Source organism: Pseudorasbora parva, chromosome 24 (assembly GCF_024679245.1).
Source record: "Pseudorasbora parva isolate DD20220531a chromosome 24, ASM2467924v1, whole genome shotgun sequence".
Taxonomy (NCBI): domain Eukaryota; kingdom Metazoa; phylum Chordata; class Actinopteri; order Cypriniformes; family Gobionidae; genus Pseudorasbora; species Pseudorasbora parva.
In genome coordinates, this window is record NC_090195.1 from 4,094,419 (window position 1) to 4,197,077 (window position 102,659).

Sequence of the window (102,659 nt, forward strand, 5' to 3'; positions counted from 1 at the left end):
ATGCAAGTTGCAATTGTCAAATGTCAATGTTTTCTTCGCAGTGAAGAGGTCCTCGGTGAACGATCGGTGAAACAGCGACACTTTGTGTTCACAGGGAGTTATTACAACTGCAATGAATAACTGTAATATTATTATTTGAAAACTATTGACAGATGGCTGTACAGTAACTTATCATTTTATTTAAAAATATACTAGTAATAAAAAGTAGTAAAGCTTCACTAAAACGGGTGTACTGATGATAATAGTGAAACTGTAGTGGGCCTGTCACCATGTACAGCGCGTGAGCAAACACTTATATTGACAACCAGTGACAGCTCTCGGTTCATTAGCAAGCGGCTCGTGTGCGTTTAACGGCTGTGAGGCGCTTTGAGCTGGTCAAATAAACAGTCTGTGTATTTCTATGGATGCGACTATATGAGGAATGACTGAAGGTAAGACCATTATAATAGTTCAAAAGACGTTTGTGTGGAGAAAAACATTATTGATGAACGCCAAAGAAACCTGGACGTCTCCCGTTAAAGTAACGGAGTAAACTTTACTATTTAAATATTCAGACTTACAGGTAAGTAAAAAGTGTGGGTTTAAAGTAACGTTACTTGTATTGTACAATTGCGGTTGAGACATTTAAACGGTCGGTGTCTCAAACGCTAGTAGACATCATGTCATTGTGTTAAACACCTGACCAACTGTGCTAGGATCATTGTATTTTCCTGCTCTTTTCTGCAATAACGAGTAATATATAATCTCTTTACTTTAAACAAATACATTTACATAAATAAATAAAGGTTTTTTTTTAATATTTTAATTTTAATTTAGCATTAATATTTTATCATTAACCTGATGTACCTTTTAATGCAAGTAGAGTAAGTAAACTTAACTAAAATTAAATTGAATTCCAAATAGTAACACAAACTATATTGTATCTCAGTGATATTAAAATAACACTAGTATGGCAAAAGCTGTTAAAGTGCGTTTTCTACACCAAATCAGGCATAACGCTATGACATAATGTTGTTGGTCCCACTTTTGCTGCCAAAACAGCCCTGACCCATCGAGGCATGGACTCCACTAGACCCCTGAAGGTGTGCTGTGGTATCTGACACCAAGATGTTAGCAGCAGAAACTTTAAATCCTGGAAATTGTGAGGTGGGGTCTCCATGGATCAGACTTGTTTGTTCAGCACATCCCACAGATTTGGATTCGATTGGATTGAGATCTGGGGAATTTGGAGGCCAAGTCAACGCCTCAAACTCGTTGTGCTCCTCAAACCATTCCTGAACCATTTTTGCTTTGTGTCAGGAGCATTATCCTGCTGGAAGAGCCACAGCCACTAGAATACCGTTTCCATGAAAGGCTGAACATGGTCTCAGCAATGCTTAGGTAGGTGGTACGTGTCAAAGTAACATCCACATGGATGGAGGACCCAAGGTGTCCCAGCAGAACATTGCCCAAAGCATCACACTGCCTTTGCCGGCTCGCCTACTTCCCAAAGTGCATCCTGGGGCCATGTGTTCCCCAGGTAAGCCACCCACACACACCTGGCCATCCATGCGATGTAAAAGAAAACGTGATTCATCAGACCAGGCCACCTTCTTCCATTGCTCCATGGTCCAGTTCTGATGCTCACGTCACGTGCCACTGTTGGTGCTCTCGGCGGGGTCAGCATGGGCACCCTGACTGGTTTGCGGCTATGCCGCCTCATACACAACAAACTGGGATGCACTGTGTATTCTGACACCTTTCTATCAGAACCAGCATTAACTTCTTGAGCAATATATAGCTCCAGTAGCTCGTCTGTTTGATCGGACCACACAGGCCAGCCTTCGCTCCCCACGTGTATCAATGAGCCTTGGCCGCCCATGATCCTGTTGCCTGTTCACCACTGTGCAGAAATAGTTATTTGTGCCCCTAAAGTTTATAAATGTGCTCCAAAAAATCCTTGGGAAAAGCCCTGTTGAACTGTGTTTTATGCTGCATACTGTGAAACATTGACCACATTGACCTCTTGCCTCTGAATGAAGCCAGTATTTTATCACAGTGTGTGCTTTAAAATATTTTACTGTACTTGCTTTCCTCGTAGATGAATGCCAACTCAAGTCGTGATGTTGGATGCACTGGGAGGCTCACTAGACTGCAGCCCCTTCCCGCATCCCAGAATTCCTTTGACCTGTATCAGGTGTGTGTGTAAAGTGTCTTGATGTCTACATGACAATCTCATCTCTGATTAGATTTTTTTCTGGATGTTTTCTGATTTGCTCTCTGTTCTCTTACAGATTTATCTCCTCAACAATCAATACCCACCCATTCTGCAGAATCACTCACGGACGCTTGCAGTTCCCTATAAGGAGCTGCAGCACCACAGAACCCCCTGCGAGTCCATTGGGAACAACTACAGCCTGAGACGCCAAAACCTGAAAATCCAACATCTGCATCACAGACATCGCTCACTTCAGTGTCCTACAACTGCACGTATCCTTAACAAGCATTTTTCATAGACTTGGACACACTTAATTATGTTTAAATATGGATATAGACTACCAGTCAAAAGCTTGGAGTAATTGTTATTATTTAATGTTTTTGAAATAAGTCTCTTCTACTCACCAAAGCTGCATTTATTTAATTAAAATACCGTTTTTAAAATGTAATTTATTCCTGCGATCAAAGCTGAATTTTCAGCATCGTTACTCCAGCCTTCAGTATCACATGATCCTTCAGAAATCATTCTAATATGATGATTTGTAAAAAAACTTTATTATCAATACTGAAAACTGTTGTGCTGCTTCATATTTTTTTAGAAACATGATGCACTGTATTTAAGGCAAGTAAGCAAATACTGCAAGTATTTAAAATAATACTACTTTTATTAAGCCAGGACTGATTAAATTGATCAAAAGATTGATCAAAAATAAATTGACAGTAAAGACATTATAATGTTTCAAAAGATTTTTAGATAACACTATTGTACAGTGTCCTTGTTACATATGTTACATGTACTTAGCATAGTAATAACAGTAAATAATGTATGCATAATTACATGCAACTAGCCCTCAACCAAACCCTACTCCTAACCCAATAGTAAGTACTATGTACAGAGTTGATTAATATTACTCAGTACTTAAATATATAATTTCACTGTAACAATAACAACCTCAAGATTTTTATTACAAATAGATGCTCATTGAACTTTCTATTCATCAGAGAATCCTGGGAAAATAAGTTTCCACAAAAATATTAAGCAGCAATAATTGCTTTCAACATTGATAATAGAAAGAGCCATTATTAATATTTGAGGAACACTAGTAAATGTGCTTCAAATCCTCATATTAGAATGATTTCTGAAGGATCATGTGACACTGAAGACTGGCGTAATGATGCTGAAAATTCAGCTTTGACATCACAGGAATAAATTGCATTTTAAAATATACAGTATTAAAATAGAATAGTTATTTTCAATTGTAATAATATTTTTCATAATATTACTGTAGTTTTGATCGAATACATGAATCCTTGGTAAACATAAACTTTTTTCAAAAAAATTAAATAATTATTCCAAACTCTTGACCTGTATTACACACACACACACACACACACATTAAGTGAGTCCCACTTAACTTCATGTTTAAGTCCGCGGTGATGCTCCGGTTGTGAGGAGGAGGCGACAACCTACAACCCAAACACAGAGGTACAAGTTCTCTCACATACTTTAAAGCAGAGTTTTAGTGCAAGTATGTGTGTGTTTATTGTAATATTTACAGCAGGAACCATCTTTTTTAAACATTAACAAAACAAAATGCCCGTCATTCTTAGAAGTTGCCCTTTCACACCGAACCAGCAACTTGAAATAATTCGGCGTGAGGAGACACAAAGTCAAAGGGACCAGAAGGAACCTACAGAAAGAGATTTAGAGGTCAGTATTAACCACATACATCCAAGCAATATCAATGGTTTTATTCCTCTGAACGATTCCTGTTCTTTAAAGAATTAGTTCACTTTAAAATTTAAATGATCAGATTGATTTATTCACCCTTAAGCCAAGTGTATATATGACTTTCTTCTTTCTGATGAGCACAATTGGAGTTATATTAATAAATATCCTGATGTGTCTAATCATTGTAAGGGCAGTGAACAGGGCTCACAAATTTGAAGCTCAAAAAAGTGCATCCATCCATCCATCCATCCATCCATCAGAAACGTGCTCCACATGGCTCCACGGTTTAAAAAAAAACCTTCTTAAGTGAAACGGTGCATTTGTGTAAGAAAAAATATCCATATTTAAAACTTTATAGAGTAAAATATCTAGCTCCTGCCAGACGGCCTTCCGTATTAAATAGACGCAAGTTATCGTTTGGCAACACTGACATTGATGAAATCTTTTCTGACAGCTCTAAAATATAAATAATTATAATAATCTTACCATAAGCTTCTAAATACGGTTTAGAAGATGACATTTTGTTAATTTTGAACAAAAACTTTACATAGTGTAGCTTTAATAATTCCATTACCAATCCTTTTAGCACATTTTGAAGAAATGTAATATATTTGAGGAAATGTTTGGTAGTGTCAATCGATTATAATTACATTATAATGTAATTAAGAATTGGTTCTCTTGCATCCATCTATAAGTTTATATTCTTTCTCGTTTTCTCTCTCAGAGGTATGTGTACTATATCACTGAGGGTATTTACGGCCACATGTTGGCCCCCCTCCCACCAGAGCAGATCACCGGTATCCTGAAGCTGGTACCCAGCTGTTTCCAAGGTGATGAGTGGAAGATGCAGAGGATGCGGGAGGATCTCTTGGAGGAGGTCCAGAGAGACTATGAATTCAGCCTACGCAAGAGCATCGGTATGAAACACGACACCATATAGAGTAAATGATGTACAGTTCTACAGGTACATTAATTACAGTAAGCAAGCTCTACAAAAAAAAAAAAAAAAAAAAAAAAATATATATATATATATATATACAAGCATTTTATTTCATGAAAAAAATCACACACCTTAGAACATTCGTGCACAATTTATATATATATATATATATATATGAATTGCTCCATATCACTTTACCACTTACCTCTTCCTTATAGCCGACAACAGCAAAATAACAAAAATCCACAGCAACTCTCTCCAAGCAAATACATATAGTAAACAATAGGATAAAAACTACAAATTATTTCCATGTTTTTTGCGTCAAAATTACGTTTTATTATGTACGGACACCACATACTCTCTTTCTCCCGCTCTCTCTCAGCCACTCAAACCCACGCTAGGTTTTAGCGGCACTGTTCTTAGAGCAGATAAACTTAAAATGGTGACGAACATTGAGAGACAGACTCAGGTTATTCACATACGCTTAATCTCTCTCTAATAACTGCATTAATAACTGCAATAGTCTTCTACCTGTGGCTGTGTTAGTCAATTAGTCCTACACATGTGCGTTTAAAGTTCAAAAACCTGACAAATGTCTTGAAATACATCATCTGGATACTGGACAGTGTTTTGAGGTTTGGTAACAGTAGTATAAGCTGTGTTATACTGGGAATTATTGAAATGATTGAAAAATAATTCACGGTGTAATTACCATCTCGGGTGTGAATTATCTTTTTAACATTTAAACGGCCTGTCATCAATTATTTCTTACTTATTTGTTACACCGGGCAATAAGACTAGATATGCATTTCCTCATACTATAAATATAAACTACTGACATTGATTTAATTTTTTTTCTAGCATCTAATTGTCTTTTTAGCATGAGTCATTTCCTCATTTGTATGGGGCTTGTAATAAGTTGTCTGATTTGAATAAGTCATTAATTCATAATCTCTTTTTTTGCAGTCGATTATATCCTGCTAGATCCAGCAGAGCGGGAGCGTCTATCAATTTCTGCTGTTCCCCAGCCGTTCCCGTCCCGTATAATTCGTGCACCAGTTCCTTGGTCTGAAAGCTACCTGAAAGCTTACATCTGGCAGGCGGAGAACCTCTACACTGTGAACCCTATAATGCTCCACTTACAGGATCTCTGGATGAGCAGGTCAGCATCTCTGATCACTAAATCATGGTCCTAATCATTATGATCATATTTATGACTACTTCTATGTTTAATTTGTAGTTTCTCGTCTCTGCGGTTTGTGCGTTTGGATGAACTGCTCTCAGCCGATCTTCCACTCTTGCCATCGGAGTTTGAGAAACTGGTGCAGCGACAGTGTCAGAACACACACAATGTGCTGCTTTCCACGTAAGATCCTCTCTGTGTATGTAAATATCTGTTCTAAACAAGTGAAGAAACATCACCAGGCTGTGTCTGTGTTTTTTTGTGAGGTCTGGTTTAAGTAGCTTCATGCCATGGGCAGTGACGGAAGCAGTACAGATTGAGAAGTCGTACCAAGACACATGATATATTTGCTGTCTGTAGGTTTCATTCTCATGTTCTCTGTAAACCTGTCCCTGTAGTCACCTGAATCCAGCTCTATAATTACATCTCTAAGCTCTCAAAGGAAGAGCTGAACTTCCAGGAAACTGTAATTATAGAACTTTATACAATAGTTAGTTCCGCTCCTTGAATCTGATTGGTCTAGCAGTGTTAGCACTGCACTCAATTGGCAACTCTCAAACAGGGCGTCTTACTAAGCACAGTTTCAGTTCAATCTGCCTGCTTGCTGCTTCCATTGCACGCTGCTTCGCAACCCACCTCCTCCCCAGCTCCTCGTTAAACTGTGTTTAACTTAATCAATGTCATTCTTAGGGATGGGTACCGAAACCCGGTATTAAACCGGCCCCGGGGGAGAATTTTGAAAGACCGTCATATCGATAAGCTCGGACGTTATCTGTTCTGCTGTCGGTACTTTTAAAAATACACGTGACGTGTGTGTGTGAGTGAGAGAGAGCGTGCAAAATGACAGCCCTTGATGACGGAGGACAGAACTAAACATTCAAACATAGCCTGATTACACTTTACACTAGATCTATGATAGTGTGATTTTATTTTAGATTTTGGCTTCCAAAGATTATAGTTAATAATATTTATGTCTAGCGCAACTTAATTCCCTACGCTGTCATTTCTCCCTATAACTCAAACGCAATGACAGAATCAGCACGATCAGTGATTGTTGTAAAATACAGTCTAGCTACTGTTGGTAAATTGTGGGATGCGTTTAATAATAAAAAGAGCGATTAAAAGCACAAAAATGTACGCAAGAGATTGTTCCCAAGTCGGCGTGCGCTCCGAAACAGCCCGCAACGAGACGAGCAAATTACACTTTCAGTTTCACACTAGCGTCTAAACGATCAAATGTACACAAACATCTATGTCAAAATGACCGGCTTGGAGAGTCTCCTAAACACAATTTGTGTCTAAAATGGACGTACGGTAGTTGTTATTGATATAGTTGGGAGAAAATGTAGTGCATCTGCCTATTATCAGTCGCCTAGATCTGCACATCTGTCTTAAAGAGGCAGCAGTGTAAATAAACATGCTGACGAATTACTGCGAATTAAACAACAAAATGCAAAGCGCAAATCACTCACAGCTCTTGAATGAATACTTCGGCTTTGGAACTATGCAGTGTTATTTTACATTTTATTACTAGAATTCTTCCTGAAATGAAAGCACTGTGTAGGCCTATATAATGTGTATCTTTGTTAATTGTATATATATATATATATATATATATATATATATATATATATATATAAAACCTCAAAAAGTACCAATAAGAATACCATTAAAGTACCGGACCGATAAGCAGTATCGGTAAGAGTAGTAATACGGTTAAAACCTTAACGATACCCATCCCTAGTCATTCTGTTGTCATTGATGCATGCTCGGTTCTAAATGGGGAATTTTCAGATGCCCTCACAGTAAAAAAAAAAGCGAGGTTGTCCCCAGAAGCTGCTGCTGTTCCCTGTCTTGGCTTTTCATGGAGCTCATGATAAGGATGAGGAATTAAGAACAGAGCCATATCGCCAAATTTTCCAAAATATGCCAATAAAAAGTTTTGTCTATTGTGTTTTTGACTTAAGTGGACCTGACTGAACTCGAGCAAGTCTTTTGAGACAGTCATTCAAACACGCTATTTCATTCAGAAACACAGCACTGCGCTTTGTTACTTAGAGTTTACAGATAAGAGATTTGAACTATAGACTGAACAGTTGATGTTTGTCTGTTTTCAGTCAATTAGCCATAGCAATGTCCTGATGATCTCATGGGATATACTGAACATTTACTGGACTGTGGTAAATGTACATTTGAATAAGGTCAGCGTAGTGCGTAGACGAGTGTGTTGTTGTTTAAATAGTTCTCTTCGTCTTGGCTACCTTTGTTCTCAACTCTGTATCCATGGTCTCCTCAAACCACCCAGAGACTCACACACAATACAAGCTTTTAAACTTTTGAATGAGGGTTTGAACAATGGGAAAATAAAGAGCAATCTGGAGCTGCTTTAACACGCAGGGCGTCAGTGATGCTACAGCAACAGTCAGGGTTAAGGGTTTAGAAGATATAGTGCAGGAAGTGGGAATTTCAGTCTGACGAATCCACTGAATGGACTGACCGTCAATAGAAAGTAAACTATTACAAGCTTTCTGAGCCTTAAAGGACAATTCCGGTGAAAAATCAACCTAGGGGTAATTTACACATGGTTACCGAGTAGATCGTTCTCTGGGATGCGTTTTCATGAAAATCGAATGTAAAGAGTTTTATCTCTAAAAACAGATTAGCTTATAACGCTTGTCTATGGGGCACAGAGTAAGTCAAATTAAATCGCTAGTTAATACCACTAACAAGACTCAAAATAGCCTCACACTAACACGGTCGCATAATGAGGGTCCATACGAACACTGTGCTAAGTGAGCTGGTCGATAGGAATTAAGTTTGTGAAATCTAATTACGTGGATATTTTTATTTATTTATTTTAAATATAATAAACTGTTTGTACATGTTACAAAGTTCTCAATGCTTCGGTTTTTCATGTAGGGACCCTCATTATGCTACTGTGTTAGTGTGAGGCTATTTTGAGTCTTGTTAGTGGTATTAACTAGCAATTTAACTTTTCTTACTCTGTGCCCCATAGACAAGCGTTATAAGCTAATCTGTTTTTAGAGATAAAACTCTTTACATTCGATTTTCATGAAAACGTATCCCAGAGAACGATCTACTCGGTAACCATCTGTTAATTACCCCTAGGTTCATTTTTCACCGGAGATGTCCTGTAATAATAGCTTTTCTATCCGTCTTATTTTACCTCCGAACAACAGTTTTTAGAGGCCATTTTATTACAGAATTCTATAAGTAAGTGTAGTACAATAAGATGACTAATGAAGATTAAGTCATTTGAGAATATCTTGCACTTTTAAGCACAGATATATATATGATATGTAAATGATAGGAATATATATATTTATTCAACATATCACGTTTTATCATCTTTTGTATGTGTGTGTGTTTTGTAGTTGGCTGCCCAGCTGTGCTTCTCTTTTTGCCACCTATAAAGACTTGTGGTTGCCACTGGTGCCGAAGAAAGCAAGCATCGCCCCGGTAAAGGCACACAAACTCTTCAACTGTGTGGCTGCACTGATGTCACTGCAGCTGCGCAGTCTGGTGGTCGCATCACTGCAGGATCTGCTGCAGTTTTTCCAGCTACATCAGGTACTAAAAACACTGACACTAGCTACCATCACATGGACACCTTTTGTTTCAATCGTAACAAAATCATTCCGATTGATCAATTCGAACATAGTGTTTACATGGCCGTTAAATAATGGCATGCTTCTTATATTTATTAAGTAGTAAATACAGTCCTTACTACACCCAAAGCATGGTGTCTGCACATGAGAGTCTGAAGCGAGGACTGGTGGGACAAAAGATGAGTGTAATGAGAATTTTAGGTTGCCACAACAGTCAGTTATGACAGTATGCAACAACAACTACTGCTTGGGTTACTACTGCATGTGTCGTTTCATCACACCCACCATTTCTAAGTCATTGCACATGCGCAAAACTTTTCAGTTTCGGTTTTCAATTTGATCTAGTGTTTACATGATGAATTTGCTAATTAAATTCATTCCGATGGATGGGATGTGAATTTTTTATTCCAATTGTGTAATTAGTCTGATTATAGTCGGATTATTATGGCCCATGTAAATGCAGCCACTGATGTTTTAACCTTCTTCCATTGCTCCGTGTTTCAGTTCTGATGCCCATGTGCCCCACTGTTGGCATTTTCAGCAGTGGACAGGGGTCAGCGGCTATACTGCCCCATACGGCAAAACTGTGATGCTCTGTGTATTCTGACACCTTTCTATCAGAACCAGCAATAACTTCTTGAGCAATTTGAGCTCCAGTAGCTCGTCTGTTTGATCGGACCACACGGGCCAGCCTTCGCTCCCCACGTGCATCAATGAGCCTTGGCCGCCCATGACCCTGTGGCCGGTTCTCCACTGTTCCTTCCTTGGAGCACTTTTGATAGATACTGACCACTGCAGTTCGGGAACAGCCCACAAGAGCTGCAGTTTTGGAGATGCTCTGACCCAGTCGTCTAGCCATCACAATTTGGCCCTTGTCAAACTCGCTCAAATCCTTACGCTTGCCCATTTTAAACAGCATTTATTTGTAATATTAATCTTGAAATTACATTATACAGGTTCTGCTTTTACTGTCGTTTTTGATCAATTTAATGCATCCTTGCTGAATAAAAGTACCAATAAATAATAGTATCAAAACTTTTGAACCCAAAACCAAAACTTTAGAACGGTAGTATAGAATTCAACTGATGTGAGAAATAGTGTAAATTAGACGTTTTATAACTGATTTGAACATGGTTCTTCCAAACTGATTTTGCAGTCAATACTGTGCGTGTGTGTGTGTGTGTGTGTAATGTATGTATGTGTTTTTCTGGCAGGATGGTAATGATTTTGGGGAGTGTTTCAATGAGCTGCAGTACACACAGCGCCCAGTGTTACTGGTGAAGTTAAGACTAGAGGAGCCCAGAATTGAATTCAGCCCTTCACTGCAGACCTGCTGGGACTACATACGACAAGCATTCACACAGATCATTGACAGCGGCCACAACATACCACGGGTAAACACACGTATGCTTTTATTTACCAAACAGAGGACTCCCAGATGATTTCTATTGTCATAGTTGTTATACTATAGTGAATAACATCTATATTTAAAGATTAGAAAGTTTTCTTTAGTAGATTAGTATGACTTTTATTTGCGTTATTCATAATATTATATCTGCAAAATTCAGATTGAGTGGCTCCCATTATTTATTTTTGGTCCGAGAATATGCACACAAACACACAATCACTTTGTTATAGGGGTGTAACGATTTGTTTAACGATTCGATTTGTATCATGATTTGAGGTTGTCGATACGATTTAAGGACGATTGTAACAAAGTTCTTAATGTGAGGAAGGAAGAGGACACGGGGGTCGGCTGGACGGTTGATGCTCTTTTATTTATCAACTCAATATATCAAAAGCACACTTATGGTGTGGAGATTCTTTCCAACTCCAAACACTCGCGATCACTTCCGGGTCGGCACTTCCGGCTTCCGGTTTCTCAGTCTGTGTTTCAGCATCAACCGTCCGTCTCTCTCTCTCTCTCTGGTCTCTGGTTCCGCCGAGGTTTTATACCCTCTCCGAGCTCATTACTGGAACAAGAGACAGGTGTTATTGATCTGCGTCCAACCCACTCACTTACCGCTCGTCCCGCGGCTCTCTCTCCCGCTGCAGACCTCGCTGAACCACGCCCCCCTTGCCACAACGATATTGGTTCATTTAGAACGATATGATCCGAAACGATTCAGTGACTTGAAATCGATTCAGCAACTTTTTAGCCAAAAATTTAAATCAGTGTGACTATTTTATTTCAGCCGAATCAAATCGTTGTTAAAACGAATCGTTACACCCCTACTTTGTTATAGTTTTACATAAACAATGAAAATGGCACACCTGAGATTCAAGTGTTAAGAACATCTAGCAGAAGAATGACACCAACTAGAGTCATTTATCATTTACTCACCCTGGTATTGTTGGGATAATTCAATGCTGTAGGCCTTTCTTTCTTTTTTAGACCACAAGTTTCTGAGTGTAGGCACAGTATAAGAATGAAAAAATATTACATAATTAAATTTTTTAAACCAGAAATCCAAATGACTGCTCTTTTCTTACAGGTAGAGTGTAATCTTTTCCCAGAGGTTGGAGAAACTTTAATGCTGCACCCAGTGAAAGCCAATGAAATGCTGGTGACAGACATCATAAACAGAGCAAGAGAGATCTTTCAGAGGAACACTGTTGGACCCCAGAGGTCTGCTATCTCTCAGAGAGCATGTTTTCCAGTAGAAAAGCTTCAAATTAAGATAGTATCACACTGTAGTTTGTCTGTGGGTGAATCTGTGGTGTGTTTTGTAGGTACCTGGATGTGTATAAGAAGTACACTGATTCACTGGACCGTCAAGACATACTGGACTTTCTTAAAACCAAACACTCATTGCAGGGCTTTACTAAGGTAGCGGTTTTAGTGTGTGCATTTGCAGCCTTATAGACAACACAAGGGTAAGTTTCTACTTTGTGACCTTTAGAAAATCACAGGTGTGCAGAACGTGAGGAAGGAGATCACATCACTGCATGTGACAGTCCCGCTGTCCCTGTTCTGTCTGGATGTGGTGAACCTGAACCAGGATCTGTGTAACAAGGCGGAGCATCTCATAGATCTTCTTACCACGTTTGTGATAGATGAGAACCGAGAACTCAACAAGAGGTGGGTGAAAACGGTCTGAAATGTTCTTCACAATAAAGCCAGCTTCAAAATTCTTCTTTCCGCTTGTTGACATATTAAAGATCAAGGTTTTTACAGAGGACATTTTGGATTTGTTTGGTGTACAAAAAAAATTCTGACGGAGAAAAAACAAATTTTAATGGCTTTTAAAGATATGCTTTGTAATTTAAACCTGCAGAATCAAATAGATGAAGTGTAGTAAAATGAAAATGTAAATGTGTATTTTGGATGTTTTCTTTCCACTAGTCTGAATAAAGACAAGTTATGGAAAAATATCTCAAAATTTACCAGTGTCTGAAAAAACAATGATTTTAACTGTAGTGACTTGGCCTTCATTTAAAAAAAAAAAAAAAAAAAATGCATTGTTTTTCTTATTAAACTTCCTGTTGCCTTGAATTTTTTTTTCCGCAGCTGATATGAGGTATTATATTATAGCATATACCGTGTATAGTATATAGCATTTATTATTCTATAATAGTATCTGCCGGCGATACGATGAGATTACGGACAGAATCACAAGCAAGCTGAGTAACACAGAGGAGCTGGTGGAGTTAAACCAGTACCTGAAACACACAAGTGAAGTCACCGTACACAAACTCCGCCATGAGATTGAGGAAGCTGTCAAGAGACTTGACTTCCTGCTCGACAACGCCACCCTACCTGGTAAACTCTCTTTTTGCAATGTGTGCATGCAAATACTTTATCTATGGCAACACCACTATTACAGGTTTACTAATATTTCAGCCAGCTTTTTACTCGCAATCTTTGTGTGTTTGCCTTCTGCATTTGGGGCAGTCTGGGTCTTGTGGGAACACTTTATCTTTAAAACTCCTTAAGACGTTCTCTCTTCACAGCGGAGGATATGAAGTTGTTCTGCACTTTGATCCACTGGCCTGAGCAGATTCTGTCATCGATTGAATTCAGTAAGGATAAACTGAACAATCAGAAAGATCAGGCTGAGATTAATCTGATGAAAAGGTGCTTAAACACAGACATGCCCACACATCAAACACATCCTACACAGCTTAAACACACCTGACGGCTATCATACGTTTCATCATCAGAATAGGGAAGTTAGAGGAGACGCTGAAAGGTCTGGACAAAGAGTTGGACGTCTTTAAGATGAAAGAGAAGATGACTTTGGAGGAGATTAAGTACAATGTGGAGAAACTCAATACAATTAGCATCAGCCTGGAAAACACTGCTAAAGAGATAGAGGTTTATATTTTATGTCTTTTCCAAAACATAATGAACTAATGAGCTGCCTAACTGGGTCAAATGCAAGGAAGATAAAACATATATGTGACCCTGGACAACAAAACCAGTCATTAGTTGCATGGGTATATTTGTGGCAATATATTGTATTGATCAAAATTATTGATTTTCCTTTTGTGCCAAAAACCATTTGAATATTAAGTAAAGATCATGTTTCATGAAGATATTTTGTAAATTTCCTCCCATGAATATATCAAAAATGTATTAGTAGTAGTAAAATGCATTGCTAAGGATTTCATTCGGACAACTTTAAAGGCCATTTTCACAATATTTAGATTTTTTTTCAACTCTCAGATTGCAGATTTTCAAATAGTTGTATCTCGACCAAATATGTGGTATCCTATCAAACCATACATCAATGGAAAGCTTATTTATTCAGCTTTCAGACAATTGACCCGTATGACTGGTTTTGTGGTTCAGGGTTCACAAATAAAAAATGTAAATGGAAGATAAGTCAAGAGAAAGGCTGATTATGTTTTATGCAAAAAGTATTTTTTTTTAATAAATTTAAAAATGTGTGTTTATTTCAGAGCATTAATAAAGAAGAGAGTTTGCTGGACAAAGAGCAGAGTCAGTTTCCCGTCTTACAAACAATAATAGCCAAGAAACAGCCGTACAACCAGCTGTGGATCACAGGGCTTGATTTTCAGACCAAATCTGATGTGTGGATGAATGGTAAAACACATGCTGTCATATCTCCTGTTGGAATTATTGCATCTGATTGGACAAACATTTGTATAATAAGGAAAGATGTGTGTTTCATGTGTCTTGTGTATTTGCTTTCGAGGTCCATTCCGAGACATGAACGCAGAAACGGTTTCAGAGGAGTTAGGAAACATGTGGCGCACCATGTATAAACTTGCAAAGACGTTCTCAGAGCGGACGGCTCCCGGACGTGTCACGGAGAACTTCAAGAAAAAGATTGACAAATTCAAACAACACCTCCCTATTCTGACAACTATCTGCAATCCCGGTCTGAAGGACAGACACTGGGAGATGGTATGACAGCAATATACATAACGCTTTATTTATTAGTGAAACTCACTCGCAGATGTTCAAAGAGAGTCATATTTGACAAGGAATCTTTTGATTCCTTTGAACAGTTCCTGCATTTGAACTGGTTCAAAGTGATTCACTGACTTGATAGTTCACTCAAAAATAAAATTTCTGTCATCATTTACACATCATTTAGTTGTTCCAAACCTGTATGAATTTCTTTCTTCTGCTGAACACAAAGGAAGATATTTGGATAAATGTTTGTGTCCAAGCAGATCTTGGCCCCCATTGACCACCATAGTATTTTTTCCCCCTACTATGTTAGTCAATGGGGCCCAAAACCTGCTTATATACAAACATTCATCCATCTTCCTTTGTGTTCAGCAGAACAAATAGATTTTTAAAGGTTTGGAGCAACTTGATGGAGAGTAAATAATGACAGAACTTCAATTTTTGGGTGAACTATCCCTTTAATTTATATCTTGTTTTTTAAAAGTGCAGTATTTAGAAAAATTCAGCTTTATGGCAATAAATAGCCTTAGTAGATTCATTGCCAAACTACTGTTTAAAATATGTTTCAACATATTAACATTTCCTCACTGTTTATTTGTCTTTTTTGGGGGGTTGATATCAGATTAGTAGTATAGTGGGATTTAATGTTAAACCAGACGAGGACACCCCACTCATCAAGATGGTGGAGCTCGGATTGTCCAAATATTCGGACCAGTAAGGCTGACCTTTGACATTTGAATATTATCTTTAGTGTGAAGCCATGTTGCTTAATACAATCTGAATTTGTCAGAATCACTCCTTTATCATCGTGCCTCTCTCTGTCTGTCTGCAGGCTGGAGGAAATCGGCGCTTCTGCCAGTAAGGAATACTCTCTGGAAAAGTCCCTGGAGAAAATGAAACGGGAGTGGGCCGAGCTCCGCTTTGGGTTTTCACCGTATAAGGACACGGTAAAACACACTTCATATTATACACTTTAATGTGCAAAAATGAAAGTGGCATTTTGTTAAATAAATGCTCTATATTTATTAACTATTAAAATGAACTATTACTTAATAATTAAATTATTATTTAATGTATGTCTGAATAAATCTGCCATAAAACAATTGTTTTATTACAACCTCCATTTAAATGATGAATTGGAGTAAAACTTGGTTATATCATTAAAAGATTGCATTCAACTGTTTTTATTTCAGTGTTGATTACTGAATACATTTGATTAAAAAAATGTTTATTTAAAATGCACTTTATTTTGTGGTGTCGTCTAAATTAAAACTTTAATTTCAATTTTGGTGAAAAAATATTTAGCTTTTATATTAAACTACTGTTTATTTTAATATCTTTATTCTCTGTCTTTCTGTGTATTTGTCTGTGAAGGGTACAAGTGTTTTATCGGCGGTAGATGATATTCAGATGCTGTTGGATGATCACATCATCAAGACGCAGACTATGAGAGGGTCTCCATTCATCAAACCCATCGAGGCTGAAGCAAAGGTTCACAACTTGGTCACCTGCATAGAATTTGCATAAGCATTTCTTGCCACAAAACCAGTTCCTGTTACCATTTACTGTACCTGCATGTAAATAACCTGTCTCATGATTAAAGCTTTTTGTGGAATGAGAAACGACAGTGCCGACAGTTTTGAGATGTGCATGCTACAGTATGCCTCTGTTAATAATATGATTTACATTTTGTAAATAATATGACCCTGTAAAATAATAACAATATGATCCTTTAAATCCTTTAAATAAAATAGTTCTGTCTCTCTCATTAGACCTGGGAGGAGAAGTTGCAGTGCATGCAGGATATATTGGATGCGATGTTGCAGTGTCAAAGCATGTGGATGTATCTTGAGCCCATCTTCAGCTCAGAGGACATCATCGCCCAGATGCCAGAGAACGGACGCAAGTTTGCCATCGTAGACGGTTACTGGAAAAACATTGTCGCTGAAGCGGTGTGTGAGATTTTTAAAAATAACTTTACAGTACATATATACAGCTAAGGACCAGCACCTACAGTATATCTGATTATCAGGTTTAATAATAGCAATTAAAGAGTACACAAACATGTGCATATTCAAATCCATAGTTTTAATACACTGTAAATGATGTCCTTTCAAAACCTCTCAAGGGTTGATAAAATAATAATCAAGCAGCAAATCATCATTTTACAATGATTTCTGAAGGATCATGTGACACTGAAAATGGAGCTTTGATCACAGGTGTACTTTACATTTTTAAATATATTGAAATCATAATTATTCCAAACTTTTAACCGGTGGTCTGCATAATTGAGCATGCCATCTGTGTGTATGTTTTTTTTTTTTAACAGTTAAAGGACACGCGTGCACTGGTGGCCACAGAGCAGCCCAACATGCTGGGTCGCCTTCAGGAGTCCAACACCTTCCTGGAGGAAATCCAGCAGGGTCTGAACTCATACCTGGAAACAAAGAGACTCTTCTTCCCTCGGTAAGCTTAAACTTGCGGATCTACCTCTTAAAGATGTTAAAGGGATAGTGCACCCTGAAATGAAAATAAAACCAGCTTTTACTCACCCTGCTGTTGTTCTAATGTCCATCTATTTTTTCAAGAATATCAGTTTAATGTTCAGTGTGTCACTATAAGTCACCTTTCTCTTACTCTTTTATTTCTCACTGTATAGGTTTTTCTTTCTATCTAATGATGAGATGTTGGAGATCTTGTCTGAGACAAAGGATCCGCTGCGAGTTCAGCCTCATCTTAAGAAGTGTTTTGAGGGCATCGCTAAACTAGAATTCACGTCTGACCTGGAGATCACGGGAATGATCAGCTCAGAGAAAGAGATCGTCCCCTTTATAGAGACCATCTACCCAGCTAAAGCCAAGGTACATGCAGAGAGAGAAATAAAAGTGGTGAATCTCAAGAGACCAAAAAAATTTTTTCTTTATGCAAAATAAAATGGATTTCTTTCTTTGGAGTAAATTTTCATGGAAAGTTTCATGATATTCCCTTGCTTGTACAAGTGTGTAATATATGTCTATTTTTAGGGAATGGTCGAGAAGTGGCTTCTGCAGGTTGAAAACACAATGCTGATGAGCATCAGAGATGTCATAAAGCAAGGAATGGAGCAGTACTCTGAGGTATAAACACACAAAGACATATAAACATGTAGAATATGATCAGTGCATCATGTGTGTTTCATTTTGCCTGTTTCAGATGCCCAGGAAGAAGTGGGTGCTGCAATGGCCTGGTCAGGTTGTGATATGTGCATCCTGTATTTTCTGGACCAGCGAAGTATCTGATGCTATACTGAACAACACACTTCCTGTGAGCACACACACACACACACACACACACACACACACACACACACACACACACACACACACACACACACACACACACACACACATTCAAAACAGACTTGATTAAGCTGTTTAGAATTTCTGTTATGCATGTAATTTCTTAATGGATTTTACACTATACAAACTGTACATTCTCTCCCCCTACACTGCCCCTGCCCCTAAACCTACCCATCACAGGAAACATTCTACATTTTTACTTTATCCAAAAAACATAATTTAGTATGTTTATGCTTCCATTTACATTGTGGGGACCGCTGGCTGGTCCCCTTAATGTAATATAAGCACACACACACACACACACACACACACACACACACACACACACACACACACAAACATACATTCAAAGCAGACTTGATTAAGTGGAGCTTAATCAGTGGAGCTTTCTGTTATGCATGTGTTTCAGGCTTATGTTGAGAAGAGTAATGCTCAGATCGCTGATATAGTCGAGCTGGTAAGAGGGAAGTTGCCAGGTGGGGCCAGGATGACTCTTGGAGCTCTTATTGTCATTGATGTTCATGGTAAGTGTCATTTTCATCATGTCCAGTTCAAGTAACAGCACTTATTTGAAATATAATTATTTTGAAACATAAATGTCTTTCCTGTCACTTTTGGTCAATTTAATGCGTTTGTAACGATGTATGTTGTTATGGGAAGAAGACGCTCCTTCACTGTGTCGCTCCTCCTTTTATGCTTCCGAAGCTCCTTCGTGAGAGATATGAGACCGGTGTGGTTCATTATCTATCACACCACCAGCCTCACCCCATTCTCACGACCCCTCAGCCTCATCCTGCTTGCCACAGCATCCTTGCTGAATAAAATAATACTATTATTATTTTAATCATATTTGCTCCAACTTTTGAATGGTAGTATATCACTGTTTCCACAAAAATATAAAGCAGCAAAACAGTTTTCAACATAAATAATAAGTAATGTTTCTTTAGCAGCAAATCATCATATTAAAATGATTTCTGAAGGATCATGTGACACTGAAGACTGGAGTAATAATGCTGAAAATTCAGCTTTAATCACAGGAATAAATTACAATTTAAAATATATTTAAACAGTAAACAGTTGTGATCATACTATTTTACAATATTACTGTTTTTTACTGCAAATTGGTGAGCATAAAAAAAACATTTATTTTAATTATTCCAATTTTTTGAGCGGTAATGCATTTGTTTGCGGTATGCGTCAGGTGGTCCTATCTATATTCCATAGGCATGTATTCTCTAATATCTATATAGTTAATTCTTTGCCCCTTTATCCCATGCAGCACGTGATGTTGTGTGCAAGCTGGCTCAGGATTGCGTTTCATCACTGAATGATTTCCAGTGGATTTCCCAGCTGCGGTATTTCTGGGAGGACGGAGAGGTCATGTTGAGGATGATCACCACTGAGATCAGATATGGATACGAATATCTCGGCAACTCACCGCGCCTGGTCATAACACCACTAACCGATCGCTGCTACAGGTGCACTCGCATGAACACACATTAACACTGAGGTGTAACAGTGCAGAAATAACCAATGCAGTCACAGTTCAGTTGTGGTACAGCTGGGAAAAATAGTGCTTTTCTGAACAAACTATGGTCTTTAAATAAAAAAATCTAGTCAGTATTGCTGCAACCAAATGCAAAACACACTTCGTACTGCAGTTAAAGGTGCTTTTGTAATCGGGGAAAAGATATTTGAAGCACTTCCACTTTTGGAGGCAAAAGTTTTAGCAAAATATGTATTTTAGTTATTTATTTAGTTAGTTATTGTGCTCCCACTCTAATGTGGGCCATCTGTTTGATGTGCGGGTGCTCCTTTAGGAAAATATGTGAGGTTTAATGGACTCGCTAGCTGTCGGGGTGAGCCTTTTTACTAAAATGTACATTTCAAACGTTTACAGATAACTATACTGTAAGACACAAGTTTGAAGTGCGTAATATAAAGCATGTCTCATGTTTAGGACAACTCGGATCGTTCACTTTTCTTGCAGTATTCATTACATGTTTGATGTTATGCAGTTCATAACATCAAAATATATCAAAATAGCTTTCCTGTAGCTCAACCAGTAGAGCGTGGCGCTAGCAACGCCAAGGTCATGTGTTCGATTCCCAGGGAAAGCAAGAACTGATAATAATGTAAAATGTATACCTTTAATGCAATGTAAGTCGCTTTGGATAAAAGCGTCTGCCAAATGCATAAATGTAAAATGTAAAAAATATCAACATATCAGTAATATTTTCCCATCCAAGGGAGAATATGGGTGTTAAATTACATTTTGCACATTCAGAAGTTTTGCACACCCAGTGTTTGAAACAACACTGCATTCATTTGGGGCAAAACATACTGAAAATCTGTATGAATTTTCTGTACCGTCACACCCCTAACTAATGCAAATGATGATATTATTATCATGATATATTGTGATAATATTTTATTTTATTTCTAGCGTTGAGCTCTATAGTAATCCAGGCACAGTTGTGGAGTTTTGAGTTATGCCACATCTGTAATGCTGTATGCTGATTGGTCCTCAGGACTCTGATGGGCGCTTTGAAGCTGAATCTGGGCGGAGCTCCAGAGGGTCCTGCGGGAACGGGAAAAACAGAGACGACTAAAGATCTGGCTAAAGCGCTCGCCAAACAGGTGCTCACAATGATTTTACCACTATTTTTTACTATTTCAGTTTAAACTCTGATTATTGAGTATTATTATTCATATTGTTAATGTTATTATATGTAAGTGACAAACATGTAAATGTGTGTTTAGTGTGTGGTGTTCAACTGTTCTGATGGTCTGGACTACAAAGCGATGAGTAAATTTTTCAAGGGTCTCGCACAGTCTGGAGCGTGGGCATGTTTCGACGAGTTCAACCGAATAGAGGTCAGTACTGCAAAATAAAAGGCTTCACCACAGATTATCATAAAGAGTGATGATGTGACTGCTGAATTTACAGGTTGAACAAATATGTTATCTTGTATCTGTTTGCCTATCACCATGTCTCTCTGTGTTTGTCGCTCTCTTTCAGGTGGAGGTGTTGTCTGTGGTCGCTCAGCAGATTTTGAGTATTCAGCAGGCCGTAATGCGAAACATGAAGACATTTATGTTTGAAGGAACCGAGCTCTCTCTCAACCCAACCTGCTGTGTGTTTATCACCATGAACCCAGGATACGCAGGCAGAGCAGAGCTACCCGATAACCTGAAAGTAACTAAGAACAAAAATGCTGAATACACACTCATAATTTTTACAGAGAAATACTTAATTAACACACCAAATACTTAATTATCACAATTGTCTTGTAGTTTGGCTCTATTTGTAACTTTCATTTTAAGATAAACTAAAGTATTTGTGATTTTTTTTTTACACCATGGTGCATAAAATTAAATGTCATTTATTAAATAAAATTATATATATATATATATATATATATATATATATATATATATATATATATATATATATATATATATATATATATATATATATATATATATATATATTAACCCTGTAAAGGCTACTGTATGATATTTGTTATGCAAATTTCTCTAAAGGCCTCTAAATTATTAACATGATGAAATATTTTCTGAAAAACCTGTTGTACACGATTTAATGTACATGATCTACTTCATGACTTCTGTCGTCTGATTGAAATGTCATACTTTTTTACTTAATTATCCACCTCATTTTTATATGAATTATCCACATTTTGTAAGGAACATTCATTTGTTAATGTCTCAATCATCATTGTATTGCACTGCATTATACTTGAAGCATTAAAATCTAATCTTATATAATCTTAAAACAGTGCTTGCAATATAAATTAATTCATTTTTATAATAGTATAGCAGGCGACTTACAAGCCGTCACTCTTTCATCGTATTTTCGGCAATATAAATATCAGCAACTGCACAAAAGTGCATATTTCTGCTCATTTTTCCCCCATATTCTCACTATATCATACTATAAAAGCTGATTTATAAAATATGATTCTCAATGAAAAACACACGGTTCAGTAAATGGTTCCATTTATTCCACAATTTTTTTCTGGCTATTAGTTCATATGTTAGGCTTTACAGGGTTAATTTAAATTAAAAAATGGGCCAAGTCATTACATTTCCTCCATGTTTTGTGTCTATATTTGTATGTTTGTAGGCTTTGTTCCGCACAGTTGCAATGATGGTTCCGGATTATGGACTGATTGGAGAGATATCACTTTATTCAATGGGATTCACAGCTTCCCGGAGGTAAAATCAGGTCCAGCTAAACAATAAAACTTATTTTTTAATTCGTTTTTTTAGTTTGGTGGGTACTATTATTTAATACTGGATTTGTGTTTTCCAGCCTGGCTCAGAAGATCGTGGCGACATATCGCTTGTGCTCGGAGCAGCTCTCATCTCAAGCGCACTACGATTACGGGATGCGTGCGGTGAAATCAGTCCTTACTGCAGCGGGAAACCTGAAACTCAAATACCCAGAGGAGGATGAGAGCGTTTTGCTCCTCAGAGCTCTCATGGATGTCAACATGGCCAAGTTCCTCGCGCAGGATTTACCACTGTTTCAGGTGTGTGAATGTAAATTACATATTCATTTTTTTGTATAGAGTTTGCATGTGGTTAATGATTGTGTGTTTGTGTGTGTTTTAGGGAATCATCTCTGATCTGTTCCCTGGAGTGGTGCTGCCCAAACCAGATTATGAGTTACTGTTAAAAGCTTTGGACGACAACATCGCCAAGATGAAACTGCAGCCTGTACCGTGGTTCATCAGCAAAATTATACAAGTACAAAATCTGATCAGTCAATGAACATTTTTCTGTCAAATCTTTTTTTCCCCCACACAAATTCTGCCTTAGGATTCAAACATTTAGAAAGTCATTCATATATGAGCACTAATCCAGCTAAAAATGCATTTTAAATGCAAAACCATTATAAAATTCTGTCTTAACTTAAATCTGATTGGATGATCCTGTTTAAAATAATAAGCTAATTCTATATGAATGGGACAGACTCCCATTAGTTAAAACGGTCTGTTCAATAACAAAAGCAAGCAATTGACCAGTTTAATTGTGTGTGCAGGTGTATGAGATGATGCTGGTCAGGCACGGCTTCATGATTGTTGGCGAGCCAATGGGGGGAAAAACTTCAGCTTATAAAGTTCTGGCTGGAGCTTTGGGAGACCTTTATAAGGGTAATCAGTCCATAATCTGTTTTTATTTGATTTACTTTTTAATCAATCTTGTGCATGCGTGTGTGTGTGTGTGTGTGTGTTATTAGTGCAAATGTATTAATAATGGACATTTTTTTAAAGTTTTTTTGTTGCTTTTTAGTTTAGTGAAAACCGTGATTTTTTTCCAGGATTCTTTGATGAAAGAAAGTTCAAAAGAACAGCATTTATTTGTTACAGAAATCTTTTGTGACATTTTAAATGTTTTTAAATATGTGCTTTTGAGACATTTTATGCATCAATACTATTAATTAATTTGTTGCGCCTTTTGTTTTTTACTGTATTTTTGATCAAATAAATGCAGCCTTGGTGAGCATAAGAGACTTTTTTCCAAAAACAGCAATTCTTAAATATTCCAAACTTTTGACTGGTAGTGTAAGTGAATATACATTTACTTCTGTGTATAAAAATGTATCTAGAACTATTTGTTGAAATGACATGGAATCATAACCAAGTGTGTTATCATGTTGTGTGTTATATAGAAGGGCTGATGGAAGAGTTTGCGGTAGATTTCCGCATCATTAATCCGAAGGCGATCACTATGGGGCAGCTGTATGGCTGTTTCGATCCAGTGAGTCACGAGTGGTCAGATGGGGTTTTAGCCACCTCATTCAGACAACAGGCCCAGTGCACCACAGACGACCGTCAGTGGATTTTATTCGATGGGCCCATTGATGCGGTCTGGATTGAGAACATGAACACCGTTTTGGATGATAACAAGAAGGTACATTTTACATTTTAATTTTGCAGGAAACATGTCTGAAGGGCTTCACGTTCAGTACTCATGTCTGATTTGTTTTGCTGTTGAACAGCTGTGTCTGATGAGTGGTGAAATCATTCAGATGAGTTCTAAAATGAGTCTGATCTTTGAGCCTGCGGATCTGGAGCAGGCATCACCAGCCACTGTGAGCAGGTATACAACAAACACTGTTACACTAATTCAACATACAGTACTCACACAGAGCACAGTTTAGTGATACATCATATATTTCATTTTTATATTAAATATATGAAACAGAAAAATCATTGTAGCTTCAAAAATATCATGTTAATAGCCATATTTCCAGTGAAGAACTACAACTCCCATGGTATTTCTGTACATTAATGTATTTTGTAGTCTGTATGATTTTATTTAAAAGAAATTAATACTTTTATTCTGCAAGGATGCATGATGCATTAAATTTGTAACAACAATGACTATGAGTTTAATATCTCGGGGAATAATTAACTCAAAAGGGATTTAATATTCAATATTCATGAATTTATGAATATAATTTGCCAGTTGTTCATTACGTATTAAGATTTTCCGATAGGGAAAAATGTTTAATTAAATACAAGTAACCCTTTACGGAATTGCTTGAAATTACCCTACTAAGTTTGTCCTGCAAATTAGTTATAGACTTTCAAATCAATTCTCAATAATGGATTACTGCTTTACGAGCGCATAAGAAACATTAACTTTACTGATCAGGACAAGTTCAATATTTCAAATGGTCATACAGTTTACTTTACTAAAATAGTAGCATAAGCTGTTAGGTAACGTTAGATCGGAACTTTCATTGACTTTGTGTATGTGGGAGAACAACAGACTCAACTCATTAAATGTCTTTTGGAGGTTTAATAAACACAGACTAAAAATAACACTACAATTCACACAGAAAGTACACACTAAATATGCCAGGTTCAGCCAGGGAGAGAAGACGAGAGCATTTCGGAAGAGACTTTCAGAAGAAGAGAGAGCGTAAGAAAGAGAAAGGGGGCATCCGAGCACCCCTTTTAAAGTCTGGGAGTAGTCCGGCCCTCCAGGGTTAGACTTAACCAATGAGATTGTTGGGATTTCCAGGCGGGAAGTTCCTCAGAAGATTTTATGGCCCTTTGTTTCAAAACTTGAATCAGTGGGTCTCTGACCATTCATATTCTAATTAATGCAACAAACACACAAAGCATTTTCTGAATAAGTGATATACATGGAAGTGTAAGTCGTGAAGTGAGCATTAATTTGATAGGAGACATGACATATATGAGGTTATCTGAACTAGTAATTTGTTAAGACAAAGATAAAAAGATGCAAAATACCATACAGAAGAAACATTTTACAAGACAGTTATGTGTTTACATACAATGTCCTGGGGTGCATGTTCATTTATAGATGGTTTGTCTATAATTTGAGGTAAAAGCGTGTGTTTTACAACCTTTAGCTCTCTGTGTATGGAACTTTTCATGTGGCCAAATTCTTTTGGGCCGTAAAACTTCTTATCAGATGGTTTCCAGGGTAACGGAGAATCTTTCTCTGTTGTGTTGGGGGAAGGTATGTTACTCAGCACAGAGCTTTCAAAACATATTTGTTAAATGTAACTGGCGATTGTGTGTTTGATTCGCCTGAGTCGCTACAAATTGATCGAAAGTGAGAAAGTAAACATTTCTTTTTCAGATAAATACTGTTCTTTTGAACTTCATCAAAGAATCCTAAAAAAACAAATCGGTTTCCACAAAAATATGAAGTAGCACAACCTTTTTCAAGATTTTGAGCCGCAAATCATCATAGCATGATTTCTGAAGGATCATGTGACACTAAAGATTTGAGTAATGATGCTAATGATGCTTTTCAGCTTTGCATCACAGGCATAAATTACATTATTTTACAATATATTAAATATGTTATGTAATATATTTTATTATTTAATATATATTTATATCTAAATATTAGAGTTTTTATTATATTTCAGATCAAATAAATTCATCCTTGGTGAGCAGAAGAGACTTTTTCAAGAACATTTAAAAATCATACTAACCCCAAACATTAGAATGGTGTTGTGTGTCTAAATATTTCGCAAAAAAACTTAAATAATTACAAAATATATTTGCATATAATTGCATAATTTTATATAATAACATTGAGTATATTCTCATATAGAGTGGTTCGTTTTCTCATTAAAGAGTTTAAGTACATAGTGATTTTTGTAGATTTTTATTTCAGTATTTTTAATTATTTGTTGTAAATAATAAAACATTTCTAATTCAGATTCTCTTGATTACTACATTTTTGAATATGTAAACTTTAACCGGGCTTTATTATCATATGGGTGCAAAATGTACTTTTACACCCAGGTTGTTTTGCCCTGATATGTTTGATGGCTTATAGAGAGTGTGTGTGTTGTGTTTAGGTGTGGAATGATCTATATGGAGCCGCATCAGTTGGGCTGGACGCCTCTGAGAGACTCCTACATGAACACATTACCTGAGAGTCTGGCAGAAGAACACAAAACACTGGTGAGAAAAACACTCTTGCACGTTGTAATGTATGCTTTTAAACATTTCTGATTACCATTTGATGACCTGTGTGTTTCTGTTATAGATTAGTGATCTCTTTAACTGGCTGGTTCAGCCTTGTTTGGACTTTATTTACCACGAGTGTGGCTTCTCAGTCCAGACGTCACCCATTCACCTGGCCTATAGCCTGATGCGCCTGTATACCTGCTTACTGGGTACATGCACACACACGTATATGTGCATTATACATGTTTCAATTATAGAAAGCTCTTTTGATCTGTTTGTTCATGTCACATCTGATCTGAGAAGTATGTTCATGTTTGCAGATGAGATTGTTCAGTCGGGACAGGAAGGAGCAGAATCTATGACGAGTCAGCAGGTGACGCTGTGGCTGCAGGCTCTGTTCCTCTTCGCTGTGGTGTGGAGTCTGGGAGGAACCATCAACGGCAACAGCAGGAAAAAGTTTGACACCTTCTACCGAAACCTTGTCATGGGCACGATGACCGAACACCCGCGACCCCAGAGTGTGAAACTCAACAAAAACAATGTTTTCCCTGAGAGAGGTCCACATGATTTTTTTGTTGACTATTTATTACACTGTTCCCACATTTATGGAAACCCCAGAAATATAATACAATTGTGATTGAATGTAAATATGTTCTCATATTCCTTGCAGATTCTTAACTTCTTAACAGATACGAAGAGAAGATATTTTCATTTACAAAACTAAAAGTCAAAAAAAAAAAGTTGAGATTGATGCGAATAACATTATTAATCAGTTGTCTCCAATCAAGAGCCACATACAGTAACTTATACATGAATCGTCTGCTGTCTGTTTGTTCTGTTCTCTACACAGGCACCGTCTATGATTATTATTTCCATAAGCAGGGCCCTGGTCAGTGGAACAACTGGACAGAATCCATCGCTACAGAGGACAGAGTCATACCTGCCAACGCAAAGGTTAGTACATGCGAATCAGGGTCTGATAGTTAACTAGTAAAACTATAAGACCCCAACTAAAACCATTAACAATTTGTTACTTGAAATAAAGTAAACATTACCTGAAAAAACTTCAGCTAGCTGCCCAGGCAACATTAATCTTTAGTTTAACTTGAAATAACTAAAACTGAAATAAAAGTTAATAAAAGGTATAATAGGCATATTCAACTTTAAAAACATTAAAGTGACAAAAACACAATAAAATGACCCCCAAATTGTAATATATATATAAACATTAAAATAAAAATGAAAACTAAAATAGTACTATATAGTACACTCCAGTTGCCTTGCTCTTCTTCCCGAGTCTTATCCCAATTCTTTCCCACCGGCTGTGAGGAAATGTCCCAATATTCTGGCCTTAAACTTGGCGTCATCAAACTACGCCTGTTTTGAATAGGCGACCTCTAGCGAACGTAAAAGTTACATAGTGCACCTTTAAAATAAGGTCTCTTTTGTAATCATTAGTTGCTGCATTAACTAACACGAGCTTACAATGAGCAATGTATATTTATTGCATTTATTAACCTAATGTTAGTTAATAAAAGTGTGTTAACGGATACAACTTTTAATCTTAATGTATTAGTAAATGTTGAGATTAACATTAGCTGAAAGGGAAAAATATACATCACACATATTCACAGTGTAAAGTTACTCTCTTTGTATGTCCTTTGATGTCCCTCTCTCTCTCTCTCTCTCTCTCTGTCTCTCTCTCAGGTGTCTGATCTTATCATACCCACGGCAGAAACGTCACGGCAGCTCTTCTTCCTCAGGACGTACCTGTCACATGAAGTGCCCGTGCTGATTGTGGGACCCACAGGAACCGGCAAGTCTGTGATCAACAACAACTTCCTGATGTCGCTCCCAAAGGAGCGCTACACTCCCATCTGCATCAACTTCTCCGCCCGTACCTCTGCCAACCAAACCCAGGACATCATCATGTCCAAGCTGGACCGCCGCCGCAAGGGCGTGTTTGGGCCCCCGATGGGGAAGAAATGCATTATCTATGTTGGTAAGAACTAGATCTGCTACAAGTCAAGTCAAGTCAGCTTTATTTATATCGCGCTTTTACAATGACGATTGTTTCAAAGCAGCTTCACAGTGATAAACAGGACAATATTGCAACAAAATTTGATTTGGCTTTACAGTCGTTCTGGAGAAAACGGTGATATACAATTAATTAAGACCTAATACATTTTATTTGGATATTTAGTTAAATAACTTAGAGCGAAATTTTAGTGTCCCCGAAATTTTTGTGATATTTTTGTACAAACACTGAATGTGTAGAGCTAAGGCCTTGTTGTGACTAATGCTGTAAATATAATAGATTCACAAGTTATAAGAGAGATTCCCTGCAAAATTGTGGTTTTAGTTTGTGCTTATGTACAACTGCTTCATTAATTGATATCTAGAAGATGACATGAATGCACAGATAAATAAATACATACATACATCAAGAAAAAAGTATGGATGCAATATACATTATAAAAATTATGATAAATCTATAAGTTTAAACGTTTCAATTCTAATTAAATTATAGTGTGCCATATGTTATGTTCATAGACAATAATAATTTTGTGACCTAGCAGAGATTAAAACTGACTTTGCTATTGTAAAACTTCCTGTAGATGATCTGAACATGCCTGCAAAGGAGATTTACGGTGCTCAGCCGCCCATTGAATTGCTGCGGCAGTGGATCGATCATCATCATTGGTATGATAAAAAAGACACATCCAGATTGGACATTGAGGATGTGCTGTACATGTCTGCTATGGGGCCCCCAGGTGGAGGGAGAAATGACATTACAGGTAAATGTCTGTCATTTACAAAGGTAAATGTCGGTCAATGCTTATAACAATATTAGTCTTAGTTTCTTCTTTGTCACTGTTTTGTGTCTTTCCTCCCTCACAGGGCGATTTACACGTCACCTAAACGTTATATCGATCGACACATTTGATGATGAGACTCTAAGTAACATCTTCACATCCATCACCGACTGGCACTTCAGCAATGGTTTTGATGCCTCTTTTTATAGGTGTGTTGATGGAAAGTGGCTCCCAAAAAAGTATAGACACTTAAGTCCAACTTAAAAATGTGATTGCATTATATATGAAAATATCAAACCAATATATTTAGAATAAAAATAGCACAAGCAAACTTACAAGCCAAATATTTTTTAAGTGTGTGCTTTTGTAACCACTGTTTAGTAATAAAAAAAAAACAGAGAATAAATATTTCTGGGTGTTTGTTGTAGGTTGGGTAAAATCATGGTTCAAGCTACTATGGCAGTGTACAAGGATGCTATCAAGAGTTTCCTCCCAACACCGTCTAAATCTCATTATATTTTCAATCTGCGAGATTTTGCGAGGGTGATTAGGGGAGTAATGCTCTGTCCATCGACGCACATGCAGGTAAATGCACACACGTTCTATGTAAAGGCAAAGTAAATACACTAAAGAGTTTACAGAGTTACAGAGTTTTGTGCTTCTTTTTGCAACAGGAAGGAGATAAGCTGATCCGGTTATGGATCCATGAGGTCTATCGTGTGTTTTACGATCGACTGGTTGATAATGACGATAGAGAGAATTTCTTTAATATTGTTAAAGAGAGGACATCGGCGTATTTCAAACAAACCATTGACAAGGTAATAGATACATAGTCATATTTTGCCTCCCACAACATCTCACAAAATCTATTCACATTGTGACATTATTTTAAAGACAATTCAATTTAAACCACAGTATTTTTTTATTATTGATTTATAATAATAATATTTTAATTAAGGCAAAACATTGTTTCGTTTAATTTTGATATGTGCATTTTTCACTCAATTACAAGGAAACTGATCAGTTATTTTAAATAAAATGGATCTGGTTATTTAGTATCTTTTACAATTGTTTTTAAAAAGATGTATTCAAATGTCTCTTTTCACCTGTTCAGCTTCTCTGTCATCTCACTCCGTCTGGTAAAGTTGAAGATGACACCATTCGCAGTCTGTTTTTTGGTGACTACGCCAAACCAGACTCGGCCAGTAAACCCTATGACGAGATCACAGATCTGAGCACATTAACCGAGGTGATGGATTTCTACCTCAGGGAGTTCAATAACATCAGCAAAGCACCCATGAACCTTGTCATGTTTCAGTTCGCCATCGAACACATCTCACGCATCTGCCGTGTGCTGAAACAAGACAACGGACACCTGCTGCTGGTCGGCATCGGCGGATCCGGGCGACAGAGCACCACCAAACTTGCCACCTTCATCAATGACTACGAGCTGTTTCAGATCGAACTGACCAAGAACTACAGCATGTCGGACTGGCGGGACAATCTGAAGCACTTGATGCTTAAAGCAGGGATAGAGGGGAAGAAAACAACATTTCTCTTTAGCGACAACCAGATCAAGGATGAAGCCTTTGTTGAGGACATCAACATGCTGCTGAACACAGGAGATGTGCCAAACATCTTCCCAGCGGACGAGCGTGCAGACATCATCGAAAAAATGCAGGGAATTGCCCAAATGGAAGGGAAGAAGATTGACGTCACACCACTCTCCATGTACAACTTCTTCATCGACAGAGTGAAAGCCAATCTTCATATAGTTCTTGGTACTGTTTATATTATTATAGTATATGAATCATATTATATATTTTTTTAAAAATTTAAAAATTTAAAAAAATATATATATATTTTTTTTATTTAATCTTTATTTAACCAGGACAGAAACCTCTCTTGAGAAGTCACTTTTACTGGCCAAGATAGCAAATTAATGTATACACAAAAAAAGTCATTAATAAAACAGTATACATAATTAATCAAAAAATATAAATAAATATATATATATATATATATAATATTATAATATTATTATATAATATATGTAATTATATATTTATACTATATATAAAATAATATATTTATATTATAGTTATTAATTTTTATATTTATGTATTATTATAATATATAAATCAATTATCATTATAATTATTATATATTATAATATATATTTTTACTGTATGTATATATTATAGTTACACAAAAAAGTTATTCATAAAACAGCATATATAATTAATCAAAAAATATAAAAATAAAGTATGTTATTTTGTTATTTGTTTATTTAGTAAATATATTTATTTATCAAATAAATTATACATGTTATATATATATATATATATATATATATATATAATACTATTATTATATATGTAATTATATATTTATACTATATATAAAATAATATATTTATATTATAGTTATTCATTTTTATATTTATGTATTATTATAATATATAAATCAATTATCATTTTAATTATTATATATTATAATATATATATATTTACTGTATGTATATATTATAGTTATTTTTATTTGTAAGCTGTTATGCATGTTTGTCCCAATAGCAATGAGCCCAATCGGTGAAGGCTTCCGCAATCGTCTGAGGATGTTCCCATCTCTGATCAACTGCTGCACCATAGACTGGTTTCAGGCCTGGCCCAAAGATGCTCTGGAGATGGTCGCCAACAAGTTCCTTGAGGATCTGGACCTGGAGGACAACATCAGGATCGAGTGCGGTCATAAGCCAGAATTTATTACCTTTAACAGATGAGAGTGTTCAAATATAAAGGCTCACACTTCCTGCTTTGCATTATTCTCAGGGTGGTGGAAATGTGTAAAACGTTCCAGGAGAGTGTGCAAGAGTTGTCCGAGCGCTACTACTCCCAGCTGCGCAGACATAATTACGTCACTCCTACTTCTTACCTGGAGCTCATCCTGACCTTTAAAGCCTTGCTCAATTCCAAACGCAGTGAGGTGAACGAGCTCAAGAATCGCTACATAATTGGCTTGCAGAAACTTGACTTTGCGGCTTCTCAGGTGAGACAGAGAATGTAAATGCTTCACCTGTGATTTCATAATCTCTTACATCTCTCCTATTCTAATGCTATTTATATTTAAAGGGATCGTTCACCATTTACTCAACGTCAACTCATTCTAGGTGTCCTGGCTCGTCCACGTTTTATAATGGCAGTGAATTTTTATATCATTTTTTAAAAGTCCTTAAAAGTGCATCTATCCATCATATAACTGCTCTACACGGCTCTGGGGGTTAATAAAGGCCTTCTGAAGTGAAGTGGCGTGCCGTGTTTGTATAAGAAAAATATCCATATTTAAAGCTTTATAGACTAAAATAACTAGTTTACGGCAGTCAGTGGTGCGTAAGTAGCTAAAAGAGTAACCTCTGACACGATGTACAGGAGCATCGCAAGCTTTGATGCCTCTCGTGGATGGGGCAGAACAACAAACTCAGGCCCCTCTTCTCTTATATCAAAATACTCCACCATTTCTCTTTAAAAATTCTCATTTTAAACTTGTAATTCATGACCAGTGTTTTGTTTTTTTCTATCCTCTGCGCTTCTGTGTTCGTCAATATGCATGCGTCAAGGGTTACTCTTTCGCCGTAAGTCAAGCTGCGTACCGCTGACCACCGGAAGCTAGTTATTTTAGTCTACAAAGTTTTAAATATGGATATATTCGCTTCAGAAGGCCTTTATTAACCCCCTGGAGCCGTGTGGAGCAGTTATATGATGGATAGATGCACCTTTATAGACTTAAAAAGCGACCCATAAAGTCAATGCCATTATAATGCTTGGAAGAGCCAGGGCATTTTTAATATAACTGATTGTATTTGTCTGACAGAAGAATGGCATATACACCTACAGGGTTCCTGTCTTTAAAAAGTCTTAAATTTGCTGAAGCATTGATTTGTAGGTCTTAAATAATTTTTTCTACATCCATGTAACATTACTCTGTTGCTCATTGAAATGTTCCCGCAGTGCTTTAGTTTGTGTGTGTGTGTGATCCGGGATGTTGTAGTTCATTCTTAAATTTGACTTGGTGAAACCTGCAGAAACCCTGACCTAAGATGGCTTAAATCAAGGGCTAATTTTCATTTTTGGGTGAACTTTCCCTTTAAGTGGTAAATATTATATTTTCAATATTAATTAAAATTTTAGAAAAATGTAAAATAGAACCATTTTCACAGTTGGTCTCGGATAAATAATGTAGATTTCAGACATATTTCAATAAATCAAGATTTATTCATTCATTTATATGGATGTTGACAATGTTGTGTGTGTGTGATGTGCAGGTAGCAGTCATGCAGCAGGAGCTCACAGCTCTACAGCCGGAACTCATCGAGACGGCAAAGCAGACTGATCAGATGATGGTGAAGATAGAAAAAGAGACCGTAGAGGTGGATGCTAAGAAAAAGCTTGTCAGTGCCGATGAAAAAGTCGCCAATGATGCAGCAGCTGCTGCTAAAGCGATTAAGGTAACGGATGGGGAAAATGTAATAATCTAATGCGCACACAAATAATCTAAATGCAAGTACACAACATCAATTTCTCCCAAAATGTATTTAAATGCAATTTATAAAACACTGCAGCTTCAGTGTCCACTACAGGGGTAGTAAACAGGAAACTGCCAGCATGTTTTAGCTAGTTTTAAGAACAATAACGTTGGTTTAATGGCACAGATGTTTAATGGTAACTCCAGCACCTCACTAAATACTGGTGTTTAAGGCCCTGATAAACTATATACTAAATCAAAGAACAAACTGGTGTGGCATCATTAACAAAATAAGGTCAAAACGAAGTTTGTTTGCAGTTTGTTCCAGGATTTCAAAACAGCTTGGCAAAGTCTTTCCGGAAAAATTCACACTGGACAGAGTTAACAGAGTTTTGTGTTGAACATAGTCAATGTTGCCATCTGTTAGTTTGGATTGTAGGACAAAACTAGTTATTTTTAAACCTTTTTGTGCTATTTTCAACATCCGGGTTTAAATTTGTCTTGGTGTCAATGTTGCGATGTGTTTTCTTTTACTACAGTACATAGATGACTCATCAGTGTTTTATAATTATTCATGAGATTGCATGTCCTTATCCTATGAGAATATGTATTGCTTAATTATACATGACAGCCCGTGTTGATTTCCTATACCAGACGCTTCATACAGTGAGATTGCATACAGTAAGTGAGAGATGCATTAATGGATCAAAACATGTGTTTGTTTTTCCTTTATAAGAGTTTCTGCACCACATAAGTTCTGTTCAATAGATTGTGAGTCTTCACAAACGCGATTCATCCACACTGTGAGTGTAAACGATCATACGGCTTAAAACACTGCAAAGTAAGCCTCAAAATTGATCAAACATGCAACCGCGTGTTCATTTTTTTTCTATTTAGAGACCAAATGAGAATAGCTGTGTGTTATTTGTGCTTTAAAGTATAGCTGTCACAGGATATGTACTGTATGTATTTGTGTAATTTTTTCTGAGCTTAAAAGAGCATGTGTATATTGTGTTGTGTGTAATGGTAATTTGCAGCGTGCATTTGTGGGAAGCTTTGATGCCTTTAATGATTTTTTTTTTAAATTAGAAGCTGTTTCATTTGAGGAGACTGGGAAAGTGGTTAGCAGTTTGAGCATAAGACGGGTTGGTTTGTGAGATGTGGTTGACACTATGATTGAGCAGTTTAAATTGATGAATTTATTTATAATAGGATGAGTGTGAGGGGGATCTTGCGGAGGCGATGCCAGCGCTGGAAGCGGCTCTTTCTGCTCTGGACACACTGAAGCCGGCAGATATAACTGTCCTGAAGACGATGCAGAATCCCCCTGGTCCTGTCAAACTCGTCATGGAATCCATCTGTGTCATGAAGGGAATTAAACCAGAGAGGAAACAAGACCCTGGTGGATCTGGTATGAGAATGTAGCACAGAATGTAGTCTGAATCCTGAACACAGCATTAGTTGAAGGTTACATTAAAGGGATACTACTACTGCTTTTTAGATGGTTTTACTATGTTATTCCCTTAACTAAGACGAGTTGATTCATCTATCTCTTGTCTCAGTGCATGCACTTAATCGGTTTGACTCACGCTTTCACGCACGGTGACATTCTAATAGCATTTAGTTTAGCCTACTAAGCCCAGTTCATTCATTAGGTACCAAACAGAGATTAAGTTAGAATCGACCACACACACACACACACACACACACACACACACACACACACACACACACACACACACACACACACACACACACACACACACACACACACACACACACACACACACACACACACACACACACACACACACACACACACATTTCTGTCAATAGGGGTGAGGGGGGATTTTTCAGGCGTGACTGATTACTTCACCGAGTCGAAGTGCTCTCAAAAGTGCTATTCCGCCATACATTATAGATCTCCTTTTTAACCCACTAAGAAAAGCGCCACGTTTTATTTTGTGTCACCATACTAGGCTGTTCTAGCCTAGAAATCTATACGCACCCTAGCGGCAGCAAATTTAATCTGCCCGCAAGTGTCGTCTAGGAACTCTCAATACCCTTCTGAGCTGTATTCCCCTCACTCTGGACGGGCCAATCACATCGTGTATAGAGTCGGTGGGCGGGGCCATAATGACGACGGCCGAGTTGCGTTTGTGTGCTTCTAGTAAACACAGAAACTGGCGAACGGCGGCGGTCTTTCGAATCAGCTTTGACTGCGATTCTGTAAGACTTGGAGTTAAGCTTTTCTCTGAGAAAAGAACAAAGAGCGGCACTGAAGTCATTCTTAAAAAGAGAAGATGTGTTCGAAGTTTAGCCGACTGGATGCGGTGAATGTTTAATCTATCAACGAGCTCTGTTTCACCTTCGTTGCTCTGGTTGGTGGTAGCGCTATCCTATCGCGTGCAGAAGGAGTTTGAAAGACAACCGTTTATCCGCCCCTCGGATTGAGCCCTGTCTATGGTGAGTTTCCAGACCAAACATCTTGATGTGGGTCTGGCTTGTCAAGGCTAAGGCTGTTCAACTATTCGTGTAACTGTATTTAAATAGATGATCTCTGTTTGGTACCCAAAGAATGAACTGGGCTTAGTGGGCTAAGCTAAATGCTATCAGAATGTCACCGCGTGTCAGTGTGAGAGAGGTATGTATCAATTCGTCTTAGTTAAGAGAATAATATAGTTTAATATGAAAAAGTGGTAGAGTATCCCTTTAAACTAGACAAGATACTAAACTGACACACTAAGGTCACCATTTACCAGCATCCTTTGCTATCCTGTTATCTTTATTTTATTTACACAGGTAAGATGATTGAAGACTTCTGGGGGCCATCTAAGAAGCTTCTAAGTGATATGAAGTTCCTTGAGAGCCTCAAAACATTCAACAAGGACAGCATACCTCCTGCTAACATCAAGAAAATCAGAGAAAAGTTTATAGACCACCCAGATTTTCAGCCTTCAATAATCAAAAGCGTGTCTTCGGCCTGCGAGGGCCTTTGCAAATGGGTACGTGCCATGGAAGTGTACGAGCGTGTGGCAAAGGTTGTTGCCCCCAAGAAAGAGAAATTAAAAGAAGCAGAAGATGAGCTAGCTGTGCAGATGCAGATGTTAGCCATAAAACGTGCCGAGCTGAAGGAGGTGGAGGATCGTCTGCAGGCGTTGAATGACACATTCGAAGGGATGATACAGAAGAAAAAAGACCTAGAAGCAAACATCGAACTCTGTTCCCAGAAGCTAATACGAGCTGAAAAACTAATCGGTGGCCTGGGAGGAGAAAAAGACAGATGGACGGAGGCTGCGCGGCTCCTCGGCATCAAATACACCAACTTGACCGGTGACGTGCTTTTATCCTCGGCTACAGTGTCGTATCTTGGAGCATTCACCATCGATTTCCGTGTGGAGTGTCAGCGAGAGTGGCACGAGCTGTGCACTGAGAAGAAGGTGCCATGTTCAAAGGACTTCACACTTAGCAACACACTCGGAAATCAGGTGTTGATCCGTTCGTGGCAGATCTCAGGATTACCCGTAGACTCGTTTTCCACCGATAACGGTATCATCGTCTCAAACTCTCGCCGTTGGCCACTCATGATCGACCCTCAGGGCCAAGCCAACAAGTGGATCAAAAACATGAATAAAGCAAACAAACTCTCCTGCATCAAGCTCTCAGACGGCAACTACATCCGTACCCTCGAGAATGCCATTCAGTTTGGCACACCAGTCCTCCTGGAGAACGTCGGCGAGGAGCTAGATGCAGTTTTAGAGCCGGTTCTCCTGAAACAGACCTTTAAGCAGCAGGGAGTAGAATATATGAAACTGGGTGAGAACACTGTGGAATATTCAAGCGACTTCCGGTTCTACATCACAACAGGGTTGAGGAATCCGCATTACTTGCCGGAGGTGGCGGTCAAAGTGTGTCTTTTGAACTTCATGATCACGCCGTTGGGTCTTGAAGATCAGCTGCTAGGGATCGTCGCCGCCAAAGAGAAACCAGAGCTTGAGGAGAAGAAAAATCAGCTGATTCTTGAAAGTGCAGCCAGTAATAAACAGCTAAAGGAGATTGAGAACAAAATCCTGGAGGTTCTTTCTTCTTCTGAAGGGAACATCCTAGAGGACGAGGCTGCCATTAAGGTTCTCTCATCATCTAAAGTGCTGTCAGAAAAGATATCCGAGAAGCAGAAGATCGCAATCGTGACTGAAAATGAGATTGACCAAACTCGAATGGGTTATCGACCGGTTGCAGAACACTCGTCCATTTTGTTCTTCTGCATCTCAGAGTTGGCAAACATCGATCCCATGTACCAATACTCCCTCACATGGTTCATCAACCTGTACCTGCACTCCATTGCTCAAAGCACACCTAGCGATGACCTACAGATCCGCATAACCAACATCCTGGATCATTTCACCTTGCGAGTTTACTATAACGTGTGCCGCTCTCTGTTTGAGAAGGACAAGCTGCTGTTCTCCCTGCTTTTGACCGTTGGGATCATGCAGGGAAAAGGTCAGGTCGACGATCTTGTCTGGCGCTTTCTTCTCACAGGAGGCGTTGCTCTGGAGAACCCGTTCCCCAACCCAGCCCCGGAGTGGCTTTCCGACAAATCATGGTCCGAAATAGTCCGGGCTTCGCAGCTTCCCCGTCTCAAAGGATTGTTTGAGCATGTGCAGGAGAACATGGTGCAGTGGAAGCAGATCTACGACTCTGGTCATCCGCAGGACGAGGAGTTACCCGGGAAGTGGTGCGAGGTCTTGGGCATGGAGCGCATGGTGGTGCTGCGCTGCTTCAGACCGGATAAACTTGTCCTGGCGGTGCAGCAGTTCATTGTGCACAATATGGGCCGTGCGTACATCGAGCCACCGACCTTCGACCTGGCGGAAAGCTACAGTGACTCCAACTGCTGTTCGCCACTCATCTTTGTCCTCTCTCCAGGATCAGACCCTACAGCAGGTAAAATAGAAAGATGTTTATTTTCTGTGCTTTTTATTATATATTATTATATCCTTCTGATATACAACATTAGTCAATTGGTTGTGAAAATGTACTGTACTATTACAGTTTTCATGAATATTTTTAAGGTTTAGTATTTTTTTTAAATTAGTTTTATTTTCAAAAAATATGTCTATAAAGACTATCAGTCAAAAGTTTGGACACGTTTTCCCTTTCTCTTTGATGGGAAAGTGTGTCTAAACTTCTGACTGGTAGTGTAGATTTAATCAATTTATGAACGAAAATGAGAAATAAAAAAAGTTTTTATATATTATATTACATTTTTTGTTAATGTTTATTGAATGAATATGAAAAAAGTTACAGTTAACAATAATAACCCTGTATGATGCACATCGCAATACATATTTCTCGATGCACAATATCATAATGAGATTATGATTGTAACTGTTAAAATAAAAGCAGAAATAATATTAATTTTTAATTTAAACCTAAAGACAAATTTAATATTTAGTGTGTCCAACATGAGAAAGTGAAACACTACGAGAGAAACTAAAATGGTAGAAAATGGCAAAAATACCACTCAGACATTAGTAAGGATAAACATGATTTGTTCCAACTTGTGTTTTGTGCTGTGAATTATTGGCTGTTAATTAGAAATTAATATTTTATCATCGATATTTACAGATGTGACATTTTTATGAAGATTAAGAATGTAATTGAGGCAAGGAAAAGGTATAATAGAATTGTTCAGAAAGGCATACAACTTTCAATTTTATTGGTAGAATTATTTCATACATATACAAATGTCTGTTAAATCTGTAAAAAAAAAGGGTAAAAAAGTCTGTTAAAGTAATTAGCAAGATTTTAAAATGTATGCGATGTTTAATAGGGAGCCAGTGCAGTGTTGACAGAGCTGGGCTAATATGGTCATACTTCCTGATTCTAGTAAGAACTTGAGCTGCTGCGTTTTGGACCAGCTGCAGTTTGTTATAATCTAGCCTTGAGGTCATGAACGCATGAACAAACTGTTCAGCATTTTGCATTGAAAGCATGTGCCATAGTTTAGATATATTTTTAAGATGAAAGAATGGTGTTTTACAGATGCTAGAAACGTGGCTTTCAAATAAAAGATTGGTATCTAATAAAAAGTAAATTAAAAGAAATTAATTTTGTTTACTTTTGTATGATACTCAAATGTTTGTCTTGAAGACCAATGTACAATCTGAGCAATCTGTGTAATATTATGAGAAATGGAATCACAGTATATGATTGTTTCAGCCCAGACCTAAACATTTACAGTTAAATGATGTTCTTTCCCTCTTTGTCTTACTCAGGACTGCTGAAGTTTGCAGATGACTTGGGCATGGGTGGCAGTAAGACCCAGACAATCTCTCTCGGTCAAGGTCAAGGTCCAGTAGCTGAGCAGCTGATCAAGGCAGCGCTGACCAACGGCACCTGGGTCGTACTGCAGAACTGTCATCTCGCAACCAGCTGGATGCCAACCTTGGAGAAGATTTGCGAGGAGGTCATCACACCTGAAAAAACACTCACCAGCTTCAGGTAAAAAAATGGTGCTGTTTCAAATGAAAGCAAATCACATAATTTCAACATGAAATGCAAATAACATATTTATACTCTAAATCAAAAGAAAATATATTTTTCATAAGGAAAATTAAGCATGTTTTATGATCATGGCTTTTTTTGCATTGTGACATTTTTTTAATGACAATTAAGCCTAAAATTCTCAATACTGTAAAACAGTCATGCAAATCATCCTACAAATTATTTTAAAATCAGCTTAAAATAGATGCACTAAAATACAAACTACAATAATATATTTATACCTATTAATTAAATAATAGTTCATTATTATAGATAAGATTATTTATTTATTTTTTAAATAGGAAATCATTTCCTGTGGTAAACAACATTTATGCTAATATAATGTTATGTGTGTCCCAGTTACTTCATATCCTAACCCCAAACTCTTTGTGTTTTAGGTTGTGGTTGACCAGTCAACCATCTGATAAGTTTCCAGTGAGTGTTTTGCAGAATGGGGTAAAGATGACGAATGAGCCGCCCAAAGGACTGAGGGCAAATTTATTGCGTTCTTACCTCAGCGATCCCATCTCAGACCCCGCCTTCTTCAACAGCTCCGCTAAGCAGGAAATCTGGCAGAAGCTGCTGTTCGGCCTTTGCTTCTTCCACGCTCTGGTCCAGGAGAGGAGAACCTTCGGCCCACTCGGTCAGATATGTATCTGTAATGCAGTTTGCTTTCCTGTCTGTAATCCTTCATTTGATTCAGCCCCCATCTTTAGAAAACAAGCTTCTGTGATACTATCATTAGTCTACCTGATCTAATCTTTTCTAAACATGCATTATACAACCACAATCAAAGAGCAGTTTAATTGGCAGAGAGAGCTATATGTTCATTGATTGAGTCCCCTGAAAACTATAAACACTATTATAAAAGCAAGCTTGTCTTTAACTCCCTTCTATTTATCTATACTAATGATCTGGATATGTTTAGGAACAGAGATGATAAATATCCAACAATCAAATAAAGCATGCGCATCCCCAAAAAACTGAAGAAAATGAGAAAGCATTGGAAAACTGTTGCCAAAAACATATAATAAGCTCACTAACTCAAACGTGATGTATCAAACTACATGCTCTTCATCAGACTTGAGTGAGCTCATTAAATGTTTTTGGGAGCCACGGTGTTGACTTTTTTTTGTATTTTAAGAATCATGTCATTCATATCATCTATAGTGGGCTTCATTGTGACATTAAAGGTGTGTTCAATCGTCTCACTTTATCTTTCTCTGCAGGTTGGAATATTCCATATGAGTTTAATGAGTCTGACTTGAGGATCAGCATTCGTCAGATCCAGATGTTCCTGGACGAGTATGAGGAGGTTCCGCTAGAGGCCCTCAGATACCTGACAGGTGATTAAGGAAGCCACCGCCCGGAAAGCCCTAGTGCAGGGTTTCCCATCAGCCATGACAGTTTTGATAAGTAAAAAATCCCATGGCACACCACTAAGCACTGAAATAACAGCATTGCACAAACATGCATTGCTTCAAATGGCATATTAAAACTGGATATTATACTAAAACTAATAATCACATTTAATGTGAAACTTGAGCTTGAGGCGGGAGTGTGGGCGGGGTTTTGATATCGTGGCTGTACTTCCTGCTCTCTACTGTGCAGACTAAGGTCCCGAGGTCCCAAATCAGCGCAAGATGTCTATGCCATATTTGAACATTGGCACTTTTCTAGATGGAAGAGAGTAAAGGTGGCGTTGTCCATTTTTTTTTACAGTCTACGTGTCAGACACATGGATGTCACACCATAGTATCATAATATTAACATTTAAGAAAATCAAGCTCAGATGGAGTTGCGATGTTTTTTGCATTGCAATCAACTTGCAGGTTATAACGTTTTTTGTAGCTGTATGGGTGCTTAGTTTTTATAGTTGTTGAAAGCATTTGGACAAAATCTTATATAAAAGAAAAAATAAAGCACTATGGATGGCAACAACTAGACGGCAAATACCAGACTGTCCTCCACTCTTTTAATACAAAACATTAGCCTTTATAAACAGTGTTTCTTGTGTAGAGAAAATGCGGTACTTATTCAAACATCAGTTATTTATTTACCCTTGCATTGCAAACAAGCTGAGATCTCCAAAATGAGTGCAGCACTTCATTCATTATAGATAGAGGTGGGTGGAGTTATGAGGTTTGACTGACAGTTTTAGTCACAAGCTCTTTTAAATGCTTTTCGTTGGTTAAATATTTGTAAAAACCCACAAACAGAGGTAAAGGAAACATTACATATAAAATAAAATCAAAATGACAGATTATAGAGATACAAGGTTTCTACCTGACTTATTTATTTTTTTGTAGCATTTAATTTATTATTCGTTTTGAAATTTAATAATGTTCCAGTGGTTGGGAAACACTGCCCTAGTAAACACATAGCAGTGTGTTAACAGCCACTCAGAACCAGTAATCACATAGCAACACCCTAGCATTATGGTGGTGAGTTTTGCAAAGGCGAACGCTACTCTTTTCTTCTGTAAAAATCTTGAAACACGTCTTGGCATCTACAGCACTTGATGAAATACACTTTCATTGTTACAACACTTGAGTTCATGTTTGCTCATGTTTTCTGCAGGAGAGTGTAATTATGGAGGGAGGGTGACTGACGATAAGGACCGGAGGCTGCTGATGTCCCTCCTCTCCATCTTCTACAGCTGGGAGCTTATTGAACAGGACAAGTATCGTGTGTGTGAGGGAGATCTTTACTACGTGCCACCACACGCACCTTACCAGGTACACACACACACTGTGCACCTTTATTAAATCAAGTCAAGTCACCTTTATTTATATAAAGGTTTTAATACAACACAGATCATTTCAAAGCAGCTTTAGTGTGATAAACAGATAATGATCAGTGATGCAAACATAATTAAATTCTGCTATAAAGCATCTCTAAAAAGAAAATAATCATTCTTCAGCTGAAGTCAGTTCATGATGCAAAAGGAAACGTAAACTATACTGATTTTACTGACGCTTAATGGAAAAGTTCACCCAGAATTTAAGTCATATGATGCATTGTGCACAAGTCAAAACATTAAAACATGCTGAATTGTGATAATTTATGAGACATGGCGAGAAGAACCATGATTCATATTGAGGTGTCATGTTTGTGGCAGTTCATTATGTGGAAAATGTTGCATATTTTAGTAAACGTTAATAATTAAAAAATAATTAACAAAAAACATACAAAAAAAAAAAAAAAAAAAACTAATTAAAATGACAAAAACAACAAAATGACTATAACTGTAAATAAAAAAGTATATTAAGGATTAAGGATGCTAAAATAACACTGGCTTGTGGGTATGTGGTTTGCTCTCTTATCTGAATCTCTTTTATATGCAGAGTTATGTGGACTACATCCGCAACCTGCCCATCAGTGCTGAACCGGAGGTCTTCGGCCTCCACAGCAATGCTAACATCACCAAAGATAACCAGGAGACCAATCAGCTACTAGATGGGGTGCTGCTAACTCTACCCAGACAAACTAGCAGCGGAGCCAAATCTCCACAGGTCGGAGGATGCAGATCAGTAATGACAGATGATTGACAGTTATGTGTACTTGTTATTTTGGTCAGTGCGTTTCTCTGTGTTCACACAGGAAGTGGTAGATGAGCTGGCCGAGGGAATGCTGGCCAAGCTTCCCTGTGATTTTGACATTGAGATGGTGACCAATAAATACCCAATCCTGTATGAGGAGTCGATGAACACCGTCTTACGCCAGGAGCTCATTCGCTTCAACAGGTACCTACATTGATTTACATGCATCATAACATTCCTGCTCAAACATTTGAGCTAGCAATGCCAAGGTTGTGTGTTTGATTCCAAGGAAATGCATGAACTTGAATGCAATATAAGATGCTTTGAATGTAAGCATCTGCCAAATGCATGAATGTAAATTTACAGGCTGTCAAAGGTGGTGCGTAGCAGCCTGCTGAACACCCAGAAGGCAATTCGGGGGCAGGTTGTGATGTCAGCCGAGCTGGAGAATGTCTTCAACAGTCTTCTGGTTGGGAAAGTGCCGGCCACATGGGCCGCCAAGTCCTACCCTTCCCTTAAACCCCTCGGAAGCTACGTGTCTGACTTCCTTGCAAGGCTGCAATTTCTTCAGGTGAGTACCAACAGCCGAAGACAAATGCACACAACACACAAGCTCATGCTCCTTTAATGTTATAAATTGTTACCAACTTGTGAACCTACACTAAAAAAATGTGGTGTATACAACAATGTTCACCCAGAAATTGCTAGTAAATATTACAAACAACTATAGAACAACTGAAATGGTATTTTCTTGTAAAATATACTCTGAATAACATTTTAATGTTTTAAAATGTTGCTAAAATAAAATGTTTTTAATATCTTATTTCAGATAACGTTTATTTTATTTCAAGTAATAAATATATTTTTTAATGGTTTATGTTAAATATATTAACTTTGCCTAGTCTGCAATTAATAATGTAATTATTGACATGACAGAAAAGCATTATTTTAAAGGTGCCCTATAAGGTAAAATTGAATTAATCTTGCCATAATGAAATAATACGGGTTCAGAATATGGACATCACATACTGTAAGTCTCAAACATCATTGCCTCCTACTACTAATGTAAATCTCATGCATGAAAAACCCCACGGCAAAATAAGTGATTCTCAACATAACGCCAACTGTGACGCAATCACTGGGGATCATTTATATGCACGCCCCCAACATTCGCCCCCGACAATTTTTACCCTTAAATAAGCCACATACCATCTATGTAGATATCAGAGAACAATTTAACCTATTGTTTCAACTCATTCTAGGGCACCTTTAATCTTTCCCCATCACAATTTTTTGTGTTTTCAATGTTTTACGGTAGGGGGCACTATTAATAATAATAATAATAGATTTTATTTATAATGCACTTTTCATTCCGAAGAATCTCAAAGTGCAACAAGGGGGGGGGGGGGGATAACAACAAAAAATGAATAACAAGTAAAAATATAGAATACTACAAACAATCAACCAACACAGAAAACAGAACAGAAACAGAGCTGATGGTGAACAGAAACAGAGCTGATGGTGAACAGAAACAGAGCTGATGGTGAACAGAAACAGAGCTGATGGTGAACAGAAACAGAGCTGATGGTGAACAGAAACAGAGCTGATGGTGGACAGAAAACAGCTGATGGTGGAAGTCTCTGTTAGCTCCGCAGCACACTGTGGTCCACTTCATGTTTCAGATTTCTCCCAGCGGCAGTGTCCCGATGACATCGCCGAGGCACGACAGCTGAAGACCAGATGATGGGTCTTCTTCATGATGATTCAAAAGATGGGGATCGCTGCAGCACCATGCAGGAGGCAGAACATTCCTCCGGGCACTTCTGTGGACACACCGGGGCCGGCGCAGATGTCGCTCCACGGTCGCAATGCAGGACGGAACAGCGGCGCAGCCGAGAAGCAGAACATCCCAACATCATGCTGGACGCCGACGACGAGAGCCCGGATGACGCTAGCCCGGTGCAAACTTCAGCCACTATGCAGCTTAAGCCCAAGGGAGACCGCCAGTGAGCACCCGCGGCGAGAAACATCAAATGTCCTCCAAACCAGAAACCAACCGCAGCAATTCAAACGTAAACATTAGAGAAGCGGTTGAAAACGGCGAAACGACGAACAACGACCTCTCAGTGGCTGCCAGCAATCAGCAACAGTCCCAATTGTAGCTCTGACTGTTAGACTAGTCACAAACATAAGGAAATAAAATAAAATGTAAATCTAATAGTACATTAACATGATTTGTTGTGGGTGGAGAAGCGGCGAACAGACAACGCCAGCGTCCTCTCCCCCACGTTCAATTTTTAGTATTACACATACTCTAAAAGATTATAGAATCTTTGGATAAAAACACAGGTGAACAAGGAGCAGAAACAAGTGATAAAAGTATTGCTTATGCATGTTGTAGTCTTTGGGAAAAAAATTTACGTGATTTTCTCAGCTTTTTGTTCAAAATGTAGCTTTTTTTATGAAACTTGCCCACATTCAAGTGTTGATAAAAAAGAATGCATTAAGCTAGAATAAAACAGGGCTCTGTTCTTTCTTTTGATATATTGCATGTTCAGATATTCATACAACAAGATATTCTGGGCCAAAGGTTTTTGCGAAAATGATCAAAAATGCTGTTGGTGGCTGGCTTTTAAAAAAAAAAATAAAGCTGGTATGGGAAGAATTAAATATGTGCAGGGCTACACACTGCTGTCTCGTAGTGTGCACAAGATGTAATGAGGACACTAGGTCAACCAGTGTGTGCTCTGAGATTATTGAAACCAGATGTGCACTACTTAGGACAATTTAGCTCTGCTCACGTTTCTCATTATTCCGTCATGTTTTTGTGTGTGTGCTTTAGGACTGGATCGATAACGGCCCTCCACCTGTGTTCTGGGTATCTGCGTTCTATTTCACTCAGTCGTTCCTCACTGGTGTGTCTCAGAATTTCGCTCGCAAGTACACCATCCCCATCGACTACATCGGCTTTGAGTTTGAGGTTTGTGTGTCAACTGAGATCGTATGAGAAAGGGGACGATCTGTGCTTAAAGGGATAGTTCACCCAAAAATGAAACTTTGATGTTTCCCTGCTTACCCCCAGGGCATCTGAGATGTAGGTGACTTTGTTTCTTCCGTAGAACACAAATGAAGATATTTAACTCCAACCTTTGCTGTGCCAATCATATAATGCATGTGAATGGTAGCACATAAGAGTATGAGAATTATGAGAGTAAAAAAAACATGCACATACAAATCCATATTAAACCCTGCGGCTCAGGAACAAAATATTGACGTTTTAAGACATGAAACGATGGGTTTTGATCAGTATCAGTATTGAGCAAACAGTACAGCTCTATGTCCAACAGCCTTCAGCGTGCAATCACTTCCGGTGAGTGAGGTCAATGTACAAGATATGGCGTAGTTTACACAGGCGCCTGAAGTGATCTCTTGCGCGTATCTCTACGGCAGATCGTGTACATTGACCTCACTCACCGGAAGTGATTGCACGCTGAAGTCTGTTAGACGGTGTATTAGAGGTAAAAATGATATAAATACTGTTTGGGTGTCCGCGGGGTCTTAAAAAGTATTAAAAGTTTTAGAAAATTAAAACAATTATTCTCCATTTTGATCACGATTTTATGAGGTATTACATTTTGTTCAAGCGCTGTCAAAAGAGTTTGACTCCAAAAAGTATTCATTAATATATTTATTTTCATCCCCATACATATTAAAAAACAACCGTCTGAGAACGGCTTGGGGAGCGCGTGGCTGCGTGCCGTCTACGGGTGACGTCACATGCGCGGTTAGGGGCTATCGCTCTCCATACGTCGCAAAACAGATACAGATACAAAACTGGCCTACGATAGAGAATTTAATTCTACATTCTTCTACAACTGTTTATTAAGTTTAAGGTTTGTTGCTGATTAGAACTTGAAATGCGATAAGGTCATAAAATATTTTGAGAAGGTCTTCAAAAAGTCTTAAAAAGGTATTGAAATTAACTTCAGGATTCCTGCATATACCCTGGTTTAGTGTCTTAAGACATCAGTGTGTCGTCACAAGCCACAGGGTTTAATATGGATTTGTATGTGCATGTTTTTTTACTCTCATTATTCTCATACTTTCATGTGTTACCATTCATATGCATTATATGACTGACACACCACAATGGTTGGGAGTTAAAAGTCTTCATTTGTGTTTTACTGAAGAAACAAAGTCACCTGTATCTCGGATGCCCTGGGGGTAAGCAGATAAACATCTAAGTTTAATTATTATTTATTCATTCATTTTTCATTAATTAATATTTTGAAAAAACTGCATTTATTTGAAATGGGAATCTTTTGCAACATTATAAATGTCTTTACTGTCACTTTTGATTAATTAAATTCAAGGAGTCCTTGCTCATTGAAAGTATACATTTATTTACAATAATAAAATAAATGAAATGACCCCTAACTTGTGCACAGTAGTGTATATCATTATGTGCATCTCTTTTAGGTCTGTAAGCAGGAAACTCACATGGAGGAGAAGCCGGAGGACGGCGCGTACGTCCGTGGGCTTTTCCTAGAGGGAGCTCGCTGGGATCGAGAGCACATGGTTATCGGTGAGTCTGTTCCTAAAGTTCTCTTCGACTCGCTGCCCATAATCTGGCTGAAGCCTGGAGAGAGCTCAACCTTCCTGCACGAGAGCGTTTACATCTGTCCCGTGTACAAGACCAGCGCCAGGCGTGGGACTCTTTCCACCACTGGTCACTCCACAAACTACGTGCTGTCCATCGAGCTGCCCTCAGACAAGCCACAGAAACACTGGGTCAACCGCGGGGTCGCCTGCCTGTGCCAACTGGATAACTGAGCCTATCGACAACAGATTTTCAGTGCGTTTACATTTTGACATGCCAAACATATCCCCCCCACCCCACCCCACCCTCCCCACCCCCAAAAAAGCATTGATTATCATATTGTGGTTACATTTAATATAGTTGAATGGAATAAAACAAAATGTCTTAAAGTAGTACTGTGTAATTCTTCAGATGTTAAAATCAGCATGTAATTAAAAAGGACAATTCTTTGTTTTTTATAGAATATTGCAGTATTTATTATAAATTATATATCACATTATTATTTTTTTAATTCATGTGCCTTGTAATCTTGAATCAGAATAACTTCCCCTCCCTCTTGCAGCGACATCTCTTATTTTCTTTGATGGCAAGGGCGGGGCAAGCTAGCACTCACAGGAGATCGACCAATCGCAAACCACAATCCTCCAATCAATCCCCACAAACTAAATCAAGCCCCGCCTTACATTTATTCTTGTTTGAGAAGCCGTTTCGCTCAGATAAACGTCACAATAGGAAAGTAAAGATTTTTCATAATGACTATAACACAACGGTTTAAACCATTTCTAGTTTAAACTCAAAAGTTAAATAAATGGTGATAAATATGCAGCTACATACTTTCAATGCACAATTAACTGACACCTTTATACAATGTAGAGAATGACAACAAAATAAATACACCTTTAAACATGAATCAAAACAGCCCTGCTTCATGATCTGCTTCATAATGCAGCCCTTTTAAGCTGTACAGAACATGATGTGCCAAACTTTATAATGTTCCCTGGTGCTTTTCAACACGCTCTAAGATCAGTATGGAGAAGTGTGTCAGGTCTCATCCTGAGACTGTAGGTACACAGGTTTGGCTTGTTTCCTCATTCTCTGCTGAGCTCGCAGCTTTCTACCTTTCTGAGTGGCGAGACCCATTGGTGGAAGATATGTCTGAGAGAAAGGATTTATGACATAGTGAGTAAATCTCACAAAAACTGCCAGGAAACATATCCATGTCATATTTCTTACCAAATTTAAAACCTAAAGAAATATGAAGTAATGCAATATTCAACCAAATGTGCACTTTTGGACTAAATGCCCTCATTTTATTTGAAATAACAATAAGTACCGATTTATTATGCACTCTTGACTAGTGATGTCAAACGATTCATCACGGTTAATCGCATCCAAAATAAAAGCTTGTTTTTACATAATATATGTGTGTACTGTGTATAATTATTATGTATATATAAATACAAACCTATGCATGTATATATTTAAAGGGGGGGTGAAACACTCAGTTTCAGTCAGTGTCATGTTAATCTTGAGTACCTATAGAGTAGCATTGCATCCTGCATATCTCCGAAAAGTCTTTATTTTTTTTATAATTATATAAGAAAGATGCGCTGTTCCGAGTCTTTCCGAAAAAAGCCGAGCGGGTGGGGGCGTGTCGTGTGAGCGGAGCTCAATAATGACGTGTGCAGCAGCGCGCTGCTATTGTGTTGAGTTGAGTCGAGTGCGTCGTAAAGCTGTCATCCCTAACAGCGGGGAAAAAACTTTATTCAAAATAAAAATATGGCTTTTAATCAGATACAGCCATACATCTATGATCCGGAATCAGACCCAGAGGCTGCAGTTGAACAGGAGCAGCAGGAAAAACGACTAGAGCAGGACGTCTCTATGTGGTACGATATACACTATATAATATGCTTAGCGGCTTGTGTTATTTACATATTTATACTTGAATTATATCGTCGTATTTTTGTCTTTGAAGGTGTACTTGTGGGAAGTGCAGTTGTGCACGTGTGTTTGTGTGTTTACGCGTGGTTTGTGTAGACAGGTTAAGTTAGTGTTTACATAGAAAGACACGGAATAGTAGCGCATTTGAATGAAGAAGCGTGCTTATTTAGTTCAACATATTTCCCCCCTCTTTGTGTATTGTTGAGTGCTTTTACAATACACAAACATAAAGTTACACATATAGTGGCCAGCTAAACAAATGTACACGCACTACACATCGCATGCTCCATTGATCAATTTCTATATATAGTAATATATATAGTAACTATACGTGATCATGTTTGGGCTACTTGATGAGCATAGACACAGACATTTGAAGCAGTCTAACTCGCCGCCCGCGGTTCTAGCGTTGGGACTGCTCCATCCTTCAGCATTAGGCGATTGGAAAATCCTGTGTCGAGCTGGGCCTTGTTTATGAAACCGTCGGCACCGAAATGCAGCGAACAGATATAAACATTCGCGCAACTCAGTTGCTGATCCGGAAAAGCAAATTACATCCACTGTTGCCTTACCGCGGGGTTTTGGGGGAATCTGTGCAGGACTGTCTTGGTCTGGCAACCAAAAACGCACTTTTTGATGTCATTGTTAATTGTGCACATTACCTGTGCAGCGCAGCCTACGAGCGCTTTGATGGGCATAGCCTGTTGCTTTCGCTCTCTCCCTCTCTCTCTCCCTCTCTCTCTCTCTCACGCGCTTCCGGTAGAATTGTCCGTAAGGCCCATACAAGGAAATTCCGCCCCCATTAACGTCAAAGGGGACGCATGATCGCAAAAAACTTGCCGAAACTTATGACTAACCGGAAGTAGTATTTTTGACAAAGAAATACTCCCATCAAACGTCCACCTTAACTTTTGAAACTTTGTCCATGTTTAGTATGGGATTCCATGTCTTTAACAGTGTAAAAAGATCAGTATGCATGAAACAGCATTTCACCCCCCCTTTAAGATTTTTTTTATATTTATTAAATAAAATATTTTGATACATGTAAATATATTTTTTAATATATACATGTATGTATGCATTCAAAATATACATAATAATGTACGCACAATACACACACATATATTATGTAAACAAATATATAGTTTTGGATGCGATTAATAGTTTGACAGCCTGACATGAATGAAGAAATTAATGTCACTAACTTTCTTTAAAATCATAAATAGATCTTTCTAAACAGAACATGACCAAGTCAAATTTCACCCCAAATGTAAAAGAAAAGACAACAAAACCTTTTACGGATGTTTTGAATAAAATATATTATTTTCATGACAATTAAACACGTTTCAAATTATTTGTAATGCAAAAAAGATACATTATAATCAGTATATATTAATTGCGCCGTACAAGTAAATCAGTGTGATGAAATCATTACTCTATTACACTAATGTTTGAGTTTTTTTTTATGCATTATAGTGAAGAAAATGAGTATATATATATATATATATATACATATATATATATATATATATATATATATATATATATATATATATATATATATATATATATATATATATATATATATATATATATATATATATATATATGGAAAGACATTTCTTCATGAGATCACCCTTCTATTCACAAATATAGCATTATTATTATTATTATTATTATTATTATGGTCTTATGTGGAGATACTTACTGGTCTGGGATAGGGGTTCCTATAATGCAGTCCTGCCATGAAAAACAAAATAAAAATAATTTTAGCAGATCACCTGTTATTTGGTAACACCTGAAAATGGCATTAATAAAGCATTTGATATAATATACAGACCGATCTCTATCCGAGCATCACACTCTTCAATGCATCTCTGGATTGATTCTGGATCTGTTATCTGTGACAGGGAGAAGATATAAGAAGGCATGCTATAGATTTGAGATGTGTAACAGCAGGATCTGGGGTAATGCGAGGTCAGTCCACACCTGCTGGTTCTGTCTGAAGAGGGTTCGAGCCTCCTGGGCGATGTATTTCCGCTCGGTGTCGGTGTCCTGTGGAAGAGCAGACTGAGCCTTCCAACTGCGTGCGATGCGCAGGACCCTCCTGTAGAGAGACAGCACATGTGGACGAGACATCCGGACCACCTGTGAACATGAACTAACTCAACAATACTGATAGAGCAATGTGACATTATATAATGACAGTACATTGTCATGAAAAAAATAATTAATTAGAAATTAATAAAATAATACATAAATTAGAAAAGGATGATTTACTCCCCACTATATATATATATATTAATTAGTGTAGTCAAATTGATTGTGATTTATCGCATCTAACATAAAAGTTTGTGTTTATATAATGTGTGTGTGTGTGTGTGTGTACACCGATCAGGCTTAACAGTGTGACCTAATATTGTGTTGGTCCCACTTTTGCTGCCAAAACAGCCCTGACCCATCGAGACATGGACTCCTCTAGACCCCTGAAGGTGTGCTGTAGTATCTGACACCAAGATGTTAGCAGCAGATCCTTTAAGTCCTGTAAGTTGTGATGTGGGGCCTCCATGGATCGGACTTGTTTCTTCAGCACATCCCACAGATGCTCGATTGGAATGAGATCTGGGGAATTTGGAGGTCAAGTCAATGCCTCAAACTCGTGCTCCTCAAACCATTCCTGAACCATTTTTGCTTTGTGTCAGGAGCATTATCCTGCTGGAAAAGCCACAGCCACCAGAATACCGTTTCCATGAAAGGCTGAACATGGTCTGCAACAATGCTTAGGTAGGTGACATCCACATGGATGGAGGACCCAAGGTTTCCCAGCAGAACATTGCCCAAAGCATCACACTGCCTCTGCCAGCTCGCCTTCTTCCCATAGTGCATCCTGGGGCCATGTGTTCCCCAGGTAAGCCACGCACACACACACGGCCATCCACGTGGTAAAAGAAAACGTGATTCCTCAGCCCAGGTCACCTTCCATTGCTCTGTGGTCCAGTTCTGATGCTCACGTGCCACTGTTGGTGCTTTCGGCGGGGTCAGGGGTCAGCATGGGACTCTGACTGGTCTGCAGTTATGCTGCCTCATACACAACAAACTGCGATGCTCTATGTATTCTGACACCTTTCTATCAGAACCAGCATTAACTTTAAATATTAAATATTAGCTTAAATAACAATGAATATATATACACACACACACACACAAACATACATACATACATATATATATATATATATACACCAACAATTATGCAGCAGTTATACTTAATTGTGCGGCATGATTATACAAATGTTAATTAGCATGAAAAAGCATATCTTTTTTGTTTTATATATATTTTAATTATTAATTATCATGTTGCGTAGTTATGTTGAAAATAATCCATCATTATTCAGTATTAAATAGAACGCGTACAAATCATGTAATACAAACAAATCTGAACCATTGCTTGTGCGTGACAGGTCTTGCGTGACCTCAGTTACTGTCAGGTAACTTAAACCGGATAGCTGTCAATAAGAGATTTGCAGGAGGTTTGCAATATCCTTGACATACATTATATTAGTTACAGTGTTCCGTTGTATGCATTCAGAATCTAGCTGCTCGTTATCTCTACTTCCTAATGAAATAAACATTACCTATGTGTGATTAGATCAATACAGCTTATGTGAACATCTCCGCACTTCCTCACTCCAGCGTCCACGTGTTTGCGAGGGATGACGTCTGGAACTGCGGGGAGTTTCAAGCTAGTCCGGGACGCACCCCGTGTTGCGCACTCGCGTATCCGTGAGGTGTTTGCGCCAGCTACCTCTGCGTCGCGTTTACGCATACACCCTCGAACCCAAACAAAAAGAGAAACTGCGATCAATCAGCGGCCGATCCGCGTTTCTCTGGTTCCGTGCGGCCGTGTCGAGTCCATCAGGATCCTCTCCATCCCCCCAGCAGCGGTCCAGAGGAGTGGGAGCTGGTGAAGGGGGTGGTTTTACCGGAGCCGGTCCGGATCAGCGCAGGTTCGGTTCGGGTTCAGGTTCGAGTCTGTAGGAAGTGATGCGGGGGGAAATGTCAACTATGATCATCTAATGACCCAAAGAGCAACAGAAGCACACAAAGACAAGCCCATTCTCCTGCATTTACAAACAGATTCAGAACCGATCCGGTTCGGCTGGAAGGTGGGATTAGCTTTAGCTTTAGCATGACAGCAGAGATGCGCTGATTCTGAGCCCTTTCATCATCTTTCCACAGGTAAATCAACACAAAACACATTCACTTCAGATATCCGCTGTGTTTCCTGCCAGAATCTACACATTTTATAGTTTAATTGAAGTTAATTGTGTATAAATGAACCACACTTATCTGAAGCTAACCAGCTAAGCTGCTAACATGAGATCAGCTCTTTAAAAGACTTTAACTGTCATATCGAGTGTTTCATTACTCATACAGTCATATATTAATACATCAGAACTATCGGAATAACTAGAGAGCTGGTTTAGGGAGGATATGTATTGTATTTGCTGTACAGATGGACAGTTATCATAATTTTAAAGGAAAAGTTTGTCATTTATACTGATAGAGACTCTTGGCTGTGGCTCATATCTAGCGAGCTACTTACATAGACAGCTTTAGGAAGATCAACTATCGCTTATGATGCCTTAAAATATATTAAATAGATGCCCTAAAAAAATGTATTTATATTTTAGATGCTCAAAAGGCTGCCCAGGAAGGCAGCATCTGTGTAAGCATCTCTCTATATAATATATATAACAGAGATTGTGGGAGCAAAAGGCATTTAAATATAATAAAACTGACATGAATTGACATTAAAACTGAGTTGTCTTCACAAACAAAGATGTGCCATGGTGTTACTATGTTTTACAGTGATTTAACCATGAATCTTTGAAGTACCATAGATTTCAAACTGGGGTCCAGAATAAAATAACTAGCCGAAATGTAATGGAACTGATTTAAATTACAATAAATAATTGGGAATTAAATAACGTATGCATTTAAAAATATTTAAAATGTGAACATATTAAACAAATAAATAAAATGAGATTTAAATAGGACTCAAATGTGTAGATAAAAATGAATCTAACACTACAACAGTACTATAATAAGGAGAGAAAATAACATAATTATATAGCGTAATAGAAACTAGACATTTTTCCAAATAATCATTTTAATTTTTCACAGTATAAAGGAGGTCTTTCCTGAAGAAACTACATAGATGGTTTATACATTTTACCTTGGCGCCTATTATATTTGAATGTGTTTTTGGTACCTTGGTATTCTTTTGAGTAATTTGGAGGGGCATGTAATATTTTGGTAAATGAATATGCCAGTCGTAAAGTGCCATGATATGTCTTAAAGTAATATCCAAGTACCATGTCAATAACATTCAGCATCTAATAAAGTCATTGAGCATCCTGTTATACTTGTAAATGCATCCCATAATGGAAGTAAATTGGGTTGGGAATGCGAATGTGAATTTGTTCCTGGCCTTGATCTTTGACCTTTTCCCCACATCCCCATCAGATGTGTTGCTATGACGATGACCCCTTTCAGGTTATATGTCATTTAATCGTGGCACTGATCACACCAGCAATCTAACACCTCTAATGTAACCCAGCTCCGTTTTACCCTGTTTTATTTAGGTTACCTCATGGGTATTGTGTTGTGGGTTAGTTAGTTAGTTAGTTTCCAGTCTTGTGATCAGGTGTGTGAAAGTGTCTCTGAGGATTGAGGTGTGTTGTGCAGATGGTGTGTGTGTGTGTGTGTGTGTGTGTGTGTCGTATCATATTCTGATCGCTCTGTCACTTTTGCTTTGCTTGTTCCCGCTCTTTGGCTCAGGCTAGCGGATGTTCCGGCCGTCTCCATGGAGTTTCCTCAGATGACACGTCGGTTCACCGCTCTGGGATTTGGGTGAGTGTGTCCCATAATACTGCACAACTGTGTTCCTGATCCATGGGGATGTAGTCGCTCTGAGCCGGTTCTGAGCACAAGCAGTCTGATCCCAGAGTCCTCAGCGCTCATGATAAAGCAGGTCGTTACGCTCCTGGATGCTGATTGGTCGATACAGCACTCCATAGAGACCAGCTGTTAATGTACGTGACACCATTAGACCTACAAGCAGAAGTTTGAAGATTTAAATATTTTTTGAATATTATATGATTGTATAACAACCACTCAAGGCCACTGCAAGAATAACAATGTCCTTTGTCTTTGATATAGATCCTTTGTCAAATAAATATAACTATAATAACAAGTAAAAAATACACATATTCTACTTAATATTGTCTTTATATATATATATATATATATATATATATATATATATATATATATATATATATATATATATATATATATATATATATATATATATATATAAATTGTAATATTTATATATATTTTTGGGTATCACTTTACTTAAAGCGTTTATGTATAAAGCATTATAAAAGTATTCATAATGTAATTTTCAATGCATTATATCTTTTCATAAATAATTATAATGAATTTTAACTTTGGTTACAATATTTGCAGATTCCTTGTTATAATGCATTATACTTGGTAAAAAATGTAACAATAAATAGATACGTTTTATAATATATTATAACTGTGGTTACAATTATTTATGAGATCACACATTAATTCATCATAAGGTATTACTTTTATAGGTGTATATATGCATAGTATATGTATAAAAAATTCATATTATTGTTAATTAGTTATTATTAATGGTTGATTTGATTTAAAGTAAATATTCTACTATTTAATTCTTTAAATATTCTCTCTTAAAATGATTAATAAGAAAAAATGTTTTACTAATTGCGTATATATATCCTATTTTAATTTGTCACAGCTAAAGGATTTTTTAGGCAAAGGTTATAAATCGACAAAATAGGGCCTTAAATATTGTATTCCTCCAATGGCTAATCATGGCTCTAGGTCATATTTGACACATTTTATAGTTTATTGTTCACTTTAAATTAGTTTTTTTTTTTTTTATTATAAATGTCAAAAGCATAACAGAATTATGCCCAGAAGCAAAGTGTGCCTCTGCATGAGAAGTTTTATGTAATATTAAATATAAACACCTAGATGAATTATGAACACACGCTGTTCTCATTCGTCCTCGTGCAAACGGCTCAACGGTTATTCTAAGAACTTCAGATCGGATCCCTCGGCGTTTAGCCCGGTCGGTGTAACTCGTCCCGGCCTAGTAACACAGTTTTTAGGTACGTTTGCTCATGTCATAGTGGAAGCGTTTAGGATCTCTGGCCAATCAGAGTGCGGGAGGAGTTTCGGATCCGCCCTCTGACTGCGAGAATCGCTCAATTAAAGCTCTCTGCGTTCTGTCACACACTGATGACTAGTTCAACAACCACAATGAATGGATCTCGCCACACTGGTTAGTCAGTGTCCTGCCCATACGCTGATTCATGACAGGGTGCAATTTAACACACACTGTTTAACTGGCTTTCACTGTTCGGAGGAAGCAAGACTTCTGCACACATGATGAGTTCACATTTTGTTCTTCAGGTCTGCCCTTTCAAATTAAAAATAAAATTCAGAAGTTAAGAAAGCAGTCGGGGGAGTGTTGACTGCAGTGAGATGCACAAAAGGAAGTGAAGCTCAGGTTCATGTAGGGAACTTTGTATTTGTGGGTTTGGAAAGAGGAACGATGTACGTGCAATACAGACTCATCTGATAGTGTCATTGTTCTTTAGAAGAAAATCTGCTACAGTCTATACTTGCCTTTGACATTTACACTCAGAACGACCAGCTGGATTTGAATTCCTATTACGTTAAAGTGAGCGTGGAAACATAATTGACTCAGTGATGCCTTATTATGTTTTTATTTTAAAAGGACCATTGCACATTAACTGACATGAGCCCTTGTGTCCGTTATGTAAATGATATAAATACACATACCTATAATTAGTAAAACAATGGTATGACCATATGGTACATAAAAAACATTAAAGAATCATGTAAAAGTTGTTCCAGTAAACATAAACCCGAAGAATATTGGCACAAAAATGAAAAATATAATTACTTCAAAGCACTAGCAGACAGAAAGCAAGCCAGTTAATTTACCTAATATGGTATCACTTTAGTTCAGGGTCCAGTTCTCACTATTAACCAGTTGCTTATTAGCATGCATATTACTATGTTTATTAGTACTTATAAAGCACATATTAATGCCTTATTCTGCATGACCATATTCTACATCCTTTAATCCCTACCCAATACCTAAACTTAACAACTATCTTACTAACAGTTAGAATAATAGTGAGGATTGGACCCTAATCTAAAGTGTGACCATAAAAGCCACAATATGTAATTTTTTTGCCGCTAGATGTCGCTTATTCAAAACAAAGGTGTATCCTGATGACGCCTTGATTTCACAGAGCTTTTATTATGCCACAGTCGCTTCTTCCGCTCATGTAACACAGCGGCGTTTATCATATTAGACACATGTTGAAAATTGTTATAATGCTACTCGGTGTGTTCGCTCGGCGGCTGCTATGAGACACTTGTTCACACATGGTAGCCTGACAAGCCAGACCCACATCAAGATGTTTGGTCTGGAAACTCACCATTGACAGCTCAGTCCGAGAGGCGGGATAAACGGTTGTCTTTCAAACTCCCTCTGCACGCGATAGGATAGCGCTACACCAACCAGAGCAACGAAGGTGAAACAGAGCTCGTTGAAAGATTAGACTTTCGCTGTATCCGGTCAGCAAAACCCCGAACACATCTTCCCTTTTTAAGAATGACTTCAGTGCCGTTCTTTGTTCTTTTCTCAGAGAAAGGCTTAACTCCAAGTCTTCCAGTCAGAGCTGATTCGGAAGACCGCCGCCGTTCGCCAGTTTCTGTGTTTACTAGCAGCACGCAAACGCAACTCGGCCGTCGTCATTATGGCCCCGCCCGCCGACTCTATACACGATGTGATTGGCCCGGCAAGAGTTAGGCGAATACAGCTCAGAAGTGTATTGAGAGTTGCTAGATGATACTCGGGGCAGATTAGATTTGCTGCCACTAGGGTGCGTCTAGATTTCTAGGCTACACACATGGTACTCTGTGCGGTAAATCAAGAACACCAGATTTAAACAATAAGACTAACTGTGTTGAGCTGGAGAGATTGATCAGTTTTCTGTCAATGAATTATCCAAACAGTTGCTCAACACATCATATATTAAAGCGTCTCTGGTGTTTCCATGGTTTCCACCATGTTTCTTTGGTTTCTCCAAAATAAAACCGGATATCGAAGGTAACGCGAGTATGATGTTATTGATAGGTGACGAACGGTCCGTGTCCTGGTTAACATCGCTTATTTCTTTGGATTTAAACATTCTTGGAAACATTTAGGATAATGTACATAAGTCAACAAAATATATAACACTGTTCGAATGGTTTTTGGATATTTTTTGGATACTTACATATTGTTCCTTTAATATTTCAGTGATGCTTTAAAGTGACTGGTTTGATTCTCCATGGTGAATGTTTGATTTGAATCTTTAGGGCATGGTGACTGCTGTCTGTCAGCCAGAGCAGCGGCGTCTAGCAGGGGCCGTCTGGACCTGAAGGAGGACCTCTGAAACAGGACGAGGGAGACGAATACGAGAACGAGAGCGACATGGGTCAGTGTGTGACTAAATGTAAAAATCCCACGTCCTCTCTGGGCAGTAAAAGCGGCGATAAGGATGCTGGGAAATCTCACGGTAAGAAAGGCAGCAGCGGCGGAGGCACTGGCGGCACGCACAAGGAGGAAGTCCCCAAGTCCTCTGTCGACGTCATATTCAACGGCACCAAAGTGTCAGAGGTCACCGTGGAGGGCACCATGGCTCCGACCGTCTCCGCGGTGGACGTGCGGCGGGAGCAGTGCATGCAGGAAGGGGAAGGCGTGTCGCTCGCTCGGATCCACGAGATGTTCTTGTGTTATAAGGACGAGCATGAGGATGCCATCCTGGAGGAGGGTATGGAGCGCTTCTGCAACGATCTGTGCGTCGATCCGGCCGAGTTCAAAGTTCTGGTGCTGGCGTGGAAGTTCCAGGCTGCTACCATGTGCAAGTTTACAAGGTGAGTTTGATGTTTGTATGGTTTAAAGGGGTGGTTGCGTGGTTTTTTCTAGGCTTGGTTGTGTTTATGGGGCACAGTATATCATGTCTTTTTTTTTTAAACGCCGTGTTTTACTTATATTTGACCTTTATTCCACATCGCTGTCTCCACTGTCCTTTGAACGGCTCATCTGCTTCCTGCTTCTATGAAGCCCATCACTCTGAAAAACGCAATGGTCTTAGATTGGTTAGATAGCCAAATGTAGTTTCTAGGGATGCACGATATTGGATTTTTGCCGATATCCGATATGCCGATATTTTTCAGCTCATTTTGGCCGATGCCGATACCGATGCCGATATATGTTCATTTTTTCCCTTTGTTTGGAAACAACACCATTTTGAGCAAAAACAATTTTTTTTCATTCTGGTTTCAGATTTCTGAGGTCTCCTTAATAAAAGGATTCTTGTTGAAGATAAATACATTTTAATAAAGTTCTTTTTATGATAAGAGTATATTAAAAGCTCTGAAAATAAGTATTTTTGGATTTAACGTTTGTGCACATGAAGTGGGGGTGGCATGACATCCATTGATGCTGTCTTTTAATTCTACAATTATTGTAGAGCTCCTTGGATTATTTTTCATCATCCATTTCGTAAAATTTTATTACAGATTAATACACTGTATATAAAAGTATTTAATTTACAAGTGTCATGCTTGTGATTTATGACATCATTACTGATTTGTTTATTCAGAATTCAGATTATCAAGAAGTAACTTCAATTTATTTGTGTATTCTACTTTTCATTGTATTAGTGTAACAACAGCGCCCCCACTACATGTATAAATATATAGCGGTCTAGCTGGAGGGCACTAGGACCTGGAGGAGCTTCTGCTGCTGTGGAGGCTGCCGCACGCGCTAGAGAGTGGGGAGACGCGATTGGGCTTGTTTTGGGCTCGTTTTGTTGTGAAAACGTGGCAAATCTGCTGCTGACGGTCACGTCCTTCTGTACGTGCATTCAGAAATTCAAGGCAGCATTTAAAAACAGTCAATATAAATCACTGTACATGCAATGTATTTTCTTGTTTTCACTTGAAGAATGACTGCAGTACTGACATGGTCTCATCTGTAGCACTCCTTGCACACGTGAGTTATTGCAGGCGCATATCAACACGTTATCATATCGGCAAGGCATATCGGCATAATGTTTTCATATCGACCGATGCCGATTTTTATATTTTAAGCGTTTATCGGCCGATTCCGATGTCGTGCCGATAATATCGTGCATCCCTAGTAGTTTCCTGTATTTTTATTGGCTGAAGTGCCAAGCACAGGTTGTCCGGTAGCCACGCCCCTTCCCATTACGGGCAGAAGTCACATCTGCGGAGACTAGCAAGGGTTTATGATGTCACCAACCCAGGAAGAAGCTGGTTGTAGTCCAAACTGGCCGTTTTTGTAGGCAATAAACTGCCATAACATTAAAAGACAATATCTCCGTTTGCATTGAACTTTCAGCGCTGTAACTTTGCAGATACTGTTTATGCTCAAGCAGCGACATTACACACTAACTAAAGTTAAAAAAAAGTCAAATCGCATGCAACCACCCCTTTAAAAACACACAGACAAAGGCAGTACAATTTGGCCATGAACTCATCCCCCACAATGCCTATGGTGGTTATGGCCCTGATCAAAGCTGAACATTCAACATCATTACTCCAGTCTTCAGTCTCACCAGATCCTTCAGAAATCATTCTGATATGATGATTTGCTGCAGATTTTTTGTGAAAACTGATACATTTTTGTAACATTAATTATAACTGTCTTGATGAATTTAATGTAACTTTTGCTGAGTAAAAAAAAAATCCCACTGACACCAAACTTTAAGACAATCCCCATCCAATATGGCAGGGGAAGCGTATTTGTTTTGTGTGCTTTATGCTAATGTGGTATTGTTCCGTATTCATGCTGTGTAATTGATTACTCTATACCAAAATGCAATGCACACAGATTGACCTTCTATTTAATGTGCAACAAAAGATATAAATCATCATTTGTAACAGGTCATTTATTAACAGTCAAAATGAACTTGATGCTACTTGCTGAATTATAATTTGTAAGGTATGGTTGAAGCAGAATGATAGGATTGCGTTCTGAACAGCCACAGAGTTCCACAAGGGTCAGAGGCAAAAGATGGAAAATGTGGATTTCAGTTGAAGAAAACAAAGCAATAAAAGAGATGTTTTCAGAGGTTTATTGTTGAATAGCAGTGGTGTTTGAGGCCACAGACGTCACACTGGGGTGAGAGATCATTAGTCACTGCCGTTCCTCTACAAACACACACAAACTAAAGATTGCTTCATCACGTCAAAGTGTTGCAAGCCTTGTGTTTGTCAGGGCCTTTTGTCTGTATTTGTCTCAGTCGCCATGAAATGAAAATTCATCTTTTTTGTAAATGCATGTTATAGATCTTATTGTGAGCCATTCATCATAATGCATAATCTTCATTCTGTTTACATATGCCAGACTTCTCAATCATTTTGTCCGTTTAAACACCACCTCATTCTTACAACAGACAGCATGCTTTCATTCAGGTCCACCTCCGCCCAAACAACTGATCACAGGAACAAATTACATTTGACTCTATATTACAATTGAAAACTGTTATCTTTAATTGAAATAATATTTCACAATATTACTGTTTTTGATGTATATTTAATCTAATAAATGCAGCCTTGGTGAAACCAAACGTAATAGTGTAGGTCACAGTTTAAACGCTAATTATTAATAATCGTCTGAGGTTTCTGGTTGTATGTATAACATGTTTATAGGTAATTTATGCTGAAAATGTTTTAATGTATGTTTAAAAACTACACCTTTAGTAGTTCTATGAAACAGGGTTGTAGTTAAAGGGATAGTTAACCCAAAAATTGAAATTATCCCATGATTTACTCTCCCTCAAGTAATCCTCCTATGTGTATATGACATTCTTCTTTCAGACGAACACAATCAGAGTTATGTAAAAATGTCCTGGCTCTTCCAAGCTTTATAATGGCAGCCCAAAAAGTGCATCCATCCATTATAAAGGTGCACCACACTAGCCTGACAAGCCAGACCCACATCAAGATGTTTGGTCTGGAAACTCACCATAGACAGGGCTCAATCCGAGGGGCGGGATAAACGGTTGTCTTTCAAACTCCTTCTGCACGCGATAGGATAGCGCTACACCAACCAGAGCAACGAAGGTGAAGCAGAGCTCGCTGATAGATTAAACATTCACCGTATCCAGTCGGCTAAACTCCGAACACATCTTCCCTTTTTAAGAATGACTTCAGTGCCGCTCTTTGTTCTTTTCTCAGAGAAAAGCTTAACTCCAAGTCTTCCAGAGTCGCAGTCAAAGCTGATTCGGAAGACCGCCGCCGTTCGCCAGTTTCTGTGTTTACTAGAAGCACGCAAACGCAACTCGGCCGTCGTCATTATGGCCCCGCCCGCCGACTCTACACACGATGTGATTGGCCCGTCCAGATTGTGAGGAATACAGCTCAGAAGGGTATTGAGAGTTCCTAGACGACACTTGCTGGCAGATTAAATTTGCTGCCGCTAGGGTGCGTCTAGATTTCTAGGCTAGCTCCACACGGCTCCGGGGTTAATAAAGTCCTGAGAAAGTGTAACTGGCGTGACGATGACATCAGACGTAGTGTAAGTGCGAGAGGCGTTACACTTTCTGCTTAACTTGAATGCAGAAGGTGATCCACCGGAATCTAGATATTTTACTATATTACGAGTTAAATAAGGATCTTTTTTCTTACACAAACCCATCATTTCTCTTCAGAAGGCCTTTATTTACCCCACAGAGCCGTGTGGAGCACTTTTATAATGCATGGATGCACTTTTTGGGCTTTAAATTTTGGACTGCCATTATAACGCTCAGACGCGTCAGGACATTTATTTAAACTCTAATTGTATTTGTCTGAAAGAATAAAGTCATATACACCTAGGATGACTTGAGGGTGAGTAAATCATGGGATCATTTTCATTTTTGGGTGAACTATCCCTTTAAAGCTACACTGTGTGATATTTTCCCCCATCTAGCGGTGTAAAGGTATATGACCATCCAGTGAATAATAGTTTCTGTTCCTCTCAATTCTGATTTCGTTTTAACTCCTACGGTGGCTGATTTGGTCCAAGATTAACATGGCAATCCCCCTCTTCACATTCGACACGGTGCCATCGAGTGTTAAAACGCGAAAGGCGAAGCTTGAATTTACGGTTATGTCCCTCTTTGGCTACTGTACTTTCAAGATGGAGGAGCAACATGGCGACCGGCATTCGAACCCCTCACCTTACGAGAATACTTTATTACTTGAAAGAAGTAAATATACATTAATGAGCACATATATTTTTGAAAGAACTAAGTGTAACTTTTTTAGTTTACTCTTAGCTAAAAACACAGTGTAGCTTTAAGTAAAAGCATTAAAAATATATTTCAGCTAGTTTCAGTTCAGTTTAACTTGATGTACTAAAACAACAATAACTGAAATGACAAATACAATAAAACACCTAAGACGTCAAAATATTATCTATGATACTAGCATCATTGTATTCCCCTACCTAAATTCAAATATCATTTTGTGCATCCTGTTTGCTTCAGGAATGATTCTCAGTTCAAATGTCAAAGTGTGTGTTCTGTGTGTGTGTGACAGGAGGGAGTTTGTGGACGGCTGTAAGGCGATCCAGGCCGACAGTATCCCGGGAATCTGCTCTCGGTTCTCTGTGCTGCTAGAGGAGTCTCGAGGAGAGGAGAGCTTTAAAGACCTGTACCGGTTTACCTTCCAGTTCGGGCTGGACGCGGAGCAGGGCCAGCGCTCGCTGCAGCGCTCCATAGCCATCGCGCTGTGGCGGCTTGTCTTCACGCTGGACGTGCCTCCGGTGCTGGAGCGCTGGCTGGACTTCCTGTCGGAGAACCCGTGCGGTGTGCGCGGCATATCGCGCGACACCTGGAACATGTTTCTGAACTTCACGCAGAGCATCGGGCAGGACCTCAGCAACTACAGCGAGGACGAGGCCTGGCCCAGCCTGTTCGACTCGTTCGTGGAGTGGGAGACGGAAAGACGGCGGAGGGAACGAACAGATGACGGCACGGAGACGGATCCCTCCGCGGACTGCGAGGCCGCCTCCATGTGGCCGGGACCTTGAGGGCGGAGTCGCGGACACTTTTGGGATGGCGGTGAATTGTGGACGATGACGTGCGGAGGCGTTTCTGAGCCCGTCACTCTCCATCCGGATTCTAGATATTGTTATGAAATTTTTGGTCTTATTGCATTGGGCATCCCAGTGCGCTCTCTTGACTTTTGTTTTAATGAAAGGGCTCCAAACAAATTGTTTTTTAAAGCACTTTTATTTAAGTTATTGCTATTGTTCATTTAATTCGTTTTAACAGTCACATTTCAACCAGAGCGGGTTCTTCTCGCTAATGTTTTGGGATTCACCTACACGCCAAAGAAAAGGGAATTCTGTCAGCTGCCTACCGAGTTGGAAAACACACACACACACACACACACACATACACATACACACACATAGCCACATACACGTACATACACACAAACGCATACACATACATGCACACTCACATTCATAGACACACACACACACACATACACACACTCATACAGACAAGTGCATACACACACACACATAGCCACATACACACACACACACGGACTCAAGTACATACACTCACTCACACACACACACATGGACTCACATACATATATATACATACATACACACACACACACACACACTCACTCACACATACACACACACACACACTCTGTCACACACACATACACCCTCACATGCATACTCACTCATGCACACACAGGAATAAACACTCACACACACACTTTCATTTTACACACACACATGCATACACACACACTCACATTCATAGACACTCACACCACACACACACACACGCACATTTATGCACTAAAGAAACCCACACATGCATTTGGAAGCATAAATGCTGTGTTTGTAACGGTTGTATTTGGGTTTCTATTGGTTGAGGGGTGTGTGTTGTATACTGCTCATGTTTAACATCAGACTGTGGTGATTGATGAACTGAAGCCCTCAACCTCATTTCTCATGTGCTTCCCTGCTCTGGTTTAGTTTATCGTCCATGTCCCTTCTGATGCATTCATTCATTCTGCTATTCACTCATATATTCTCAACGGTCAGGTGTGTGGGTGCGTGTGTGTGCGTGTGCGTGTGTGTGTGCGCGTGTGTGCGTGTTTGCGTGCATTTGAGCGAGTGTGTATGCGTGTGTGTGGGTGAACACAGATTAATTTGCAGTTGGATGTCTGCTGTGAGCTTTTCCTTTTATTTTACGGTTTACATTATTTTAATTTTTTTTAATTCAAAATTATTTCATTTCATCTGTTGTGTCTGGTTTTATATAAATGATACAGTTTATAATTAATAAAAATGTGTTGAACATTGCATTTTAGCATTTTTCATACTGATTCACGCATCGGCGTTTAGATCAGATCGCTCTTATTTTTTCATAAAATCAGACTTTATTATTAGTTCTATTATAGTGCATTATCATGCATTTCGTAATATATTGGGTAAAAAATACACTAAATTGATTTGAATATGGAAATCCTGTTAGTTTTCTTTTATCTCAGTATATCAGTTAGTTTTACAGAACTTCTCTGTCCTTTCAGTTTGAATGGATGACAACATTTAACAAAAATCTGGCAATTTATTAAGAAATATTACAGATGTTTTTTCATTTTGCTTTCCAATAATCAAAAATGTTATTTCATAAATATAATTTTATGTGGTAATCAATTCATAGTTTTTGTTATGTGTCCTTGATATTTGCTTTTCCCATTATGACCTCCCTCCAGGAAATGACATAATTTTGAAGGGAAAACAGTGAGTATTGTCAACGGATCCCATCTGAGGTATTATTAACATTTCAAAGATGGTTAAATTAATGAATTAAATTTAAGTTGACACCCTCAATCCTTCACTAACAAAGCAATACTTAAGCTCTTTATTGACATTATATTACGTTCCATCCTTTCAATTTTCTTTCAATCGAGTTGTTTGTTTGGTCAGTCTGAGGTTGATTAGAGGATATTTCCGAGTGTCTCTTTTACAGAAAACACAAGCATATTCTTATTATAGGAACTGCTGTGTTAAAAAAATGATGCTTGACAGTAACGGTCCATTTCTATTTTATGAGTACCAATATTCATCAACAGAAAAATACTTAATTCTGGTATGCTAAAACAATTATTTTAAATAAGAGAAATTATAAATAAAATAAATGAATGGAGCATTTATTATGAACAAACATGTTTCAGATTTTATGACAGTCCGTTTTTTGCATAATCAAAAAGATCAGTACTGCAAGATGAAATAAACTGCAAAATATTTGTCATTTTGTAAATTAGTATAAGCATAATCATATTTTGAAAAGTATTGTTTTTTTTTTAACATTTGGCGTAATACCCAAAGTAAAGTTTATCCAAGAAGGCAGTAAAAATAATTTCCAACTAATGTGCTACAGAATGAACTTTTATCAAAAATGACAGTTCCGTCATTTATGATTATCATTTATATTATATATAATTTATATTATAGTTATTGACGTATAATTTTATGTTTCCTCAGCTGTGTGGGCGGGTCTTCTAATGAGAGGGCGTATTGTGATTGGACAGCGTCTCTCCTGGTTGCCAGAGGTTGCAGACGCTCCGCTGCTGTGTGGGCGGGTCTTCTTTCAACGGCCTGCTGTGATTGGTCAGTCACAAGCCCGCCGCCTCGTGTTGGGACGCGAGGACGTGCTGTGATTGGTCAGCATCTCTCCTGGTTACCAGCCCTCAGTGAACGCAACAACACAGACGCTCTCTAGCAAACCGAAGGGCGATTTCATCTGAGAAATGTCATGGACTGTAAGTTGACAGCTTTTATTATCCATCTTGTTTATTTCAGGGTGTTTATAAACGGATACCAGAGGGAATATGAAGATTTTTGACGTGCAGTTTAACGATGGAGAGGTTTTGTGTGTGCTGTTAGCAGAGAGGCTAATTTTCAGCATCTGTATAACATCTGTTTGTGTCAGGGTGAAGTAGGTGAGCTTTTGGAGCACAGTATTTGATTCAGCTTCAATAATAAGCTTTGGAATCTGGTAAAAACAAAAGCTTTTCGTTGACAAGGCATTATTAAACATTATAGGTCTGTAAGTTATAGATACACATACTGTATACACAATCGATGAATGTAAACGTACAGTATTTAAAGTAATTTAGTGTCAAATAGTTACTCTTCCATCTGTTTAACTTAAGTAGTGTTAACTACTTTTTCTCTAGTAAGTATGACTGAGATCTGTGCTGTTTGACTTCTTTTAGCAGTTTCTGCCTTTCTTATTGTTTCCACTTTATTTCCATACAGGAACAATGTCAGGACCAGGGATATTATAATAAACGAAACCAATAAATTAACAAATAAATTAACTTTTTTTTTTAAAACTTGTTTTATTTCAGATAGTTGATAGTTGTTTTCATTTAGTTTTACTTGATTTTTTTAAATAACTAAAACTAAATAAAATTACTAAAACTATATAGAAATATTAAAAATATTAATACAAATGAAAAAACTCACAACAAAATTGCTACCACAATAAAAAATACAAATGAAAAATAAAAAATCTAAATTAAAAATAAATCTAAAATAAAATTATATATATACACATAGTTTATATCTGTAATAAACTATTTTTGCTCTCTGACAGCTATATATGAGAGATTATAGCGTCAGGCTGAGATCTTTTAATATGACCTGTTTTAACACGATGCACAAATGTGTTTCAATAAATAATAATATTAAAATAATCATTTAATTTTCTTTGAAGAGGAAAGCTATAAAACAAGGTATTTAAATTTTGATTGCAGCTTTCCTGCTCAAAATATATTATTAATGCTAAAAGCTTTTGATGATTCAGCACAAGTAGGTTTGGGGTTCGGGCGTCAGTACACTGATTTTACATTGCTGAAATGTGATTAGATGTGCCATGTGCGGTGAACACCTGACAGAAACACACGAGCTGCGTATTGAAATCATGTTCAATCAAGACAAGCAAATCTCCTCAAATCTCTCTAATTTACGCTTGGTTTCCTTCTCTTCCCTGTCTCTTCCCTTCTTCTCTTGTTTCAGTCTCAGATGCTGTGATTGAAAAACTGCAGATTCTGTAAGAGTCCTCCTGACTATCACATCTGTCTTTCTTCTTTCATGTCTGTCTCTCACGTATTTCCTCGCCGGTTGCATGCAACAACATGCAGCATCACCAGTGTCATTCAAATGACTCTTATGAACCGATTCTTTTCAGTGATTCGTTCACAAATCAGTCTCAAACGCTTGACAACTCACTTACTGAATTATTTGAAACGTTTTTTTTTGCTTGAAACACGTCAATATTTTTATTATGTTTAACTCAAAATGAACCATAAATTCTTGGTTGTGTCGTGTAGTCATTGATATTGTAATATATCAATGTTTTGTTTCACATATAGTTGGGGGGGGGGGGTTGCTTTCTCAAACATGACTTTCCTATTTAATAGTTTTGTCTTGCCATTATTGCAATTACTCTAAGAAAATATATTTAAAAAGATGTTGTGTTTCCTGAAAAATGTATCAAAATTGAGTGAGTTTATGCTTAAAACAAAAAAAGAAAGAAAGAAAGAATTAGAAAGAAAGAAAGAGAAAAAATCTGCCAAAGGGTAAGAAAAATAATAGTTTCCCCTTTGAGTTAGGTTGATATTTCTGAACTTGCTGGCAGATATTGCATAAACTTAGTAAACAAAACTCAATATATCTTGAGCAGTTTGCATATCAAGTAAATGTATCTTGATTTAAGGATGTTGAGATACAGTCTTGTTCAAAATAATAGCAGTACAATGTGACTAACCAGAATAATCAAGGTTTTTAGTATATTTTTTTATTGCTACGTGGCAAACAAATTACCAGTAGGTTCAGTAGATTCTCAGAAAACAAACAAGACCCAGCATTCATGATATGCACGCTCTTAAGGCTGTGCAATTGGGCAATTAGTTGAATTAGTTGAAAGGGGTGTGTTCAAAAAAATAGCAGTGTGGCATTCAATCACTGAGGTCATCAATTTTGTGAAGAAACAGGTGTGAATCAGGTGGCCCCTATTTAAGGATGAAGCCAACACTTGTTGACCATGCATTTGAAAGCTGAGCAAAATGGGTCGTTCAAGACAATGTTCAGAAGAACAGCGTACTTTGATTAAAAAGTTGAAAACCTATAAAGAGGTGCAAAAAATGATAGGCTGTTCAGCTAAAATGATCTCCAATGCCTTAAAATGGAGAGCAAAACCAGAGAGACGTGGAAGAAAACGGAAGACAACCATCAAAATGGATAGAAGAATAACCAGAATGGCAAAGGCTCAGCCAATGATCACCTCCAGGATGATCAAAGACAGTCTGGAGTTACCTGTAAGTACTGTGACAGTTAGAAGACGTCTGTGTGAAGCTAATCTATTTTCAAGAATCCCCCGCAAAGTCCCTCTGTTAAAAAAAAGGCATGTGCAGAAGAGGTTACAATTTGCCAAAGAACACATCAACTGGCCTAAAGAGAAATGGAGGAACATTTTGTGGACTGATGAGAGTAAAATTGTTCTTTTTGGGTCCAAGGGCCACAGGCAGTTTGTGAGACGACCCCCAAACTCTGAATTCAAGCCACAGTACACAGTGAAGACGGTGAAGCATGGAGGTGCAAGCATCATGATATGGGCATGTTTCTCCTACTATGGTGTTGGGCCTATTTATCGCATACCAGGGATCATGGATCAGTTTGCATATGTTAAAATACTTGAAGAGGTCATGTTGCCCTATGCTGAAGAGGACATGCCCTTGAAACGGTTGTTTCAACAAGACAATGACCCAAAACACACTAGTAAACGGGCAAAGTCTTGGTTCCAAACCAACAAAATTAATGTTATGGAGTGGCCAGCCCAATCTCCAGACCTTAATCCAATTGAGAACTTGTGGGGTGATATCAAAAATGCTGTTTCTGAAGCAAAACCAAGAAATGTGAATGAATTGTGGAATGTTGTTAAAGAATCATGGAGTGGAAAAACAGCTGAGAGGTGCCACAAGTTGGTTGACTCCATGCCACACAGATGTCAAGCAGTTTTAAAAAACTGTGGTCATACAACTAAATATTAGTTTAGTGATTCACAGGATTGCTAAATCCCAGAAAAAAAAAATGTTTGTACAAAATAGTTTTGAGTTTGTACAGTCAAAGGTAGACACTGCTATTTTTTTGAACACACCCCTTTCAACTAATTGCCCAATTGCACAGCCTTAAGAGCGTGCATATCATGAATGCTGGGTCTCATTTGTTTTCTGAGAATCTACTGAACCTACTGGTAACTTGTTTGCCACGTAGCAATAAAAAATATACTAAAAACCTTGATTATTCTGGTTAGTCACATTGTACTGCTATTATTTTGAACAAGACTGTATTTGTAATGTAAAACAAGACAAAAAAAAAAATTTTTTTGCAGTGAAAGTACTAAAATAATAATTAAATGAGAGCATTCCCATCCCAGCTCTCTTCTTTCTGTCCCATCTGTCTCTGTGCATGTACTTTTGATCATCTAATGTGTCATATATAGTTCATGATCATACGGTGAGATGGACTGAGAGTTTGTGTCGTCTGCAGGAGCTCAAGAGAAGCAGGGGAGGAAAACCGTCCTCAGCTGAGGAGAAGCTGGATGAATATTTAATCAACTTGCAGCACAAAAACAGGTTTGATGACACACCCGAACACAAATGTACAAACACAGGTCAGATAACACAAAAATAGGTTAAGTGTGCGAGCTCAGGTTGAGCGATATGGCTTCAATTACAAGCGCTGCACGAATCGCACACAGACGCCGCTCGTCCATGTGACGTTCTACAAGATTGGGCGCGCTAATGAGCTGCTCTGATTGGCTGAAACCTGCTAAAGTGAAATTCTAACTGGCCGTGGAAATTTGTAACATTAAGTGACGTGTTGTCTTTGAACTCGGCTGCTAGTAAATATCTAACTAACAAAGTCTCGCCTTTCTCCAGAACACACACGATTCAGACTCCAGTTTTCTGTTGGGCCATGTTCAGATCTCTGCCTGTTTAGTCTGCATGCTAAAAATATCATTTATATGTAATTACAGTCTAATACTTTTATATTCATTACTAATATTGTTCTCTAATATTAAATCAACTAAAAACATAAGGCGGGGTTTAAAAATAAGGTTTTCTGCTTGTCTAGTTTTCCAAAAAATTTGCATTTAAAAGTATACATTTACATGCATTATTAAATGTTTATTTTAAAATTATTTTATTATTATTATATGGTTGTTATAATCGTATAGAAAATGCCAAAACAGCAATGTAAGTATTGTAAGTAAGTAACAATGTAAGTAAGTAATCATAAAGTATTTTGCTGGAAAAATGGTCAGAAAGATTTTTTTTTAAGGAAATGTATGTTTTTTTTTCAGCGAGGATGTAATAAATTGTAGTAATAAAGACATTTATAATGTTACAAAAGATTTATATTTTAAATAAAGGCTGTTCTTTTTAACTTTCCATTGATCAAAAAATCCTGAAAAAATTATTGTATCACAGTTTCCACAAAAATATGAAACAACACAACTGTTTTAACAGATAATAATAGTCATATAAGTATCTTGGGTATCAACTCCTCATATTAGATTGATTTCTGAAGAATCATGAGACACTGAAGACTGGAGTAATGATGCTGAAAATTCAGCTTTGATCACAGGAATAAATTACATGTTAATTTATATTAACATATATATTCAAAATATAAGATTTATTGCTAAACCAATAAGGACATTGGGAGTAGAAGGTCAGCGGGTTTAATGTAGGCCTGAATAATTACATAAATAAACTTAAATTAACAGAGTGAAGAGTTAAAATATTATATTTTTTGTATAAGAATAGAATTAAGAAGCTCTATTTTCCTGCCTTTCTACCTGCATCTTACCTTCACTCAATAAATGTGTGAATGTTCATTTTCTCCCTCAGGGCGTTGAGAAGACTGCAGAGGAAGGACCCCCGGCAGGCGGAGTTGGAGCTTTTAGAGCAGGGTTTCAATCTGTACATCAACGGCGCTCATATCAGCACTGCTAATGCGGCTCACAACAGCCAATCCAGCAGGAAAAGCACCCAGCCTTTAGTAGAGGCCCATCCACAGACACAAAGAACCACACGCACTGCAGGTAAACCCTCACTCACCCCACACTGATGTATGAGCGGAGGCTTCCTGTGACCTGACGGATGAGATAAAGTGGCCGTGTTCTCATAGATTCCTCCAGAGCGAGTGCAGAGAAGTGTGCGCTAGATCGACAGAAACAGAGGAGCCACACGGCACCTGAGAAAACACAGAGGCGGCGATGGGTGCAGGTAAACATGCTCTTTACTATTGCATCACGGATTTGAACAAACATTCACCCCATGGATGTGCTACATGGACTTAGTTTTTCCCTCTCCTTCCTGGCACTGTATGTACGTTACTATAGGAATCTGTCTACATCTGCACTGAGAAAGGAAGTAGAGCGAAGATTTCACCAGAGCACAGATACTCTGATGACTTTGAGCCGTACGAGAGCGTGGATATGGAGGTGAGAGTGTGTGTGTGTGTGTGTGTGTCTATGAATGTTTTAGTTTTGATCTCAGAGTTAATGCTGCATCCATAATAACAATAATTGCAACTTTTAAGCCTTGACGTCCAGCTCCACCTGACCCGTTACAATTTTTAAAACAGCTAAAATGGGTTATTCTTTAATATTCTGAGGTGAATTAATGTTGGTAAGTATTTTGCTGTCATTACTGATGTAATTATGTATTTATTCATTCAAAGACATGACCAACTCATAGCGTACAGTAGTGGCCAAAAGTGATGTCTGGCCTTGTATAATTGACATATTTTATTAAAATATTATACAAAATTTGCTAAAGGTCTTATAAGCATATTGCATAGTTTGGTGAATATTGTTTTATTTGTGATAATGCAATTAAACTTGTCATTAAAGTTCATGTGCATGTAAAGGCAGAACTCCCAAAACTTTTGGTAGTATAGTGCATATTCTTCATATTTTGATGGTTTCATTGAATTTGTAAGGATTTTTTTATTTTATTGAATTTGTTTCATTGAATTAAAAACAAATATCCCCTCCAGACATCACTTTTGGATGTGACTGTATGTAGTAATTTTGGTAATTCTGTCACACAGAAACATAAATAGGGTGGTTTTGCATTTATTATCAACAAATAATGAGCATCTGAACCAATACTGTGACCAGCACATTATGGGATACAATGTGTCCTGGTACATTTTGGCAAAAGTAGTTTATCCAGAAAATACAGAAGTTAGTAGACATTGTCCGTTATATATACTGCAGAGTTATTTAAAACATATCAGGTTGAATGCCATTCTGAAAATCTTTCCAGCAGTTAAAGCATTTTAAAACTTTTGCTGTATTTCACTCTGTGTTTCTCTCAGTCTGCTCATGAAAGCAGTAAAGTGACACATTCACTCAGTCAGAGGTCGCGCAGTGAGCCGGAGCCTGTCGACAGGGTTCTTCTGAATGCTGACCAGGTCAAGGTCAGGAGCATGTCACACACTCAACCTTTGACCATATACACCTTCCTCTTTAAAGCACAGTTCACCTAAAAATGTTAGTTTGTGCTTTGTCTGTGTCTTAGGCCCTGCGTCGCAGCCTGGAGGTGAGTGTCAGGCGCAGCAGTCGAGACTCGGCCGGAGAGGAGTCGGAGGAGGAATGGATCGAGGAACAGATCGAGAGAGAGGAGAGCAGCGACAGCCTCCCTGACCTCACACTTCCTGTCCAACCTGCAAGCCAGCCAATCAACAAGCAGCTTGGGCATGGTGACCTCATCATGCTGGAATTTGGCCCCTCCTCACAAGGTAATGATTTCTGACAGCAAAGTGTCATAACAATCACAACATTTGCAAGTGCAAAGCCCTTTAAAAAAGCACCTGGAGCTCTTAAAAAATTTATTTGCAGTATTTATTAAAAAAACAAAAGTTATTGTTCTTGATTTCTCATATACCAGACAAGTATCTAACTTCTCTTCAAGTGAACAAACCATCAAAATGAAGTTAACCCAGTGGAAATAGTCCATATTTTCAATTAGTTTTTGTGTGCAGGTGGACGAAAAATTGAACACTGTCTCTCAGCTAAAAGAAAGGACAACGTGGAGTCGTACATCCCTACCAAACCAGTCACTGTGAGGAGACCGAGCGAGAGAGCATGTGAAAGTAGACAGGCGATGTCACGTAAGCATCGCTCACACTTACTCATCAGTATATGCTTGCAAACATTAGCAAATTATAGTGAAATATGAACATCAGGTGTGGGCTGCACTGCAGCAAACAGATTGCAGATGAAATTTAGATTAAATATAATTTATTCAGTGACAAATTATTAATTCAAATAGTTAAATATAATTGAAATATATCAAATATTTATGTATTTAGTGTTTATTAAAGTAGGACTGCACAACTGAAAATGACATGACATTAAGATTAATTAGTAAAAGTATTATTACTATTATTATTACATTATTTTTCTCAGCTTTAATTACTGGAATCAATGCACTGAATATGGTTTGTTTTCTTGTAGGGCCGAGCAGTCGTATAGAGCGACCCCTGTCTGCGGCTCGTAAGGTGCAGGAGGAGAGAGATTCAGACGAGATGGCTGTCGGTGTGTTTCAGGCTCTGCAGAGAGAAAACACGCCGCTGCAAACACACCGGCAGAGAGGACAGGAGAAGAGCACGGCCCAGCACGTGCCGGTAGAGCTTCACAACTCAAAAATGCCTTATATGTAAATTATAGATAATATAGCCTAATTTACATGACTGTGTAAAATGTATATCTGCATGTTTTTAAGGAGGAGGAGGAGGAAGAAGAAGATGATGACGATCAGTATCGGGTTAACAGAGCTATGCGGAGAATCGCTCTCATGGAACCCAGGTATACATTCCTCTAGTTTACAGTATGTAACAGACATCAGGGTTAATTTTCAATCTTTAAGTTACTTAAAGTAACAAAAAGCAGCTATATTACTAATCTGGCATCTCAGTATGTGTGACTGGTAGCATTAAATCTAAATATATAAAGTATTGCTCAAATGTTTAGACACCGCTTGTAGAATCTGCGAAAATGTGAATAATTTTAACAAAATAAGAAAGCACACAAAATGCATGTTATTTTTTATTTAGTATTTTGTTTAAATACCAATTTTTTCAATTTAGTACTGCCCGTCAGAAGCAACAAAAGATACTTACATGTTTCCCGGTAGACAAATTAAAGCTACACTGTGTAACTTTTTTGGTTTATTCTTAGCTAAAAACACTTGTTTTCACAAAACTATTATGTGCTCTTTAATGTATATTTACTTCTTTCGAGTAATAAAGTATTCTCGTAAGTTTATAATATGCCATTGAAAATACATACGGGTGAGGGGTTCGAATGCCGGTCGCCATGTTGCCCCTCCATCTTGAAAGTACATTAGCCAAAGAGGGACATAAAAACTATTATTCACTGGATGGTCATATACCTTTACACCGCTAGATGGGGGAAAATATCACACAGTGTAGCTTTAAGTACAATTTACCTTGATCTTCAAGTTCATAACGTTTCGCCCTCTGGCTCTCAATGCATTGTGTTTCCTTCTGGAGCATCAGTGAACTCTTTATCTTACTAAATAAAACATGCAATTTGTATGATGTCTCTTATTTTGTTAAAATTATTCACAGATTCTGCAAGGGGTGTATAATATATTTTTGTGCACAACTGTATATACTACCGTTAAAAAGATGGGTTGGTAAGATTTTTATGTTTGAAAGAAGTCTCTTCTGCTCACCAAGGCTGCATTTATTTATTCAAAACTACAGTAAAAACAGTAATAAAGTGAAATTGTATTACAATTTAAAATAACACAGTTTTATATTTGAATCTGTAGTAAAATGTAATTTATTCCTGTGATCAAAGCTGAATTTTCAGCATCATTACTCCAGTCTTCAGTGTCACATGACCCTTCAGAAATCATTCTGATATGAGGATTTGATGCACAAGTACAGCATTTATTTGAAACAGAAATCTAATGTAACATTATAAATTAAATGTATTTACTGTCACTTTTTATCCTTGCTGAATAAAATGGTCATTTTAATTTAAAAAAAAGACTAAAGCAATATTTAGTTATGAACAGCTGAATGCAACTAAATGGTTTAATTTTTTTAAAACATGCACACTTTGTCTGTCTCTCAGGCAGCAGAAGTGTTTGTTAAAGGCTCTCGAGAGGATCGATGCTGACGATCAGTCTGATCTCACTGACAGCAGCAGCTTCAATCTCGCTGTGAGTATATCTAATATCTCATTTAATGTCTAATTTATCTGATTTGGACCTTGGAAATTGTTCTACCTGCTCTAACCAGCTTGGCCATGATGCTGACCAGCTGGAAGGGCTGGATATATATCACACATATATACTGCAGCATGTGAAATTGCATCATTAACGTAATTTACATGCGGCCAGTTTTCTGTGAATTATTCATTCCGGTGTGTGTTTCGCTTTGAAACACGAGCTCTGTCATATTCTGTGATTGTCTCTGTAGGGATTGTTTCCCTCACACTCATGCATCACACAATAAATACAGACTGAACGTAACGTCAAAACATTCCACCGCTGTGTGGCCAGATGATACTCACTGTACGCATACTGTACACTGAATTATTTTGCTGTCAAAACAGCCCTGACCAGTCGAGGCATGGACTGCACTAGACCCCTGAAGGTGTGCTGTGGTATCTGGCACCAAGATGTTAGCAGCAGATCCTGTAAAATTGCGAGGTCGGGCCTCCATGGATCGGACTTGTTTGTTCAGCACATCCCAGAGATGCTCGATTGGATTGAGATCTGGGGAATTTGGGGATCAAGTCAAGACCTCAATCTCGTTGTTGTGCTCCTCAAACCATTCCTGAACCATTTGTGCTTTTTGCATCGGACCACACGGGCCAGCCTCTGCTCCCCACGTGCATCAATGAGCCTTGGCCGCGCATGACCCTGTGGCCGGTTCTCCACTGTTCCTTCCTTGGAGCACTTTTGATAGATACTGACCACTGCAGACCGGGAACAGCCCACAAGAGCTGCAGTTTTGGAGATGCTCTGACCCAGTCGTCTAGCCATCACAATTTGTCCCTTGTCAAACTCACTCAAATCCTTACGCTTTCCCATTTTTCCTGCTTTTAACACGTCAACATATAGTGGAGATGTATATCCCACCCAGAGTTATTCACTTCACCAGTGAGTAGTCATAATTTTATGCCTGATTGGTATATATATATATATATATATATATATATATATATATATATATATATATATATATATATAATCTCTCCAGCCCTACCAGTTTGTTATAAATTACATACAAATTATTTACTGCAAAATCAACAATAGTTTAAAAAAGACCACTTTTAAAACACAATTAGCACTTAAAATTATATTTACTAAAAGGTACCAGTATAAAAACATGAAACAAAATATATGAAATATATGAATATATGAAGATTATACAAAAACTGCAATCCTCCTGGTAGTTATAATGGATGCATTTACGAGCGTGTTGAGGAATGAAAGTCCAGTGTATGATTCGTAAAACTCAATACGATCTTTATTTCCATGACAGCAGAAAGACGTATCTCTGCAGGTGACGCCCACTCTCTATGTTACCATGGAGATCTTGTCAAACTGGGGTCATCCGGGCCAGGTCGGGATCACAGAAGTTCAGTTCTTCTGCCCTCAAAACCAAAAACTCTACGTGTCTCCACATGACCTGGACATTCGAAACTCGGACCAGCCCGGGAATCTTGCTGCCCTTGTCAACGGGAAAACGAAAGTAAGTATTTGTGTACTTTACTCCTGTAGCCCAATAATTCATAATAATTAAAGCATGAAATTAGAATGTATTCTGTGTGCGTTCAGACCACAAAAGAGCGTCACATGTGGACGTGTGCGTTTCACCCGCCGGTCCAGCTGTATTTTATCATCAGGAATGTGGAACGGTCTCCAGACTTCAACATCTCTCGGATCAAAATTTGGAATTATAACCACAGCATTAACGTAAGTACAGCCGACAGTACAAACAGCCAGAATTGTGAGTGTTTACTGAAATCAACTGCATTTACTCACTCTCATGTTATTTTCACGCACCACGCAAGTATTTTAATGTCCACGTTTACTACAGTATGCGCTTTGTTTTAAATCTGTTCATCATATAAAGCCATTGTATGTGTGAGAGAGTGAAAGAGTGTGTGTGTGTGTGTGTGTGTGTGTGTGTGTGTGAGCCTGTTTATGTGGTTTATGAGGACACAAATTTGTATAACTACATGGGTATTACACTGGTATTACACTATAAATGTGGTTTATGAGGACATATCAAATGTCCTCATAATTCAAATGGCCTTAAAAACATACTAAATGATGTTTTTTAGAGAAAGTAAAAATGCAGAATGTTTCCTGTGATGGGTAGGTTTAGGGGCAGGGGCAGTGTAAGGGGATAGAAAATACGGTTTGTACAGTATAAAAACCATTACGCCTATGGAGAGTCCCTGTAAACCACATAGACCAACATGTGTGTGTGTGTGTGTGTGTGTGTGTGTGTGTGTGTGTGTGTGTGTGTGTGTGTGTGTGTGTGTGGCCTGGTAATCCCTACGTTATGGGGACAAAATGTCCCCACAAAGATGGCAATATCCGAAATCCTTGTCCTTGTGGGGACATTTTTAGGTCCCCATGAGGAAAACATCTTATAAATCACAGAGAAGGAGTTTTTTTGAGAAAGTAAAAATGCAGAATGTTTCCTGTGATGGGTAGGTTTAGGGGCAGGGGCAGTGTAAGGGGGATAGGATGTACAGTTTGTACAGTATGAAACGCATTACGCCTATGGAAAGTCCCCATAAAACATGGAAACACGACATGTGCGTGTGTGTGTGTGTGTGTGTGTGTGGGCATGTTTTTGGGACATATGAGGACACAAATGTGTATAATGAAACAATGGGTATGACACAGGTATTAAAGGAGAGGGTGCAATATGAGGACATTGGCCATGTCCCCATTTTTTAAAATGCTTATAAATCATACAGGATGAATTTTTTTATAAAGTAAAAATGCAGAATGTTTCCTGTGATGGGTAGGTTTAGGGGCTGTGTGTGTGTGTGTGTGTGTGTGTGTGTGTGTGTGTGTGTATGTAGAACAGTTGGAGATTAGCTGTAGGGATTAGCTGAGTTTAGCTCCCCCACACCAGCGCTCCTCCGTCAGTCTGATCACTGCACACGTCTACGGCACAGAAGCAAAGTTTCATCATCTCTTTACACATGAACTGATGTACAGATCCCGAGAGATTCAACGGTAGGGTGTGACTTCTGTGCTTGTGTGAGAGATTGTGTGAATGTTGCTATTCCTGATGTACAGATTCCCTTCCTGGATCTTTTTTTATTTCAATCCTAGTCTTCAGTATTTAGTGTTTGCTAAGTCAAGCATCACTATTACTATCACTTATAGTTTGGAGTTTGTTCAAATAACTTGTGCAGCACCTTGTTCGACAAAAAAATGCAATGTTTCGTTGTAAATTGTTATATTTTCATTTAATTATATCTTCAAAGATTGATTAAATTGTTTTATGAATTAAAACGGGTTTCATGTGGCCGACAGTTAAAAGGGAGCTTTTCTATTTACATTAATCACTGACGTCTAACGAACACATGAAATGCATTTTCTTCCCCAGTAATGATGTGGATATAATGATAATTATTGATTGATTAAATGAACATTGGTAACTTTCACATACAGTGATGCATTTGAATATGCATGTGTTTTTCTGACAGGATCTGGACGTGGGCGCTCGGCATGTCCGCTTGTATGTGAACAGCACTCTGGCCTTCGAGGGTCAGTTGGAGAAGGGCTGTGGTAACCAGGTCTTTGACTACAGCAACTCGATTGAACTCCAGGAACAACATTTCCCAGACTGCACCTCTCCAAGCCCTGTCTCTTCAGGACACAGCCTGCAAGACTTCAGCCCACATGACCATGAGCCTCAGGAGTCAAATGCTGATTTCCCAATAGTAGAAACAAGCCAGGACAAATCAGACAGTGCCACTAACATAGTTGATCCTGGCAGCTGTGCGGCGGCCATGCAAAGAGACTCTCTAGAAAGAGACTCGCCCCCTTTGGATCTCTCTTTACCCTCTGACCGGAAGGACGGGTCTCCACACATGGAGGCGATGAAGACGGTGACCACGCAGCCATCCTCCAGTCGGATCCCACATTGGCTCCAGCCTGTGAATCGGAGCTTAACGGAAGAAGCAGAAGGATCTCTGGAGCGAGAGCTTCCTCAGTGGCTCCAACAGCAGAATGCATGCGAGCGCAAATCCAAACACTCAGTGCTACCTGAAATCTCATGCAACCCTGTACGTGCCTGCAAAGAGGCCTCGAGCCACAAGAGGCCGCAGAGGACAGTGTCTGGTGAATTCAGCTCTGATTCGTTGGATTTGGACCCTGATTTGAGGCTGAATTATAGGCTAGAGGCCAAACATGAGAGGGACCTGAGCATGCAGACAGAACAAGAATCACACTTAGAGCAACACTTGAGTGATCGGTTGGACCAGGATTTGGACCTGTGGGATGAGCAGTTTGAGAGGGCGGAGCGACCCATCAGTGGCAGGAGAGGGTCGGCACGATCTGTGAACAAAATGCAACCGAACCGCAGCAGCGACTTCACCACAACAGGTGCATTTCTCAAAGTTCACCAAAGATACATCTGTATTTGCATACTAGCCGTCTAGAGTAGTATGCAAGATTAAGGTTAGTGCTGCGCAAATCATGTCTTAGCAAAACCATTTCATGGGGCCTAAATTAAAAGGTAGCTATTCTGTGGTATTTATTATGGATGTAATGTTCACATTAATTATTGAGCTCTCTAACAAGCATGTGAAATGCGTTTTCTTCTTCTTCTTCTTCTTCTTCTTCTTCTTCTTCTTCTTCTTCTTCTTCTTCTTCGAGAGAGAGAGAGAGAGAGAGAGAGAGAGAGAGAGAGAGAGAGAGAGAGAGAGAGAGAGATGCAAATAAAGTACAAATAAAGGGAGAGAGAAAAGAACAGAAAAATATATAGATGTAAAGATATAGTAGTGTATACATGTATAGTAAGTTTAATCAATAGGTTAGTCTAGTATAATAGTGAATATTATTATTGATTACATTTTTCTGGTAATGTTGTGGAGAGAAAAAAAAGATATAGATGTAAACTCACTGAGTGATAAATAGATATCAAGACAATTTGAAATGATCATAATAATATTAGTTTTAGTTATAGTAGTTATAATATTAATAAGTAATAATACTTTTTACTCTAGTAATAATATTTTATGTGATTTTAGACCATTCAATAAAATTATTAAAATGACTATAAATTACATTTTAAAATCAAGTTTAAATCTTTAAATTTTACCCTATTGATTACTTACATAATCTCCTGGTTTTATAGTGCACTTTATTCTAAAGATGAAAATGTCACTTTGTCATGGATTTATGCACCTTCTTAGAGCTAATGATTAGTCTTTCTGTACATTTATGGCTACTTTTTTTGTTCATCTGTTTGTTCTTGTTCCCGTAGAGGAAAGCAGCCCAGCATCCGGCCGTAACAGAAGACTCAAACCTCATTGGTGTGAAACGGATGACCCATTAATGGAATCATGGGACTCGTTAACAAAGTTTAACCAGTGTCAGCGAGGGCGAATCTCCAACATGGGACTGGAGGGCGATATTTTTGATGAGTTTGTTCAGCGTCAGTCCCGTCCCACACCCGTCTCCGCCCGACGCCCATCCGCACCATCGCTGCCTGATTTTGAGGACCCTGAAGATGACCCTCGCGACCCTGACGAGGACTTCGAGATCCCGGTTCTCCCACAAGGTCGCCACCTCGTCGTTAACATCTTGTCCACATGGGGTGACCGTCACTACGTCGGCCTCAATGGTATCGAGATCTTTACCTCCACCGGTGAGCCGGTCAAACCAATCCACATCACGGCCGATCCGCCTGATATTAATATCCTGCCGGCCTACGGAAAAGACCCACGGGTCGTTACCAATTTGATAGACGGCGTACACCGGACTCAGGACGACATGCACCTCTGGCTGGCTCCGTTCACCCCGGGCCGCAGGCACGTCATCTCCGTGGATCTGGGTGTTAAATGTTGCCTGGCAATGATCCGTGTTTGGAATTACAACAAGTCAAGGATACACTCGTTCAGAGGAGCAAGAGAAATGGAAATGATTCTTGATGGACGTTGCATCTTCCGAGGGGAGATCGCCAAAGCTTCGGGAACGCTCTCAGGAGGTATGGACAAAAAGATAATCCGAAGGAAAATTCCTGATGTAATGCCAAATTTCGCATTTTATTCAATAGTATTTTGGTAACACTTGAATAATGGTCTTTAGTTAACATTAGTTAATGTATTAAATAACATGAAATAACCATGAGCAGTACTTACTGTACTGTATGTGTTACTGTATTAGCTCACCTTTGTTAACGCTAGCTAATAGAAATCCAGCTGTTCATGGTTTGTTCATGTTAGTTCACATGGCATTATCTAATGCTAACAAGATTTTAATAATGCATTAGTAAATGCTGAAATTAACATTAACAAAGATAAATAAATGCTTTATACTGTAAGTGCAGTTCATCATTAAATCATGTTAACTAATGACCATTATTCTAAAGTGTTACCAGTATTTTTTCTGTTTATCATATTTCTTAGAAGAAATATCTAAGAAGTCACAGTTATAACTCTATTTTGGCTGTTTAAATCATCATGAGAGTATCATATTGTGAGATCAGTATCGTGTATAGAACCATATCATGACTTGAGTGTATTGTTGCACCCCTAATAAATGTAAACCTATCATGGTTTTGTTTTCTTCAGCACTGGATCAGTTCGGAGATACTATCCTGTTCACCACGGATGATGACATCCTTGAGGCCATGGCGCAGTTTGACGACACGTTTGGGGGTGAGATGGAGATGGGCAGGCAGAGCGTCGAGGAAGAGGAGCTGCAACGGCCACGCACGGCTGACGGTGAAGGAGAGGAGAGACCCTTCACACAGGCCGGGTTCAGGAAGGAGGATACGCCGGTGTGTGTCAGGGGGATGCTGCTTTTGAAGTGGTCGTTTCAAATATACTTTTGGCAACCTTTCAAAATTTTATTTAAAGAAATGAATAATGAAGTTATTTACAAATAAAAAAAGTGTAAAAAAGGAATGTCTTTGGACATGAAGATGCGATTTGTTTGAGTTGCATGAAACCAAATGCATGACATTATGAATGGAGAAAATAAAATGTAGTATAAAAATCGAATTACTGCTACTATAAATACAGAATAAATATATAAATAGCACCTATTAAATGTAACTTATGTTTTGCTTCAGATGGATCTGGACTGCATCCCCACGGCTGAACCGTGTGGTGATGCTGCAGAGGAGACAACTGGACTTTACACTGGCGGCAGTGAGTATCGGTCAATCACAATACACAAACACAAATCCCACACACAATGTCCTCCGAGAAATCTTCAAAAGTCTTTATTCAGAGGCCGTAAAAATACAAAAGTGCTGAGCACAAAGACAACATTTTTGAAATCACATCATTATCATTGTCTATATATAGATTTTGCACCTGATCTCATTTTACTGCACTATCCTAAAACACGTTCACCACTATCATTATTATACATGTATATTGAAGACAATCAAATAACAAGTTAGATACTTCAATCGTATAATAAATACTTATGAATGTAAAAATATGTGTGGTCCACTTAAACAAACTTGAGCAATTCTCAAATTCCTCAAGAAGTTAATGCTGGTTATGATAGAAAGGTGTCAGAATACACAGTGCCTCGCAGTTTGTTGTGTATGAGGCGGCATAACCGCTGAACAGTCAGGGTGCCCATGCTGACCCCTGACCCCGCCGAAAGCCCCAACAGTGGCACGTGAGCATCAGAACTGGACCACAGAGCAATGGAAGAAGGTAGCTTGGTCTGATGAATCATGTTTTCTTTTACATCACGTGGATGGCCGTGTGTGTGTGTGGGTGGCTTACCTGGGAAACACATGGCCCCAGGATGCACTATGGGAAAAAGGCGAGCCGGTGGAAGCAGTGTGATGCTTTGGGCAATGTTCTGCTGGGAAACCTTGGGTCCTCCATCCAAGTGGATGTTACTTTGACACATACCACCTACCTAAGCGTTGTTGCAGACCATGTTCACCCTTTCACTGAAACGGTATTCTGGTGACTGTGGCTCTTCCAGCAGGATAATGCTCCTGACACAAAGCACAGATGCTTCAGGAATGTTTTGAGGAGCACAACAACGAGTGTGAGATGTTGACTTGGCCCCCACATTCCCCAGATCTTAATCTAATCGAGCATCTGTGGGATGTGCTGAACAAATAAGTCCGATCCATGGAGGCCCCACCTCGCAACTTACAGGACTTAAAGGATCTGCTGCTAACATCTTGGTGTCAGATACCACAGCACACCTTCAGGGGTCTAGTGGAGTCCATGTCTCAATGGGTCAGGGCTGTTTAAGCAGCAAAAGGGGGACCAACACAATATTAGAAATAATGTTATTCCTGATCGGTGTATGTATATAAACATTATTTATTGAATGTATTGGAAAGCCATCAAAAGTATACATTCCAAATATAAATCATAATCCTCAAAATTATTAAATGTATGAACACACTAGTTTAAAGAAATAATACCATATCCATATAAATATCAATGTATACTTCAAGTAAAAACATTAAAAGTGTCCTCACACTTATAAAAGTACAACTGCTTTATGTATAATGTATGGTAATTAAAAAATCAAGATCAGAAACATGATTACAAGTAACATGATTAGAAGAATAAACATTCAAAAGCTCTCAATAGTATACCTAACACAGGGCCGCCTCTAGCTCTTTGGTTGCCCTAGGCGAGATGGAGTTTTTTGCGCGCCCCCGCCCCACTCCACTCACTTTTATTGTCTCTAATTCAGCACGTCTGTTTTCCTAGGCCTACCCCTAACCGAGAAGCACTCATTATTAAACACGTTAAATGCTTTATTTCCGCTTTTCTAATATTTTCTCACTTTTTATTGAAAATAAATGCCTTTCTGATCTGATATGTGATGGGAAAAGGGAATAGAGCGAGTGTGGCAAAAGGGCGGATTCGATCCTCTGATCGATATGCGTCAATACTTGATGACATGCCTGTTACCTACACTACAGCCACTGTAGAGAGTACGGTGATTTCTGTAATTTTGTCTAGCCAAATCAATCTTTAAGTAGCCTAAAACACATCATTTTGGTGTTTAATGTAAATTGTATGGCATCTATCACTCCAGTAAAAAAAAAAAAAAAAAAAAACCAGAGGCCCCACTTTTTATTTGCTTCCGACGCCCATGTAGATTGCATACTTTTCATAACTAACGTGCATACTTTATCCATATTTATAACGAACTGGACTTTTGATATTTAAATTACATCCATGTAGGTTACTGCAGATTATTGTCAGTGAAGTTATGTATGCAATATGTAGTAATATGTAGAAAACTAGCAAGTGATAGCTTGGTGACAATATTAATAATAATAATAATACTAAGTAATTTTATTTTGTTTGACAACTTATTGGCTGAGACAAGAAGACTAACCTCTATACTAGGCTTTCTTTCGATTTTCTTCCTTTCTTTCTCTTTTTCCGTCCCTGTGCACCCGCGGGATTAGACTATGGTTTATACGCCTCATTTTTGATGAACGTGCAAGATGAGCGCTTGGCCGACCTAACGCCTGAACTAATAATCAATAATCACCTTCAATTCAATCTAATAATCAGGTTGATAAGTAATTAAACGTGTGGCTGACGGGGCGCCATATAATGATCATGTTTAATAAACATTATGTTGTATTTCGCTTGTTCCGATTCTATGCTTAATGGGAAGTAATGGGCGGCACTAGAGTGCGCTCGCGCCCCAACACAATTGTCGCCCCAGGCAACCGCCTAGCTCGTCTATAGCAAACGCCGGCCCTGACCTAACAAATCATAATAAGTTGCTCAAACATCACAAAATAAAACACAAAAAATTATTAGATGACTAAAGATCTGCAGGTTCTTCCAAAATGAACCTGTAGCTTAATAGATCGCAGTTTTCATAATTTTTCCAATACAGTTTAAAGTATATTTTTTATTATCTAGCTGGTTATATTAACTGTGTAATGTTTATTTTCTACCATTATTTCGTGCATTTCCATAATCTTCTTTAGAATTATGTGTATAGTGAAAAGCATTGCACAAATAAATGTGATTGTGAATTGAGTTGAATACTTTAACTCTGATGTGTTTGTAGTTCTGCAGGTCAATCTGATGTCATCGTGGGGGGACCCTCACTATATGGGATTGACGGGGTTAGAGGTCGTTGGTAAGGGCGGTGAGAGTATCCCTCTTGATGTCTCTATGGTAACAGCGTCACCCAGTGACCTCAATGACCTCCCAGATTACAGCAATGACCTTCGAACTCTGGACAAGTCAGTGAATCTGGCCTTTCTCTCGCAGAGGCGTTCTTTATATCATTAAAATGGGAAGTATTTGTGGGTGATTAAAGTGCTGTTTTCTTTCTCTCTCAGGTTGTTTGATGGGATGAATATTACGACAGATGATAAACACATGTGGCTGATTCCCTTCACATCTGGCTCTGATCACACGCTCACCGTGAGGTTCGATCAGCCGCAGACCATCGCTGGATTCAGAATATGGAACTACAACAAATCGCCCGAAGACTCTTACAGAGGGGTGAGAAACCTGCTCTCTGATATTCAACCAAGCTTCAGTGCATCGTTCTTCCTGTTTCAACAACTGGGATTGACTGTTTTTAAAAAGTGCTGTTTTTAAAGGTTCCTAATGTTGTTCTGGGGTCTCCTACAATACGTTTACATGCAAGGTTAAAAAGTTGTGAAAAGTTGATCTACTCTGCTCTGATTGGCCAGATGACTCAGTCTGTTGTGATTGGTCTACTCTGCTCTGATTGGCCAGATGACTCAGTCTGTTGTGATTGGTCTACTCTGCTCTGATTGGCCAGATGGCTCAGTCTGTTGTGATTGGTCTACTCTGCTCTGATTGGTCAGATGACCCAGTCTGTTGTGATTGGTCTACTCTGCTCTGATTGGTCTACTCTGCTCTGATTGGTCAGATGACTCAGTCTGTTGTGATTGGTCTACTCTGCTCTGATTGGCCAGATGGCTCAGTCTGTTGTGATTGGTCTACTCTGCTCTGATTGGCCAGATGGCTCAGTCTGTTGTGATTGGTCTACTCTGCTCTGATTGGTCAGATGACTCAGTCTGTTGTGATTGGTCTACTCTGCTCTGATTGGTCAGATGACTCAGTCTGTTGTGATTGGTCTACTCTGCTCTGATTGGTCAGATGGCCCAGTCTGTTGTGATTGGTCTACTCTGCTCTGATTGGCCAGATGGCTCAGTCTGTTGTGATTGGTCTACTCTGCTCTGATTGGCCAGATCGCTCAGTCTGTTGTGATTGGTCTACTCTGCTCTGATTGGTCAGATGACTCAGTCTGTTGTGATTGGTCTACTCTGCTCTGATTGGCCAGATGACTCAGTCTGTTGTGATTGGTCTACTCTGCTCTGATTGGTCAGATGACTCAGTCTGTTGTGATTGGTCTACTCTGCTCTGATTGGTCAGATGACTCAGTCTGTTGTGATTGGTCTACTCTGCTCTGATTGGCCAGATGGCTCAGTCTGTTGTGATTGGTCTACTCTGCTCTGATTGGTCAGATGACCCAGTCTGTTGTGATTGGTCTACTCTGCTCTGATTGGTCAGATGACCCAGTCTGTTGTGATTGGTCTACTCTGCTCTGATTGGTCAGATGACCCAGTCTGTTGTGATTGGTCTACTCTGCTCTGATTGGCCAGATGGCTCATTCTGTTGTGATTGGTCTACTTTGCTCTGATTGGTCAGATGACCCAGTCTGTTGTGATTGGTCTACTCTGCTCTGATTGGTCAGATGACCCAGTCTGTTGTGATTGGTCTACTCTGCTCTGATTGGCCAGATGGCCCAGTCTGTTGTGATTGGTCTACTCTGCTCTGATTGGTCAAATGGCCCAGTCTGTTGTGATTGGTGGACTACTTACAGTGATATGAACAGTAACAGTGGCATCAGATTTACTTTATTAATCTGAGTCCTAAATCTTTGGAAGTGTATCAAAGTAGATTTGCTTTGGCAGCAGAAAACTGTGTCTTCTCGACATGAACAACACAAACCAAACTCTTCCAGTCTCAGCTACAACTGCAGTGTTGAAGAGCGGGGCAAAGTAAACTTTCGCAGGCAGCCAATAAAGACCATAGGCAGGAAGTAAGACTGGAATTACTGATGACATGTTTCAGGCAGCTCAAGAATAATACAATTTTTTGAGAGATAATCAATTTTTCCTCAACTGCGATCTTTGAAACCTTGCAGATGTTTTACATTCACAAACATATATATTATACACTACATGAACAATGATATCTGGAAGTGCATAATAATAAACATCATGTGCTTGTGTGTGTGTCCTCCAGGTGAAGGTTGTGCATGTGTTCCTGGACGGAGTGTGTATTTCTCCTCTTGAGGGCTTTCTCATTCGCAAGGGTCCGGGTAATTGCCACTTCGACTTCGCACAGGAAGTTCTGTTCCTGGACTACCTTCAGTGCAACATGAACACTTCCGCCCTCACGGCCACCAGCAAAATCACAGACGACACGCATGCTCACCGGTACAGCAAGCTTTGGATATTCTTACAGGTGTCTTTGCTTAAAGGGATACTTATCACCGCTTTTTCATATAAAACCATGTTATTCCCTTAACTAAGACGAGTTGACACATACCTCTCTCTTCTCGGTGTGTGCTCTTAATCTCTCTGACGCGCGGTGACGATCTGATAGCATTTAGCTTAGCCCACTAAGCCCAGTTCATTCACTATGGTACCAAACAGAGATCAAGTTAGAAGCGACCAAACACCTTTTAGCACTTCTGAGAGTACTTCGACTCGACGCAGTAAAAAGTCCCGGCTGAAACATCTTCCCTCACATCTCCCCCTCCCCCCTATTGACAGAAATGAGAGAGGGAGGGGGAGATGTGAGGGAAGATGTTTCGGCCGGGACTTTTTACTGCGCCGATTCAAAGTACTCTCAGAAGTGCTATTCCGCCATACATTATAGTTCTCCTTTTTAATCCGCTTAGAAAATAACCACGTTTTATTTTATTTCACCATACTTGATTGTTCAACTATTGGTGTAACTGTATTTAAATAGGTAAACGTGGAGGTGTTTGGTTGCTTCTAACTTGATCTCTGTTTGGTACCATAGTGAATGAACTGTGCTTAGTGGGCTAAGCTAAATGCTATCAGATCGTCACCGCGCGTCAGAGAGATTAAGAGCACACACTGAGACGAGAGAGGTATGTGTCAACTCGTCTTAGTTAAGGGAATAACATAGTTTAATATGAAAAAGCGGTGAACTATCCCTTTAAAACAATGTTAGATAATAAGACAACTTAAGACAATGTGTGCTTTCAGGAGTGGGACACGGAGAGATGAGTTGGCCAGTATGGATTATGAGGCTCCACTGAGGCCATGTGGATGTATCCTTACTCATTACAAATATCAGTTCCTCACATTACATCTGTCCTGAGTCTTTAAAGGAAGTGTTTGTAAGATTGTGGCCAAAACTGGTACTGCAATTACTTTCAAATGACTGTAGAGCGGTGTATCCCCTCTCCCCCTCCCCCTGACTCGAGGTTGCCAAAATTGGATGCAGGATCAGCAAGAACATTTGTAGCTCAGCTGTGCTAACTAGAGCAGATCTGGCAACCCAGATGTCGACACTACTTACTTTGTGATTGGTAGATAAGTGGAGGGCTGAGCTTCATGGCCAAAACACAAAAATGTCAACATCAACATCAGTTGAGGGCTGCAACAACAACTTTTAAATGACAATATCCTGGCCGGACTACTGTTGTCTGTGATATAAGTATTTGAAATTAACATGATAATGTCTAGTGACATATCAGGGCCATTTTATGATTAATTAAAATACATTTCTTACATAGAGGTTGTTTAAAAATGCTTTAAACTTTACATTTATGACTAATACTGTTACTAGTGTTAACCTTGCTTGTATTGTCGTTAAAAAAGCTATTTTCCATTTTTCCATTGATCCATGCATTTGGATCATGTCTGTGTTTGAGATTTTGAGTTTTTCCCTGACTGAATTTGTGTCAGTTATCTTCCAGTTGCAGTTGTTGACAACGTGGGGCGACCCGTACTACATCGGCCTTAATGGACTGGAGTTCTATGACCAGAACAACCAGAAGATACCGCTCAGTGACAACAGTATCCTTATGAAAACACACACACACAAACACACACATATATAAATATATTATTAATTTGTTTCATAACTAATGAACTTAACGACACTGCTTCTTTAACAGTTTGTTACACAGACATCGCAGCGTTCCCCGACAGTGTTAATGTGTTAGATAACGTGTGCGGTGACGTCCGCACACCTGATAAACTGATAGATGGAATCAATAACACACATGATGGTAGACACATGTGGCTCGCACCAGTGCTGCCTGGACTGGTGAGGACAAATCTGCAATCATGCAGTCTTAGGGAAAAAAGGTTCAGTGGGATTCTTCATAGAACTCTAGGGTTCTTGACTCAATGAGGGGAAATGTCCATTATTTTCTAGTGATAAAGTATATTTACGAGTTGGTCAATTCATTAAATTTAATTAAAATTAAATAAATAAAACTGAATCCATAAAATGATCCCATGATTTTAACCTCTAAGAAGTTGTAAAGGCTAGATAGAACATTTTCTTCTAAGAGTGTAGGTTCACAAAACATCCCATAGGAATCATCTGGAGGTTTCTATGAATGGTGTGATTTATAGTAAAATGTGCTCATGAAGAGGTGAAAATTGTGCTTTATTGTTACGCCCCTTCTCTCTCATTTATGCATCTCCTCAGGTGAACCGTGTCTACGTCATCTTTGACCAGCCAATGACTGTTTCCATGATTAAGTTATGGAACTATTCTAAAACACCACAACGTGGAGTCAAGGAATTTGGGGTAAAACACACACACACACACACACACACACACACACACACACACACACACACACACACACACACACACACACACACACACACTCTTCTTCTGCTTACTAAGGCTGCATTTATTTGATCAAAAGTACAGTAATATTGTTAAATATTATTTCAATTTAAAATATCTGAATATATATTAAAATGTAATTTATTCCTGTGATGCAAAGCTGAATTTTCAGCATCATTACTCCAGTCTTCAGTGTCACATGATTCTATTTGTTTAATATAAAGTTCAAAAGAACAACATTTATTTGAAAAAGTAATTTTTAGTAAAATCATGTCTCTTTTGATCAGTTTAATGAGTCCTTGCTGAATCAAAATATCAAAGATTTGTTGTGGTATAAATGTTCAGTGATCATAGACATTTACACAGTAATATGTTTGTATGCTTGTTTATTCTGCTGTTTTTCTGTCTGATGTGCTTTCTCAGTTTTGACCCGTTATGTGTGTTTGTTGATTTAGCTCCTAGTCGATGACCTGTTGGTCTATAATGGGATTTTGGAGTGTGTGAAAAATGTTTCTCGGGGAATTCTGCCCACCCTGGACCCCGTCGTTCCTCACCACACCATACTGTTCACAGACAACACGCGAATCACACACCGAGAGAAGAGTACAGTTTTCAGGTACAAACACAACACTCAATATGGTGCTTTTTTGTTTTTAATGATCTGAGGTCATGCAACAACAAAAAAAGTTTGATTCATCAATGTGTAGATGATTTTTCTACAGACAAAAATGTTCTCTATTGTGTAAGGGTTTTGTAACCTCTATGTTTAAGATTGATGAGTGAGAAACCCTCATAAATGCATTAAACACACAGACACACAGCTTAAGGAGAGCACTCAATGCCAAACTCAGACAGAACACACACACACAACTGCTTTTAACTGACTAATTGTTTGGCCGGATCGCTCTCGCTCATGCCCCAGGCATGATGATAAACAGACCAGATGATGACTTGAGAAACTGTGTGTGTGTATAAACTGTATGAGACTCTGTGATCAATCTTATCTTCATTCATTTGGCCAACGGCTCACTTTCAGGCTGTATTTTTCTCCCATGATGCATTTTGCATTCATTTAAACAAGTGGCTCACTTTATCCAAAATCGCATACTATATCAGTGGTGTCCAAACTCGGTCCTGCTGGGCCACTGTCATGCAGTTTAGCTCCATCTTGCTTCAACACACCTGCCTGGAAGTGTCTAGTAAGACCCTAGTAAGAGTAACTAGCTACTTTATTGAATAAGTAATTACTTTGCAACCCCCAAAAAAGTATGTTCTTTATAGTATGAATGTGTGTAGTACGTACTACATTCGCCATGTTGCCCTTATCATGTGACCCACCAGCATCACTGTCATTCACAAATCCTCTCCTGTGCAGGGTTGCCAACTCTCACGCATTTGGCGTGACACACACGCTTTCAGGCTCTGTGTCACGCTCTCACGCTGCCCAACTTAATCTCACGCCAAATTGCCAAACCTGCTTTTTATATTAAACAAAGCTAGGCCTATAGCTTTTTTTTGTTAATATTATTACGTTTTAATTCGAAATTCAAACAATAAATAGCGTTTTGGCGCTAATGTTAAAGCCAGAGGTGTTGAAAAGCGGAGTTGCAACATACTCTCATCTCCCGGCGCGCGCGCAGTCACGTGGCTCATGGAGCGGTCAATAATTCTAGCGCTGTGTCAATGCATTTGAATGGCTTAAGCGGATATACAACAGTTTACACTATACAGATGTTTGCAGCCAGTTTTGTTAAACAGTACAGCTTAGTAGTGTGCATTGATTATTAAGTCAGCCATATTCACAGGGTCGTTTTATTATGGAGAGTGATAGAGATGTTAACATTAATTTTATTCTTGTATTTAGCCCTCAGGTATTCCTAACTAATTGGTCACACTCATACTCATTGATGGACAAATGTGACCATACACGTAACTATTTTTCAATTAAATAAGTGTTCTATATTTTAGTTCAATACTGTTTATTGAATATTTTGAAGAGATCTTTTGGTAGGCTACTAAAATACTATTTTTGCAATAATTATTGTCAATTAATGACCACTTAAAATATATTTCTTCTAATATTTGTATTATTTATATTTCAATTTGTTTAGTAACTAAGGTTAAAATAGAGAATTCCAATTTAAAGAGGCAAATTGGTTATTTTGTTGCTTATAAAATAATAATAATGTTAATTTGTAATGCCATTACCCAGTAGGTGCTTTAGGTCTTCCATTTGAATAAATATTTAGATATGATCAAACACTAGATTTCTTTAAATGTGAGATTTAAAACGTTGATAACTTATGCATCATATTAGGACTTGGTGTCCTAATATTTTTAATGAATAATGATACAAGTGAACACACAAGTGAATATTAATGAATGCGAGCACGTTTAATTTGACCCATGAAACGTTTAAAATAGTGCTAAGACAAACTATTTTTCCCTTATTATGTACAGTAAGCTATATAGTACTACATATAAATTGATACTAAATTAAGTTCGAAATAGCTCATTTGCATTTAAAGGGACGCGCAAAAACAGTTAAAAAAAAAAAAGTATATTTAAAAGTGAGTTTTTGAAAGTGAATTTTGAAATGCTGAAAAAAATATCTGTGGGTATTTTGAGCTAAAACTTCACATACACATTCTGGGGACATCAGAGACTTATTTTACATCTTGTAAAAAGAGGCATAATAGGACTCCTTTAATTGAGGTTGAGCTGAAACTTACAGGACAGTGGTCCTCCAGGAGTTGGGTTAAACTCCCCTGCTGTATATAGTTGGTACTACACTTGGTTTTTGAAACTTACTTTGCGACCGTTAGACAAGTAAGTATATTTATATGGAATGAAAGTACGTGGTATGGACATACTAAATCCGTCATGTTGTCATTGTCATGTGATTTTACGGTGTCAGTTGCATCACTGCCATTCACAAATCCTCTCCCGTGGCCTCATGGGATAGTAAAGTGTCCTTATGCACACTTCAGAATATCAACAGAAGTATTAGGTCATCCGGGGACTATAAATACTCACATTTTTCTTTTTTCTTTGAGTATAAATACTCAAAAAGCTCACATACTCTTTTTCACCTAATATAAAGTACAGAAGTAGGCATGTTCGACACAGTGCCCGTGTCACTCAAAGTCATTGATGGAATGTCTGTTATTATAGCAGCCAAGTGGAGGACCAGGATGTGAAATTGACCAATGAGAATCAGATCATTCACCAGCACAAGAAGAAACAGACAGCGGACCCAGGTGCACAAAATCCTCATGGCACGCACGTTTAATCAGCTCGACGAGGACATGCATGCACTTCCGTTGTTTTAGATGAAGCAATTATGATTACCTCTTAAGCCTACCATAAAATAAATCTCAGAATGAGTAATAAATGTGTTTAATTTCAGCTCTGCGGCCCAAAACCTGCATGACAGACGCACGGAAACACGGAAAGCAGCGATACTGAGAGCAAGACGGCAGGGGTTATGAAAACAGGTTTTCTTTTTCTCTTTCCCTCTGGGAATATTTGTAAAACTCAGTGACCTCAACACAGATACACACACACACACCCCACCTGTATTATACAGCTGTATATTTGTTTTTTGCTATGATGTTGTTGTATTACACTTGACGGTCATATATTTGAAGTCCTTTTAACGTAAGTGTCCTTTCAACCATGTCTTGTGATTTTGGATTAATGTACACCAGAACATTTCTTTGTCAGGTCTGTTAAACTTGAGATAATATGAATCTATAGCTTGTATATCCTACAGCCATATTTGAAATATTTCAACAGTCTAATTGTGTAGAAATTTCGTAATATATCAGGAACAATATTTCAGATTTACACAATTTCTAAGTCTTTCACAGTTCATTCCAAACACTTTTACAACTATTATGCAAATGCTGCCAGTTTACCTCAATTTAAAGACACTGTAAATATTATTAAATATCAACTATACCTTTATTGTTTGTCCTATTTTTGTTTTTGCTGTGTAAATGTAAATTAAGACTTGAATTTGGGAGAAAAATTGGAAACATTATTTTTGTAATTCTTGATGCCGCTAGCGTTCACAGCAGCGTAAACTGATATTGAGGTCTGTAATACTTTCATAGCTACAGATCATAATGCTGATTAATCCTAATCCTTGAGCAAACTGGACCTTCAATCGTGATTTTTTTTTTCATTAGAAACCCAGTTTTCATCCAAAACCTAATTCATGATGGGAATATTCTAGAGCGTTCTAGCAGTCGTTGTGTGATTTGATGATTATATTAGGAGTTACTTGTTATGTCACACTTAAAAACTTGAGTTTAGACAGACGTGAATGATTTATTGAATGTTACCTAGATGCTTATGACTTGCAGCATAAAGCCTGATCCACTAAACCATTTATTTTGCACAAGAACTGCCAGGAGTTTTTCCTCTAGTTTTTTGCTGATGCCATTGGAGTTTTTTGGGGGGTGAAACATCCATTGAATGCCAAGCAAAAAATGAAGCACACAACAACAGAATCATGTTTCAATGCCTGAGAATTTAATGCAGAATCTGCAACATGTACATAAGGAATGACATTAACAATCTATCTCGTCCTCCAGCCTGACAGGTGCATTTTAAAGAAGCTTTGATAAGGCCCTGCTCGGCTGGGGTGAGACATTACCACAGACAGATGCGTTTCGGTTGATGCAGTGCAATGTTTTGGAGACCGTGCGGTCTTCAGATCTTCCCTGGAAACGTGCCATCTTCCCTCTGAGAGTCCCATTTCTCGATCTGAGTGACACACCAAATATTGAGAGTAAATGATCTTTATGCACAACTCTGCTGCTTACACTTTGGACAGAAGCTGGAAATGAGGGGATATTTACCCAGGAAAGAGGGCAGATTGACTTGTAGACCCTCTTGTACCAGTCACATGGGGCTATGTCCACACCTTTGGCATCCAGAGCTTTTTGGCATCGATAATAATCTAAAAACAAAAAATATATATAAAAAAATTGTACTTTAATTTTTTACCATGGTAATTTCATGGTATTCTTTGAAGGTGAGTCTCAAATACAGGTTCCATTTCAAATATGCTTGAAAATAATAGAAAAACTGTTTTAGGCCTCATTATCTTTATGCAAAGTTTAATTTCCTCCTTTTTTTATTTTGATGTGGAAATGTTCATACACTACTGTTAAAATGTTTGGGGTCGTAAGATTTTATGTTTTTAAAAGCCTCTTCTGCTCACCAAGGTAGCATTTTTTTTTTTTTTAAATGCCATAATATGGTGAAATATTATTACAATTTAAAATAGTTGTTTTCTATTGTAATATATTGTAAATATTTTAATTTATTCCTGTGATCAAACAGAATTTTCAGCATCATCACTCCATTCTTCAGTCACATGATCCTTCGGAAATCATGTTTTTTGCTTAATATTTTTTTTAGCAATTTAATTAATCAAGAAACATTTATTATAGGTGTTGAAAATAGCGTCATCACTCAACAACAGATTTTTTTCGTGAGTAAAATAATGCGTAAACGTTGATAGCCACTCTAGTCATCGCTAATTTGGACGGCCACGCTGAAACTGTGCCGTTTTAATAAAGACATTATTTAAGTGTGTAACAACTACAATTTTGTCTAATTTCTAACCGTGTTTTAATGTAAAGTAAATGGAGTCGAGGAGTCGATTCCATAGACTCCTACAGAGGGAGTCAGGAATCGGAGTCGACTCCAAAAAACCTGGAATCGAACACCCCTACAGAATTGATCATAAAAGTTGTGAGTCCAGGTAACCATAGTAACAGTGTCGCTCGAACACTTTCCGTTGGGATCCGAAAGGACTGAACGCAAGTTGCACATTTACATCATATCATATCACAGGTATGTACGTCCTGTTTAAAAAAAATCACTTTAAATAAATAAAAAAAGTTTCAAATTTAAATTAAACAATTAAAATTACTGACGTAAATGTAGACCCACCTGAAAGTCGTTAAATAATTAGTACAAGGACAATGTGCCGACACAGCAACGTTACACAAGTTTAGCCACATAGATAATGTGTACAGTATAATGACTGACCCAGGTAATTCTGCCAGCAGTTTCTGGTCTGGTTCTGGTTCGGGAAGCGGGCATCGAATGGTGCCGTGCGGTACTTCTCCAGTTTCTGCTGAATGTCGTCGGCCATGACTCGCGCGGTTCCTTTAAGACATCAGAATATAACTAACGTTATTCTCATAAACAATACATCACATCTGTAACACCATAAGATCAAAACGGCTTAAGATCCAACTATAAGTATCTCGAGTCGAAACTAAACGAACTTTAAATAAATGCATCCTATTCAAAAACAGATGATCGATCTGTCACTCGCAGCGCAATGCAGAGATATTTCAGAAAAATGCCCATATAAGTCAATAAAGCTGCTTTAATTCAACATGAAATAGGCTACATCGGTCACGAGAATAATGTATTTATATTATATCTACGATAGGCCCTAGATAGAGGACAGGAAAAGCGTGCATATGACAAATATACCTATACATTAATATACCTAATTGACATTCCAATAGCACGTCTGATGTATTATGTTTCATTTATTATTTAATGTAAATGGATACTATTTTTATTTATTTTAAATAGACCTGATATAGGTGATGCCCTCGGCATTATAATGACCACACATTGTTACACTTTCGCTTTTACAATGAGAATAAATATCTGATCTCACATTGAATAATGCTTTTCAATAGAAGGCGTTAAATTACCGCATGCAATGAAAGCATTGTATCATCATGAGTTTTACCTGTGTGAGGCGGCTGGCTGTTGAAAGTGACTTTTGTTCAGTGTCACACAATCCTCATCCACTTGCTGTGTGTGATAGTTAGGGCACTTGAGCGCTCGTGCAGTCCTTTACTCACGGTATGGCGGATCAGGTCACATTGAAACGAATGAGATGCGATAGGATGTACTGTACTTCACCAGGCAAACACCAGGCGCACTCATATGCTTGCACACATGTGCAGTGTATGGATATATCAAATACATGGCTTTATCGTGTATTTATTATTTGTGAATTAATGTAACCGCGTCAGGGGAAAAAAACATGCCATGTCATCATATCCGGAAAATGCATGGTGTTGTTCCCTACAGCATGGTTAATGTTTAATCGGTGGATAATCATAGAGGAGATGATGTGTTTATGTTTGCTTGCATTGGTTGAAATCTAATTTTGTGCACTGAAACTATTTTTCATATCTGAAACTGCTGCACTGGGGTGCATTGTTCATTTTAAACAGGATGATACTGGAGAGATTATGTGGAGCAAAAGGTAAAAATATACTTATAGAAGTTGCTTGAGTCTGTTAATAGCTCTAGTATCACACACAGGGCCGTTTCTGGGAACCCAGGGGCCCCTGACTGACTGGATTCTGCTCTGGGTCTCTCATACCTTTATGGTACTGCGTTGCCAAGAATTAATTTCTACTTATTTCCTTGTTATGTAGAATGTATTGCACTTTGGGAATTAAAAGGGCAGGCCTTAAGTTAGCCAATGATGTGCTGTTTTTAAGTCAAATGACATTTAATTGTCCCTCCAAACTCTCTTTCCCGGTCACTCTCACACGGGAGACTCCTGTTAAAGTCTGGAAATAACCTCATTTCTGAACATCTCTTATCAAGGGGGATATTTCTGCAGCATCTTTGGAAAGAAAATTTGATATTTTTATTCAGAAATCAACTCTGACTAGATGTTTACTGTAAATTGAGAGAATATCAATGAGTCCATATGGCAAAGATGTGCAGTGGAATTACAATGATGTATATCCCGTGCATTGGGATTTTTTTATAGATAGTAGCATCAATAATATGATTGCAGTTATTTATTTATTTGAAGTGTTTATTGCAGTATAGTTATATTTAGGTATAAATAACAAAATTATGTATTCTTTTCAGAAAATTAATACATTTATGGAAAGGGAAATAGGAGTCCAGAGTTAGCTCTTGCATGCGATGAGAGTGAGGATGAGCTTTGAAGGTTAAAGGATAGGGATCTGCTTACTTTTGGTTTGCATGAGTTCTAAGTATATACATCTATCCATTTTTAAAAGAAATGTGCATTTAAATAGAAGAGAAAATCATAACTCTAGAAACTAGAAAAACTACTTTTTGGACCCTTTTCCATTGTGGCGTACAGTGCTGCCATATGGCAATGTTTCCCATAGTACTCCTAAAAATATATATACTTCCATTTTTCAAAAATAAATGTTAAAGTTTTACATTTGAATATAAAGTTTTGATTTGTATGATTTAAGCTATTTCATATAATTAAAAAAAAATGCTGGCATGGTTACATAATGCATACCATGTTAAAAATAAAGATGGAAAGATTTTTGTGGGCAGACTGGACCCCTTCGGTCATCCCCCTCTTTAACCTCACTAGATAAGGCTATTGTGATAAATGGAAAGTATTTTGGTATGCGGCTCAGATGGCATCAAATGACAACACCTCAGATTGCCATATTCATACAATGGTGAGCTACTGAGAGAATGCTTTTTAAAGTTGGAACATATACAGTAGCTATAGCAAGTCATCCTAACAATGATAACATGGCTGTGTGTTTTGTGTTCACAGTTTTCCGTTCTCACATTCACCTGGAGATGCTTTTAATAGTCTGACGCTTACGCTAAGTAGATTGACTTAAAAATCTCCATTAATACATCAGTGGGTCATAAACAACCATCAGGGAAAGCTTGAAAACATCAATAGTTAAATTCCTGCAAGAAAAAAAGTATTCTCTGCATCTGCGGTCCGGTAAACCGAGATGACCCCACGTACAGTCGTGGACGTGATAGTGACCGGTATCTGACTGGCGCGCGCGCGGGTGGGGCGTGCACAGAGCAGAGAGTGCGGTGCAAATGTCACGTGACACGTTTTAAACATGCATGCTATGTACACGTCAGCTTTACTTTTTATTATAAATAACAAAATATGCATACTTTTGAATACAGTAATGCTGTTGTATTATTATAATAATTAATTAATTATACTAATTATTTTTTATGGTATAAAACAAATGCATTGTTGATCATATTAGATATTATAGTGTATTGAATAATATAGCCTTTTAGAATTAAAAAAAAATATATAAAGATGATAAAAGCTTGGGTTTTGAATATTAAAGCTTCAGTCTGTAACTCTTTTGTTTAAAAAATGATTGAAGTACATAACCAGTCATTGTTTAAAACGATATCTTTACCACAGCCCCGATTCACTATGCTAAACTTGTATTGTGTTGTAATTTGAGTGGTACTGGTGGATTTCCGCGGGAAATTCGAGCATGGCGCCGTTGGTCTTTGTCATTACGTCACGTC

At 38.3% G+C, this 102,659-nt stretch overlaps 5 protein-coding genes across 8 annotated transcripts; 3 read left to right on the forward strand and 2 right to left on the reverse strand.

Moving 5' to 3' along the window:
* The first annotated feature begins 307 nt into the window (after nt 1–307).
* dnah3 (dynein axonemal heavy chain 3) lies at nt 308–49,237 on the forward strand. The gene is made up of 61 exons (XM_067435236.1): nt 308–431; nt 2,081–2,176; nt 2,274–2,469; nt 3,625–3,682; nt 3,808–3,907; nt 4,653–4,845; nt 5,835–6,030; nt 6,109–6,234; nt 9,447–9,642; nt 10,895–11,074; nt 12,176–12,309; nt 12,414–12,510; nt 12,584–12,762; nt 13,259–13,443; nt 13,635–13,758; nt 13,845–13,998; nt 14,586–14,730; nt 14,843–15,054; nt 15,686–15,777; nt 15,896–16,010; nt 16,438–16,554; nt 16,836–17,015; nt 17,393–17,529; nt 17,723–17,924; nt 18,087–18,179; nt 18,256–18,366; nt 18,811–18,925; nt 19,681–19,879; nt 20,933–21,041; nt 21,165–21,278; nt 21,424–21,600; nt 22,549–22,640; nt 22,738–22,957; nt 23,040–23,174; nt 23,470–23,581; nt 24,100–24,341; nt 24,430–24,530; nt 26,782–26,887; nt 26,973–27,102; nt 27,214–27,450; nt 27,744–27,847; nt 28,601–28,895; nt 29,512–29,691; nt 29,795–29,918; nt 30,138–30,294; nt 30,384–30,527; nt 30,824–31,490; nt 32,283–32,448; nt 32,538–32,754; nt 34,028–34,210; nt 35,440–35,638; nt 37,030–39,171; nt 40,506–40,731; nt 41,172–41,416; nt 42,003–42,119; nt 43,354–43,511; nt 44,121–44,288; nt 44,377–44,519; nt 44,682–44,886; nt 47,158–47,295; nt 48,795–49,237. Exons 2-61 carry the CDS (start codon nt 2,081–2,083, stop codon nt 49,146–49,148), a joined length of 12,039 nt encoding a protein of 4,012 aa, XP_067291337.1. The 5' UTR covers nt 308–431; the 3' UTR covers nt 49,149–49,237.
* A 143-nt stretch (nt 49,238–49,380) lies between these two features.
* lyrm1 (LYR motif containing 1) lies at nt 49,381–54,685 on the reverse strand. 2 transcript variants are annotated; one of them, XM_067435241.1, is made up of 5 exons: nt 54,495–54,685; nt 52,849–52,966; nt 52,700–52,760; nt 52,568–52,599; nt 49,381–50,070 (listed from the first exon to the last, which is right to left on the reverse strand). In XM_067435241.1, exons 1-5 carry the CDS (start codon nt 54,683–54,685, stop codon nt 49,957–49,959), a joined length of 516 nt encoding a protein of 171 aa, XP_067291342.1. In that variant the 3' UTR covers nt 49,381–49,956. The 2 variants fall into 2 exon arrangements, with proteins under 2 accessions (XP_067291342.1, XP_067291343.1); XM_067435242.1 differs by having other exon boundaries at nt 49,419–50,070; nt 52,849–53,007; nt 54,495–54,622.
* Nucleotides 54,686–54,957: 272 nt separating this feature from the next.
* Nucleotides 54,958–67,417, forward strand: dcun1d3 (defective in cullin neddylation 1 domain containing 3). Its single transcript, XM_067435240.1, has 4 exons — nt 54,958–55,098; nt 56,704–56,775; nt 60,382–60,939; nt 65,617–67,417. The coding sequence occupies exons 3-4, from the start codon at nt 60,497–60,499 to the stop codon at nt 66,107–66,109; spliced, it is 936 nt and encodes a 311-aa protein (XP_067291341.1). The 5' UTR covers nt 54,958–55,098; nt 56,704–56,775; nt 60,382–60,496; the 3' UTR covers nt 66,110–67,417.
* Nucleotides 67,418–68,639: 1,222 nt separating this feature from the next.
* LOC137063930 (katanin-interacting protein) lies at nt 68,640–97,734 on the forward strand. 3 transcript variants are annotated; one of them, XM_067435238.1, is made up of 27 exons: nt 68,640–68,880; nt 72,674–72,759; nt 74,041–74,234; nt 74,321–74,418; nt 74,535–74,636; nt 75,518–75,619; nt 75,721–75,940; nt 76,184–76,312; nt 76,659–76,828; nt 76,927–77,009; nt 78,309–78,396; nt 79,730–79,936; nt 80,023–80,160; nt 81,921–82,821; nt 83,705–84,427; nt 85,014–85,222; nt 85,517–85,595; nt 88,477–88,654; nt 88,754–88,919; nt 90,699–90,892; nt 91,694–91,758; nt 92,399–92,509; nt 92,623–92,762; nt 93,153–93,254; nt 93,755–93,915; nt 96,474–96,559; nt 96,709–97,734. In XM_067435238.1, exons 1-27 carry the CDS (start codon nt 68,869–68,871, stop codon nt 96,765–96,767), a joined length of 4,803 nt encoding a protein of 1,600 aa, XP_067291339.1. In that variant the 5' UTR covers nt 68,640–68,868; the 3' UTR covers nt 96,768–97,734. The 3 variants fall into 3 exon arrangements, with proteins under 3 accessions (XP_067291339.1, XP_067291340.1, XP_067291338.1); XM_067435239.1 differs by having other exon boundaries at nt 79,748–79,936; XM_067435237.1 differs by having other exon boundaries at nt 68,641–68,880; nt 79,727–79,936.
* An 82-nt stretch (nt 97,735–97,816) lies between these two features.
* Nucleotides 97,817–100,328, reverse strand: cox6b1 (cytochrome c oxidase subunit 6B1). The gene is made up of 4 exons (XM_067435243.1): nt 100,093–100,328; nt 99,369–99,488; nt 98,168–98,268; nt 97,817–98,072 (listed from the first exon to the last, which is right to left on the reverse strand). Exons 2-4 carry the CDS (start codon nt 99,472–99,474, stop codon nt 98,019–98,021), a joined length of 261 nt encoding a protein of 86 aa, XP_067291344.1. The 5' UTR covers nt 99,475–99,488; nt 100,093–100,328; the 3' UTR covers nt 97,817–98,018.
* Between the last annotated feature and the right edge of the window lie 2,331 nt (nt 100,329–102,659).

Coding starts and splice junctions, on each gene's coding strand:
- dnah3 (XM_067435236.1), top strand. CDS start 2,081: ATGAATGCCAACTCAAGTCGTGATGTTGGATGCACTGGGAGGCTCACT. Junction 27,848..28,600: donor TCATACCTGCCAACGCAAAG/GTTAGTACATGC, acceptor TCTCTCTCTCAG/GTGTCTGATCTTATCATACC. Junction 40,732..41,171: donor AAAACACTCACCAGCTTCAG/GTAAAAAAATGG, acceptor TTTGTGTTTTAG/GTTGTGGTTGACCAGTCAAC.
- lyrm1 (XM_067435241.1), bottom strand. CDS start 54,685: ATGCGTAAACGCGACGCAGAGGTAGCTGGCGCAAACACCTCACGGATA. Junction 52,761..52,848: donor TCTTCAGACAGAACCAGCAG/GTGTGGACTGAC, acceptor TCCCTGTCACAG/ATAACAGATCCAGAATCAAT. Junction 50,071..52,567: donor GGAACCCCTATCCCAGACCA/GTAAGTATCTCC, acceptor CCTTTCTCTCAG/ACATATCTTCCACCAATGGG.
- dcun1d3 (XM_067435240.1), top strand. CDS start 60,497: ATGGGTCAGTGTGTGACTAAATGTAAAAATCCCACGTCCTCTCTGGGC. Junction 60,940..65,616: donor ACCATGTGCAAGTTTACAAG/GTGAGTTTGATG, acceptor TGTGTGTGACAG/GAGGGAGTTTGTGGACGGCT.
- LOC137063930 (XM_067435237.1), top strand. Junction 90,893..91,693: donor GACGACACGCATGCTCACCG/GTACAGCAAGCT, acceptor GTGTGCTTTCAG/GAGTGGGACACGGAGAGATG. Junction 91,759..92,398: donor TCCACTGAGGCCATGTGGAT/GTATCCTTACTC, acceptor AATTTGTGTCAG/TTATCTTCCAGTTGCAGTTG.
- cox6b1 (XM_067435243.1), bottom strand. CDS start 99,474: ATGGCCGACGACATTCAGCAGAAACTGGAGAAGTACCGCACGGCACCA. Junction 98,269..99,368: donor CTGCTGGCAGAATTACCTGG/GTCAGTCATTAT, acceptor TTTTGTTTTTAG/ATTATTATCGATGCCAAAAA. Junction 98,073..98,167: donor CAATCTGCCCTCTTTCCTGG/GTAAATATCCCC, acceptor TGTGTCACTCAG/ATCGAGAAATGGGACTCTCA.